This window comes from Choloepus didactylus, chromosome 8, assembly GCF_015220235.1.
Source record: "Choloepus didactylus isolate mChoDid1 chromosome 8, mChoDid1.pri, whole genome shotgun sequence".
Classification (NCBI taxonomy): domain Eukaryota; kingdom Metazoa; phylum Chordata; class Mammalia; order Pilosa; family Megalonychidae; genus Choloepus; species Choloepus didactylus.
Genome location: NC_051314.1, coordinates 87,644,839 through 87,789,017, shown reverse-complemented (window position 1 = coordinate 87,789,017; position 144,179 = coordinate 87,644,839). Strand labels below are relative to the sequence as shown.

The following is a 144,179-nucleotide window of genomic DNA, read 5'->3' as shown; positions in this document are numbered from 1 at the left end:
GCTCAAGGTGGTACTTGTGCTTTAATTACTATTCAATGTTGTGTATAGACATCTCACAATTCCCAAAATGTTACATATGATCCTTTGTCTAAATGGCGGAATTCTTTAACTTGAACATGGCACCATCTATTAATAGGTTTACTGACTCTGTACTGGCTTACTAGTACTATGTTGTTTATTGTACTGTTGCTGTGGATTATGGATGCAATGCCTGTCCTATGGTCAATGCAAGTTGCTGCAAGGGAATGGATTTTAGGAGCCTAGGCGAGGGCTAAAGGACTTTTGGAGCTCACACACAGCTGCCTGCATGACCTAGGTCAGCTAAAGTTTAATCTACCCTCTTTGTGAACTAGCAGGGATGTGCAGATGAACTGTGTACATATAGAAACCAGACCCCTTTTGTCAGATGTTGATGTATAGCTTCCCATCTTCTTGAGCTAAGATGAGATCACTATTGTTGGTTATCAGCAAAGTAACCTATAATTCTTCTCTCTTTCCTGCAAAACATAATTGATCACAACAATGCCAAGACCCTGTCCCTGTGCTTATGCCCTCCTACTCTTAGGAATGTCTTTGTCTCAAGTCCTATATAACTGGCTTGAGCAGTCCCCTTAATTGTGAGTTCTGTTTCCCTGCTTCTTCTTTAGCATACCCACCTGGCAAGAAAATGCCACTTGATTTCTGCTGTTTCTTGTGCACTCCTGTAAGTAAATCCCAATAAAGGATTATGTCTCAGAGAATGTTCAGTGTCTTCTTTGGCCTTTTGACTGGCAAAGCCTTCACGGGAGGTGACACAAACCATGCATTTAAGTGAAAAGAAATATCAACTCACATGTAATCAGCAAGTTTATCTAGGTGAAATTGGCTGAGAATCACAGAGAGAAAACACAGCCCTTGGAGTATCAACAAAAAAATAGTCTTTCTTACAAGGAGAACTGTGAAATATCCATTGCATTCTCTGTCTCTTATGAACTTCTATAACAAGAGTCCATATTTGATGATCCTGGTCATTGTTTCAACCCAGAAGTACCAAAGGGACACTTAAGAAAACCCCTCTCCCAGCAAGGTGCTTATTAAATGGCTTAATTCTTGACTACAATAATTGGCATTGTCGGAACCATCCCCTAGGCTCCTGAGACCAGGCTGTCAACCAAGCTGCCTAAACAAGGCTGCTCTGAAGATTAGGCCAGAATATCCTATAAATGGCTGAGACAGTTTATTTTAAAAAAATAGAGTAAATATAAACAGATGCCAGAGTAATGTTGTTGAGACCATTTGAAAGAAGGAACTGCCCTGGTGATATTTCGCTTTCATAGTGAAGAATCCCAGAGAACATCTCTTTATCAATAGTGTATTATAATCTCAACCATAAAACCAACTGGAGGAAATACCTTCTCCAGATCATTTTTATTTTTAGTAGTTAAATCAAACACAAGTTCTTGCAGTGACATCAGGAAGCAGATTGTCTTTTGAACAGGCGATATAGGTAATGGGTATTTGGGTTTGATGAAGGGAATAGGGATGTTTATTTTGCTGAATACTTAAAAAGTAAGGACTCAGAAATTCTCCTTTGTGAGGCAGCAAAGAATGGCCATGACAAAGAAATGGACTTGGCCAACATGATGAGTCCTATGAATGTCCAGATCAAAGCTGGATCTGATTGATAATATCCTGTGTTCAAATAGCCAGAACATTCTTGTAAGGAGACCTAATGTTTTTGACAAAACCAAAGTCAAATGACACAGAATGGCCTTGATACTTGAATACTGAGAAAAGTACTGGTATGAAGGTATACATGAAAATTCAAATATCTATACTACTAACATAAACAGGAGCAAATGCTCCATTTTCCTATTTTAAGGAGATTTCTTAGAATGGGTAGAGAATAGATCTTTATTAAAGACCTCTATCGATGGGGCAAGGAATAGAAGCTACTGATGATTCTTGAATCATTTGGGTATTCCGGCTAGCTCTCAAAATTTTAGAAACATGGGCTTTTAAAATTCAATCCCCATGTTTTCTCCATCTTACTAACCCTGGGAGAATAGTCCATGCTATGAACCCTGGCATGGAAGTCCTTCAAATCACCTTTTCCTTTTTTGTCCACTCCTTCTAGCATCTCTTTATGGTTTCAAGACTGAGGATACTGGTGCAGCTTCTCTTTTCCAGGCCCTCTCTGGAGTCTGGCTGCCCTTTATTTCTGAGTGGCATTTTATACTCAGTAACTTCAAGATTCTCAATCCTTTTAAAGGAGAGGATGTGATATGGTTCCAAATGCAAAACTTCCTTTCAATTGGGAACATGGGAAAATAAGCATAGCTAACTTTAGTGTTTTCAAAATGGCTTTATTACAGTCATTTTGAAAGAAGTCACTTTCCTTCCTTTTTTAACCTTCTCCCTTTATGGTGTCTTTGTGCCTTCCACAGCACTGCTCTCTGCAGATCTCCCCTTTTATTCATCCATATTATTCATCTAAGTTTTTACTGAAGATAATTTGGAAAAAAGAAATGTAGCTTCATAGTCACCTCTACTTGCAAAACATTCATTGAAGATCTAAAGTGATCTGATTTCAGAATTTCATTATCAGATGGAAGAATTTTAGCCACCTTCAACATTTTGCCCTATTTTGTATCATTTTCCTCATTTGGAAAAATCAGAGTTTTCAGGCAACTTGCCTTCCCCATCAAAGATCATTTTAAAGAAGCATTTATAAAATATTCAGTTTTTAGTATTTGATTCATCAAAGTTATAATTTATGAAGATTCACATTTCTTTTAAATATTTATCTTATTTTCCTCATATTTTTGCAATATATGGAACTATATATTGAAAGTCAGCATCTATTAATGTTTTCTTCATATTGCAGTTCAAAAGATTGAAAATATTTTATGGCTACTGCTGAGTATTTTAAATTAATTTTCCATTAATTTTGAAAACTTTAAGTTTTATGGTATTATTGATTCATGCAAAATTATTTCTTTAAATATACTAAAATTAGAAGTAATGAAAAACCCCTAAAAATTGGTCTCCACCAATTTTGAACACCACAATTAACTTTCAGGTCTATTTCCTTCCATTTTTTCCATTGGAAATGTCTGTAACATGCTGTTCTAGTTTGCTAATGCTGCCGTTATGTGAAACACCAGAAATAGATTGGCTTTTTAAAGGGGGTTTATTTGGTTACAAAGGTACAGTCTGAAGGCCATGAAAATGTCCAAATGAAGGCATCAACACAAGTATACCTTCACTGAAGGAAGGCCCGTGGCATCTAGAAAACCTCTGTTAGCTGGGAAGGCATGTGACTGGCATCTGATGATCCCAGGTTGCATTCTGGCTCCACTCTCAGCTCCTGTGCATTCTTCAAAGTGTCTCTCTTGGCTGCAGTACTTCCTTCTGTCTGTGAACAGTTTTATAGGACTCAAGTGATTCAATTAAGACACCATCCTGAATGGATGGGGTAACAACTCTGTGGAAATTATCCAATCAATGTTCTCACCCACAGTTGATTGAGTCACATGTCCATGGAAACACTCAATCAAAGGATTCCAACCTAATCAGCACTAATAGTCTACCTCCAGAAGACTGCATCAAAGAACATGGTGTTTTGGGGGACATAATACATCCAAATCAGCACACATGCATTCTTATATATGGTTGCAATTACAATTTCTGTATATTTTTTTCTGTCATTTTACCTACCACAAAGTAAATATTTTCCACTTTCCAAAACATTTTTTTGTTTTCTATTATATTGTATCAAGCACATATTCCATTGTTTATTTAATTCTCTAACGTTGAACATTTCCAATGTAACCCTATTTTATTTAATCATTTATCTCACAATTGTTCAAATGAGTTTTGCCTTCTATCCTTCTTCTCTATTTCCATCTTCTCTCCCTTTCTTCTTCCTGCCATTTTACCATTCCCCCCTTTAAAACTTCAGAGGTTTAGGATTGGATTATTCTTAAATCCCTCTTCAATAAGAGTAATCAACACTTGTGCACATGTATATTACTTTTATGTGTTTATTTTAATCTGCTCTCCTCTTGTTTTTAAAGGTATTACAAAACCACAGGATGCTCCCACCCAACCTGAGAGCTAATACTTATGCATAATGACCTCTAACTTTGGCCTCCTCCCTCTCCTGACCATCTTCTCAGAAGTTATGCATGATCTTAAATTTTATGTTTATATGAAAAGTAGTCCTGTCAACTACATTTCATAATCTATAGTTGTCTAATTTGCTTATGAAAAAGTTATAGTGCCTCATAGAATAAGTCCAGTAGTAGAACTTCTTTTGCTATTCCCTTATAGAGTCATTTATGACTGAAATATAATGTTGAAAATCTGAAAGTACTCACCTGTAAAAACAATCTAATTGTGAAGTTTTCATGATAGAAAGCTTTTTAATTAATGAAATAATTTCTTTAATAACTATAGTTGTATACAGGCATTCTATATCTTTTTGAGCCACTTCAGATGAATTATATTTTTTCTAGGAAGTTGTTCATTTCATCTAAGTTTACAATTTTTTGACATCAAATTCCTGACTGTATTCCCTTATTAAACTTTTAGATCTTCCATATAATGAAATGAAAAGAAATGTTATCTTGGCACAAAGTTAAATATACTAGCAATGCCCAATATTTGTTAAAGTATAGCAAGACAGATAAAAAGTATAAACTGGTTAAATTTCTAGAATAAACTATTGAAGCATGTTTAAAGAGCTATAACAAAGTTTGCATTCTTACTCTCAGATTTCTAGGTGTAATAAAATGATCAGAAATGACATCAAGTTTATATACAAGACTTTATCATAGTATTATTCATGAAGGTATTTAAAAATAGAAACATAGTGTTCTATATTAGAGTAATTGGAATGTTAAAGTTCAATTTTGGGAATCATATTTGAAATATATTTAATATCAGGAAAACATAAATTCTAAAATGTTAAGGAAACATAATTATAAACTATTTATGCACTTTATATCAATATTGAGAAAAATAGAGAGGCAGACATATTTTCTACTTGCTTTTTAGTGAATTAAAATATCACTAAAATATCATTATTTTTATTTCAAGATTGGAAATATAATTGATATTTATTTTTGAATTAAATTTCTCTGTATTTTATATTAACATGTTTTACTTTTAACATCTCACCTTATTATAACTGAAGATCAATTTTCCAGTTGGCTAATGCTGCTGTTATGCAAAATATCAGAAATGGATTAGCTTTTATAAAGGGAGTTTATATGGTTACAAATTTACAGTCCTAAGGCAATAAAAGTGTCCAAACTAAGGCATCAACAAGATGATTCCTTCACTGAAGAATGGCCAATGGTGTTCAGAACACCTCTGTCAGCTGGGAAGGCACATGGCTGGTGTCAAGCTGTTCCCAGGTTGTGTTTCAAAATGATGTTCTCCAAAATACCTGGGTGTTTGTCTCTCTTGGCCTCTTCAGCTCCTGTGCATTGAACAATCTGGGGGTCCTCTCTTAGTTTCTTCAGAGTAAACTCAGAGCTAGCATTTCTTAGCTTAGTATCTCTAAACATCCTTCTGTCTGCATCTCTAATCAGCAGCATTTCAATGACCTTCTCTAAAATATCTCTCTCAGTTGCTCTCCAAAATGTTCTTCTCTTAAAGGAACCCAGTGCTTAAATCAAGACCCACCCTGAATGGGCAGGGTCCATATCTCCATGTAGATAATTTAATCAAAGGTCTAGACCACAGTTGATTGAGTCACATTTCCATGGAAACATGAAATCAAAGGATTAATGTCTGCCCTCACACGATTCCATCAAAGAATATGGCTTTTGAGGGGACATAATATATCCAAACTGGCACACTCAATAAACAAATACAGTGAAAAAAAGAATAGAAAAACAAAAAATATACGTGAGTAAACCAGTGGTGAGGCTTCTAAAATGTCTGAATGAGGAGCTCAGGGAATTTGCTTCCAGAAAATCAACATTACATATTGACATAATTGTTAAAAATAACCATGTGATATTGGAAATTTTTAAATGGCAACCAACAAATTGAGAAGCATTTGTTCAAGTCAGTATAATGCATTTTATCAAGAACAGTGAGACCCTGTGATATTTGAACCAATGGCTGTTACCAGCTCCCCTCAAGATCTGTGGTGCAGAGGTTCTACCCAAGCAGAGGGGCAGGCCATGAGTATCAGTATTTTGCCACAGTGAAGTAGGGGGCTGACCATATTTGGAGAAGAATGAGGAATAATCAATGTGCACATCCAGTGTTGAAAACAATAAAGATCTCAGTGGCAAACAATCAGGTAGGATATTATAAACACCTAGCATGAGCTTATATTAATCTGTTGGGCAATCAACAACATGGCAGAAAAGCCAGAAATTTAACAGGGACATAGAGGAATGCAATAGACAAAGGTAGCCTTGCAAAGATCCCCTTATCCCTAGGTGACTGCAAGGCTGCATGCATGTATAAAGTTATACCTATTATGGAGAGCCCATCAAGAGCCCTACTTAGCAACTTGTCCCTTGATGAATTTGAGGCCTTGTGAATACAGAAAGTAAAAACTGTGGCAGAGATTTAAGCTGCATGAAGTATAAAAGCAATTCCCAAAGCCACATCTTCCTTGCTCAAGATATTTAAGAACAAAACCTGACCAATTATCAGTTGACCACTGATGATACTGACCCAGGGAAAACCACTAAAAAGTCAAGTTTAAAAATAAAAGGAAGAATTTAAAAAGAAATAAAAGCATACTATGGGAAATCGACTCCACAGAAATTGCTTCAGCAAGTCACTAAACACAAGAAAAACAAATAAAAAAAATAGGAACAACAACAAATGATGGATAGAGAGAGGATCAAAACCCGATGTTGCTCACAGGATATGACTCCCAGGGATGAGTCTGAACCCAGCATTGTGGAAGTGAGAACACCTTCTTGACCAAAAGGGGAATGCAAGATGAAATGAATTGAAGATTTTGTGACTGAGGAATTTCAAATGGAATCAAAAGCCATGCTGTTGGACATTCTTACATACTATGTAGATAACTGTCTTTTGGTTTTAATGTATTGGAATAGCTAGAAACTCCAACCCAGTAGCCTTGACTCTTGAAGATGAGTTGCATAGCAATGTAGCTTACGGGGGGTGACAGTGTGATTGTGAAAACTTTATGGATTGCACTCCCTTTATCCAGTGTATGGACAGATGAGTGGGAAAATGGGGACCAGGACTAAATGTAAAATAGGGTGGAATGGGGGGGATGATTTGGATGTTCTTTTTTACATTTATTTTTTATTCTTATTCTGATTCTTTCTGGTGTAAGGAAAAGGTTCAAAAATAGATTGGGGTGATGAATGCCTAACTATGTGATGGTACCATGAACAGTTGATTGTACACCATGACTAATTGTGTGGTATGTGAATATATTTCAATAAAATTGAACTTAATAAAAAAAACCCAACATTGCTTGTATATTATCTAAATGTCCAGTTGTTTGGTTCCAGACAATGTTCAGGCAAAGCACAGGCCAGTGGAGCAGAGCTAGATGGCAGGGATTGGGGCAAGATGGTGGTATAGGTATGTGTGAAATTTAGTTAGCCCCATAAAGCAACTAGTAAAAAGCCAGGAACAACTGGTAAATAGTTGGGAACAACTGTTTGGGGGGATATCCATGACCAGACATATATCATACACCAGTCTGGAATGTGTGGAATGGCTGAGATCGCAACATAGAACTGTAATTAAAGATCCCCAAACTTCAGAGCTGTCACCTCTCCCCCACTGGCATAGCATGCTGAATTGGAACACTTCTCTATGGGGAAAAGAAGCAGTCTCCTCTAAGAGTAAGGAAGGGTAGTTCAAGCAAACTCAAATCAATTTTAATTGATGAATTTGGACTACTAAATACAAGTTGTGAGCACAGATTAACCTGGAGCAAGCAGGAAGTGAACCCTGAGGTCTCTCCCAGCAGAGAGGTGGCATGGAGGATGGAAAAAAGAAAGGTAACTAAGTAAATAAATAAAAACAGAAGATTTGCAGTCAGCTGAGTTCATAAAACTGGGAAAGGGCTGTGTCCCAAGAAATGGGGTAAACAGAACAAGGTCCCAACTCAGGTCAACTGCAAAACTTGGGGGACTGCCTTGGAAAAGGGGATTTCTTTCTTGTTTCTTTTTTTTTTCCTCTCATTCTAAGTAGCTCATGAGAGAAAACCTCAGGCATTTTCAATTTCATCTCTGACTCGGAAAGGGTGCAGTTAAGAGAGTCAGAGAGACAAACAAAGAAGTCAAGGAAGGAGATAATTCCCAAAGGGCATAACATCCCTCAGATAAGAGGGGGTGGGGCCAAGCTCAGATTGTGGCCCTCCCTCAAAGAATTTAGACCCAAGAGCCTCAGGAAGAAAAAAAAGTAACAGCTTAAGAATGACTTCTGACTTACCTTCAGTCCCTAGCAGGGACAGGGTCCATTGAGAATTAAAGGCACAGCACCGCTTTATGCCAGTGGGGAGCTGTAGGCTGACAAGCATCATTGGTTGTGCAGGATAGGAAAAGCAAGAATCTAGAAGCCTCACAGGAAAGTCTGTCAATCTGCTGTGTCTCTTGGGAAACTTGATACTGATTACACCCTCTTCCTGAGACCTGAGCCCACCTGTTCTAGAAAAAAACTCATTGGGTAATCAAGGAAACCAGATGACTAAACTATAAAAAATTATGAGTCACATTAGGAAAAATGAAGTTATGGCCCAGTCAAAGGAACAAACTTACACTTGAAATGAGATACAGGAGTGGAAAATACTAATTAAAGAGATTCAAACAAATCTTCTAAATAAAATCAATGAGCTGAAGAGAAAGGTGGAAAAAAGAAGTGAAGGATATAAAGAAGACACTGGGTGACCATAAAGAAGAATTTGTAAGCTTGAAAAAAGAAATGACAGAACTTATGGGAATGAAAGGCACAAGAGAATATATGAATAATGCAATGGAGACATCCAACAGCAGATTTGAAGAGGCAGAAGAAAGGATAAAGGAACTAGAGGATGGACCATTGGAAATCCTATAAACAAAATAACAGATAGGGAAAAAAATGGAAAAATATGAGCAGGGTCTCAGGGAATTGAATGACAACATGAAATCCATTAATATATGTGTAACAGGTGTCCAGAAGGAGAAGAGAGGAGGAAAATGGGCAGAAACAATAATGGAGGTATAATCACTGAAAATTTCCCATCTCTTATGAAAGACATAAAATTACAGATCCAAGAAGTGCAGCATGCCCCAAAGAGAATAGATGTAAATAGACCTACCCCAAGACACTTAATAATTAGATTATCAAATGTCAAAGGAAAAGAGAATTCCAAAAGCAGAAAGAGAAAATCATCCATGACATAACAGGGAAGCTCAATAAGACTATGTGTGGATTTCTCAGTAGAAACCATGGAGGTGAGAAGGCAGTGGCATGATATTTTCAGGATACTGAAAGAGAAAAAGTGCCAACCAAGAATTCTATATATGGCAAAACTGTCCTTCAAAAAATGAGAGGGAGTTTAAAATATTTTCAGACAAACAGAAACTGAGAGAGTTTGTGAAAAAGATACCTGCTCTACAAGAAATAGTAAAGGGAGCACTACAGGCAATTAGGAAAAGACAGTAGGGAGAGATTTGGAGAAGAGTATAGAAATGAAGACCATCAGTAATGTTAAAAAGAGAGAAAAAAATAAAAATAAAATAGGATATGATATATAAAATCCAAAAGACAAAACAGTGGACAGTAGACTTTACATTGAGTGAAATTAGCCAGAAAAAAAGGGCAATAGAGTATGGTGTCACCAATATGAACTAACATTAATGAGTGAACCTTGAAACTTAATGTTGAGAACAGAGGTTATCAGGAGATAGAAAGAAGTTGGAGATTAGGTATCTGATGCTGAAGGAGCACAGAATGTTTAACAGGATTGATTGCATAGACCCAGAAATAGATAGCACAATACTGTTGGATGGTAGCACAATATTGTAAGTACTTTGAATAAAGATAAGTGTGAGTATGATTGAAACAGGAAGGCTAAGGGCATGTATGACACCAGAAGGAAACACTGAAATAAAGATTGGGGCTGTGTAACTTAATGAAACTGAGAGTGGTCATTGACAGATTAAATGTGCTAATATAAAAATGTTGTCACATGAGGAAGAATAAATAAATATAAACATTGCAAGGTGTTGAAAACTGGATAGTATAGGGGAAAATACAATGAATGCAAACTAGAGTCTATAGTTAACAGTAACATTTTAGAATGCTTCCATTAATTGTTTCAAAGGCAATATACAAAAGATAAATGTCTGTAAGAGGGTTATAAGGGTGTGGTATGGGATTCTTGGTGTTGTTGTGGTTGTATGAACTTTTCACTACATTTTATTTTATTTTTTTTTTTTTTTGTAATTTTATCTTCTATCATTTTTTTCCTCTTCTTCCTCTTTCATTCTGGAAGAAACGGAAATGTCCTCATATATTGTGGTGATAAATGCATACCTATGTGATTGCACCAAGAATCAGTGATTGTTTATTTAGGATGGATTGTATGGTGTGTGAATAAATCTGTTTAAAAAACAACAGAGGGATACAGGTGTTGGAGAAAATGTGGAGAGATGGATGTACTTATTTACTATTGGGGAAGTAGAATGGTGCAGCCCATTTGGAGGGCAGTATGATGGTTCCACAGGAAGCTAAGTATGGGGTTTCCATATAGTCCTGCAACCCTGTTATTGGTTGTATACTTGAGGAACCGAGAGCCAGACAGGAGTGGACATTTGCACATTGGTGTTTGTTGCAGCAGTATTCACCATTTGCTATGGATGGAGGTGATCTAAGAGAACATTGACTGATGAATGGAATGGCAAACTGTGATGTATACATACAATAGAATATTGAGCAATGGCAAGAAGACATGAAGTTGTGAGGTATGCTACCAGGTGAATGAAACTTGAGGACAGTATGTTGAGTGAAAGAAGCCAGAATGGAAAAGACAAATGTTATAACACCTCACTAACATGGACTAACAATAATGTGTAAATGCTAAGAATTGAATCTGGGAGCATGGGTTACCAGAAGGCTTACTGTAAAGGTTCCTAGACTGTAAGCTCTTACAGCAGTCACATCTATTCATGAGTTATAATGGTTATTTCTAAATTCTGTGATGCTGCATTGCTTGTGTGGGAACTGGTCCATCTCTGGAGCATTGGGTGTCTGTGTGGCACCTGGGACTCACAGCTGGAGTTGGCAGCTGTAATTGTCAGCATTGCCTCATACAGCAATTGTTAAGGAAGCTGAAAAAGAGATCAGACTTTGATTGGAGACATGAATGAAATGAACTTGGTTGAGACTTGGGTAGATCAGACTAAATGCTAGAGGATGATATTAACAGTTTTAAAGTTCAGCTTCTGTGTGTGATCAAAGGAATAGATGTTTATTTGGTGCAAAATCTATATTTCTGTAGTACACTATATAATGTGGTTAGTTTACTCAAACCATAATTACATGGAATCTTGAAAAGGGAATGAGATCTGGTTGGTTCACACAGGTTACCATGAAGCCCTGGTACATCCCACAGTAATTTGGGCAGAGAATAAAAAGTTTTTTTAAAGCCTCCTTGGGTGACTAGGGAAAAAAAGGAAATATTAAACTTCCCCACCTGGGGAATTCCTGATATTCTTGCAAGCATTGGTGACTACCAGTTTAGTAAGCTGAGCACTTGCTCTTGGGGCTTGCCTTTATGAAACTTATTACTGCAAAGGAGAGGCTAAGCCTACTTTTTATTATTCTTGTGAGTCACCCTCAGAAAACTTCATTGTTGCTCATATGCGGCCTCTTTCTAAGCCAACCTGCAGGTAAACTCACTGCCCTCCCCCCATGTGGACATGACACTCAGGGGTGTAAATCTCCCTGGCAACATGGGACATGACTCCCGCGGATGAGCCTGGAGCCAGCATCATAGGATTGAGAAAGCCTTCTTGACCAAAAGGGGGAAGAGAAACGATGCAAAATAAACTTTCACTGTCTTGGAGATTTCAAATGGAGTCAAGAGGTCATTTTAGAGGTTGCTGTTATGCATTATATAGATATCTATTTTTAGTTTTTGCTTATTTGAATAGCTAGAAGGAGGTACCTGAAACTGTTGAACTACAGTCCAGTATCCTTGATTCTTGAAGACAATCATGTATTTATATAGGTTTCATGGTGTGGCTGGGTGATTGTGAAAACCTTATGGCTCACACTCCCTTTATCTAGTGTATGGACAAATGAGTAGAAAACAGGGACAGACAGTAAATGAATAATGGGGGTAGAAGTGGTATGGGATGTTTTGGGTGTTCTTTTTCACATTTATTTTCATTCTTATTTTTATTTATATTTTTTGGAGTCATGAAAATGTTAAAAAATTGTGATGATGAATGCACAACTATATGAGGATACTGTGAACAATTGTATACTTTGGATGAATGTATGATATGTGAATGTATTTCAATAAAATTGCATTAAAATATTAAAAATTAATTAATTGGGCTGGTGCTGCCACAAGAACAAACACTCTGAGCACAGATGTAGACATAGATTTATTGGGATTTATGCACAAGAGAGAATCTCTTGTGGTGGGTAGTCCAGAGGGATAGTGCTCCACAAAGAGCCATGGAGTACAAGTGGCAATATGTGTATATTTTAGAAAACAGTACATTCCATAAAGCTTAAGGACATTGGGCCTGTAGTATAATCATTAAAGTGGCTTAAGACCTGATGTTTAACTAAGATTAAGTTTTAAGACTAAGACATTATCAGTGACATTTTTACATTCATGATTACATTATTCACCCTCTGGGGAGACTGTTTACTTTCTCAACTTTTGTCCTGGTTAAAGCAGTCTTGTTCAATGCTCAGGGTCCCATTCATGTTTAGGAGGAGGCCCTGGCCCTAGGCCACCACAGTCTACCCCATGTCACAGATTATGTTGTCCATAGGAAAGTCATTGCATCTATATATCACAACAATATAAATGACAACAGAATAGTAATAATGCAACACATAGGGCAGATAATCCTACAAAGAAATGCCACCAAGTGTGAGTAAGAGAATTAAACCAGGTAGAAAGGGAGTCAGAAGATAATTGATCAGTACTGTGCATGTCCTCTTGCATATCATTTAAAGCTTGTGAAGTATTATATGAGTGATCAGGATTATATACACAACACTGTCTGTTTATAAGGGCACAGTTTCCTCCCTGTGCCACAGTTAAAGTGTCTAAAACCATTCTGTTTTGTAAAAATACTTTGTGTACTTGGGTGGTTTCATCATTTAAAAATTATATTGCCAACTTAAATTCATTAAGTGCATGAGCTATATGATTAGGTAAAACTGTTATATGCTCTTTGGTAATCATTGTAACCCCCTGGGGTAAGAATAGCTCAAGGATAAAATCACCCTGATGTATGCTTCACTCAATATCTAGATTTAACCATTTCCCAATGGCTAGGAGTGTGTGGTAAAGAATCATATAATGCGACAGGGACATGTACACTGTACCAGCTACTTGTAAGAAAAATAGGGCCACCATATTTCCCACAGGTCCATAGCCACCCCACAGGGGAGGCATATGCTCCCTGTCTATTGCAGGCACTTTGCACTGGAAAAGAATATCATTTTGTAGCTTAAATGTAAAATTACATACTGCTGAGGGTAACCACACTGAATCTCGGTTCCCATTAAGGCATCCCATGCAGACAGGGCCAAGATGGTTTTAGGTTACTGACTCTAGTATCAACCATCCTATTCCATCATATACAGCATACCTTAATATAGGCTGGGGCTTATTTATTTGCTCCCTCACAAGGGAAAAGATGCAAGCCCAAGTCTCATAAGATGGCAATTGGATTTCAGTCTTAAAAGAGAAAGTTTCATTCCAGATTTGTCAACATGTTAAGTTCTGCCACATCAACAGGGCATTTCATATAGAACAGTTAGCAGGAGCTGTGGTCCAGGGAAGGCTGACAGCACCTGAAGATGGCAAGTCAATGCAAACCCAACATTGAGCTCTATTGTGGGCAGGAGTTACTGCTGAGGACCACTGTAAAAGGAGTTGGCTAGGGTGCTATCGGTGAAAAGAAAGATGTTTATGGGGAAAAATGAGGGGTAAATCTTGTTGACCCATTAATATACCTGTAAGAGTTCTATTGGTAGATAGCAATGTACCAGGCAGAGGTACATTGTGGGGAATTTTTAAATACCAGATATTCTCCCCCTATAAGTCTTGAGAGTCCTCTACCATGACATCAATCATCAGTCTAGGTATAAGGAGGATATATATAGTTATGCATAAGGTTCCCGTGGGAATTCAAGGCATTGGATTGGTGATAAAAAAATTTAACAGGCAGTTTTTTTTGTTGCCGTTGTGTTTTTTTTTTTTTTTTTTTTTTTTTTTTTGTATAAACTGTGACTGTATTACAGTGTTTTGGGTGACTTCCATTCCCCATAGGATTAATATTCCCAACCAGCACAGCTGCATAGGCCAGCACCCAGGTCAAAGAACCTCATTTTCCCCCATTTGTATGGTCTGAGGCATAGGCAACAATAACTTATTATTATTCCCACTTTTAGGCTGGAAAGCAGCTGGTCCCTTAATTTGTATCCTTAGCGCTTGCATTGCCCTGTTGTTAGCATCTCAACTGGAGCTGGGACAGCAGCTTACCAGTTAGAGTTTAGGCACTGTGCTGGTTTGGATGTATTATATCCCCCTAAATGCCATGTTCTTTGATGCAATCTTATAGGGACTGATGTATTAGTGTTGAATGGGTTGGAATCTTTGCATTAGGTTGTTTCCATGGAGATGTGACCCACCCAACTGTGGGTAATACCTTTGATTAGGTTATTTCCATGGAGATGTTACCCTGCCCATTCAGTGTGGGTCTTGATTAGTTTACCAGAGCCCTATAAAAGCTCAGAAAGGAGCTTGGTACTGCAGCCAAGAGAGACATTTTGAAGATGGCCATTGAAGTAGACTTTTGCTACTCCAGAGTTTGCATGGAAGAAACTAAGAGAATATCCCCAGACACCTAGAAAGAAACATCCTAGGAGAAAGCCATTTTGAAACACCACCTGGGAGCAAAAGAAGAAGATGTCAGCCACATGCCTTCCTGGACAACAGAGGTGTTCCAAATGCCATTGGCCATTCATCTGTGAAGGTACTCTATTGTTGATACCTTAGTTTGGACACTTTTATGGCCTTAAGACTGTAACTTTGTAACCAAATAAACCCCCTTTATAAAAGCCAATCCTTTTCTGGTATTTTGCATAATGGCAGCATTAAGAAAGTGGAACAGGTGGGTTAAGGCATTATATATCCTTTTAGTCTATTGTCGTATGGATTTCTTATCATCTTTCAACTAGTTCCTTTAAAAGGACATTCATTCTATAACACTTGTGCCTGTGGGGTTATACATAAATGAAAAGTCCACATTATGTCATATTCCATAGCCCAGGCTTGGGTCATTTGTCCAGTGAAAGGGGTTCCTTGATCACTGTCTATTTGTGTACATATCCTGTAGATGGTGCTTACATTTTCTAGACAGGATATGGTGGCTCACTGATTAGCTTTCCCCACTGGAAAACTAACAGAAGTCCCATGGCAATATCTACTGCAGTGAATGCATATCTTTCCCCTTTCAAGAGCAGAAATGGACTGATGTAGTCCACTTGCCACTGGGTCACTGGAATCTGTGATCAGCCGATATGTCCCATTTGGTGGGGAAATCAGTGTAGTTATCACAGGGAGCATGATGAATATTCCCATGTGATGTCTATAAGTTGTTGGCATGTGATAGGTAGCTGGAACTCTGGGATAAACACTATAAGGTTTGATACCCTTGGTGTCTGCTCTTTTGAAGAAGCTACTCAGCCATTCCTCAGGTTTTGAGATGCCGCACTTGAGTAAGGGAGTCTGCCTCAACGTTCCAAGGTAGTGTGTTAGGAGTATGGGCAGGGACATGATAGACAATTACCTTTCATCACTAGCAGGCATCCCAGATGTCTTGCCCCAGTTCTTGTCCCCATAGGGGATGACCTCTGGCTGTCCATTGTTCTTGTTTCTAGGTTGCCATCCAAGTCATGAGGCCTTTGTGAACAGCCCAACTGTTGATACAGATAGTTAGCACATCTCCTGGTTCATGAACTATTAGCATCTGTAAGGCTCCTAATTCAGCCCATTGACTGGTTTGCATAGTGCCCAGTCTCCCAAGATATAGCAACAATACTGGGTTTTACCACCATCACTATCCATGTGAGAGGCTGCCTGCTAGCTGATCCATCCACATAGCAAGCATACTTGGGAATTGTTTTTGTGCCCTCCATAGTGGGTAATTCAACTGCTATTTCAGGTGCAAAACTTTTAGCTGTTGAATCTTCTACATATGACACTGTTCCTAAAATCTCAAGCATCTTGGCACTAACAGCTGGTATGGAAAACACTGTGGCTCGGTACATAAGCTTTGCACTTAGTTAACATACTTAATTGCTCATTGAGAGAGTCAGGACACTGTCAACTAGCCCTGTATAGGGAGGGTGATCCTCAAGGTGATGGGACGTTTCTGCCTCACACCTTCCACTTATTTGGAGCATTATGCACAGCACACAGTTGTTTTCTAAGAGTCCTGTTACATGCTCAGGGTTCATTCCCATTTAGGAAGGGCCTGGGTCTGTGTTGCCAAATCAGTCCCCATTAAATATTATAATATGTGCAAACATGTAGAAAAGCATGACTCATATGCAGGAAAATAAGCAATTAATAGAAACTGTCTCTGAGAGGGACCAGATGCTGGAGTTAATATCAAAAGACCTTAAATCAGTAATTGAGGTGCAAACCTGCCAATGTGCAGATGAACTCAAGTAGGTTCCAGTATATGTGATAGCAAATTAGTATATGTATACATACACACATTGCATACATATATATGTACTATACAGAAGATATATAAAATATATGTGTATGTACAACATATATATACTGAATATATATATAGGATTGTAAATGTTTTATATGCATTTCATTACATTTTTAATAGTATTAATAGCACTAAGATACTAACTAAATATAAATAACACAATTTTATCATCCATGTAGATTTCCTATAGAAATCCAGGATTCTGCAAATGGATTTGACTATTTTAATTTCCTTACTATTTTCCTTTTGATTATTTAAGAAATGACAGAGATGAAACAGAATGCCTGTTAAGCATTTTAGCTTGAATGAAAGCAGTAGATCACATCCTAAATAAATAAGTGAGAGTGTAAGTTTAATATAATAGGCTATTATGATGCAAGACAATGAATTTAATAAGCAAATGTTTTTCTAAATGAAATCAATAACTAAGAAGCAAATCATTATAAAGTCTTTCTGTGACTTGAGAGTAAATGGATTCATCACACTAGAACATTTTGACAGGACAGTTTAGACAAATGACTGGTTATGGAATTTCTTTCCTTTCAACTTGTTGTTATTTTTATTCAATTGATCTCATTCACATGTACACCAGCAGATTTATCTAGGTGAAGTTGGCTGAGAATCACAGAGGGAAAACACAATCTTGGAATATCAACTGAAAAATGGTCATTCTAAAAAGGAGAAATGTGAAATACCCTATGCCTTCACTGTCCTTATGAACTTCTGAACAAAGAGTTCACATTTTGACGACCCTGGTCATTATTTCAACCAAAGGGGACCCTAAAGAAACCCTTCCCACCAAGGTAATATTTACAATGGCTTAATTCTTGACTACAATGACCCATTTCAAGTTCTTAAACTGGGGAGTAATTGGCATTGCCTGAACCATCCCCTGGGCTTCTGAGATCAACCAAGCTGCATAAAGACAGCTTCTCTGAAGATTAGTTAGACCAGAGTATCCTATATATGGCTGAGACAATTTATTTAGAAAAGTAGATGAATAAATTAAGAGTTGCCAGAGTAATGTTTTTGAGACCATTTGAAAGAAGGAAATGCCCTGGTGCAATTTCACTTTCATAGTGAAGAATCCCAGGGAACATCCCTGTATCAGTAGAATATTATCACCTCAATCATAAAACCAACTGTAGGTAATACCTTCTCCAGTTCATTTTTATTTTTAGTAGTTGTAGCAAACAAAAGGTCCTTCAGCCACATCGGGGAGCAGATTGTCTTTTGAACGGGAGGTACAGGTAATGTGTATTTGGGTTGAAGGGAACAAGAATGTGTTAATGGCTGAACACTTAAAAAGTAAGGACTCAGAAATTCTCCTTTGTGAGGCAGGAAAGAATGGCGATGATCAGGAATAGACTTGGCTAACACGATGAGCCTTATGCAAGACCCGAAGGTCCTATTCTAGCACATCCAGACCAAAACTGGATCTGATGGATACTATTCTGTGTTCAAACAACCAGAGCATTTTTGTAAGGAGACCTAAAGTTTTTGACAAAACCAAAATCAAATGACAATGATTGGTCTTCATACCTGTTTACCAAGAAAAATGTATATGTACAAGGGAGAAAGGGGAAATCCAAATATCTGTACTACTAAGATAAACAGGACCAAATGCTCTTGAATTTTATTGAAAGTTTGAATGTTAAATATTTCTCAGAATGAGAGGAGAATAGCTCTTTATTAAAGACCTTTTCAATTGAGCAGGAAATAGCTGCTACTGATGATTCCAGAATCATATAAGTCTTCTTTCAAGCTCTTAAATTTCTTGGAACATAGGGGCTTTCAAATTATAGCCCATCATTTCATCCATCTTGCCATCCCTGGGAGAGTGGTCCATGCTGTGGACCCTGACATGGAACTCCTTCAAATCATCTCTTCCTCTTTGTCCACTCTTTCACCTTTCACTCACCTCTTTACTTTTTGCCCAGAAGCTTAGTGTCTCACAGGATGCACACCCAACCCAGAAAGTATTTTCTAGACTGACAGCACTGGTCCATCTTCTCTTTTCCTTGCCCTCTCTGGAGTCCTGTTGCCCTTTCTTCTTGAGTGGCATTACCCTAGTAACTTCAACATACTTAATACTTTTAAAGGAAAGGATGTGATGTGATTCCAAACGCCAAACTTCCTTTCAACTGGGGACATGGGAAAATAAGCACAGCTACCTTTAGTGTTTTCAAAATGACTTTATTATAACCATTTTGAAAGAAGTCACCTTCTACCCTTTTGTACCTTTTTCCATTTATGGTGTCTTTGTGCCTTCCAAGGCACTGCCTTCTGCAGATCTCTCCTTTTATTCATCCAGGTAATTCATCTAAGTTTTATTGAAGATAATTTGGTGAAAAGAAATTTAACCTAATAGTTCCCTCTACTTGCAAACATTCATTGAAGATCTAAAGTGACCTGATTTAAGAATTTCACATAAAAGGGAAGAATTTTAGCCACTTTCAACATTTTGCAGTATTTTGTATCTATTTCCTTCTTTGAAAATATCAAAGCTTTCAGGCAACTTGCCTTTCCCAGCAAAGATAATTTTGAAGAAGTATTTGTTAAAAATTCACTTTTTAGTATTTGATTCCTCAAAGTTTAAGTTATGAAGATTCACAAACTCTTTTCTATATTTATCTTATTTTCCTCATTTTTTGCAATATATGAAACTATATAGCAAGTCAGCATCAATTTATATTTTTTCATATTACAGTTCAAAAATTGAAACTATTTTATCAATACTGCTAAGTGTTTCATATTACTTTTCCTTTTATTTTGAAAACTTTTAAGTCATAAGGTATTATTGATTCATGTAGAATAATTTCTTTAAATATATTAAAATTAGAAGTAATGAAAGTCACAAAATATAGGTCTCCTACCCAGTGAATACCACTACTAACTCTTAGGTATATTTCATTCCAGTATTCTATTGAAAATATCTTTAATGTTTATTCTTATACACAGTTGTAATTACAATTTCTATATAATTTTGTTTCTATCATTTTATCTACCACAAAGTAAATGTTTTCCACTTTCCAAAACATTATTTTTTGTTATATTATATTTTAGCAAGCACTTGTTCCATTGTTTATTTAATTCTCTAATATTGAACATTATCAATGTTTCCCTATTTTATATATTCATTTATCTCACAATTGTTCCAATGAGTTTTACACTCCTTCTTCCCTGCTTCCATCCTTTTCTCCCTTCTCCCTTCTTCCCTTTTTACCTTTTCCCCCTTAAAAACTTCAGAGGCATAGAATTGGATTGTTCTTCATTCCCCCTTCAATATGCATAATTGTTACTGTGCACATATATATTACTTTTATGTATTTATTTTAATCTGCTGTTCACTTGTTTTTAAAGTTATTGCAAAATCACAGGACCCTCCCACCCAACCTAAGAGCTAATACTTATTCATAATTACCTCTAACTTTGACCTCCTCGCTCTCCTGACCATTCTCAGGAGTTAGGCATGATCTTAAATTTTATATTTATGTGAGAAACAGGCCTGTCAACTGCATTTCATATTCTATAATTGCCTGATTTTGTTATCAAAAAGTTTTATTGCCTCATAGAATAAGTCCAATAGTAGAATTTCTTTTGCTATTCTCTGATAGAGTTATTTAAGTTTGAAATATTCTGTTGATAATCTGAAAGCACTCACCTATAAAACCAATCTAGGTGTGACACTTTCATGATAGAAAGATTTTTAATTAATGAAATAATTTCTTTAATAACTATAGTTCTCAACAGGCATTCTATGTCTTTTTAGTCACTTCAGATAAATTATATTTTTTTCTAGGAGTTGTTCATTTCACCTAAGTTTATGATTTCATGACACCAAATTCCCATGTGTTAATATTTGAAATTAACATTTCCTTGTTAATTTTTAGATCTTTCAAATCTACAGTTGTTGCCTTTTTACTTTCATAATATATTTAAAACATTATTTCTTTCCACCTTTAATATTTCTTTCTCAACCTTTCCACTATGACAAGTGAACACCATTAAAAAGCTTAATCAACAGCATTAGTCATGTGGCAAATGCAATCAATAATAATATTACAACGTAAGTCATTTGAATCATTTTAAAAATCTGTGCCTCCCTTCACAATTGCCCAATCCTAGACTAATGGCGTGCTCTGTGTTGGCTCATAGTGTGAAATCTTTTCTTCAATGAATATCTTTGCTTTTCAATGGGTCTTGATATTACTCAGAACCATCTGTTTACCAATAATTCACATCACTTTTGTAGAGTAGATCAAGCGTTTAAGTTTTTGCTAAATTTCATACAATTGTTTTGCAATGTAGATACACTCAGTTCAGTGAAGATCATAGATTTTCTTTCACTTCTTCTAATAGAAAACTTAAACATAATTATGATACAATTTTCAGCAGTAGAGCACTGTTACATGAAGGTATAGATCCTGGGGTATGAATATGAAGTGACTCAAAAATGTAAATGTTTATAGATAATTTAAGAAATATAGCTCTCACAAAATTTCCCCATTTTCCACTCCTATTTATTTTATATCCATGAATATTGTGTATGTGAAGAGTTTAGAAATGTAGCTTTGGTTATTTTTCACAAAGGACCAGTACATTATTTAATTCTTTCTTTTTCACATACAAAATTAAAACGTAATACTTGAAATGCTCAAATTACCAGTAGGAAACATTTCAATGATTGACTTTTAAGGTGATAACAATTCCTCCCGTGTCCTTGGAAATCACATCAACTGAGGAAGAATCAATCAAACCTCCCAAATATATACAAAATGTCATCAAATTTATGACGTGACAAATAATAAACTTAATCCACAATTGCAACTCTATATTAATATTACTTTCAGATAACTTTGAAAATCTTTCAATGGTTTTAAATCTTGACAAAATAACCCCAGATATCTCCAGGTCTAGGAGACACACATCAAAAACAAACACACACAAACCAAGAATTTAGTTTTTTGTCATGGTTTAAATCCAGGAAGGGTGTTTAAGTGAATGTACCCTGTTTGTTTGCCCAGTGTTACCTTCCAGAGCAGGGCCCCACCTTCTGTCACAGCACCAGACTTGGTTTCTATCATTTATGCCTCTTTCTTCTGTATATCCAGCTCCTTTTCAGCCTACAAAGACCCCTAGGTCAAATACTTAACTGAACTTCAACATTTCAGACTATTTAGCATAGTGAAGAAAGGCAGATTTTGAAATCTCTTCATTTGAATTGGAATCCTTACTCTACCAGTTAATAATTGTGTGTACTTGAGGCAGATGTCTCACATTTTTGTGCTTCATATTCCTCATGTTTAAAAGGGAATAATAAGAGGCTTTAACTCACAGAGTTGTTGTGGACTCTTAGTGAGCATGCCTAAAGCATGGAGAAAAAATATCCTGCATAAGTTGTTCAAGTTTGGGGAGTATTCAGGGCATTCCAAATGTCCTTCAGGTTAGGTAGTTTACTGATTTCCTTAACTTGTGGTTTGTTTATGGTGTCCATGTGTCCTCAGGGTTTTGAGAAGCATTCTTTGGCTTGCGGCTTTGCATTCATTGGCAGTTTGTGATATCTGGCTGATATATATGGATGTATAAGACTAATGTCCTAAATGGTCTCCTGACTGGATTTTCAATCTTTTAGCCATAGAAACTGTATTTTGTTTTATTTCTTTTCACATGTTATTGGCAACAATAAGACACAATTCCACAGTCCACTGGATAATTTTTAGTTGTAATCCTTCAGGATTTAATTTTAGCTTTGTTACTCTTGATCACTCAGTGCTTAACTGTATCTTTTCCTTGGCTTTCATGACCTGCATTTAGCTATTTCCCTGAAAACTTCTCTGTTGACACAACAACAATCATGTAATGATCATGTAAATGAAGTTTATAAGTTCAAAATCTGTGGACAATGGAAAAACCCTGAAGAGCAGTTAAAGATGAATGCACAGCTTCCCTGTGATTTCCCAAATAAGGTGTATAGCAACTAAGCAAGCAAATTGCCACCAATTTGCCATCTTTCAAAGCCCACCAAACACCCAAGAGTTCTCATCCAAAGTCATAGTTTCAATACAGAAAGAAGTTTCAAATTTGCATACTAAATAGAATTCCTTGAGGTGCGTATAACTTGATCTGTTTCCTTAGTGAGTCTCAAACTGGGCTTCCAGCTGTGATTCCAGGTGATAAAAGACATTGTTTCTTCTCTCTCCTGGCCTACAAGGGACAGCTGGCCAATTACTGATTAAATAACCCATACCTGCCCTTCTGAAGAGTTATATCTGAGAATCATTCTCTTCATGGATTTTCCTAGCACAGTATTTAGAATTAGAGAGGAAATTAAATAAACAGATGCCCTCTGGTTGGGCCTGAGAACATAAAAACAAAAGCTCCTTACCGTTATTATTGAGGATGTCAGTCTTTCCATATAGCTGGAGGGAGAGAAAATCAGGACCAGGCCGTAATGAGATGGTGTATATTCTTCAGCTTCTGCCTTTATGAGTTTCTAGCTCCATGGTAATCAATTTTCGTGTCCTTACTGTGGCTCCCCAATAGACAGATCTTCTGCACTTCCAGTTGTTGGACAATGAAATATTGTTCTTCATTAACACAGAAGCCTCTTGGCCCCTGCAAAAGAAAAAATTGGCAGGATGTCTTCAAAGCCACAAAAGCCCAGAGATTGCTAATTGACTCTATGATTACTCTTAGGGTTCCATCTCTCTCTCTCCTGAATATTTCTTTCTTTCTCCAGTGACCTTCTCTTGCTGGCTTACTAAGTGGCTTCTTTCACCCTGGTTCTTCAAAAATTTTCTATGCACTGAGATTGAGTCTCCAAATTTAGGCAGACTTTCATATTTTCCATGCAGTGGATTCCACTTGCTCAGAATTAAATAATGTACTGGTTTGAGCAGCACCTGGGTAAAACTCTTTGACCACAATGACTGATGCTGTTCATTAGAAATAGAGGTTCCATGGATTCTGGGTCCAAATGGTTTTAGTCCAGGCTCTATGAGTGCAATGAGAGAAGAGCAGAACAGCGAGGACAAAATATTCAGGCAACAAGTAGAGACAGTACATCAAAGTAGATGTGGATTTTGGTTCTTTCCTAGGGCCCAATCACTTGTGATAGAGAATTTAATTTACCTATTACTAAACCCCTCCATTTTCAAAACTGATGAAAATGAATGTAGTTGCAAAATCAAATGAATGAGGGTATAGCTAAGAAATATTTAAGAAAAAAATCAAATGCATTGATGTTTTTATGTGACACTCACCTATTTTTACCCTTCACCCCATTCCAGGGGACTTCAGATACTCATGGAATCGATAATGCCTGCATATCAAATTCCCCCATTTTTTTTTTTTTTAGAGCACTCTCCCACACTCAGAGAAAAGAGAAAACACTGAACCTGTCTCTTCCCTCTTTTCATTGACCCATCAATCCCAGCATTTGTGAAATTAACATTTGAAAATTAAATATATTTGAGACTGAACAAAATGCTAAGAACTCTACTTTATACATCTCTTTCTCAAGGAATGCTTCCAAGATACTTGTCCCCTTGGAAAGGACGTGATAAAGTACATGTTAAACTGTGGGCTTAAGTTTGACCTTAGCAGGTTTCCTAACCAATCTCAGCCTCATTCCTCATCAGTTTTTTAAAAAAGAAAAAGGATAAAATAGCCACCTTCCCATTGGATATTTGTGAGAAATACCTATTTTAATATATGTCAAGTGCTTGCACAGTATCTAGCATTATCTTCTTCATTATTAGCACCATCCCCATCACCATTACCATCATCATCCTCATCCTCATCATCCAATTGATCTAAAAGTGTTTTATTACTGCTTTGAAGTGTTTCCCTATGTTTAAACACATTCTCATTCCAGTGGAATAAATCATGAAGGATTGAACTGGATTACTCTTAAAATTTCAACATTATACTGATATGCATACTGGTGGACACTGCTGTCTGTTGGAAGCATTTTGAGAAGTCTCCTGTATTACCATCCTTTGAAAATTGGTAAGCCCAGCTTCCAGTTATGGAATCACCCTAGGCTAATTTCTGCCTTGATCTCTCTTCTCCAACCACTCTGGATGTTGGTTCCTTCACTCAAACTTCAATGTGAAAATCAGGTACTGTGATTTCTCTGAATGTGTAAGTGAACACAAGGTGGACAAAGAAAAAATATGGAAGAATTAAACAGTTATCTGCCTAATTCAAGAGAAATTTCCAAATGCAGAATTGTTCATATTTTTGAAGAGTAGCTGTAATTAATTAATTAATCAGTTATTTAATTTTGGTGCTCTAGATAGTTGAGAAACTGTTTAGTTCCAACATGATTTAACAAATGCAAAGGTGAGACACTCTTTAGAATTGATTTGATTTGATTTTTTTTTTTTTTTTTGCATCTGATTACTCTCCCCGTTTCTGAATTGGAATTTATTTGAACTATCCTTATTTCATTTTAGGCTACCAGGCAGAACTAAGATGTGAACTTAATATAAGAGGACATAACTGAATCTAAGTAGGTCACATAGTCTGGGAAGTCATATAAATAGTCAGTATTAATACTGAGGAACAATCAGAAATGACAAGACGTCGGAAGGCAGATGGCACTGCAGAATTAACTTGTTATTGTGGGTCCTTTGAATTGAACAACACTCACATCAGAATCTGTGATATGAGGACAAAGATAGAGAACAGAACAGGGCAGATTATGAGGTCAAAGAATCTTGTCAGAACACTGCTACAACACCAGACCAGGGTTTTATAAAAAGCTACAATCTAAGTGTATAACCATAGATCAGAGTTCAAGCTAGATATGAGGAAAAAGCAAACAAGAGGATTAATTACTGAATAATCTGAATGATGGGCAGGTAGGAAATAAAATCTAAAAATTAAAAATAAATAGTATTGACTTAAGAGTTGAACAGCATTAAATACAAGGTCATCTTCCTCAGAATGCCTAGCATATTCTCACATTTAGCAGGTAATTTGTGAAAAACTGTTTTCTGAATAAAAATATATTGGTAGATAGATGGTGGAAGAATAAACAAATGGAAAGAAGGATTACAAATGGAAGGGGTGATTTACAGAATGAATGACTGAATGTAAAAATGGACCCTGGATAGATGATTGAATAAATGAAGAGATGACAGAAGAATCAATGGATAATTGTATATTGAACATGATAGGACTGAATAATTTTTCCAGTATAGTCCAAATTGCCTTGTGGGTGTGAGATGTTGCTTCAGTTGGATGACCTGAGTTAGCACAAGTCCACTACCAGAACCTCCACAGTTCCTACGCGCGCGTGCGCGCGCACACACACACACACACACACACACACACACACACATAGCATTTTTTCTCTTTCCCTTACACTTCCCCTTACTGTTTGGTCTTTATCAAAGAGATTAGAGTAAGAATTATGGTGTTTAAACATGTGGGAAGATATCCAAATACATTTGTTTCCCCATTTAAACATCTTTATAGAATGATTTCCACCAAAATTTTTCTGAAGATTAAAAACAAAAGTACTTTTAGGAGTGCCTAGCACTTATCAGGCATTCGGTAAATAATAGTTGTTCTATTATAACATATATGGTGATTTCAGAGGAGGTAATTTTCTAGGAGGATATGTGAAAAATGTTAAAAATAAAGTGAGTGTCAAAATATTAAAAATATTTGGATAGAAATATAAGGCATTCCAAACAGAGCAGAAACTTTAATAAAGGTAGAGAAAAAGGAATTTTCACTGATGCTCAGGGGAAAGTACAAAAGTCTGGCCTCAGCATTGAGGCTCTCCAGAACATAATGTGTGGACATTCTTACAAGATCATATGTGTAGGTGGATGGAGCACATTTACTGCCAAGCCTTGACTGGAAGAAACTGTTTAATAAAAAATTCTCTCGTGTGTTCTATATAGTGGAGACATATCCTACTTCTCAAATTGGCAATTTAGACATTACCTCTGATGCTCAATTTTTTCTTCTGCAAAATTGGTTTAGCATGCTCCTCCATTATTTCTTCTATCCAATCATCTAATATAGAAACATGAGGAATTATAGACATATGTGTGGACACATGCTTGTGGTTATGCCTTTCAATTTTTTCCCAGAGTGGAAATTGGCAATGCAGGCAAAAGCATCATGGTACAAGCTAAATGAAAGTAAAAATATCTTTAGCAGTATACACCTTCAAAAGGAATTGAATGGGAATAAAAGACTGAGTAAGAGAAAAGAACTTTTGGAACATACACTCTAGGAATTCCACTAGTATCTACAAAGGTAAGGGAATATTGCAAAGCACTGTATATGGTAAAGAAAATCTAAATTTATAATGCTCCAGATCTTGGGAAATTTGTGAATTTCTTTAAACAGTCTCTGAGAAAGAAGATCAGCTATTAGTTAAAATATTTGCAGGGTTGACCTAGGGTTAAGGATTAAAGTAGTTGGTCACCCAAGAAAGAAAGATGAAAAAGAACCAATCAAGGCAGATATGACATATAAACTAGCTGAGATACACTCATCATCTGATAATTGATCTGTTAAAGAGATTTCAGGTTTGTTCTTATTTTTATTTCTAGACAAACATTTTTCTAAATGGCCTTGGAGAACCATAGCACCATCAATGAGTTCATCCTCCTTGGTCTGTCTGCTGCCCCACACATCCAAGCTTTCTTCTTTGGGCTGTTTTTGGAAATTTACCTCCTAACCATGACAGGGAACCTGATGATGCTGGTGGTGATCAGGGCAGATTCTCACCTCCACACCTCCGTGTACTTCTTCCTGAGTCACCTTGCTTTCCTGGACCTTTGCTTTTCTTCTGTCACAGTCCCAAAGCTGCTGGAGAATCTGTTGTCTCAGAAGAAAACCATCTCTGTGAAGGGCTGTCTGGTTCAAGCCTTCTTTCTGATTGAGAGTGGAGCCACCGAAGTCTGCCTGCTCGCAGTGATGGCCTATGACCGTTACGTTGCCGTCTGCCACCCCCTGCACTACAGACAGATGATGAGCAACCAGCTCTGTAAGGGGTTGGTGTGGGGTTCCTGGGGCCTGGGCTTTTTGGATGCACTCCTCAACATCCTTCCAACGATGAACTTCAACTTCTGTGGAGATGATTCCATCCCACACTTCAGCTGTGAGCTGCCCTCTCTCTTCTCTCTGTCCTGCTCTGATGTCTCCACCAGTTTTACTGTCTTGCTCAGCTCCAGCCTCTTGTATGTGCTTGGAACCAGTTTCCTGATCTTCTACTCTTATGCCCAAATTGTCTCCACCATCGTGAGCATCAGCTCCTCCTTAGGTAGAAGCAAGACCTTCTCCACCTGCTCCTCCCACCTCACTACAGTCCTTCTGCTGTATGGCTCAGCTTTCCTGCGCTATCTCATGCCAACCTCAGGTTCACCAATGGAGTTGATCTTCTCTGTACAGTACAATGTTATTACTCCCTTAGTGAATCCCCTCATCTATAGCCTGAGAAACAAGGAGGTGCAAGCAGCTCTGAAAAGGACCTTAAGAAAATATCTCCACTATGACCTTAAGAAAATATCTCCACAGAATATGATGTGTAATTAGTTTGTTACAACTAGTTGCCGACTGAGTTGACAATAAGAGAATTTCCTGATTGCTCCAGATATGGGATTCAGAGAGGGGTTTAGACAATTCAAAAATCTATTCAGGTGAATTAGAAAAGGATGGTTCAATTTTATTCAGTCTTAGGGTCAGGGAAAAACATCAAAGAGCCATGTGAATTCATCCAGTTTTCTTGGGTAGTCATTTGACTGCATTAATGGGTCTTCTTACAGTTTTGTTTGAATTTCCTGTGCAGAATGGTGAGCCACATGGAATGAAATTACCAAGTACTCAGACACCATCAGAAAAGGGGACATAGAGCAAGTCTTTTTCCCTTGTATCTGAGGAAATTGAGAAGTTTGCTGTGGAGGGAGGTGCAATAGTAGTAACAGAGAGTTGGGCTTTGAGAGATGTAGGCCTAGCATAGATGGGAGCATCTTGAGGAGATAGGACAGCCAAGAAAGAGAAGGATCCATCAGGGGGATCAACAAAAAATTTCTAAAGTCTCTTAGAAAGTAAAATATAAGGAAATATCTAAAATATAATTTCATAAAGTAGATAATTTAACATAAAGATTGCTTGCTCTTTGGTGTGATATTAGTATAAAATAAGAAAAGACAGTTTTAGGAGGAAAAGAGCAGGTTTTAGTGAAGAGCAACAGGATCAGAGGGGGGAAGGACAGGAATTAGAATCCAGACCAGCCAAGCAATGCAGAACATTGTTTGTCTTAACAATCTGTGACCGAATTGGTCTCTAAACCGAGGACTGCTTGGGTCTTCGTTGGAGGATGGAAGGTCTCTCCAGAAATATGCAATAAGGTACAGTATCGGGACTTGAAGATGGAAGAAAACTGTGTTGCTTCCCAAAATATGAGGACACAAGGTGGATCCCAAATAAGTTAGAAGAGACCAGATTGGAGACCTTCTCCACTTTCTTTGCACTTCCCACTTCTCAATGCGACATTTCACACTGAGGCACCCAATACCTTCAAATCACCCTCTGGAGAATTCCCTTTGCACCACGTCCGTGAATATTCAGTAGCTTATCATATGACCAAAGAACAATTCAGTAAGAGAAAAGTTTCTTAACACTCATTTATAATATAACTTTGCCTTTTTTTTCTGTTACCCTGAGAGTGGCTTTTATTTTAACATGCACCTATAATAATCATATTGCCATGAAGGCAATGTGCATTACTTGATAGTGAGATTTTCCATGTTGCCTGTAGATAAAAGAACACAATGAGTACATCAAAACATTTATAAAACTAGTTCACCTTATTTTTCAATGTACTTAGTCATACAGACTGATATTTGTAATGCTAATAGGAATTTCTTTAGAAAAATTTACATAGATTTTTAATTTATCAATATATTCTGAGTACACATGAAAAATAACAAACAATAATTTCAAACAACAAGGAAAAATCATTAACTTTGGGTTCACGTACTTACTCCCTTAGTTTGTTAGTTTGTTTTTTTGTTTCCCTACACATAAAGTTTTAAATGCAATTGGTATATTCAACAGATATATCATATCAGAATGTAACTGAAATGGGTTTCTATCTTTACTCTTTTGAGTGTCCCTTTGTTTATATTGTTCACTTTTTAATTTGAGATTTGTTCCATTATTCAAACTTTTGAAAAGCCCTTCAGTTAAATATAAAGAAATCATCAGCATAATTAATATTTTTAGAATGCCTAGTGTCTTATTTATTCCTGAAAACCATTATATCAGGTTGCCTTTATTATTCTCATTTTACACTTCGGGAAACCAAGGCTTAACGAATTTTATTAAACTTGGCCTCAGTCACATCATTAGCATGTGCTAGAGCTGGAATTCAAACACAAGCAAATCTAAATCCCATACTTTAAAACACAACACGAGGTTGAAAGAACATGGAAAAGTTTTGTATCTGATTCAGTTTACTATGTCAGCATATTTTGACCAAAATCAATTGTATATTCATCCCAGATATTGCCATCTTTGCTTAATGTTTAAATGATGGATGCCATGTACAAGAGGATATACTAAGATTTTAAAGGTAGACAGTTTGTTTGCTAGTAGAGTCTTCATTTGGCTATCAAGAAAGTTTTGCTCCCTTTGCATCATGTTTCTCATACAGAAATGATGTTAAGGTAGCCACTTGCCATGCCTACCCCAGTAATAAATTTTGCAGTCACCTGTAAGTACTTTCCCATTGTCCTCTACCACTTGCTGCAAAGAAAGACTGGAATAGGACAGGAGGAAAGAGTGCATCCTTCTGTAACAGAGGTATTCCCAAGGTGTCAGTTACTGTTAAGTGATAGCGTCGACCCTTCTCTTTAACAAAGAAAATGCTTTGTGCCATCAGAGGAGTGGAAGCAAACTCTTTCACCCGGGGATATAGGCAGAGAGACACTCCAGGGAAAGGAGTAGAAAAAAAGAATCTCTGCCCTTGGGTCATAGGCAGAAAATATCTTGGTGTGCTGGTGTGGATCCATTATGTAACCCAGAAATGTCTATGTTCTTTTAATCCACTTTTGTGGGGACAGATGTATTGTGGGTGGGACCTTTTGATTAGGATTTTCCATGGAGATGTTACCAGCCCATTAAAGGTGAGTCTCAGTCACATTGCTGGAGTCCTCTATGAGAGGATAAAAGGTAGAGACATTTTTGGAGAGAACTCAGAGAAGCTAAGATATGTAATCCAGAGCTTGCCCCTGAGAGAAGCAAGCAAGGACCCACAGGAGCTGAGTCAGAAGATGAGAGACATTCTGAGAAGGCCACTGAAAACAGAAGATATACCCAGGAGAGAAGGTATGTGCTTCCCATGTGACAGAGGAACACTGGATGCCATCGGTGTTTCCTCAGAGAAGGTATTTTACCTCCATGAAGGTATCTATATCAAGTATTTGGAATTCTTCTGCACAGAGATTTGCCTACTCTCCCGTTTGTTTAATACTCAACCATTTATTTTGTTACTATGAACAATTGGTAATTATTTTATACTTTGGGTTATAATATAATACTGCTTTATTTATGTCATTGTCAAATTGTCCCAACTTTGGGCAGTGAGAGCCCTTTAATTTGATTCCTCTGCCCCTTGGTGGATTTCTCAAGCACTTCCTTATTTTTGGCAGTACAAGATGCTTCAGCCTAATCTCATATGTTCCCTGCTCCAACCTTATAATCACTCATTTGTCCAAGGAGCCTGGGTTCCTTTTACTGGAAAATGGTATTAGAAACTAGATCTTGGTGCTGGGTGTGCTCATTGCTCCTGGGGTATTATTTCTTCCAGGTTCTCTCAGCTGACAGAGCAAGGAAATGTATCAACTCATGCATACACAGATATCTATAAATATTTCTCTATTTATCCAGGGGAGAGAATATTTTAATTTTCCTTCCTTGAGTTACCAAAGAAAAAGTGACAGACAACATACTGAAATTGTAAGTGATCTTGGCTTTTTATCCTTTTAAGAATTCTTCATATTTTCAAATATAAAAGAGCATTGTTTTTATAATTGAAGAAATAATAATGTTAAATACTATTAAATAACTGACAAGTTTTAAGACCATTGAATTGTTCATCAAAATTCTGGAGGCATAACTGTCATGTAGGTGTAAATAGTATAAATTGCCTATTGTCATTACTGGCACATTTAAGAGTTCAGCTAATAATAGTTTCCTTATTTCTTTCTTGTAATGCTAACAGCAGCAAAATGACAAAATACATAAATAACAAGATTTGTGAATTAAAAACCTTTCATTTCCTTGCTCCACTGGATCCAAGGAAAAAGAGCAACCACCTGTTTCTAAGGATCTTAGGTCTCCTTATATTCATATCCCCCATACTCACCCCAACAAACCTAAGGGCTTCAGGTCTGAGTGGGAAGGAGGGTGTGCCGGTTTGAATGTATTGCGTCCCCCAAATGCCATTATCTTTGTGGTCTTGTGGGGCAGATGTTTTGGTGCTGGTTAGATTTGCTTGGAATGTGCCCCACCCAGCTGTGGGTGATGATTTTGATGAGATGTTCCCATGGAGGCATGGCCCCGCCCATTTGGGGTGGGCCTTGATCAGTGGAGCCATATAAATGAGCTGACTCAGAGAGAGGGAACTTAGTGCAGCTGTGAGTGACGTTTTGAAGAGGAGCAAGCTTGCTAGAGAGGAACGTCCTGGGAGAAAGCCATTTTGAAACCAGAACTTTGGAGCAGACGCCAGCCACGTGCCTTCCCAGCTAACAGAGGTTTTCTGGATGCCATTGGCCATCCTCCAGTGAAGGTACCCGATTACTGATGTGTTACCTTGGACACTTTATGGCCTTAAGACTGTAACTGTGTAGCCAAATAAACCCCCTTTTTATAAAAGCCAATCCATCTCTGGTGTTTTGCATTCCACAGCATTAGCAAACTAGAGCAGAGGGTCTTTTTTAAAGGTCAAATGTGATCAAGTTGAATCACTCAAGAATGGGGAAAATGGAGTCTACTCAGCAAGAGCTGGAGGTGGAAGCGCCTGGGCCTATGGGGAGATTTTTGAGGCTAAGGAGATGAACGTAGTGTTTGAAGACAGCACAGGAGGTGGAGGCCTGACCCTAGCGCACATCGTGTGCATCCTGACTCATAATGGAAGTTTCCTTGTGATGCCAGCAGAGTGTGTGCATAATGCACTTATTTCTGGAGGGGGGATCAGGGGTCTCTGAGAGCAAGTCTGTCATCAGTGGGGTGGTCCATTTTGAAAGTCATCCATGTGTCTTCTTTGAGCAGAGTGTCTTTTCTAGGATAGAGACCCAGGCAGCATTAGGCAGCAGAAGGAGCAGCAGCAATGATGAGGGAAAACAGGAAAAAGCATCCAGGACTTCCCTGATTTTCTAGAACCTCAAAAGTACAGAATTCATGCATGATCCCATGGATGAGTGTAGGGGCCTACAGTTGGAGTGAAAGTAAATTTTCTTCACTCATGGGATGAGAGGCTTTGAGAAGAGAAATAAATGAATATGACATTTCTTGAAGGATGGACAAAGAATCATTACTGCTACATGAATATAGTAAGAGGTAATTTGTCAATGAATTTCTATCAACATGGGTGAAAGAGAGTTACTGCGGGAGGTTGGAGCAATGTCTCAACCCAGAAACATCCAGAATCTCCTGATAAACATTTATCACTTGCTTAGTATTTGAAAGTTAAGAAGTAAAGGTGACAGTAAAGGCACAAGAGAATTGAGCTCCAAGTAAGATTCCTAGTTTAGAGCATGAAGCAAGTCACCTTCCATTCAATTACACAATGGTGACAAGACACTGTCACCATTACAACATGAGGAGACATTATGGAAAAGTACCTGAGAGATGGATATTGCTGATCAAGGAATAAAGACAACATGAGAAATTAAAGCAGTGATGGCTACAGAGCCTTCTCTTATCTATGCATTCAGGAGATCTGGCTGCCAAGGCAGAAGTAATGGTATCAACCAAAAAAGAGTGTGAAGTTAGTTTTTAAAATATATTGTAAATCACCACTTACACAATAAAGTAATAATTTCAAAGAAAGTAAATACACAAAAATTAAAAGAAAATTGACATATTACACATTAAAATGTTCACAACCAATATAGATGTAATGGTTAATGTCTTTATTATATAAAGAAATTTATCAAATTAATAAGAAAACCATTAAATCCTTATTTGCTAAATGGATGTAGAATGAGTCAAATGACATATATAAATAATGCAAGTAGGACATCATAATAAGTACAATTTATGATTAGTAAGTGTTCCAGTTTGCTAATGCTGCCAGGATGCAAAACACTAGAAATGGATCAGCTTTTATAAAGGGGATTTATTTGGTTACACAATTACAGTCTTAAGGCCATAAAGTGTCCAAAGTAATGCATCAACAATCAGGTACCTTAACGGAGGATGGCCAATGGTGTCCAGAAAACCTCTGTTAGCCGGGAAGGCACGTGGCTGGCATCTGCTCCGGAGTTCTGGTTTCAAAATGGCTTTTCCCAGGACGTTCCTCTCTAGGCTGCAGATTCTCTTCAAAATGTCACTCTTAGTTGCTCTTGGGGCATTTGTCCTCTCTTAGCTTCTCCAGCACAAAAGTCTGCTTTCAAAGGCTGTTTCCAAAATGTCTCTGTAAGTTGTAGCTCCTCTCTCAGCTCCTGTGCATTCTTCAAAGTGTCCCTCTTGGCTGTAACAAGCTTGCCCCTTCTGTCTGAGTTTTTATAGGGCTCTAGTGAACTAATCAAGGCCCATGCTGAATGGACAGGGCCATGCCTCCATGGAAATTATCTAATCACTGTTATCACCTACAGTTGAGTGGGTCACATCTCCATGGAAACACTCAGTGAAAGAATTACAATCTAATCAACACTGATAGGTCTGCCCACACAAGATTGCATCAGAGATAATGGCATTTTGGGAGACATAATATATTCAAACTGGCACAGTAAGAAATACAGAAAATATTCAGTCTCACACGTAAATGAATGAGAATTAAATCTGCAAAGATGTATTTTTTTCATTGTATAATATTGTGATTTTTAAACACAAGTAAAATCAAATTTAATGAGTATGGGGTGAGGGGTACAAAGCATTTTCATAGATTTCTACTACAGTGTAATTTGCTAGTACTCTTGTTGGAAAATTTTGGCTAACAAGTCTTATTAGTTTTCATACCCTTTGACATAATTTTGGTCTAGAAGATTTACAAATTACAGAAAAGGTTAAAATGTTGAAATATATTATTTGTAATAGTGAAATTCAAATGTTTATTTTTTATAATCAAGGTGAGAAGTGAATGAATAACCCAAGAACTTCAGAAGTTGCTTTCCCATCACAGTCTAAGCTAAGATTTTTAAAGCAACAAGAGAGAGGAGAGATGGTCCCTAAATGATTGTTGGAATAACAGCAGAATATCAGCACAGCCACAACGGAAGGCAGAACACTAAGAAATCATACTTCAAATTTTAAAGAAAAAAACCACCCATGTAAAATTATGTATACATCAAGAATATCTTTCATGAATGAGAAAAATAAAGATATTCACAAATAAACAAAAATGGAAAATTTTAACAATCTAGTTACATGATATGCAAAGAATGTTTAAAGAATGTATTGAGGAAGGAGGAAAATAATCCCCGAAGAATGTTTGTGCTGCAAGAAGAAATGGTTAATGTATAAAATGGTTAAATTTAGATAAAATATAACTATTACTAATATATAATTAGGGTTCATTTGTAGTGCTAAAAAAATAAGTGAAATATTTGCCAACAATATTGTTGGGATGGGGGAGAAGCCCAAGATAGATGGATCTTATTAGCAGTATTTTACTTTTTAGGCCAAGCAGTGGGGTCATGGAGAGTTTACAATATTATTTAAAACAACCAAACATTAAAAAAAGGTAAAATAAATAAAAGATACATATTTATAGACCAATGATAAATGAAATTATGGTTGATTTAATTCTGTGACATGAGGTCCTAAAGGGGGAGAAAAAAGAAAAGAGGTTGGAAAGAAGAAAGGGACAAAGGAAGGCAGGAGGGAAAGAAGGACAACGGAACTTCTGACTTTAAATATTTTGAGCACTTGCATGATGAATAACATAGGTCTATAGAAAAACATATAATACTGGATGAGTTATTAAAAATGGGATGGCCTATGTGGTTAATGAAATATAATAAAACTTAAAAATTATGTTTGCCGTGTGTATATATTTATTCATGATCTTTAAAATGCTGGTTAATATTGCAGAAAACTTAGATTCTGTATAAGGAAGTGTATTACAGACTCTTCCAATAGGAAAACAGTGAAAGAAAATGGAACACAATGTTAGCAATAATTTTCATTGAGAGGTGGACTATTACTTTCTTCAAAATTTTAACTTGAAAAATTTTAGAGATTAGGCCAAGGTGAGTATTGCTTAGTACTGTACAGAAACCAATATTGTTGTTAAAAATTACGGTAGTGAAAAGGAAAACAAAATAGAACTTAATATGCTAGCAATATTCATTACATATTTTCATTATTATGGTAGGAAATAGAAACAAAGTTTGACCACATGATGAATTGCTTCACACACCTTAGTGTAAAAATGCATTCAGATGAGATCTTAGCAAAAATAAGGCAAGTATCCTCAAAATGGGAAACTTTGGTGAACCACATATTAAGAATTGAATATTTCATAAATACTTATTTAAATAATGCCATTAAAGAGAAAGGGGTTTGGTTTTGGATCCAGCCTATAACTCAGTCCCTGCTCTTCCTGGCTTTCCTTACTGTTCTCCTTAGTATTTAGTCAGGTTTCCATAATCCAAACCCTAGCAGATCCAACTTCAAGTTACCTTTCAGTTTGGTCTTGTGACTTACTTTCAGCACAGCGTAGTGGGCAAAAATCTATTCAGATTCTGCTTTAGGATGAATGATCAGATGGAAAAGTCTACTTTTCTTGTCTTAAGATTTTAGAATCTGTTTAAATAAATAATTTGTCTGTTTCATTTTTTTCAGTAGTAAAATAACATATTGAATTTAATCCATTCATTTTAACTGAAAATTTCTTAGCTTTTAGAATTTACTGTCTGATTTTGTCCAGATATTTGCTTCAGTTTTTCAATATATACTCTAAATATAGACCTGACAATGACCTATATTTGATCATGGTAATAAGCCTGAGAAAACTCCAGGCTCTCTAAAGCTTCTTTGGAAAACCTTTGAGTTAGAGATTTAATATATTGTCACTATTCCATCCTAAAATGCAAACAAGCCATCAGCAAGGCAAGTAGAAACCCACTTTGTGGGATTCCATGACCAGCTTGTCTTGATCCTCAACAGGAACCCTCTGATTGTGACCAAGTGAAGACAGGGATTCATTTCAACCTTGAAGCAAATGGTAAACCCAAATTATAGAATCTCCATCACAGTCATTTAGGATCTAGAATATAAGATTCCTATATCTCATGAACTGAATTTGAATTCTGACTCCATCACTTCATAATGGTGTGATCTTACATCACTGCCTCTGGTACTCATCTGTAAAATGGGGATCATAAGAGATTCTAACTCTAAGAATTGTTGTGTGGAATAAGTTAACACAAGGAAAGCAGGTGGATCAATACCTGGCATTTGGCAAGTAATTAATAAATATTGGCTATTAACATTGTGTTGTTATACTCACATTCTCTTCCAAAATTTTGAAAACATACCTGTTCCTCAGCTTTAGTCCACATCTAAATCTTCTTCAATCTAATGACTCCGCCATTCTTTATTAACAAAAATTGGACCCCACTTCCAAAATCCAGTGGATATTTTTCAGTTCTACATCTTCAAGATTAAACTATGGCATTTGTCACTATTTATCACTAAGTTGTGTGGCTTTCTTTTTTCACGACTTTCATCACCTACATTCAAAAGTTTCTCTAAAATCTCATCCAGTCATTGACTCACTGGCCGCTAAATTATTCTTAATAGAGATGTTTATTAAATCCAACCCTTTGGCAGAGGAAATAACCTGTAGGACCATTAATTACCAATGCAAAGCCTTCATGTGCTTTCATAAATTAGGTTTATAGACACAAGGATGTTGCCACTCACAAGTCTTCTTCAAGGCTCACCAAAATCCAATGGCTTCAATCCAGTTTCATAGCTTCAACATAGAAATTTCAAAAGATTATTGTCAATGGAATCCCCTTTACATCATTACAAATTTCTGCTTGTTATCTTAATGACCCTAAACTTGGACTTCTTGCCGTGACTCCAGAGAACAAATTGGTTCCTCTGTCTCCAGGGTTGACAGGCTAAGCCATCCAATTACTGACTGACTAATCATATACCTGACCTTCTGAAGAGGTATATGTGTGAATCACTCACTTAACAGATTATTCTGGGACCGCATTTAGAAAAATAGTATGAATTAAATAAAGTGATGTCCCTGTGTTTGAGCTTATAGCTATTATTATTTCATAGATGATCCTCCATATGTCTTTTTGTTTTCCTCCCTCCCTCCCTCTCTCCTTCCTTCCTTCTTTCTTTCTTTCTTTCTTTCTTTCTTTCTCTTTCTCTCTCTCCCTCTCTTTCTCTCTCTTTCCCTCTCTCTCTCTGTCTCTCTCTCTCTCTTTCTTTCTTTCTTTCTTTCTTTCTTTCTTTCTTTCTTTCTTTTCTTTCTTTCTTTCTTGAATATTAGAGGCCTAGTGGCCATTGGAAGAGAAAGACAGGACCAAGTCAGAGTTTCAAGGATGCAAGTGCTGAAACTTCGGAGTAATCCATGGTGACGCCTTTACTATAATTTTTCAAGAGAGAGAAAAAATCATCTGAAGTCCTTGTAACTGGAATATAAAATGATTTATCTTCATGAACATAGAGGCTCCTGGCCCTTGGAAAAGACCAGAGCAGCAGGAATTCTTCTGAGCTCTAAGAACCCCAAACTTGGTAAAGTCCTCTGTGATTTACTGAAGTTTCCTCCCATCTCTCTCCTGAACACTTCCTTCCCTTTCATCAGATGATCTCTATTTCTGGCTATCTGGGATGCATATTTTCACCCTGAGACTTCTGATAGACTTTCTCTGTGCTAGAGAATAAGCCCCCCAAGTCAATGCAGACTTCCACATTTTCTGTGCAGTATGATCTACGTGTTCACCTACTCTGAGCAGCTATGCGGCAAAAACCCTTTGGCATCAGTGACTACTGTTAGGCAATGGGAGTGGAGATTTCATGCATTCTGACTACAAAGTTAGCATGAGTTGTCCATGTGCTAGGAGTATAATAAAGCCAGGCTGCAGCAGCTGGAGCATAACAGTCAGGAGAGATGGATTGTCAATTTTTGGTTCTTAACTAGGGCCCCCTACATGTGTCATAGGAAGTTAATTTTCAGCCATTACTAGTTCCTTTAACCTTTAAATTGATCAAACTAATGTAAGTGCTGAAATAAAAAATGGTAGGGGTCAAAGCTAAGAATTATTAAAGATAAAATTGTGTTTGTTGATGTTATTATTCCAAACCCACTTATTTTCACTACTCCCTTTTGGCTTTTGGCTTCCCAAACCAGTGGTATGTATGCTGTTTCTGAGTATCCAAATTCCCCCAGTTTTGGTCAGGTAGAGTACTTTTCCATGCTCAGGGAATAAATGAATCTCTGAACCTTATTCTCTTCACCTTTTAAATAACTCATCAATTCCAGCATTTGTGAAGTAATTAACATTTTTAAATTCAATTCAGTTGAGACCAACAAAATGTTAAGGATCATATATTATATGTCTCTTGTTCCAGGACTATTTCTGTGCTATCTCCATGTCACAGATGTGATAAGGCAGGCAAGTTGTCAAATAACCATGTCAACCCTATCGTTTTCCATGGAAATTCTTTTGGCTGCATTGATGTGTCTTCAATCTATTGTGTTTCACTGAACAATATAGTCAGGTGCCAGCCACCAGAGAAGGGAACATAGAGCAAGCCTGAGGATCTTGAGTCTGAGATAAGTGCGAGAATTGGGAAATAGGGAGTGCAGTAATTGGTAAATTAGATATTGCAATTTTGAGAGTCCTGGGCCTAGAACAGGTGAGAGCACTCAGGGGAGGTGAGACAACCCTGACAAGGGAGGATATATATGGAGATCCACAAAAAGGGAATTTCTAAAATCCCTTAGAAAATAAGTTTGAAGAAAGGTAAAGCTATGATTTTGTAAAGTAGACAATTTAGCAGAAAGGCATTGGGATACAAGAGGACAAGATAGGAAAAGTTTCAGTAAAAAATAAACAAAAGAGTCAGAGATGGGAAAACAGGAATATGGAGTTCAGGCCAGTTGAGGAAGACAGACCATCATCTTACCATAAGTAAAGGGTGTGCCTGATCCAGACGTTAGACAAATGGCTACTTGGAAGACACAGTGAAGGATGGAAATTCTCCCCAGAATTCCACTATAGATACAAATCTGGCAATTTTGGAGGAAAAGAAATTTTTTTTTTGGGTGGGAGGGCTTCTAAACTATGGAGACAAAAGCTGAGTTCCCAGCTAAATGTCTAACAGACAAGATTGGTGGGCTTCTTCCCATTTCTTGCCTCTCCCACTTCTTTTCTCTTTGTTTGCTTTGGGAATGAAACAATCACTATTTTTTCTTTCACTGTTCTAGAGGCTAGAAGTCTGAAATCAAGGGTTTTTGTTTGTTTGCTTGCTTCATCTTTTTTTTTTTTTCCCACTATTCCAAACTTTATCCTCATTTTTTTTTTCCATTTTTATTGAGATTGTTCAGATACCATACAATTATCCAAACATCCAAAGTGTACAATCACTTGCCCCTGGGTACCCTCAGACAGCTGTGCATCCATCGCACTTAATTTTTGTTCAATTTTTAGAAACTTTTCATTACTCCAGACAAGAAATAAAGTGAAAGATGAAAAAAGAAAAAAAGAAAAGGAAACTCTAATCCTCCCCTATCCCTAACCAACCCCCCTCAATTGTTGACTCATAGTATTGATATAGTACATTTGTTACTGTTTTCGAAAAAATGTTGAAATACTACTAACTGTAGTATATAGTTTGTAATAGGTATATAGTTCTTCCCTATATGACCCTCTATTATTAACTTCTAATTGTATTATCATACATTTGTTCTGGTTCATGGAAGCGATTTCTAGTATTTGTACAGTTGATCATGGACATTGCCCACCATAGGATTCAGTTTTATACATTCCCATCTTTTGACCTCCAACTTTCCTTCTGGTGACATATATGACTTTGAGCTTCCACTTTCCTCCTCATTCACACACCATTTGGTGCTGTTAGTTATTCTCACATCTTGCTACCAACACCCCTGTTCATTTCTAAACATTTAAGTTCATCCTAATTGAACATTCTGCTCATATTAAGCAACCACTCCCCATTCTTAAGCCTCGTCCTGTATCTTGGTACCTTATATTTCATGTCTATGAGTTTACATATTATAATTAGTTCCTATCAGTGAGACCCTGCAATAATTGTCCTAATGTGTCTGGCTTATTTCACTCAGTATATTGCCCTCGAGGTTTTGTCATCAAACCATTTTTTTTTTTTTAATATGGTTTTGTTCACTCACCATACATTCCATCCCAAGTAAATAATCGATGGTTTTCTGCATGGTCATACATTTATGTGTTCACCACCTTCACCATTATCTATATTAGAGCATCTACATTTCTTCCACAAGGCAGGAGGGAGAGTCAAAGAAGGTAGAGAGGCAAAAGAAAGAGGAAAAAAAAGACAGCTAGGAAGCAGCAAAAGGAAAAATAACCTTAAATCAAAGTAGAATAAAGAATCAGACAATACCACCAATGTCAAGTGTCTAACATGCCTCCCCTATCCCCCCCTCTTATCTGCATTCACCTTGGTATATCACCTTTGTTACATTAAAGGAAGCATAATACAATGATTCTATTACTTACAGTCTCCAGTTTATGCTGATTGCATCCCTCCCCCAATGCCTCCCCATTTTTAACACCTTGCAAGGTTGATATTTGCTTGTTCTCCCTCGTAAAACAACATACTTGTACATTTTATCACAATTGTTGGATACTCTAGATTTCACCAAGTTACACACTCCCAGTCTTTATCTTTCCTCCTTTCTTGTGGTGTCTCACATGCTCCCCACCTTCCTCTCTCAACTGTATTCATAGTTACCTTTGTTCAGTGTACTTACATTGTTGTGCTACCATCTCCCCAAATTGTGTTCCAAACCACACACTCCTGTCTTCTATCACCGTGTAGTGCTCCCTTTAGTATTTCCTGTAGGACAGGTGTCTTGTTCACAAAGTCTCTCATTGTCTGTTTGTTGGAAAATATTTTGAGCTCTCCCTCATATTTGAAGGACAGCTTTGCTGGATACAGGATTCTTGGTTGGTGGTTTTTCTCTTTCAGTACCTCAAATATATAACACCACTTCCTTCTTGCCTCCATTGTTTCTGCTGAGAGATCCGCACATAGTCTTACTAAGCTTCCTTTGTAATGGATCGCTTTTCTCTTGCTGCTTTCAGGATTCTCTCTTTGTCTTTGACATTTGATAATCTGATTATTAAGTGTCTTGGCATAGGCCTATTCATATCTCTTCTGTTTGGAGTACGCTGCACTTCTTGAATCTGTAATTTTATGTCTTTCATAAGAGATGGGAACTTTTCATTAATTATTTCCTCTATTATTGCTTCTGCCCCCTTTCCCTTCTCTTCTCCTTCTGGGACACAAATGATACGTACATTATTGTACTTTGTTTCATCCTTGAGTTTCCGGAGACGTTGCTCATATTTTTTCATTCTTTTCTCCATCTGCTCCTTTGCGTGTAGGCTTTCAGGTGTTTTGTTCTCCAGTTCCTGAGTGTTTTCTTCTGCCTCTTGAGATCTGCTGTTGTATGTTTCCAGTGTGTCTTTCATCTCTTGTGTTGTGCCTTTCATTTCCATAGATTCTACTAGTTGTTTTTTTGAACTTTTGATTTCTGCCGTATACATGTCCAGTGCTTCCTTTACAGCCTCTATCTCTTTTGCAATATCTTCTCTAAACTTTTTGAATTGATTTAGCATTAGTTGTTTAAATTCCTGTATCTCAGTTGAAGTTTACGTTAGTTCCTTTGACTGGGCCATAACTTTGTTTTTCTTAGTGTAGGTTATAATTTTCTGTTGTCTAGGCATGGTTTCCTTGGTTATCCAAATCAGGTTTTCCCAGACCAGAACAGGCTCAGGTCCCATAGGGAAGAAATATTCAGTATCTGGTTTCCCTGAGGGTGTGTCTTAGAAAACTGCTCCACCCTTTGATGCCTCAGGTCACTGTGCTTTTCTGCCCAGTAGGTGATGCCTGTTAGCCTATAATTCTTGACTGGTGTGAGGAGGTATGGCCGTGTTCCCCCAGGCTCTGGGGTCTGGTGCTGAATGGAAAGGGTCCCACCCCTTTCCTCCTAGAGAAGACAGACCCCTCAGGTGGAGGTCATTAGCATTTCAATGGTCTCGCTCTCTGCTTGTGCTGTCTCCACCCTTCTCTGCTTCACAGCCCTGGAAACTGAAAATGACTGGGGCTTTCTCCACTGAGCCAAAAAAGAAACAGATAGTTCCCTTCAGACCCAGTCCAAGGCGACCCTCCGGCTCTCCCAGGTCAGTCGTCACCCATAGCCTCTGTCTGTTTTTTGGGGATGCGTACCTGTAGTGAGCAGTTCACACTCGCTACTTAAAACCCCAGTTGGAGCTCAGCTGAGCTGTATTCGCTTGTTGGGAGAGAGCTTCTCTGTCACCACGAGGCTTTGCAGCTTGGGCTATGGGGGAGGGGATCTCACGACTTGGATCCGCAGGTTTTACTTACAGATTTTATGCTGTGTTCTTGGGCATTCCTCCCAATTCAGGTTGGTGTATGATGAGTGGATGGTCTCGTTTGTCCCCCCGCAGTTATTCTGGATTATTTACTAGTTGTTTCTGGTTTTTTGTAGTTGTTCCAGGGGGACTACTTAGCTTCCACTCCTCTGTATGCCACCATCTTGGGAATTCTATCCTCATTTTTTTTATCACTCTCCTATAAATTCCAAGGCTTCAGCATATTTGTTATTTCCTGCTGGGCAAATTCTTCACCATTGAATTAAGGTGGTTCCCAATCCACATCTTTGTTCTTACCTTTCAATCTTAAATTTCACTATTCCTCTACAGTTAAATATCCTCTAGAAGGATTCTACCATTTGTTATTTGTTAAATGTGCTCTCTTTTAAATTTCAGAAATTATGAAATTTGAATTTAATGTCATATCAGAAATATAATACCAATGTGGACTTTATTTTTATATCTATATACCCAGTTCCTAGATATGTCTCTGCAGGATATAACGACTATTCAAAAGATGTATGATGATTGAGTACAAAAGTGAAGGCCATGAGTCCATTTGCCTGAAAAGTATTCTCATATCTGTGATAGGCTTGTTTGTTTCTTTGTTTATTTTTGAGGGAAAGTTGTATAACTACTTGTTTTAATGCCCTTATTAGTGTGTATGGGCTTGGAGAATATGGGCCTGTGTTTTGCTCTCCCTCATTTCTTCCATGCTTTCTCCCTCTTCTCTGTCTAGCTCTTCCCTACTCTCCCCCTCTCCCTTTCTTCCTTTCTCTCTCTCTTTCTCACTCTCTCTTTCTTTCTTCTCCTTCCTTCAATCCTTTCAAACTTTCTTTCCTGTCTATCAAGAAGCATTGTTTTGAATAGACAATTTTCAAAATTTTGTGAGAAGAGACATGAGAAGATAGGAAGAGGACTCAAAATGTGGGAATGGAATGAGAATAGGTACAGTTTCCTAGAAAATCACTTCTATCCACAACCATAAATTGTCACTATAGTCAAAGACATCACCTCTAACAAAACTATTTTGCAGTTATTCTCCTGAGACTCCCTTTGACATCCTTGTTCCTCATACTATAAATGTTGAGGTTCAGCATGGGTGCCACTGCTGAGTAGGACACAGAGATCATCTTATCTCTTTCGTTCATGATCTTGGAGTTTGGCCTCATGTAGACAAATATTGCTGAGCCATAGAAAAGAACAACAACAGTGAGGTGGGAGCCACAGGTAGAGAAGACCTTGAGCCTCCCCTCCCCTGACTGCATCCGGATCACAGTGGAGATAAGGTTCCTGTAGGAGACCAGGATGAGGGAGCCAGGAGCCAGGAGGATGACCACACCCATCACAATGACAGCTGTCTCAGCTTTGTAGGTGTCAGCCGAAGCCAGCTATAGGAGGGCAGGAGGCTCACAAAAATAATGGTTAATTGGATTCTTTCCTTGGTATGGGAGAGAAAAAGTAAATGTAGTGTCCGCTAGAGACCCAACTGCCCCAGTGGCACAGGACCCTAGGACCAGCTGGACACACACCCAACGTGTCATTATGGTGGAGTAGTTGCTTGCTTCCTCTTAAGTTTTAATTTTTTTATTGTGGTTACATATATTTAACACATAATATCTCATTTTAACCATTTTATGTATACATTTCAGTGGCATTAATTACATTCACTAAATGTGCAACCATCACCACCTTCCTTTACCAAAACTTTTTCAACAGAAACTTTGTCCTTATTGAGCAAAAACTCCCCCTTCCCCATCCCATGGCAATGTCCAATCTTCTTTCTTTTTTTTCCTTTAAATTTTATTCTAGTATGTGTACACAGCCTAAAATTTCCCCCTTTAACCACATTCATGTATATAATTCAGTGCTGTTAATGACATCCACATTGTTGTGCTTCTGTCACCACCATCCATTACCAGAACCTTGCAATCAACTCCTATAGAAATTCTGTACAGTTTTAAGCAATAATTCCCCATTCCCAACCCCTAAACCCAGTCCCTGGTAAGCTATATTCTAGATTCTGAGTCTATGCCCCTCCCATTTCTTGAAGCCCCTCTTCACACCCCCGCACACACAACCTCAAGGCCTTCTGCAGGACTCCCATTCCACCGACTCCCCGAGTTTTCACAACTTGGTCGGTCACCTAAGAACAATGTAGAGGTAATTTTTTTTAAATGTTGCTTTTCCTTAATGATCAATTGCTTTAGAGTCATAGTCATTTTTCCAAATTTCTTAGAATGGAAAATATTACTCCCAAAACATTTTGTCTGCCTCAGTGTATATTTTCACATTTCAGAGAATTAGAAATTCTTTTAGCAATAGGCAAAAAAATGTCCCTTGGATTTCACATTTTAACAACATCACATTTTGTGCTTTATCTGTTTTCTAATAAAATTAGACTTTTATACACTTTGCCTGCTTTACAATTATTCTCATTAAAAAAACTAACATGTTTTCTATTCAAATTGACACCAATGGGTCAACTGAAAGTACATGGCTTTATACTGAAATTTTGCCATATTGAATGCAGAGTATAAAAACACAATGGACACCAAAACAATTTAAAATCTTAATTGATTACCTTATTTTTCAATGTACTTCATCACAACATAAAGGAACTTACCTTATTAAAATACATATCTTGAACCAAATATTAATTACATTTTCAAATTAAAAATACAAACTAACAGATTAAACATGGAAAAAAAAACAAAATATGATATTTTTGTGGGAAAAAGATAAACTTTATTTGCTTTAGGTACATGACCTTACTGGTCTTCTTAAGTTTTTTTCTGTAACTAAAGTTTTTAATGCGACTGGTTTATTTAGCAGTCTCATCTCATTGGGATGTAAAAAGTTTTGGAACTAAACTCTGTTGAACATCCCTGGTGCCATTCCTTTATGATAAATCTGACCTCTGTTTCTCTTCTGCTTAGTTTTCAAGCTGCTACATAAACTCTCGTCTCAGAAGAAATCAATCTCTGAAGAAGACTCCCGAGCTCAAATCTCTTTTGTGTTTAATTTTGGAGGAACAAACATCTGACTGCTCTCAGCAATGACTGTGATGCTACCAGGGACCATCCTGGGCTCCAGGACAAAGTAATGAGTCATCACCTGCATATGCAGCTTGTACAGGGCTCATGCAACTGAGGGTTCAAGACACACTCATTCACCTCCCTCTGACACTGAATTTGGACTTATGTGAAGCCAAAATTACCTTCCTTTGAAGCTGTGAGCTGTCATTCTCTTCCTTTTATCATGCTGTGATGTCACCACCAACCTCATTGTCTTGGTCCCCTCAACACTCCCGCATACTTTGTTACATTCTCCCTGTTTGTCTTCTACATGTGCACATCGTCTCCACATCCCGAACATCAGCTTCACCATGGGCAGAAGCAAGGCTTCTCTACCTGCTCCTCCCACCTCACTGTAGGGAGCTTCTTCTATGGCTCAGCTTTATTCTCTTATTTGTGTCATCTCTGGAATTGATATTCTTCATAAAATAGGATATGATCACTACCCTAGTGAATCCCCAAATCTACAGCCTGGAAAAAGAAGTTGGTGATTGCAGTTCTGAGAAAAACCTTGAAGAAATATCTCTAATGTTAAAATTTGCACACTATGGTTAGAAATGTGAAGAATTAGGTTATAACTAAAAGCAACTTGATATCTGGTGTATTCACATTAAGTAGAATTTCCTGATTGCTGATGATATGACATGCTCCAAAGTGCCTTACAAATTAATGTACTCAGCCATATTATGGTATATTTTCTTCTGATGTTTCGTATGCATAGAGATGTCAATTGAACATGTTTATTGATAGGACAAAAGTTAATGCTATATAAGAATGAATCGTGTTTTACTAATGTCTCTCACCTATTTTAGAAGAGATTTTAACATTTCGATTTCTATTTATTAAATTTTAACTTATAGAGAAAAGTACACTCTATTAGATGTTTACATGATGAATTTTCTTGAAGGCAACACAATCAGGATATCAATAACCTGAACTAGAGCCCTATTTGAAATACTATCCTAATACCAAGGGTAATCTCTATCCTTACTTCTAACATAATAGATAATTCTGACCACTTTTGTTCTTTGTACAGTATATATTCCTTTGTGCCTGACATCATTCAATCAAGATTAATTGAAGAATTTATCCATGTTGTATACGTTTGTTAATTGTTCACTTTCAATGCTGAATAGTTTCATAAAAAGCTACAATTTCAGTGTATAATCAAAGATCAGGTTTCAAGCTAGATACGAGGAAAAAGCAGAGAAGAGAATTAAGTTCTGAATGATCTGAATGATGGGCAGGTATGAAATAAAATGTAAAAACAATAAAAAAACTATCACTGAAAAAAAGTGTACAGTATTAAATGCAAGGTCATCTTCCTCTCAATGCCTAGCATATTCTCACATGTAGCAGATAATTTGTGAACATTTGTTTTCTGATTAAATAAGCGTATGGATGTTAGATGGTAGAAGAATAAACAAATGGAAAGAAGGATAATGAATGGAATGGATGAATTACAAAATGAATGAATGAATAGAATAATGGACCACGGATAAATGATTGAAATGAATAGATGACAGAAGAATCAATGGATAGTTGTATATTGAATGTGATGGGATTGAATAATTTTTCCAGTGTAGTCAAAATTTCCTAGTGGGAATGAGATGATGCCTCAGCTGGATTAGCTGAATGAGCACAAGTAAAGTCCACTACCAGGACCTCTATAGTTGCTATACACACATGCACACACATACAAGAACAGCATTTTTTCTGTTTTACTTACACTTCCCCTTTCTTTATCAAACTTGTGCATCTGGAGTCTTTCCCCTCAAATACTAGCTAAACAGACTGTGCTATTCACTGCATTATTTTCTTTTTCCTTGGGGTTCCACTATGGCCACTTCCCTCCACTGTTCCAAAGGTTCTGGATGTGAACTATTATAGAGTATAATCACCACCATCAAGTAATTATAATGTCATTGGAGAGGGAAAAAAGGAATGTCCTGTACACATATTAACACTACCAAACAAAATGATGGCTTGCTGTGATGACATATAGGGGAGAGAGCTACTTGTTACGAGTTGATGGATTAGAACGTTTTGTGGAGGAAAAAATTAATTATTAAGAAATTGTTAAGAAGGGAGGTCGAGTGGGTGCATTGGGCTGCAGAAGATGACGGTCTCCACAAGAGTCAAAGTTCCTCGTAATGTTTGCTTGTTGGAAGAACTTGAAGAAGGGCAAAAAGGACTAGGCAATGGTTCTGTTAGCTGCAGCCTAGAAGATGGTGAAGACATGACACTTACAAGGTGGACAGGCATGATTATTGGGCCACCAAGGACAAATTACAAAAACAGAATATATGGCCTTATAGTGGAATGTGGACCTAAGTACCCAGAAGCTCTTCCATCAATTAGATTTGAACAAAAATTAATAAGAATTGAACAAATAATTCCAGTGGAAGTGTGAATGCATGGAGCATATCAGTGTTAGCAAAATGGCAAAATTTGTATAGCATTTAAGTTGTTCTTCAAAAACTAAGATGTCTAATGATGTCCAAAGAAAGTGTGAAGCTCCCACAGCCACCAGAAGGACAAAAATAAAACAATTAATTTTAGTGGCTCTCATACTTGTCTTAAATCAACAACCTTCTACTCATGTTAATGTCTTGGTGAAGTATCACAATACAGAATACCCACACATTAAGTAAAAGAATTCTAGCTATAAACATGGCCCAGACATTCATAAGAATATATTTAATATATGTACACCCATTACATTTTCAGGTAACAGGAGGAAAAATGCAGCACAATTATTTTTTTTTTCTGTTATCAAGGCACTGTCATTTAAGCATAAACCTGGGGTACTCAAAGTAGAATTCAGATTTATAAGATGAAAGCATGGCAAGAAGTATCAGATGGCTGTGGAAGAGAAAACATAAGTGGCATGTTTCATCCACAGGCTTAGTGAAAGAGCTGCAGTTTAAATTGTTTAACATAGCAGGTACAATGAATATTGTTGCAAATTATATTAATCTTTGAAGCATTGTGAGTGCTGACTACTAGTAGCATCAAAAATATGTTCAGGATTGTTTTGATACCTGTATTTATAATAAAAATGTTGGGGGGTGTCAATGAATTTCTGTTAAAAGCCATTCCTGTGTGTTACATGTAACAGGCATGGTAAATATTTGTTTACAGTCTTTTGTTAATAAACCATGGATTTAAGTTTAAGTTAAAACAACAATCATCAATTCACACATACACAACAAATTTATCTAGGTGAAACTGGCTGAGAATCACAGACAGAAAACACAATCCATGGAGTGTCAACGAAAAAATAGTCTTTCTTTCAAGGAGATCTGTGAAATACCCATTGGCTTCTCTGTCTCTTGTGAACTTCTGAAACAAGAGCTGACATTGGATGATCCTGGTCATTGTTTCAACCCAGAAGTACCAAAGGGCTACTTAAGAAACCCCTCTCCCAGCAAGGAATTTATTAAATGGCTTAATTCTTTTTTTTCTTAAATTCATTTTTATTGAGATATATTCACATACCATGCAGTCATACGAAAAAAAGCGTACATTCAATTATTTACAGTACCATTATATAGTTGTGCATTCATCACCAAAATTAATTTTTGACATTTTCATTACCACACACACAAAAATAATAAGAATAAAAATTAAACTGAAAAAACAAAGTAAAAACACTGGGTGCCTTTTTATTTTTCTTCCCCCATTTTTCTAATCATCCATCCATAAACTAGACAAAGGGGAGTGTGGTCCATATGGCTTTCCCAATCACATTGTCACCCCTCATAAGCCACATTTTTATACAATCGTTTTCAAGATTCATGGGTTCTGGGTCGTAGTTTGATAGTTTCAGGTATTTACTGCTAGCTATTCCAATTCATTATAATCTAAAACGGGTTGTCAATATTGTGTGTAAGAGTGCCCACCAGAGTGACCTCTCAGATCCTTTTGGAATCTCTCTGCCACTGGAGCTTATTTCATTTCCTTTCACATCCCCCTTTTGGTCAAGAAGATGTTCTCATTCCTACGATGCCAGGTCTAGATTCCTCCTTGGGAGTCATTCCACATTGCCAGGGATATTTACACCCCTGAGTGTCAGATCCCACGTAGTGGGGAAGGCAGTGATTTCACCTGCCAAATTGGCTTAGCTAGAGACAGAGGGCCACATCTGAGCAACAAAAATGCATTCAGGAGGAGGCTCTTGGCACAATTATAGGGAGGTCTAGCCTCTCCTTTGCAGCAACAGTCTTCCCAAGGGCAAGTCCTGTGGTAGAGGGCTCAGCCCATCAAACCACCAGTCCCCCATGTCTGCCAGCACATCAGCAACCACCCAGGCAGGGAAGCCCAACACCCCTGCACTCTCCACCAGCTCCCCAAGGGGGCTCTGCATATTTTTTTTTTTAATTAACTTTTTTTTAAATCAACTATAAAAAAATTTTTAAAAACATACAATAAAAACATTTCAAACAAAACATAACAAGGGAGTAAGAAAAAGACAACTAACCTAAGATAACTACTTTACTTTCAACATGTTCTTACTCTACCCCAAGAAAATAACCTAATACAGCAACATTTCTGTGAACTTGTTCCTACCATACCCATCAGAAATTAACAGACCATAGTCATTCCTGGGCATTCCCAGAATGTTAAATTTACCCATGATGGCTTATCTGTTCTTATTGGGTTGTCATTTCCTCTTCCTTAATTGCTCTCTATCACTAGTTCCCCTACATTCTACATTATAAACCATTTGTTTTACATTTTTCAATGTTCACATTAGTGGTAGCATATAATATTTCTCTTTTTCTGCCTGGCTTATTTCGCTCAGCATTATGTCTTCAAGGTTCATCCACGTTGTCATATGTTTCACAACATCATTCCTTCTTACTTCCACGTAGTAGTCAATCGTGTGTATATACCACATTTTATTTATCCACTCATCTGTTGAAGGTCATTTGGGTTGTTTCCATCTCTTGGCAATTGGGAATAATGCTGCTATGAACATTGGCATGCAGATATCTGTTTATGTCACTGCTATCAGATCTTCCAGGTATAAACCAAGAAGTGCAATTGCTGGATTGAAGGGTAATTCTATATCTAGTTTTCTAAGGAAGTGCCAGACTGACTTCCAGAGTGGCTGAACCATTATACAGTCCCACCAACAATGAATAAGAGTTCTAATTTCTCCACATCCTCTCCAGCATTTGTAGTTTCCTATTTGTTTAATGGCAGCCATTCTAATCGGTGTGAGATGGTATCTCATTGTGGTCTTAATTTGCATCTCTCTAATAGCTAGTGAAGCTCAACATTTTTTCATGTGTTTCTTGGCCATTTGTAGTTCCTCTTCAGAGAACTGTCTTTTCATATCTTTTGCCCATTTTATAATTGGGCTGTCTGTACTATTGTCATTGAGTTGTAGGATTTCTTTATATATGCAAGATATCAGTCTTTTGTCAGATACCTGGTTTCCAAAAATTTTTTCCCATTGAGTTAGCTGCCTCTTCACCTTTTTGACAAATTCCTTTGAGGTAAAGAAACTTCTAAGCTTGAGGAGTTCCCATTTATCTATTTTTTCTTTTGTTGCTTGTGCTTTGGATGTAAAGTCTAGGAAGTTGCCACCTAATACAAAGTCTTGAAGATGTTTCCCTACATTATCTACTAGGAGTTTCATGGTACTGTCTTTTACATTGAGATTTTTGATCCATTTTGAGTTAATTTTTGTGTAGGGGGTGAGGTAGGGGTCCTCTTTCATTCATTTGGATATGGACACCCAACTCTCCCAGCCCCATTTGTTGAAAAGACTGTTATGTCCCAGTTCAGTGGCTTTGGGGGCCTTATCAAAGATCTGTCGCCCATAGATCTGGGGGTCTATCTCCGGATTCTCAATTCGATTCTGTTGATCAATATGTCTATCCTTGTGCCAGTACCATGCTGTTTTGACAACTGTGGCTTTATAATAAGCTTCAAAGTCAGGGAGTGTAAGTCTTCCCACTTTGTTTTTCTTTTTTAGAGTGTTTTTTAGCAATTTGAGGTATCTTCCCTTTCCAAATAAATTTGATAACTAGCTTTTCCAAGTCTGCAAAGTAGTTTGTTGGTATTTTGATTGGGATTGCATTGAATCTGTAGATGAGTTTGGGTAGAATTGACATCTTAATGACATTTAGCCTTCCTATCCATGAACATGGAATATTTTTCCATCTTTTAAGGTCCCCTTCTATTTCTTTTAGTAGAGTTATGTAGTTTTCTTTGTATAGGCCTTTTAAATCTTTGGTTAGGCTTATTCCTAGGTACTTGATTTTTTTAGTTGCTATTGAAAATGGTATCTTTTTCTTGAGTGTCTCTTCAACTAGTTCATTTCTAACATATAGAATCATTACTGACTTAAATGCATTAATCTTGTATCCCGCTACTTTGTTAAATTTGTTTATCAGCTCTAGTAGCTGTATCATCAATTTGTCAGGGTTTTCCAGATATAAGATCATATCATCTGCAAATGATGACAGTTTTACTTCTTCCTTTCCAATTTGGATGGCTTTTATTTCTTTGTCTTGCCAGATTGCCCTGGCTAGCACTTCCAGCACAATGTTGAATAACAGTGGTGACAGCAGGCATCCTTGTCTTGTTCCTGGTCTTAGAGGGAAGGCTTTCAGTCTCTCACCATTGAGTACTATGCTGGCTGTGGTTTTTTCATATATACTCTTTATCATATTGAGGATATTTCCTTCAATTCCTACCTTTTGAAGTGTTTTTATCAAAAAGGGATGTTGGATTTTGTCAAATGTTTTTTCTGCATCTATTGAGATGATCATGTGATTTTTCCCTTCTGATTTGTTAATGTGTTGCAATGCATTGATTGATTTTCTTATGTTGAACCATCCTTGCGTGCCTGGAATGAACCCCACTTGGTCATGGTGTATGATTTTTTTTATATGTCTTTGGATTCAATTTGCAAGTATTTTGTTGAGAATTTTTGCTTCTATATTCATTAGGGAGATAGGCCTGTAGTTTTCCTTTTTTTGTAGCATCTTTGCCTGGTTTTGGTATTAGAATGATGTTAGCTTCATAAAATGAGTTAGGTCATATTCCATTTTCTTTGATGTTTTGAAAGAGTTTAAGTAAGATTGGTGTCAGTTCTTTTTGGAAAGTTTAGTAGAATTCCCCTGTGAAGCCTTCTGGCCCTGGGCATTTATTTGTGGGAAGCTTTTGATGACTGATTGGATCTCTTTGCTTGTGATCGGTTTGTTGAGGTCTTCTGTTTCTTCTCTGGTCAGTCTAGGTTGTTCATATGTTTCCAGGAAATTGTCCAATTCTTCTACATTATCCAGTCTGTTGGCATACAGTTGTTCATAGTATCCTCTTATAATTTTTTAAATTCCTTCAGGATCCATAGTAATGTCACCTTTCTCATTCATTATTTTGTTTATATGGGTCTTCTCTCTTTTTGATTTTGTCAGTCTAGCTAGGGGCTTGTCAATCTTGTTGATCTCCTCAAAGAACAAACTTTTGGTGTTATTTATCCTATTTTTTTTTTGTTCTTTATGTCATTTATTTCTGCTTTAATCCTTGTTATTTCTTTTCTTGTACTTGGTTTAGGATTGGTTTGCTGTTCATTTTGTAGCTTCTTCAGTTGATCCATTAGTTCTTTGATTTTAGCTCTTTCTTCCTTTTTAATATATGCATTTAGTGGTATAAATTTTCCCCTCAGTACCACTTCTGCTGCATCACATAGGTTTTGGTATGTTGTGTTCTCATTTTCATTCATCTCTATACATTTAGCAATTTCTCTTGCCATTTATTCTTTAATCCACTGATTGTTTAGGAGGGTGTTGTTTAACCTCCAAGTATTGTGAATTTTCTAAGTCTCTGATGGTTATTGTCTTCTAATTGTATTCCACTGTGGTCAGAGAATGTGCATTGTATAATTTCTTTTTTTTTTTTTTTAATTTATTGAGGCTTGTTTTATGTCCCAGAATATGATCTATTCTGGAGAAAGTTCTGTGAGCACTAGAGAAGAATATGTATCCTAGTGATTTGGGATGTAATGTTCTATATATGTCTGTAAAATCCAATTCATTTATCAGATTGTTTAGGTTTTCAATTTCCTTTTTGGTCTTCTGTTTGGTTATACTATCTATAGGAGAGATTGATGCGTTGAAGTCTCCCACAATTATTGTGGAAACATCAATTGCTTCCTTTAGTTTTGCCAGTGTTTGTCTCATGTATTTTGTGGCACTTTGATTGGGTGCATAAACATTATGATTGTTATTTCTTCTTGTTGAATTGCCCCTTTTATTAGTATGTTGTGGCCTTCTTTGTCTCTCCTAACATCCTTGCATTTAAAGTCTATTTTATCTGAGATTAATATTGCTACTCCTGCTTTCTTTTGGGTGTAGCTTGCATGAAATACTTTTTTCCATCCTTTCATTTTCAATTTCTTTGTGTCCCTGTGTCTAAGATGAGTCTCTTGTATACAACATATTGATGGTTCATTTTTTTTTTTTGATCCATTCTGCCAATCTATATCTTTTGACTGGAGAGTTTAATCCATTTGCATTTGATGTTATTACTGTGAAGGCATTTCTTGAATCAGTCATCTTATCCTCTGTTTTCTGTTTGTCAGATATATTTTTCCCTCTCTCTCTTAATGTCCTTTAATGTACCCATACTGAATGTCTTTGGTACCTAACCTTACTCCATATCTTTCTCTCCTTTTTCTGTTTCTCTGTTGGTAGGGCTCCCTTTAGTATCTGAAGTAGGGCACATCTCTTGTTACCATATTGTCTCAGCATTTGTTTGTGAAAAATTTAAGCTCTCCCTTAAATTTGAAGGAGAGCTTTGTTGGATAAAGTATTCTTGGTTGGAAATTTTTCTCTCTCAGAATTTTAAATATATCATGCCACTGCCTTCTTACCTCCATGGTGGCCACTGAGTAGTCACTACTTGGTCTTATGTTGTTTCCTTTGTAAGTGGTGAATTGCTTTTCTCTTGCTGCTTTCAGAACTTGCTCCTTCTCTTTAGTATTTGACAGTCTGATCAGAATATGTCTGGGAGAGGGTTTATTTGGATTTATTCTATTTGGAGTTTGTTGGGCATTTATGATTTGTGTATTTATGGTGTTTAGAAGATTTGGGAAGTTTTCCCCAACAATTTCTTTGAATACTCTTCCTAGATCTTTACCCTTCTCTTCCCCTTCTGGAACACTAATGAGTCTTATATTTGGACGTTTTATATTCTCTATCATATCCCTGAGGTCCTTTTCGATTTTTTCAATTTTTTTTCCCCATTCTTTCTTTTGTTCTTTCATTTTCCATTCTGTCATCCTCTAGGTCACTGATTCACTGTTTGGTTTCCTCTAGTCTTGTGCTATGAGTACTCAGAATCTTTTTATTTTGGTAAACAGTTTCTTTTATCTCCATATGATCATCTACTTTTTCTATTTACTCTTGCAATTTCTTCTTTATGCTCTTCTAGGGTCTTCTTCATGTCCTTTATATCCTGTGCCATGCTCTTCTTCATGTCATTTATATCCTGTGCCATGGACTCGTTGTTCACCTTTAGTTCTTTTATTAATTGCTCCAAGTACTGTGTCTCCTCTGATCTTTTGATTTGGGTGCTTGGGCTTGGGTTATCCATATTGTCTGTTTTTTTCATATGCTTTAAAGTATTCTGTTGTTTTTGGCCTCTTGGCATTTGCTTAACTTGATAGAGTTCTTTTAGGATATGTAGACTGATTCAAACCCTTATCTCTAATTTGTCAGATCTACAGCTTCATAGAGTACGCTTCCTCTAACTAACCAGCAGGTGGCATCTGTGAGCCACGTATTCTGCTCAAGTCAGTCTCCCCCACTTTGTCTTTGTGGTGAGTGGGGGTGTGAGTCTTGTGGGGTCCAATTGGTGCATCAAGCTTGCTTGTGTAGTTGGTGTTGCCCACCCTGCACATGGGGCATTTGTCTGAGCAGTTAGGGAGTGGTGTGGCTTTAATAATCAAATCTCCCAGGTGTTCCTGGAGATTTAAACCTGTTCCAATAGTCTAATCCTTCAGTTCAGTCTTGCCACACTTTGTCTCCGCTACTGACCCACAAGTCCTTGGTATTGGTGTATGGTCCCTGGGAATTATGAGTGGGTCCCTCTTCCAAGCTGTGCACTACTAGGTCCCCTGCTGTGCAATGATTGTGCTACATCATAGGTGAGTGGCATCCCCCAAGGGAGGTTCTAGGCTAGAGGGCTGTGTAGGGGTGTTTCCAGTCTGCTGAAAGGATGGTTGAATGGGGCATGTTCATTTCCCCCTTTTCACAGACCTCCGCCTTCCCAGCTCCAGGACAATTAGCTGAGGGTTCAGAAGAGGCTGTTGTCCATGCCAGATTTTGTGGTGTGTGCATGTTTTGTTGGAAACATTTCCCATCATGCTGGGTTGTTTGGGGCAGCTCTGGGCTGGACACTGGTGCCAGGCAGGAGCATTCCAAGCCCATGGGGAAGATAGCTGTAAGGGGATGCTCCCCCTTTTCTTGGGAAGTTGTGGTGTTTAGTGAATTTTCTCAGTCACTGGACTTATTGCTTTGTGTCTCAGAGCTCTCTTAGCTCTGCTCTTGTCTGGGCCCAAATTGCAAGTCTTTGAGGCTTCCTGTAACGGGCTTCTTAGAGTAATTGTTTTAGAAAAAGAGAAAAAGATTAAAAAAAAAAAAACAGCTCTCCTTGCAGATCTAATGGGCTATTGAAATGCTAAGTGACAAGGAGATTAGGGCCATTAAGGAACAATCAAGAAAGCAGATAAACCAGTTCTTCAGACAAGGAATCTCCAAAAAGCCTCCATTTTTATTTTTGGGTTTTTCTTCCTGTTTTTGCTAGCCCTATCTCCTCTCTTCTGGGCTGACTGCTCCCGGATTCTCTGGTGTCTGGTCTCAGTCTATTTGTGTTTGGAGTTTCAATCAGCAGCCTGAATTTTCACTGAGAGCTGCAACTACAGTTTTCCCTCCTTGTTCCCAGCACTGATGGCCCCTCCTCCCATGGGACTGAGTCTGGCAGGGAGGGGCATGGGTCCCCTGGCCATGAGAACTTACAGATTTCCCTGATCTCGACTGTTCCATGCATTCATGAGTATTGTATGAAGTATGCCCAAAGTCAAATTGCTGTCCGGTGTCCAGTCCATGCAGTTCCTGGCTTTCTACCTACTGCCCTGGAGGAGTAACTAAAACCTATACCTCACCACTCTGCCATCTTGCCAATGGCTTAATTCTGGACTACAATGTCTGACCTCAAGTTCCTCAAGGAATAATTGGCACTGTCTGAACCATCCGCTGAGACCAATAAGTCAACAGAGCTGCCTAAACACAGCTGTTCTGAAGATCAGACCAGAGTATCCTATAAATGGCTGAGACAGTTTTTTGTTTTGTTTTGGTTTTTGTTTTTTGTTTTTTTTAGAAAAATAGAGTTAAAAATGAAGAGATGTCATAATAATGTTGTTTGAGACCATTTGAAAGAAGGAACTGCCCTGGTGCCTTTTCAGTTTTATTGTGAAGAATCCAAGAGAAAACCTCTTTATCTGTAGAGTAGTATAAATGCAACCATAAAATCAAGGGTAAGAAATACTTACTCCAGGTCACATTTAATTTTAGTAGTTGAATTAATCAATCACAAAGTCCTGCAGCCACACTGGGGAGCAGATTGTCTTTTGAACAGGAGTTACAGGTAATGTGCCTTTGGGTTTAAGAAGGGAATAGGGATTTGTTGATGGCTGAATATTTACAAAATAAAGGCTCATAAATTCCCCTTCTTGGAGCAGCAAAGAATGGCCATGACCAGGAAATGGACTTGGCCAACATGATGAGTCCCATGTATGACCAGAGGTCCTATTCTAGCACATCCAGGCCAGAGCTGGAGCTGATGGATAATGTTCAAATATCACAAATCTTTGTCATTTGACTTTGGTTTTGTCAGTAAATATAGATCTCCTTTATAAGAATGTTCTGACTAACACAGAACATTCATATATTCAAATATTTAAATATTCAAACATCCAGAGCATTTTTATAAAAGAGACCTAAAGTTATTGACAAAACCAAAGTCAAATGAGAGAGATTGGCTTTGATACATGAATACTGACAAATGTGTATTGGTGCAACAGTCAAAGGGGAAATCCAAATATCTGTACTACTAAAATAAACAGGACAAAATATCCCATTTCTCTATTTCAAGAAGCTTTCTCAGAATGGGTGGCAAATGGTTCTTAAAGATCTCTTCCAATGGGGCAGGGAATAGCATCTACTGATGACTCTTGAATCATTTGAGTGTTTTGGAAAGCTGTCAAAATTCTAGAAATGTGATCTTTTGAAATACTATCCCTCTATTTTCTCCATCCTACCAAGCCTTGGAGAGTGGTTCATGCTATGGACCCTGGCATTGAAATCCTTCAAATAACCTCTCCTTTTTTTCCCACTTTACCCTTTGCCCAGAGGCCTGGTCCTTCACATGATGCACCCCCATCCCAGAAAGTGATTTCAAGACTGAGGGCACTGGTCCAGCTTCTCTTTCCCTTGTCCTCTCTGAGGTCTGGCTGCCCTTTCTTCCTGAGTGGCATTTACCCTTGAAGCATCAAGATCCTTAATCCTTTTAAAGGAGAAGATGTGATGAGATTCCAAATGCCAAACTTCCTTTTAACAGGGAATGTGGGAAAAAGAGGGTACCCATCCTTAGTGTTTTCAGAATGACTTTATTACAGTCATTTCAGTGAAGGAAATTATCTTGCACTAAGATTTACTTACATTTGCCTACAATTATAATCTCAAATAATAAAAATGGTGATGAGAATTAACACAGTCATATTAGATTGAGTTTTTAGAGGCACTTTGCATCATATTTAATTCTCCTGACAACTTTAATGGGATAGTATATTTTCATTACAATTTTCAAATAGAATAAAAGGCCCAGAGGAGTTAGGTAATGTGCACATGGTAAAACTGGGCTTTCACCCTAGGCTGATGTAAGAGCCTCTCTTGTTAGTCATTGCACTAAGTTGTCTACCCACATTCTAGGCTCCAGTTATTAAGAAATATTCATGTTTTCTCAATCATGCTTTGCTACATCTCAGTCCTGATCCTTTGAACAGGCAATTTAGGAGTAATTTTCTTGGAGTCTCATGACGTGGATTCCAGGAAGGGAGTCACCTATCTCTTCCCCTGCCTTAAGGAACAAAGATAACATTTGCCCGTGAAACACAATGCTGTTCCAAACAAGGAGGAAGGAATCAAGATGCCCAGCTCCCATTTCTACGCTCCCAAAATTTCCCTTATATATGGTCATGCATTTGTTTTCAGTAGGAGATTTATTCCACCCCTTGTTCATAACCAAGGGGTAAGTGTCTGGCCACAGTTGTGGGCAGTTCCTTTTTAAATAGGGAAACTAAGCCTCAGTTCCACTCTTAGACCTAGCATCACTTACAGCTCAGCAGGAAATTTCACAGTGATGCGCTTTATATTTTCTTACATCATTATGCAATCATATGATGTGTTCAACTTTGTGTCCAGTTTTTTACTTAAATTACATTATAACTAATTTTTATTAATGCAAGTCCTTTTTTAAATGCTTACTAATTTTCTATCATTAGGAATACTTTAATATTTCACTTATCATTTATTTCTTCAAAAATTTAGAATCAAGTTCAAAGTAGCATTTTACTTTTAAAAACAAAGTATTAAATAAGTTAGTAAAAAATGTTATTGGTATTTATGATGATTCTGAGCATTGGAATTACTGGATTAATGAATAAATATTTGCTAAGCCATATGACTTATTTTGGCAGATTCTTTTGCAAAATGTTTTTTAATCACTTTACTGTGATGCCAGCAATGTATGCAAATCCTTCTGTCTCTCTACAGTAACCTGTTTTAGACAAACTGCTTTCAAAATATTTTACAGAGATGATAGGCAGAGATGACATTTTTGTATTGATTTGTATTTCTTTTGGAACTACGGACTTTGAGTGATGTTCCATATTTGTTTACCAGTGATCTTTTCTCTTGTCTGGGCAATGTATTCATCCATTTTTCCTATTATTTATTACATTCAGTGGTTTTGTTCTCAATTTAACTGATATAATGAACAGAACAAATATATTAAATCTGGTCTATCATAGTTGACTCCAACTTGCAGATTTCCTTGAACTATCTTTTAATTTTGTCAGTTTTTTTTTTTTTTGAGAGAAATGTTGATATTTATTTAATAAAATCAGCTCAACTTTCCTTTCGACAACTATTTTTTCTCTACTCTTAGAAAATCCTTTTGCTAACATGAGGCAAATAATAATGTCAAACATGTTTTGTAATTCTTAATTTGTCTCAGGACTTAGTTCAATACTTTACATTCACGACTTCATTAAATGTTGACACTACATATTATTATGTATAAAGTATGTTTGACCAATCCAATTATATGAATGTGGAAACTGGCTAAAGATGCTGATAAAAATAACCCAAGGTCTAAGATTAAATGGTGTAACTGGAATTCACACCAGGCAACTCAGAATCCAGTGACGATAATATTAACTATTAAAAACCAGAAAAATTGAAATGAATTTGAATTGATTCCATTTATTGATGTAAATAATTACTTTTCCCAGCTTTCTGCATAGACACACACACACACACACACACACACACACACACACACACACACAGACTCTTTTAGAGGGAACTGATCATTATCTACATGCAGAGGTGACCAACTTTTCAGTCAGAGAGGCTACAAGAAGCACTGAAATTCAACTTTAAGTTCTCATATAATTTTCATTGTCTTATCAGGAAAACCTCCTTTCCTTCAATCCATTTATATTTGCTGATTCTTTCTTGTGAAGGTGCAAGCATGCTCTCCTTTGTAGAACACAGTCTGTGTAAAATGCCCCAGACTAATCATCCGTTTTTGATCACCTTTGTTGGGGTTTTTTTGGCCAAACAACTGGTGAATGTGTAGAAACTGCTTTGTTTGCTAGTTCTAAGGCCATTGCTTATGCCCCCAACAAGAACTCTTATCGTTATAAAAATTACAAACCCACTTTAACATGGCTCTATATATTTCATTTATATTTAAAATTATTTTATTCACTGTAATTAAGTGAAATCAGGAAAAGAAGGAATAAAGAATTTCCAGACAACTAGTATTAACTCATATGGCTTTCCAACCTCTTTTGCAAGTTTGCCTCTGGTTAGAATCTTTCTTGCACTTCTGGTTTTTGATCTCTCCTAAGGCATGGATGCTCTCAATTGCTACTAAAATCAGAAGCAAATAACAAACAATGAGACCTGGGATGCCTGTTATCACACCACATTCTGACAGACAGAAAGTTACCAACAGACTCACATATTTTCCTTTGTGTAATAACAACATGACAGAGCAGCTGCATGAAATCAGACACAGTCCAACCTCAGCTGGTTTTTCACATTGTAGAAGCTACTCCCCCACTCCTTTGGGCTTCCATGCCTCACAAGAGCCCTCCACTGCCCGCTATTCTTCCTTACCTTGTGAGGATCTCATGTGGCCCCTAGGGGGGTGGCCACATGGTGGACTTTCATTAGCACATATAACTGGAAATAACCCCAGCACATATGTGAATGCCAATAAGGGTCAATTCATGATGAATTTCCAAGCTTTTATGCACCAAGAATAAAATCCCCTAGTGACAGCTGCAATATAACTGATAAATGGGCAAGAAAGGCTGCCTGGGAGGGAGTCTAGTAATGTATTCTGTTTAGGTGATTTTTTTAAACTTGCTTTTTTTTTCTATTTAAAATAGCATCATCATTATTATTATGTTTACAGATTAAAACATCTGTGAACATATTATGTAATATGTAAACATTATGTAATATGTAAACATAATATCTTCACTGTTTTTAATACATTTTTTTGCTGTGAAATTCAACATACGTACAGAACAGTGATAACTTCCAAAGTACAATTTAACAAATAGTTAGACAGCAAATTTCAAAGAATGTTATGGGTTAGAGTTCCAACTTTCAGTTATTCCCTTCTAGGTATTCTAATCCCCTAGTAGGCTCAGATGATTTTTAAAATTTAACCATAGGTACACTATATATTTTTGTTCTTGAATGATTTTCAATTCTTTTCTTTTATTAGTGTAAAATACATATAATGAGAAGTATAATGTGTATATGTATAATGTGTATGAATTGTGGGAATAATATAATGACTATATGTATAATTTTTATAGACATCATATAATTGTGTATGCATAGCTGTTCAATAGATGTATATGTGCAATGTAAATAATAATAATAAAATGAACATGCATCTTGCTTAACAACTGCAGAGGGCCATTATCAGTGTCTGAGAACCCACTGATGTGCTTCTTCTTGATCACCTCCCCATGTCCTCCACTATGAGATGCAAAAACTACCCTGAGCTTGTTAAATGCATAACAGACAAAATAGATACATGTTTACATTTAATAGATACTGCCAACCTGTTTCCCACAATGATTGTATCATCATTCGCCTCCAACTACAGAAGAGTTTCAGTTGTTCAACATCCTCACCAACAGTTGATATCACCATTCTTTACAATTCTAGACATTCTGGGTGGGTGTATAGTGTTATCTCATTTTGGTTTTAGATTTCATTCTCTGCTGAATAATGGCATTGAATGCTTTAATATGATTTTTGACCATTTGGATATCCTTGTTTGAAGGAATTGGTCAACCATTTTATCTGTTTGTCATTCGATTTTTTGCCTAAGATATCTGTAATTGACTATGTGGATGTATAAATAAATTTCAGATATGTCTCCCATTCTATGATTTGCCTTTTTACTTTCTTAATACATATTTTGATGAACAGAAGCTTTTAGTTGCTATCATGACAAATTAATAGACTTTTCTTTGTGTTTGCTAGGGTTTTTGGTTCTGTGTTTGTGTTTTAAGAATTGCTGTCTATATGAAGATCATGAAGATATTTTACTTTATTACTTCTAGAAACTTTATTATTTTATCCTCATCTTTAAGTCTTTGATCTATAAAATTTTAATTATTTTTGTAATGTGAGATAAGAGTTGAGGATCCTCTTTACTTTTTTCCATTATACAATATGCATTTTATGTTGAAAATTCAGTTCTTACCCAACTCGATTTCAGTGTAATCTTTGCTATAAATCAGACAATTTATATGGGTCTATCTGTTTCCAGACTCTCAATTCTCTACAATTGATCTATTTTTCCCACCCATAGCAATCCACATATGAAGTCTCCCAACTTTTTTTTTTTAAGATTTTCAGGGACTTCTAGGTCTTTTTCATTTTAATGTAAATTTCAAAATAAACTTATTATTTTCTATAATAAAATTCTGGACTTTTTACTGCTATTTGTTGACTCTAAATATCAGTTTGTGGGAAAGGCTGTCCAAAACTTACTGAGTTTTCCAATCTATGAGCCTGGTATATATTTCAGTTTATTAAGGACTTCTCTAATTTTTCTCTGCCTTGTTTCATTGTATTCAGTGCAGAGCTATTCTGTATATTTTGTTATGTTTATTGCCAGAATTTGATATATTTATTCTATTTAATTAGAAATATTCTTCAGTTTATTTTCAAGTGATCCTTGAATATGTATGGATAAAACTGATTTTATATTTAGAATTAATATTCAGCAACTTTGCTAAATTATATTATATTAACTAAAATATCCAGTTTTCATAAAATATTATAAGACATGTAAATATGCAGAAAAAAATGAGCCATATACTATAAAATAAGAGGTTAATAGAACTGCTTCTGAGAAGAACCAAATACTGGAGTTACTACAAAAAGACATTAAAACAGTAACTGAAGTGGAAACCAGTCAATAGGTTTCCAGGAAATGGGACAGCAAATTAGTATATGTCTATATACACACTTGACACACATACATATATATTACATAAAAGATATAGAAAATATATGTGCATGTACAGTATATTTATATATTTAATACATAAGAATACAAATATTTCATATACAAATAATACTAATATGATACCAACAAAATATAAATATTTAACATCTAAATAGATTTCCTATTGAAATCCAGTATTCTGAAAATGGACTTGACTTTTCTAATTTCCTTACAACTATTTTCCTTTTGATAATCTAAGAAATGAGACAGAAGGAACAAAATGGCTATTAGGCATTTTTGCTTGAATGAAAGCACTGTAGCATATTGAAAATATTGGTTTAACCTAATAGACTATTATGATGAGAAAATGAGTTTCATAAACAAATATGTCTCTAAATGAAATCTCAATCACTAAGTAGGCAAATTGTTATAGAGCCATTGTGTGCCTTGAGTATAAATGGATTCATCACTCTAGAAAGAATTGACTGGGCAGTTTAGACAAATGACTGGTTATGGGATCTCTTTCCTTTCAATTTTTTATTGTTTTTGTTCAAGTGAATTGATATTTGCATGTCCACAGCAAATTTATCTAGGTGAAATTGGCTGAGAATTACAGAAAGAAAACACAGTCCTTGAAGTATCAACTGAAAAAATAGTCTTTCTTAATACAAGAGTAACTGTGAAATACTAAGTTTCTTTTCTGTCTCTTATGAACTTCTGAAACGAGAGTTCACATTTGATGATCCTTGTCATTGTTTCAATGTGGAACTTCCAAAGGACCACTTAAGAAGACACCTCCCCAGGCAAGGTATTTATTAAATGGCTTAATTTTGACTGCAGTGTCTGACTTCAAGCTCTTACCACAGGGGATAATTGGCATTGTCTGAACCATCTCCTGGGTCAGGAGTAAACTGAGCTGCCTAAACATAGCAGCTTTAAAGATTAGAACAGAAAATCATATAAATGGCTGAGACAGTTTATTTGGAAAAAGAGAGGAATTAAAAAAAAAAGATGCCAGAGTAATGTTGTTTTAGACCATTTGAAAGAAGGGACTTTCCTGGTGCTATTTCACTTTCTTAGTGAAGAATCCAAGAAAACACCTCTTTATCAATAGAGTATTATAACCTCAATCATAAAACCAACTGTAGGAAATACCTTCTCCAGGTCATTTTTAGTTTTAGAAGTTGAATCAAACTCAAGTTCCTGCAGGCGCATCGGGGAGCAGATTGTCTTTTGCATGGGAGGTAAAGGTAATGTGTGTTTGGGTTTGGGGAAGGGAATAAGGATGTGTATATTGCTGAATACTTAAAACGTAAGGACTCAGAAATTCTCCTTTGTGAGACAGCAAAGAATGGCCATGACCAAGAAATGGACTTGGCCAATATGACGAGTCCTATGCATGACCTGACATCCAGACCAAAGCTGTATCTGATGGATAATATTCTGTGTTCAAATAGCCAGAACATTCTTATAAGGAGACCAAAGGTTTTTGACAAAACCAAAGTCAAATGACACAGTTGTCTTCATGCTTGAATACTGAGAAAAGTATATAGGAATGAAGGTCAAAGGAGAAATCCAAATATCTGTACTACTAAGATATACAGGAAAAATTCTCCATTTCCCTATTTTAAGAACCTTTCTTAGAATGGGTGGAGAATAGTTATTTATTAAAGACCTCTTCCAAAGTGGCATGGGATAGCAGCTACTGATGACTCTTGAATCATGCAAGTCTTCTGTCAAGCTCTCAAAGTTCTAGGAACATGGGCTTTTAAAATTCTATCCCTCTATTTCCTCCATTTTTCTCCAACCCTGGGAGAGTAGTCCATGCTGTGGACCCTGGCATGGAACTCCTTCAAATCACCTTTCCTTTTTTTTCCACTCCTTCTATCACCTCTTTATAATTTCAAGACTGTGAGCACTGGTCCAGCTTCTCTTTTCCAGGCCCTCTCTGGAGTCTGGCTATCCTTACCTCCTGAGTGGCATTTTACCCTCAGTAACCTCAAGATCCTTAATCCTTTTAAGGAGAGGATGTGATATGATTTCAAATGCCAAACTTCCTTTGAACTGTGGTTGGGGGCATATGAGCATAGCTACCTTTAGTGTTCTCAAAATGACTTTATTATAGCCATTTTGAAAGAAGTCACCTTCCTTCCATTTGTACCCTCATCCCTTTATGCTATATTTGTGCATTCCAAGGCACTGCGCTCTGCAGATTTCCCCTTTTATTCATCCGGCTAATTCATTTAAGTTTTTACTGAAGGTAATTTGGCCAAAAGAAATTTAGCCTAATTGTCACCTATACTTGCAAAACCGTCATTGGAGTTCTACAGTGATCTGATTTCAGAATTTCGTATAAGAGAAGAATTGTGCCACTTTCAACATTTTGCCCTATTTTATGTTTATTTCTGCCTCATTTGGAAATATGAGAGTTTTCTGGCAACTTACCATTCCCAGCAAAGATCATTTAAAGAAGTATTTATCAAATGTTCAATTTTTAGTAACTGATTCATCAAAGTTATGTTTTATGAAGATTCACAAATTCTCTAAATATTTATCTTATTTTCCTCATATTTTGCAATATATAGAACTATATAGCAAGTTAGCATCTATTTATATTTCCTTCATATTGCAGTTCAAAGGTTTGCAAATATTTTATGAGTACTGCTAAGTATTTTAAATTAGTTTTCCCTTTATTTTGGAAATTTTTAAGTCATAAGATATCTTTGATTCATGTAAAATTATTTCTTTAAATATATTAAAATTAGAAGTTATGAAAAACACAAAAAATAGGTCTCCTACCCATTGAACACCACTAGTAACTTTTAGTTTTTCTAATTTTTTTATTGGAAATGTCTTTAACATTCATTCTCATATGCAGTTGCAATTGTAACATCAATATAATTTGTTTCTATCATTTTACCTACCACAAAGTAAATATTTTCCTCAACACAGAACATAGTTTTTGGTTTATGTCATATTTTATCAAGCATATATTCCATTGTTTATTTAATTCTGTGATGTTGATCATTTCCAATATTTCCCTATTTTATTTAATCATTTATCTCAAAATTGTTCCATGAGTTTTACACTCCCTCCTTCGTCCCTGCTTCCATCCTTTCTCCTTCCTTCCTGCTTTTTTACCTTTTCCCCCTTTAAAACTTCAGAGGCATAGAACTGGATTATTCTTAATTCCTTCTTTAATATGCATAATCATCACTGGTGCACATGTATATTACCTTTATGTGTTTATTTTAATCTGTTGTTCACTTGTTTTTAAAGGTGTTACACAATCACAAGACCCTCGAACCCAACCTAAAGGCTAATGCTTACTTAGAATTACCTCTAACTTTGGCCTCCTCCCTCTCCTGGCCATCTTCTCAGGAGTTATGCATGATTAAATATTTTATGTTTATGTGAAAAACAGGCCTGTCAACTACATTCCATATTGTATAATTGTCTGATTTGATTATTAAAAAGTTTCACTGCCTTATGCAAATAAGCCCAGTATTATAACTTCTTTTGCTATTCTCTAACAGAGCTATTTAAGACTGAAATCGTCTGTTGAAAATATGAAAGGACTCACCTATAAAGACAACTTATGTGTGAAGTTTTCATGATTGAAAATTTTGAATTACTGAGATATTTTCTTTAATAACTATAGTTCTATACAGGCATGCTGTATCTTTTTGAATCACTTCAGATGAATTATACTTTTTCTAGGAAGCTGTTCATTTAATCTAAATTTACAGTTTTATGACACCAAATTCCTGACTGTATTTCCTTGTTAACTTTTTAGATCTTGCATACCTTTTGTTATTGCCTTTACATTCATAGTTTATTCAAAACATTATTTCTTTGCACCTTTAATTTTTCTTTATCAACTTTTCCACTATGACACCTGAACACAAATAAAAAGCTCAATCAACAGCATTAGTCATGTGGCAAATGCAATTAATAATAATATTACAGTGTAAAGCATTGAATCATTTTAAAAATCTGTGCCTCCATTCACAATTGCCCATTTCTGGACTAATGGTGTGCTCTGTGCTGGCTCATAGTGTGAAGTCTTTTCTTTAAATGATGGTCTTTGCTTTTTAATGTGCCTTGATATTACACATAACCACCTGTTTACCAATAATTCACATTACTTTTGTAGAGTAGATCAAGTGTTTAATTTTTTGCTAAATTGCATACAATTGCTATTTAATACAGATATACTCAGTTCATCAAAGATAATACATTTCATTTCACTTCTTCTAATAGAAAACTTAAATGTAATTATGATAAAATTTTCTGCAGTAGAGCCCTCTTACATGAAGGTATAGATCCTGGGATAAGAATATGGAGTGATTCTAAAATATAAGTCTTTATAGATAATTTGAGAAATATAGCTATCATAATATTATCCCATTTTCTACTCCTATTTATTTCTGTGTATGTGAAGATTTTAGAAATGTAGTTTTGGTTATCTTTCACAAATGAACAGTGCATTATTTAATTCTTTCTTTTTCACAGACAGAATTAAAATGTAATACTTGAAATGCTGAAATTACCACTAGCAAACATTTCAATGATGACTTTTAAGGTAATAACGATTCCTACTCAGTCCTTGGAAATCACATCAATTGAGGAAGAATCTGTCAAATATCCCGTTATATAGGTCAATTCATCAAATTTATGATGTGCAAAATAATAAAGTTAAACCACAATTGCAACTCTGTATTTATATTTCTTTCAGGTAACTTTGAAAATCTTTCAGTGGTTTTTAGTTCTTGACAAAATAACCCCAGGTATTTCCAGGTCTAGGAGACACACATCAAGAACAAACACAGAAACCAACAACAATTCAGCTGTTTGTCATGGTTTAAATCCAGGAACGGTTTTTAAGTGAATGTGCCCTGCTTGTTTGCCCAATGCTGTCTTCCAGAGCAGGGGCCAGCCTTCCATCACAGCATTGGACTTAGTTTCTATCATTTATGCTTCTTTCTTCTTGTATATCCAGCTCCTTTTCAGCCTACAAAGACCCCTATGTCAAATCCTTAACTGAACTTCTACATTTCAGACCATTTAGCACAGTGACAGAAGACAGATTTTGAAGTCTGATGATCTGAATTGGAATCCTTACTCTACCAGTTAATAATTGTGTGTACTTGAGGCAGATGTCTCACATTTTTGTGTTTCATATTCCTCATCTTTAAAGGGGAATAATAACAGACTTTAACTCCTAGAGTTGTCGTGGACTCTTAGTGAACATGTCTAAAGCATGCAGAAAAAATATCCAGCATTTGGTGAGTAATTAATAGATATCGATTACCACTTTACTGCTGCTCTGGTCCCATTCTCTTCCAAAATTGTGAAAACACACCAGTTCCTAAGCAATAATACACATTTTCCACAATATGCTTAATTCCCCCAACATTCCATTGCTAACCAGAATTAACAAACTGAGCTTCAATGCAACAAAAGAATTTTTCAGGGGTCTTAGAATTGCAATTCAGGGGCACAGATTTAGGTAGAACAAAATTTGCTACCTCTTCCTATCACTTAATCTCTTTCTCCATTTTTGGGGGTATCTAGACAGTGAGCACCCTAACTCGTTCATATTGAAATGAGGTGTCAACAATATGGTGAAGGGGGCTGCATCTGATTACTATTCTTAACGAGGCTGTTGCCTCTGGGTTTTAGGCCTTGTTTGGCATGGGAACGCTCTAGTAGATTTAAGTTTCTGAGAGATAAAACTTAGCGAGTGAATATTTTATAGACTCTCAGGTAGGGACCTAGGTATATGGGGACTACTTTTGGTAAGGGCATGGCATACTGTGGCCATTTGGGATGTCTAGCTGGAGCTTGCATAACAGAAACCGCCAGGATAGCCTCTCAACTCTATTTGGGATCTCTCAGCCACTGAGAACTCAGCTTGTTACCTTTCTTTTTTTAATACCCTTTTGGTCAAGTAGGCATTATCAATCCCTTACTGCCAGGGCCAGGCTCATTCCTAGGCACCATGTCCCATGTTGCCGGGGAGATTCATTCCCCTGGGAGTCATGTTCTTTATGTTGGGGAGGTTAATGAATTTATTTGCTGAGTTGGGCTCAGAGAAAGAAGGGCCACATCTAAGCAACAAAAGAGGTTCCCTGGAAGTGCCTCTTAGGCATAATTATAGGAGGGCTTAGCCTCCCATTTACAACCCTAAGTTTCATAAGAGCAGGCTTTATTTATTAAGTAGTGTGTTCCTAGTTTCACTTAATATATATTCTATCCCAAGCTGAATGGTCAGTTTCTTAAACTATATTCACTTAGTTGTACAATCATCATCACTCTCAACTTTAAGCATTATCATTACATAATACATCCCAGAGCTCTTATCTCTGGTATTAGTGTGGTGTTGGTAAGAGATTTCTATTAAACATAGTCTTTAATACGTAATGGGTAGTTTTTCCATATACCACTCTTTTGTTAACCCACTGCATCATTGTCATATCTTATAAGTATATAATGCTAACACTTATTTAGGTTTGTGGTGCTACTCTGTAGTTTACATGCCTTTAAACAACCATTTATCAACATGTTCACCTTCAATAAGTCACTGATACTTATAATCCCATTAACAAACCTTAGTCACATGGACCATTCCCATACCATTAAGTTCACCATCATTAACATATCTTTACATATCCTATTATCATTCCCCCTTCACTACCTTCTGTCTGTATCTAGGTCCCCTATATTCTACATTGTAAGACACTTATTTTGCATTTTTCACTGACTTCATATTAGTGGTAATATACAATATCTCTTCTTTTGTATCTGGCTTATTTCACTCAGCATGATGTCTTCAAGTTTCCTCCATGTTGTCATATGTGTCATGACCTTATTCCTTCTTGCTGCTGTATAGTACTCCATCATATGTATATACCACATTTTGTTTATCCACTCATCTGTTGAAGGACATTTGGATTGTTTCCATCTCTTGGCAATTGTGAACAATGCAGCTATGAACATCAGTTTGCAAATATCTGTTTGTGTCACTGCTTTCAGATCTTCTGGGTATATACCAAGAAGTGAAATTGCTGTATCATAGGGTAACTTGATATCTAGTTTTCTGAGGAACTGCCAAACTGAATTCCAGAGTGGCTATACCATTATACAGAACCACCAGCAATAAATAAGAGTTCGAATTTCTCCATATCCTCTCCAGCATTTGTAGTTTCCTATTTGTTTAATGGCAGCCATTTTTATTGTTGTGAGATGATATCTCATTTTGGTCTTGATTTCCATTTTCCTAATAGCCTGTGAAGATGAATATTTTTTTTATTTGTTTCTTAGGCATTTGCATTTCCTCTTTGAAGAAATGCCTTTCATATCTTTTGCCAATTTTAGAATTGATCTGTTTGTCCTCTTGTCATTGAATTGTAGGATTTCTTTATATATGCAAGTTATCAGTATCTTATCAGATACATGGTTTCCAAATGTTTTCTCCCATTGCATTGGCTGCTTCATCACCTTTTTGACAAATACCTTTGTGGTACAGAAGCTTTTAATTTTAAGGAGATACCATTTATCTAGTTTTTATTTCATTGCTTGTGCTTTAGGTGTAAGGTCTAAGAAGTGACCTCCTAATACTAGGTCTTGGAGATATTTCCCTGCATTGTCTTCTAGAAATTTTAATGTACTATCTCTTATATTGAGGTCTTTGATCCACTTTGAGTTAATTTTTTTATAGGGTGTGAAGCATTGATCCTGTTTCATTCTTTTGGATATGGATATCCAGTTCTCCCAGCCAAATTTGTTAATGAGACTGTTCTGTCCTAGGTCAGTGGATTTGGGGGCCTTATCAAAAATCAGTCAACCATAGATCTGGAGGTCTATTTCCAAATTCTTGATTCAATTCCATTGAATATCTTTATGTCTATCTTTGTGCCAATACCATGCTGTTTTGACTACTGTGGCTTTATAGCAGGCTTCAAAGTCAGGAAGTATAAGTTATCCCACTTTGATTTTGTTTTTTTAGAATTTTTTAGCAATTTGAGGACCGTTTCCCTTCCAAATAAATTTGATAACTAGCTTTTCCAAGTCTGCAAAGTAGGTTGTTAGAATTCTGATTGGAATTGCATTGAATGTAGATTAGTTTGGGTAGGATTGACATTGTAACAACTTTTAGACTTCCTATCCAAGAACACAGAATATCTTTCTATCTCTTTAGGTCACCTTTTATTTCTTTTAGTAAAGTTATGTAATTTTCTTTATAGAGACATTTTACATCCTTGGTTAAGTTTATTCCTAGGTACTTGATTTTTTAGTTGCTATTGTGAATGGAATATTTTTCTTGAGTGTCTCTTCTGTTCATTTCTAGTGTATAAGTTACATTACTGACTTATTTGGATTAATCTTGTATCCCATCACTCTGCTGAATTGTTTATTAGTTCAAGTAGCTGTGATGCTGAGTTCTCAGGGTTTTCCAAGTATAAGATCTTATCTGTAAATAATGGCAGTTTTACCTCTTCCTTTACAGTTTAGATTCCTTTTATTCCTTTATCTTGCTGGATTGCTCTGGCTAGAGCTTCTAGCACAATGTTGAATAATAGTGGTGACAGCAGGCATCCTTGTGTTGTTCCTGATCTTAGGAGGAAGGTTTTCAGTCACTCACCATTGAGTACTATGCTGGCAGTGGGTTTTACTTATGTGCCCTTTATCATATTGAGGAAGTTTCTGTCATGCCTACCTTTTGAAGTGTTTTTATCGAAAAAGGATGATGAATTTTGTCAAATGATCTTTCAGCATCTATTGAGATGATAGCATTTGACTTTTCCATTTTGTTTGTTAATGTGTTGTATTACATTGATTGATTTTCTTATGTTGAACCACCCTTGCATATCTGGGATGAACCACACTTGGTCATGGTGTATGATTTTTTAAATGTGTCTTTGGATTCAATTTGCAAGTATTTTTCTGAGAATTTTTACATCTATATTCATTAGGGAGATTGTTGCTTTCCTTTATTATAGCATCTTTATCTGGTTTTCATATTAGAATGATGTTGACTTCATAAAATGAATTAGGTAGTGTTTCACTTTCTTCAATTTTTTAAGAGTTTGAGTAGGAATGGTGTCAGTTCTTTTTGAAAAGTTTGATAGAATTCCCCTTGAAGCCATCTGGCCCTGGGCATTTATTTGTGGGATGCTTTTTGATGACTGATTGGATCTCTTTGCTTATGATTGGTTTGTTGAGGCCTTCTGTTCTTCTCTGGTCAGTCTAGGTTGGTCATGTGTTTCCAGGAAATTATTCATTTCCTTTAAATTGTCTAGTTTGTTGGCATACACTTTTCCATAGTATTCTCTTATGATTTTTTTTTTATTTTCTGCAAGATCCACAGTAATGTCCTCCTCTCATTTATTACTTTGTTTATTTAGTATTCTCTCTTTTTGACTTTGTCCTTCTAGCTAAGGGTTTGTCAATCTTGTTGATTTTCTAAAAGAGTCAACTTGTAGTTTTATTTATTCTTTCTATTTTTTTCTCTATATAGTATATTTCTGCTATAATCCTTGTTATTTCTTTACTTCTACTTGCTTTAGTATTAGATTGTTATTCATTTTCTAGCTTCTTCAGTTGTTCCATTAGTTATTTGATTTTACCTGTTTCTTCCTTTGCAATGCATGCATTTAGAGCTATAAATTTCCCTCTCAATAAGCTTTTGAGCACCCCATAAGTTTTGATATGTTGTGTGCTAATTTCAACTATTCTCTACATATTTAATAATTTCTCTTTCAATTTCTTCTTTGACCCACTGATTGTTTAGGTGTGTATTGTTTAACCTCCAGATATTTGTGAATGTTCTAGATCTTTCATGGTTATTGACTTCTAGTTACGTTCCACTGTGATCAGAGAATGTACCTTGAATAATTTCAATCTTTTAAATTTATTCAGGCTTGTTTTATGCCCCAGCATATCATCTATCCTGGAGAAATTTCCATTAGCACTACACAAGAATATATATCCTGGTAATGGTGAGGTAATGCTCTTTATATTTCTGGTAATCTAATTCATTTATTCTATTGTTTAGGTTCTCAATTTCCTTATTGGTCTTTTGTCTGGTTGATCTATCTATAGGAGAAAGTGATGTATTGAAGTCTTCCAAGATTATTTTGGAATCATCTATTGCTTCCTTCAGTTTTGCCAATGTTTGTTTCATGTTTTTTGGAGCACCCTGATTGGGTGCATAAACATTTATGATTGCTTTTTCTTCTAGGTTAATTGTCCCTTTTATCAGTATATAGTGTCCTTCTTGGTCTCTTATGACATCCTTGCACTTTTTTTTTTTTTGCAAACTCTTTTCCTTTTCTTTATTTCTTTATAAACATGTTTTTATTGTAGAATATAACATATATACATAGAAGTGATAACTTTCCAAATGCAATTTAATAATTAGAGAAGAAATTTCAAAGAATATTTTAAGTTAACATTCCAGAGTTTCAGTTATTTCCTTAATGTGAAATATATCTTATACCAAAAACATTAATATCTTTCAAAGTATGATTTAACAAGTAGTTATATAGGAAATTTCCTAAGTTGTTATGAGTTATAGTACCATAGTTTCAGTTATTTCCTTATTGTGAAATATACATACAAAAAGGTGATAGCTTTCAAATTATAATTTAACAACTAATTATAGAAAAATTTCAAAGGATGCTATGTGTTACAATTCCACCATTTCAATTCTTTCCTTCCAGCAATTCTAATACCCTAGCAACTAAGAAAAAAATTATATGAAGTTTCAGTATTCATAATCCTTTGTTAAATTCCATCTTGTCTGTTGCTACATCTTCCTCTGGTTTAATCACTTTCTGATCTTCAGGGATGTATAGACAGTGACCAACCTAACTTCTTCATGTGGAAAAGGGGTATCAACTTTATGAGCAAAGGGGACACATCCAGTTGATGTTCTTGAAGAAGTTTTTGCTTCTGGGTTTGGTGACTTAGCTAGCATATGGGTTCTCTGAAGGATTTAAGTTTCTGATGAATAAACTTAGTGAGTGAAACTTTTACAGAGTCTCAGATAGGGATCTGGGTATTCTTTAAGGTTTTGGGGAATACTGTTGATTTGGGCTCAATACCCTGTGGTCATTTGGCGTATCTAGGTGAAGCTTGCATAGGAATAACCTGCAGGACAGCCTCTTGTTTCTATTTGAATTCTCTCAGCCACTTAAATCTTATTTTGTTGCCTTTCTTTACCCCCTTTTGGTCAAAAAGGCATTCTCAGTCCCTTGATGCTGGGGTCAGGGTCATTCCCAGAATCCATGTCCCACGTCACCAGGAAGACTCATTCATCTGGGGGATCCTGTCCAACATTGGGGGGAAGGTGATGAATTTATTTGCAGAGTTGGGCTTAGAGAGAGAAAGTCCACATTTGAGCGACAAAAGAGGTTCTCTGGAGGTGTCTCCTAGGCATAATTATAGGTGGCCTTAGCCTCCCCTTTAGAACCACAAGTTTCACCTGAGCAAGCCTCAAGAACAAGGGCTTAACTTAAAAAGTATAGGATTCCTAAATTCATATAACATATTTTATGTCCACAATAATCCAACCATATCTTACATTATCATCACTTAGTTGTACAATCATTTATCACTCTCCATTTTAAACAATTTTTATGACCCAAAACTTCTCGTAGCTCTTGTCAGCTCTTAATTATTGTCCCTAGTTTTCATGTAGTACTAGTGTAGTATTTCTATTAATTATAATCCCTAGTATGCAACATGTAGATTTTTCCTATATACCCTTCTGTTTTCAACCCTCTGTGCTAGTGACATCCCTTAGCAGTATATCATGCAAGCACCTGTGTATAATTGTGGTGCTGACCTGGTGGAAACATGCCTTTAAATAACCCCTTTCAATCCTATTTGCCTTCAATGCAGCCGTGATACTTATAAGCCAATTAACAAACAATCATCACCCCTATCTATTACCATACCTTTGAACTCCCCATCATTAACATATCTGAGCATATTTTATTATCACTCCCCCTCACTTGCTACTGTCTATCACTAGGTTCCCAATATTCTATATTATAGGACATTGATTTTACATTGTTCAGAGAGTTCACACAAGTGGCAACATACAATATCTCAACATTGTATCTGACTTATTTCACTCAGAATTATATCTTCAGTGTTCACCCAGGTTGCCACATGTTTCAGGACCTTGTTGCTTCTTACTGCTGCATAGTATTCCATTGTATGTATATGCCACATTTTGCTAATGCAGTTATCTTTTGAAGGGCACTTGGATTGTTTCCATCTCTTGGCAATTGTGAACAATGTTGCTATGTACAAATATCTGTTCATGTCACTGCTTTCAAATCTTCTGGCTATGTGCTGAGAAGTGGAATTTGAGGATCATAGGGTAATTCTATATCTAGTTTTCTGAGAAACTATCTTTGCATTAGCATGACCCCTGCACAAGGATGACACATAAATTCATCCTTGCTTTCAAAATCTATATTATCTGATATTAGCATTGCTCCCCCTGCTTTCTTTTGGCTGTAACTTGCATGGAATATTTTTTTCTGTCCTTTCACTTTCAATCTCTTTGTGTTGCTGGGTCTAAGATGATTCTCTTGTAAATAGCATATTGATGGTTCATATATTTTACTCCATTCTGCCGAAGTGTATCTTTTAATTGGGGGAGTTTAATCCATTCATTTTCAATGTTATTACTGTGAAGTCAGTTCTTGAATCAGCCATCACATCCTTTGGTTTTTATTTGTCAGATCTATTTTTTTCCTCTCTCCTTTTATTTTCTTTAATTTATCCTTACTGGTACTCTTCTATCCTGTGCCCTTCTCCAGGCCTCTCTCTCCTGTCTTCTATCTCAGTTGATAGAGCTCCCTTTGATATTTCCTGTAGGGCAGGTCTATTGTTAACAACTTCTCTCAGCTTTTGTGTTTCTGTGTAGATTTTAATCTCTCCCTCAATTTTGAAGGAGAGCTATGCTGTATAAAGAATTCTTGGCTGGCAAGTTTCCTCTTTCAGAATTTTAAATATGTCATTCCACTGACTTCTTGTCTTCATGGTGCCTGCTGAGTAGTCAGTACTTAGTCATATGTTGTTTCCCTTGTATGTGGTGAATCCCTTCTCCCTTCTTGCTTTGAGAACTTTCTCATTCTCTTCAGCATTTCACAGTCTGATCAGAGTATGTCTCAGAGTGGGTTTATTTGGATTTATTCTATTTGGAGTTTGTTTAGCATTGTTGATTTGCATATTTTTGTTGCTTAGAAGGGTTGGGAAGTTTTCTCCAACAATATCTTCAAATACTTTTCCTAGCCCTTTACTCTTCTCTTTATCTTCTGGAACACCAATGACTCTTTTATTTCTGTGCTTAATATTATTCATCATTTCCCTGAGACCCATTTCAAAATTTTTTTTCACCATTCATTCTTTTGTGCTTTCACATTCCATCATCTTGTCTTTGATGTTCATTAATTTATTAATGTTTGAGTTCATTAATTTATTCTCTATGACTTCAAATTTGTTATGTGCCTCAAGAATATTTTTAATTTGATCAACAGTGTCTTTTATTTCCATAAGATCTGTTATTTTTTATTTAATTTTGCAAATTCTTCTTTATGCTCTTCTGGGATCTTCTTCATGTCTTTTATATCCTTAGCTATGACACTGATGTTTGTGTGTACTTCTTTGAATAATTACTCCAAGTTCTGTATCTCCTCTGGCTTTTTAATTTGGACATTTGAGTTATCTATATCTTCTGGTTTCTTCATATGCTTTACAATTTTCTGTTGCTTTTGGCCTTTTGGCATTTGCTTATCTTGATATGGTTCTTTTAGGATGTGCAGGATTATTTGAACATTTATCTATAATTTGGCAGAACTACAGCTTGGTGGAGTGCACTTTCCCTGATCTATCAGCAGATGGCATTCTTGATCCACCTCTTACCCTCAAGCTAGTTCTCTCCCAACTTAATCCATGCACCGAGTGGGTGTCCAAAGCATGTGGAAGTACAACAGTGCACCAATTTTTTGTGTGCACTGGGTGCTGCCAGCCCTGTGGGTGGGAGCATACAATCTACTTTTTTGGGAGGGAATCTGCTCCAGTACACAGTGGTCCTGGCCATTCCTGGGGCTGTGGGTGGAATACTCTGGGCCTGCAGAGCTGTGTGTCTCACTTTCCAGCTCAAATGCCCCACCATCCCTGTCTGCCATATGCCCATATGTCCCTGGGATTGGGGGAGGCCTGGCACATCCATGTGGCACCCCTGCCTCTATGCTGTGCACACCATGGTCTTCCGTGGAGTAAAAATGGATGCTGTCACAAGCCTGCTGAACCCTGAATTCCCTCAACAAAGCTCTCAGCCATGGGACTGTGAAGGATCATCTCCCCAGACTGCAAAGATGGCTGTATGGGGTGTGGAAAGCTGCCCCCTTCCATGCCCATCTTTCTGCTCCAACTGCCAGTCCCTGTCATGGGCACTCCTGGTCGTGGATCTGAGAGGGGTTATCACCCAAGCCAAGTGCTGAGGAGGGTGCCCAGGGCATGGAAGGTTGTACCCATCTGACTGCTCTCCTCTGTGCTCATCTGCTGACTCCAACTGCCCACTCCCCGGGGCCATTCTGGGCCAAACACAGCTGTTTTAAATGCAGTCTCTTGGTTCTCTAAGTACACACACACTCTGAGTGTAGAGGTCCCTGCCCAGCCTGTGGAACCCTGGAACTGCTCAATAACTCTATTTTATACATCTCTTTCTCAAGGAATGCTTCCAAGATGCTTGTCCCCTTGGAAAGGATGTGTTAAAGAATATGCTGAACTGTGGGCTCAAGTTTGACCTTGGAAAGTTTCCTAACCAATCTCAGCCTCATTCCTTATCAGTTTTTTTTAAAAAGCAAAGTATAAAATAGACACATTCCCATTGGATATTTATGAGAAATACCTTTATTAATATATATAAAGTGCTTGTATGGTATCTAGCATTATCTTCTTCATTATTAGCACCATGTCCATCACCATTACCATTATCATCCTCATATTCATCATCCAATTCATCTAAAGATGTTATTATTACTGCTTTGAAGTGTTTCCTTATGCTTAAACACATTGCCATTCCAGTGGAATAAACCATAAAACATTGAATTGGATGAGTCTTAAAATAACTCAAAATTTCAACATTCTACTGATATGTAGACTGGTGGACAGTGCTATATGTTGGAAGAATATTTGAGAAGTCTCCTGTATTGCCATCCATTGAAAACTGATAGGCCAATTTCCCATTATGAAATCACCCTAAGCTAACTTCTGCCTTGATCGCTCTTCTCCAAACATTTTGGATGCCAGCTCCTTCACTCAAACTTCAGTGTAATTATCAGATACTGTTTTACCTATAAATATGTAAGTGAACACAGGGTGGACTAAAAATAAATATGGAACAATTAAAGCAAGTATCTGCATAACGATCAAAAAATTCCAAATGCAGAATTGTTCATATTTTTGAAGAGTACCCTTAATTAATTAATCAATTATTTAATTTTGCTATTCTAGATAGTAGAGAAATTGTTTACTTCCAAAATGATGTAACAAATGCAAAATAAGAGAGAAACTTGAATTGATTTTTTTGCATCAGGTTACTCTCCTCATTTCTGGTGTGAACTGATTTGTGCTGTCCTTATTACATATTAGTCTATCAGGCAGAACTAAGAAGTGAACTGAATATAAGAGGACATAAACTGAATCCAAGTAGGGCACATAGTCTGGGAATTTCTGTAAATATTAGCACTGCGTGGCAATCAGAAATGACAAGGCCTGGAAAGGCAGATGGCACTGCAGGATTCACTTGTTATTGTGAGTCATTTGAGCAACACTGACAATAACAGACTCTGTGATATCAGGACAAAGAGAATACAGGGCAGGTTATGAGGTCAAAGGATATTGTCAGAACACTGTAAAGACCTACAACACCAGGTAGGGAGGTTCATAAAAAGCTACACTCAGTGTATAGTCATGGAACAGTGTTCAAGCTAGATTTGAGGAAAATCAAAGAAGATAATTAAATACTGAATTACCTGAATGATGGGCAGGTATGCAATAAAATCTATAAATAAAAAAAACTATTATTGATTTAGCTGCTCTACAGCATTAAATACATGGTCATCTTCCTATCAATCCTAGCATATTCTTGCATTTAGCAGATAATTTGTGAACATTTGTTTTCTGAATCAATGAGCTTGTGGCTGGATAGGTGGTGGAAGAATTAATAAAAGGAAAGAAGGATTATGAATAGAATAGTTGACTTATAAAATTAATGAATGAATAGAACAAAGGACCATGGATAAATTATTGAATAAATGTTGAGATGGACAGGCAAATGAATGGATGAAAAGTTGTATATTGGACTTGATGAGATTAAATAATTTTTCCTGTAGAGTTAAAATTGCCTAGTGGGTGTAAGATGATGCATCAGCTGGATGAGCTGAATGAGCACAAGTCAGGTCCACTACCAGAATATCCACAGTTGCTACACACATACACACACACACACACACACACACACACACACACACACACACAGCATTTTTTCTCTTTCCCCTACATTTCCCGTTACTGTTGGGTCTTTATCAAACTTGTATATCTGGAGTCTGTACCCTCAAACATTAGCCATACAGAATGTAGTAGTCACTTCATGGTTTCCTTTTTCATTGGGGTTCCACTATGGGCACTTCCTTCCACTGTTCTGAATGTTCTGGATGTGAACAATTATAGAGTATAATCACTGCCAAGACTTGATTGGAAGACTCCGTTTGGTAGGAAGTTCTCTTGTCTAAGTGCTCTACATAGTGGAGACATACCCTGAATCTTCAAATTGGTAATTTAGACGTTAAATTACCTCTGATGCTCACTTTTTTCTTCTGCAAAATGGATTTAGCATTCTCCTCCATTATTTCTTCCCATCGTCTAACATAGAAACACAAGGAAATGTAGACATATGTGTGCACACATGCCCATGGCTATACCTTTCAATTTTGGCCCAGAGTGGAAATCGGAACCACATATGAAAGTACCATGTTATAAGCTAAATGAAGGCAAAAATATCTTTAATAGTATACACCTTATAAAGGACTTGAATGGGAGTAAAAATTGAGTAAGAGAAAACACCTGTTTTGGACCATCCTCTCCAGGAATTCCACTAGAATCTACTAAGGTTAGGGAATATTGCAAAGCACAGTTTCTGTTCAAGACAAAAGAAGTTTACAATGATTAAGATATTGGGAAAATTGTGAATTTCATACGCAGTCTCTAAGAAAGAAGATCAATGTGCAGGGTTGATCCAGGGTTTATTACCCCAGGAAGATAAAAAAGAATCAATCAGGGCATATACGAAACATAAACTAGTTGAGATGAAGACTCCCATCATTCGATAATTGAGTATGGTCAAGAGATTTCATGTTTTCTCCTATTTTTATTTCTAGACAAATTTTTTTCTAAATGGCCTTGGTGAACCACAGCACCATCAGTGAGTTCATCCTCCTTGGTCTGTCTGCTGCCCCACACTTCCAAGCTTTCTTCTTTGTGCTATTTTTGGAAATTTACCTCCTGACTTTGACAGGGAACCTGATGATGCTGGTGGTGATCAAAGCAGATTCTCACCTCGACATCCCCATGTACTTCTTCCTGAGTCACCTCTCTTTCCTGGACTTTTGCTTTTCTTCTGTCACAGTGCCGAAGCTGCTGCAGAATCTGTTGTCTCAGAAGAAAACCATCTCTGTGAATGGCTGCCTGGCTCAAGTCTTCTTTTTGTTTGAGAGTGGAGCCACTGAAGCCTGCCTGCTCTCAGTGATGGCCTATGACCGCTTTGTTGCCATCTGCCACCCTCTAGTCTATGGACAGATGATGAGCAATGAGCTGTGTAAGGGGCTAGTGTGGGGATCCTGGAGCCTGGGCTTTCTAATCGCACTTCTCAACATCCTTCCGGCTATAAACTTGGACTTCTGTGTTGATGATTCTATCCCTCACTATAACTGTGAGCTGCCCTCTCTCTTCCGTCTATCCTGCTCTGATGTCTCCACCAGTTTTACTGTCTTGCTCAGCTCCAGCCTCATCTCTGGACTGGGAACAAGTTTCCTGATCTTATACTCTTATGCCCGAATTGTCTCCACCATCGTGAGCATCAGCTCCTCCTCAGGTAGAAGCAAAGCCTTCTCCACCTGCTCCTCCCACCTCACTACAGTCCTTCTGTTGTATGGCTCAGCTTTCTTGCGCTACCTCATGCCAACCTCAGGTTCACCATTGGAATTAGTGTTCTCTGTACAGTACAGTGTGGTTACTCCTTTAGTGAATCCCATCATCTATAGCCTGAAAAACAATGAGGTGCAAGCAGCTGTGAAAAGGACCTTGAGAAAATATCTCCACTAATAGCTAATAACACACAGACCATGAGGAGTAATTTGTTTGCTACATCAAGATAACTGTTGTGTTGACAATAAGAGAATTTCCTTATTGCTCCTGATATTGTATGCAGAGAGGTCTTTTAACAATTCAGAGATCTATTAGGGTGATTTAGAAAAGGATGGCTCAGTTTTATTCTGTCTTAGTAGCAGGAGAAATCATCAAATAACCATGTGAATTCAACCATTTGCCTTTGATAGTTTTTTGACTGCATTAATGGATCTTCTTATACCATGTTGTTTGTGTTTGCTATGCAGAACAGTGAACCACATGGAATGAAATCACCAAACATTGTCAGAGAAGGGAACATAGAGCATGGCTGTTGCTAACGTGTCTGGGGAAGGTGAGAAGTTTGGAATGGAGGGAGGTACAAGTTACTAACTGAGATATTTGGTCTTTGAGAGATCTAGGCCTAGCATTGATGGGAGCACCCAGAGGAGATAGGACAGCCAAGAAAGAGAAGGATCCACTGGGGAGATCCACAGAAAGCCAGTTTCTAAAATCATTCAGAAAGTAAAATGTAAGGACATATCAAGACTGTGATTTATGATTTCATAAAACAGACAATTTAACAGAAATATTTTTGTGTTTTTGAGTGTGATATTAGGATAAAATAGGAGAAGACATAGTTTGAGGAGAAAAAGAGCAGATTTCAGTGACAAGCAACAGGATCAGAGAGGGGAAGGACCAGAAGTAGAAGTCCGGACCAGCCGAGCAATGCAGAACATCTGTTTGCCTTAATAATCTGTGCTCACTTTGTTCTCTAAACTAATAGTTGCTTGGGTCTTCATTGGAGGATGGAAGTTCTATCCAGAAACTACAATAAAGTGCAATGTTTGGACTTGAGAATGAAAGGAATTTGTGTTGTTTTCCAAAATATGAGGATACAAATTGGTTCCCAATTAAGTGCAGAAGAGACCAGATTGGAGATCTTCTCCACTTTCTTTGCACTTCCCACATCTTGATGCCCCCTTTCCCGCTGAGGCACCCAATACCTTCAAATTGCTCTCTGGAGAATTCCCTTGGCACCACCTCCATGAATTTTCAGTAGCTTATCATATGACCAGAGAACAATTCAGCAAAATTTGTTTAAAGTCACTTGTAGTATAACTATGCTTTTTTTTTCCTGTATTCCTAATATTTGCTTATATTTTAACATGCATGTATGTTAATCAAGTTTCCATGAAGGCAATGTGCATTACTTGATTGTGAGATTTTCCATCTTGCCTGTAGATAAAAGGAAACAATGTATACCCAAAATATTTATAAATCTAGTTCACCTTATTTTTCAATGTACTTAATTATACATACTGGTAATTGTAATGCTAATAATAGGAATCTCTTTGAAAAATTTAAATAGAATTTAAAATTGTCAATATATTCTAACCAAATAAACGTGAAAAATTACAAAGCAAGAAATTCACACAGCAAGGAAAATCATTATTAACTTTGGGTACATGTACTTACTCCCTTTTTGTTTGTTGGCTTCTTTCTTTGTTTCCTTATACACAATATCTTTTTTTTTTAATAATTCAATTTTATTGAGATATATTCACGTACTATGTAGCACTACAAAGAGTACAATCAGTTGTTCACAGTACCATTATATAGTTGTGTGTTCATCACCAAAATTAATTTTTGAACATTTTCATTACCACACACACAAAAAGTAATAAGAATAAAAATTAAAGTGAAAAAGAACAATTAAAGTAAAGAAGAACACTGGGTGCTTTTTTTTTTTTTTTTTTTTGCCACCATTTTTCTACTCACCCGTCCATACACTGGACAAAGGGGAGTGTGATCCACATGGCCTTCCCAATCACATGTCACCCCCTCATAAGCTACATTTTTATACAATCGTCTAAAAGAGTCAAGGGTTCTGAGTTGTGATTTGGCAGTTTCAGGTATTTACTGCTAGCTATTCCAAGTCATTAGAACCTAAAAAGGGTTATCTATATTGTGATACGAGTGCCCACCAGAGTGACCTCTTGGTTCCTTTTGGAATCTCTCAGCCACTGGAACTTATTTCATTTCATTTTACATCCCCCTTTTGGTCAAGAAGATGTTCTCCATCCCACGATGTCGGGTCTAGATTTCTCCCCGGGAGTCATATTCCACATTGGCAGGAGGTTTTAAATGCAGTCGGTGTGTTTAACAGACACATCATAGCAGAATACAACTGTGAAATGGTTTTTGCACCTTTACTCTTTGAATGTCCCCTTGTTTATATTGTTTACTTTTTAGTCAGTTTTTTTCCATTATTCAAACTTTTGAAAAATCCTTAAGTTAAATATAAGGAAATAATCATTATAGCTAATATTTTTAGAATGTCTAGTATCTCCTTTATTCCTGAAAATGATTTTATCAGGTTGCCTTTATTATTCTCATTTTATACTTGTGGAAACTGAGGCTTAGCGAATCTTACTAAGCTTGGCCTCAGTCACAGAGTTAACATGTGCTAGAGCTGAAATTCAAACACAGGCAAATCTAGTTCCAATATTTTAAAACACAATACAAGTTTGAAAGAACATGGAAATATTTTATAACTGATTCAGTTTACTAATGGCAGCATATTTTGATCTATCCAATTGTACATTCTCTTCCAGATATTACCATCTTTGCCTAATGTTCAAATGATGGATGCCATGTATGAGACGATATAGTAAGACTTTAAAGGTAGACAGTTCATTTGCTAACAGAGTCTTTATTTGGCACTCAAGAACATTTTGCTCCCTTTGCATCATGTTTCTCATATGGAAATACATCAATGTGGCCATTTGCCATGCCTAACCTAGTGAAAAATTTTGCAGTCACTCGTCAGTACTTTCCATGATCCTCTACAAATTGCTGATCAAAAAGACTGGAGTAGGACAGGAGGAAAGAGCAAACCCCTCACTAACACAGGTATTCATAATGCAAACAGTTACTTTTTTTGATGGATTTACATTTTTTAAAATTTTATTGAGATTGTTCACGTAACATACAATCACCCAAAGATCCAAAGTGCACAATCCATTGCACACAGTACCAGCATATAGCTGTGCATCCATCACCCAATAATTCTTCTTTCAATTTTTAGAACATTTTCATTACTCCAGAAAAGAAATAAAGGCAAACAAAGAAAACTCAAATCCTCCCATACCTCTATCCACCCCCCTCCATTTTTGACTCATAGTATTGGTATAGTACATTTGTTACTGTTGATGAAAGAATGTTAAAATACTACTAACTGTAGTACATAGTTTGCAATAGGCATATTTTTTCACTATATACCCCTCTATTATTAGCTTCTAGTTATAGTGTCATATATTTGTTCTAGTTCATGAAAGAGATTTCTAATATTTGTACAGTTAATCATGGAAATTGTCCACCACAAGATTCACTGTTTCATAATTCCCACATTTTCATCAACTTTCCTTCTGGTGACATACATGACTCTGAGCTAACCCTTTCCACCACATTCACACACCATTCAGTACTGTTACAATAACGTGCTACCATCACCTTTGTCCATTTCCAAACACTTAAGTCCAACCTAGTTAAACATTTTGCTCATAATAAGCAACTGCTCTCTATTTTGTACCCTCGTTCCATATCCTGGCACCTTATATTTCACATCGATGAGTTTGCATACTGTAATTAGCTCACATTAGTGAGACCATACTTTTCTTCTTATGTGTCTGACTTATTTCACTCAATATAGTGCCCTCAGGGTTTCTTCATCAACCAGTTTTTTTTAAGACAGATTTGTTCACCAATCATACATTCTGCCCTAAGTAAACAATCAATGGTTCCCTGTATAATCACACACTTATGCATTTACTACCATCTGTATAAGGACATCTCCATTTCTTCCACAAAGAAGGAAGAAGAGTCAAAGAAGGTAGAAAAACTGAAAAAAAAAAGAAAAAAAAATGACAGCTGAAAAGCAACAAAAGGAAAGATAGAATTAAAGTAAAGTACAATAAAAGAGTCAGACAACATCACCAAGGTCAAGAGTCCCATATCCCTCCCTGATGTCCCCCTCTTATAGATACTTAGCTTTGGTATATTGCCTTTGTTACATTAATGGAAGTATAATACAATGTTTCTGTTAACTATAGGTTCTAGTTTGCATTGATTGTATTTTTCCCCAATACCACCCCATTTTAATACCTTGCAAGGTTGATATTCATTTGTTGTCCTCCATGTAAAAACTTATTTGTACATTTTATCACAATTATTGAGCACTCTAGGTTTCACTGAGTTATATAGTCCCAATCTTTGTCTTTCCTCTTTCCTTCTGGTGTCCCACATGCTCCTAACCATCCTCTTTCAACCATACTCACAGTCATCTTTGTTCAGTGTACTTACATTGTTGTGCTACCATCACCCAAAATTGTTCCAAACTTCTTACTCCTGTCTTTTCCTATCTGTTTGTAGTGACCCCTTTAGTATTTCCTGTAGTGCAGATATCTTGTTCACAAAATCTCTTAGTGTCTGTTTGTCATAGAATATTTTAAACTCACCATCATATTTGAAGGACAGTCTGCTGGATATAGGATTCTTGGTTGGCAGTTTTTCTCTTTCAGTATCTTAAATACATAATCCCACTTCCTTCTTGCCTCCATGGTTTCTCTTGAGAAATCCAGACATGGTCTTATCAAGCTTCCTTTGAATGTGATGAATCACTTTTCTCTTGCTGCTTTCAGTATTCTCTCTCTGTCTTTGGCATTTGATAATCTAATTTTTAAGTGTCTTGTCATAGTTCTATTCACATCTATACTGTTTGGGGTACACCTCGCTTCTTGGATCTGTCATTTTATGTCTTTCATAAGAGATGGGAAATTTTCATTGATAATTTCCTCTATTATTGCTTCTGTCCCTTTTCCCTTCTCTTCTCCTTTTGGGACACCCATGACACATACATTCACGTGCTTCATGTTGTCATTCAATTCCCTGAAATGTTGCTCATATTTTTCCATTCTTTTCCCTATCTGTTCTTTTGTGTGTAGGCTTTCAGGTATTTTGTTCTCCAGTTCCTGAGTGTTTTCTTCTGCTTCTTGAGATCTGCTGTTGTATGTCTCCACTGTGTTTTTCATCTCTTGTGTGTGCCTTTCATTTCCATAGATTCTGCCAGTTGTTTTTCAAACTTTTGATTTCCACCTCATGTTCACCCAGTTTTTTCTTCATAGCCTTCATGTCTTTTGCCATATCTTCCCTGAACTCCTCGATTTGGTTTTTGATTTGACTAGTTATATTTCTTTGAAAATCTTTAATAGATTGTTTCATTAAAGTGAAACAATATCTGAACTGTATCTTAATTGATGTGTAAGTTTTTCCTTTGATTGGGCCATATCTTCATTTTTCCTAGTGTAATTTGTAGTTTTCTTTTGTCTAGGCATCTGGTCTCCTTGGTTACTCCAATCAGATTTTCCCAGACCAGAATGTGTTCAGGTCTCACAATGGGGTTTTATTCAGTTTAGAGTTTCCCTGGAGGTGTATCTTAGAAGAATAACAGACTTTCCTGTGAGGCCTCTAGCCTCTGTGCTTTTCCTAATCTTACCAGAAGTTGGGGCCTGTCAACTTGTCACTCCCAACTGATGTAAGAAGGTGTGGCCCCTTTAGTTTCTGTTTGGGCTGTTTTCCCCCAGACTCTGGGGTCTGAGTTCTGAAGGAAAACCTGGACCCATCTCCTTCCTCTTAGGGAAGATACACCCCCTAGGGAATTATCTTCTGCATTTGAATTGCTCCTTTGTCTCTTTGACTCTATTATCACCACTCCTGTCTGGGTCAGAGTGCTGCTAAATGCAAATGGCTGAGAATCTCTCCACTGAGCCACTCAGGTTGAGAGAGAGAAAAGGGGAAAGAAATCCTCTTTTTAGAGCCAGTTTTGCCCATCAGTAAGAGGGAGAACATGATCTTCTGGGCTCCCTTTCCTGGGGCACAGGATTTTTCTGGCTCTTTAAGGTCAATCATCTTTAAAAGCCTCTGTATCCTTGTTAGGGGTTGTCTGTCTGTAGCTTGTATTCAGCAGTCCACATTTGTTAATTAAAACCCCAGTTGGACCTGGGCTGAGCTATATTTTCTTGCTCCAGGACTGCTATTTTCTTCTACAGCAAGATCTTGTAGCTCATCCTGCTGTGGGGGGTGGGGGCTCCCAGCATAATTTGGCAGTTTTTACTCACAGATTTTATGCTGAGATCTCAGCCATTCCACTCAATCCAGGTTGGTGAACAATATGTGGACAGTCACAGTTGTCCCCCAGCAGTTGTTCCAGATTATTTGCTAGTTATTCCTAGTTGTTTATTAGTTCTTCCAGGGTACTAACTAAATTCTACCACTCTCTATGCTGCCATCTTGCCCCTCCTCCTTTGGCTATCAGTTACTTTTGCATGATAGGGTTGACCCTTCTCTTTAACAAAGTGAACACCTTGTGCCATTGAGGGAGAGGAAGCAAACTCTTTCATGCCAGGATGCAGACAAATATCCACTGCTAGAGGAGGAGTAGAAGCAAAGAATCAATGCCCTTGGGTGAGGGGCATAAAATACTTGGTTTTGCTGGTTTGGATCTGTTATGTACACTAGAAAAGTCTATGTTCTTTTCATCCAATTATGTGGTGGCAAAACTGTGGTCTGTGGGAATTTTGATTAGGATGTTTCCATGAATATGTGACCCAGACCTTTGAAGGTGGGACTTAATCATCTTTCTGGAGTCCTCTCTGAGAGGATAAAAAGGAGAGACATTTTTGGAGAGAGCATAGAGAAGCTAAGATATGTAATCCAGAGTTTGCCCCTGGGAGAAGCAAGCAAGAACCCACAGGATGTCAGAGAAAAGCCCAGAGACATTTTGGGGAAAGCCACTGAAACCAGAAGCTAAACCTAGGAGAGAAGGTTTAGCAGAGCCAACTATGTGCCTTCCCATTGACAGAGGAGCCCTGGATGCTATCAGCCTTTCCTCAGAAAAGGTATCTACATCTTTGTGCCTTAATTTGGACAGTTTCATGGCTTTAGAACTGCAAATTCGCAAGCAAATAAATTCCCATTGAAAAAGCCAATCCATTTCTGGCATATTGAATTCCAGCAGCTTTACATACCAAAACATTGTGGGAATCTGGATTTTGCACCGATACCAGAAAGGACAGTATCCACTGGGGAAGACAGAATTTTTTTTTCCCAATGATAGCAACATATACAAGGCAGAGTTTAACTCCCATTAGAGAAATTGGGCAGGAAAATGAAGAAAGCCATCCATAAGAGCCCCAGACATATACATCTTGTCTAAGATGGAGGGTGGCCTATGATAATCAAAACCATTACCTGCAGCTCACATGAGACTTATATAGAGTAAAAAACAACATTATTCTACCATTGGAGCCAATGCAGAAGGGCAGAAATCATGGTAAGAGTCTCTACAGCATATAGTTGAGAGTGGAGCAGGAAGATTGAGAAAAACCATCAGGCAGGTGAGGACCCCCTGTAAGCACAAGGTAGTAGCAGACAATCAATGGAAGAATTTCAAGACTGTGGTGCACTGTAAGTAAAGAAAACAGCAATAAACACAAACTCACCTAAACTTCTGGCTATATTGTCTCAATGGCCACATGGATCTCCTGACAAGAAGAGCCATGACCATTTCTTACCAGTCTTTTCTTTTCTTTGATACATGATTTCCACATTCAAAAAAACTATGGGGTACACCAAAGAAGCATAGGAAAACATTGTAAGAGATAAAGATTCAATAAAACCACATTCAGAAATAAAACAGAGATCCAAAATATCACACATGGACTTTAAAATATCCATGATTAATATCTTATCAGAGGTAGTAGAAAAACTGTACCATATTCATGAAAGATGGATAGTTTCAACAGTGTTAGAGACTATAAACAGGGTCAAAAATAAATGCAAGCAAAATACAATAATAGAAATGGTGAATTCTTTTGATGAACATACCATCTGACTAGACATATTGAAGAAAGAATTGATGAATTGAATATAAGTGAATAGAAATTACCCATATAAAAATACAAACAAAAATAGAATGTAAGAACAAAAACAGAAGAAAAGATTTGGGAGCTTTTGGCTCCAAGAAGTGATTTTATATATAGGTATATGGAAATTTTTACATGAGGGAGAACAAATGATGTCAGCATTGCAAAGTATTGAAAATGGGATTGTATTTGGAAAAAATACAATTGACACAAACTGGGGTCTATAGTTAACAGTTACAGTGTAATATTCTTCCATTAGCTGTAACAAAGGCAGTATACTAAAGCTAAATTTCCATAAGTTGGGGATAAAATGGAGGGGTACAAGTTTCCTGTTGCTGATGTGGTTGTCTTTCCTTTTTATTGTTTTATTATTCTTCACTTTATTATTCCTTCCTCTTCTTCTTTCCTTGAGGAAGAAATGGATGTGTTCTCATGTAGATTGAGGTGGTGAGCCATTGATTGTTCACTTAGGATGGATTGAATGGTGTCTGAATAAAACTGAAAAGTAAAAAGAAAGATACAAGTGCTAGAGAAGATGTGGAGAGAGATATACACCTATTCACTTTTGGGAGGGAAGTAGAATGGTGCAGCCCCTCTGGAAGACAGTGTGGTTGTTCCACAAGAAGCTGAGTGTATGTCTGCAATATGATCCTGCAACCACATTATGTGGTGTATACTTGGAAGAACTGAAAGCAGGGACACAAATAGACATTTGCACAGTGATGTTATAGCAACATTATTCATAATTTGCAATAGAAGGAGGTGGCCTAAGGGAACAATGAGGGATGAATGGAGGGGCAAACTGTGGTGTATGCATACCATGGAATATTGAGCAGCTGCAAGAAGTACTGAAGTAATGAGGCATGCAACTAGGTGAATGAATCTTGAGGACATTATGTTGAGTGAAATAAGCCAAAAATAAAGCACAAATATTACACGGACTCAATAATATAAACTAAGTGATATAAACTAAGTATAATGAGCAAAGGCTGAGAATTGAATTCAATAGCATAGGATATCTGGGGATAGAACAGGGTCAGAGATTAGGCAATTGATGATTAAGGAGTACAGAATGCTCCATAACAATTATCATAAAGGTTTCTAGATTATAATTTCTTACAGCAGTCACATCTATTCCTGTGTTTTAACTGTTTTTTCTGAATTCTGAGATGCTAAACCCTTTGTGTATAACTTGGTAGTTCCCTGGAAATTTGGGTATCTGTGTGACACCTGATACTTAGAGTTAAAGTTCTGCAGCTCTGAAGTCAGCATTACTCCATACAGCAAGTTAAAGAAGCTGAAAAAGATATCAGACTACAATTAGAGATATGAACGAAATGGAGTTGTTTAGGAAAATGAAAATTAGAATACAGGGTAAAGGATGACATTGACTGTATTTTAAAATTTCAACATCTGTGTAAGACCAAAAGAAAAGAGGTTTATTTGGTACAAAATTTATATTTTCTGTAGCGCACTGTCTAATTTAACCTGTCTGGTCAGTTTAGTTAAACAACATAATTACAGGGAACCTAGAACAGGGAATGAGTTCTTGTCATTCTATACAGGCTAATGTATAACCACGATACATCCCAGAATATTTGGGGCAGAAAATAAAAAAGTATTTGCAAAATTCCCTTGAGGGACTGGGGAAAAAAGTGGAACTATTAAACATCCCCACCTGGGGAATTCCTGCTATTCTCTTAAGCAATAGGGGCTCATATTTTAATAAGCCAAGCCATTGATCCAGATGTTTGCCCTTATCAAACTTGTTTCTCCAATAGCAAAGCTAAGACGACTATAACTATGCCTAAGAGTCACCTCCAGAGAGCCACTTATGTTTCTCAGATGTTGTCTCTATCTCTAAGCCAAGTCTGCAAATTAACTCACTACCCTGCCCCCTATGTGGGATATGACTTCCAGGGGTATAAGTCTCCCTGGCAATTCTGGACATGACTCCCAGTGATGAGCCTGGCCCTTGCATCATGGGATTGATAATGCCTTTTTGACCAAAAGGGGGAAAAAAAAGGTAACAATATAAAGTTTCATTGGCTAAGAGATTTCAAATAGAGACAAGAAGTTATTCTACAAGTTATTCTTATGCATTATATAGATATTCCTTTTTAGTATCTAACATATTAGAATAGCTGGGAGAAAATACCTGAAACAGTTGAACTGTAATGCAGTAGCCATGATTCTTTTTTTTTCTTTTTAATTTTTATTGGGATTGTTCAGATACGATACAATTATCCAAAGACCCAAAGTGTACAATCAGTTGCCCCTGGTACCCTCATACAGCTGTGCATCCATCACTGCACTTAATTATTGTTCAATTTTTGGAAACTCTTCATTACTCCAGACAAGAAATAAAGTGAAAGATGAAAAAAAAAAAAGAAAAAAAGAAAAGATAACTCAAATCCTCCCATATCCCTAACCAACCCCCCTCAATTGTTGACTCGTAGTATTGGTATAGTACATTTGTTACTGTTTATGAAAGAACGTTGAAATATTACTACTAACTGTAGTATATAGTTTGCAGTAGGTATATATTTCTTCCCTATATGCCCCTCCAACTTTCCTTCTGGTAACATATGTGACTCTGAGCTTCCCCTTTCCATCTCATTCATGCACCATTCAGCACTGTTAGTTATTTTCACATCTTGCTACTGACACCTCTGTTCATTTCCAAACATTTAAGTTCATCCTAGTTAAACATTCTGCTCATACTAAGCAACCACTCCCCATTCTTAAGCCTCATCCTATATTTTGGTACCTTATATTTCATGACTATGAGTTTACATATTATAATTAGTTCCTATCAGTGAGACCCTGCAATATTTGTCCTTATGTGTCTGGCTTGTTTCACTCAGTATATTGCCCTTAAGGTTCTGTCATCAACCCATTTTTTTTAAAAGATGGTTTTGTTCACACACTACACATTCTACCCTAAGTAAACAATCAATGGTTCTCTGTATGGTCACATATTTATGTCTTCACCACCTTCACCACTGTCTACATAAGGGCATCTACATTTCTTCCACAAGGCAGGAGGGAGAGTCAAAGAAGGTAGAGGCAAAAGAAAGAGGGAAAAAAAAATGACAGCTAGGAAGTAGCAAAAGGAAAAGTAACCTTAAATCAAAGTAAAGAGTCAGACAACACCACCAATGTCAAATGTCTAACATGCCTCCCCTATCCCCCCCTCTTATCTGCATTTACCTTGGTATATCACCTTTGTTACATTAAAGGAAGCATAATACAATGATTCTATTAGTTACAGTCTCTAGTTTATGCTGATTGCATCCCTCCCCCAATGCCTCCCCATTTTTAATACCTTGCAAGGTTGACATTTGCTTGTTCTCCCTCGTAAAAGAACATATTTGTACATTTTATCACAATTGTTGAACACTCTAGATTTCACCAAGTTACACAGTCCCATTCCTCATCTTTCCTCCTTTCTTCTGGTATCTCACATGCTCCCAACCTTCCTCTCTCAACCATATTCATAGTTACCTTTGTTCAGTGTACTTACATTGCTATGCTACCATCTCCCAAAATTGTGTTCCAAACCATGCACTCCTGTCTTCTCCTATCACTCTGTAGTGCCCCCTTTAGTATTTCCTGTAGGGTGGTGTCTTGTTCACAAAGTCTCTCATTGTCTGTTTGTCAGAAAATATTTTGAGCTCTCCCTCATATTTGAAGAACAGCTTTGCTGGATATAGGATTCTTGGTTGGCGGTTTTTCTCTTTCAGTATCTTTTTTTTTTTTAACTTTTTCTTTTATTTTGAGATAAGTTCAAAGTTACATGAATAGTTGCAAAAACAATACTAGCCCCATACACAGAATTCCATCATACCCTGACCCCCCTCCCCTGATAGCTCAATCCACCAACTTTAACATGCTGTCACATCTCTGTTTCTTTCCCTCCCTCCCTATCATCCATCCTATATTTCTCTGTCTTCTGAACATATGAGAGTTAACTGCACACATCCTTGAACATACACTATAATTCATGTATGTACTTCCCATGAACAAGAACATTCTTTTATGAAATTCCATTAAGCACAGCTAAGTATAAGAGATTCAACAATGATACAATGCTTACATTCTATATTTCCTTTTCCTTACGTCTCAACTGTGTCCCTTCGAGCCACCTGTCCTCCACCCTCCAATCCCATCCAAGTTCATCCTTAGCATTCAATTGTCATCTAGTTAGACTGTTTTTTTTTCTTTTTTCAATTGTATAAACATATATACAGCCTAAATCTTCCCATTCCACCCCCTCCCTAGACTTCCATTAGTGGGATTAATCACATTTAGAATGATGTTATGCTCTTTCCCACCATCCATTACTAGAAACCTCCCTTCACCTCAAACAGCAACCCTACACTCCTTTCTTAACTCCCCATTGCCCCTTCCCCCATTTCTCTTAACCCAAACTCTACTTTTCATCTCTATGGTTATATTCTCTGATAATTTCTTTGTGTTTACTTTGGGGCTTAAAATTAACCTCTTAAATCCCTATCAATCTTGTTTTTCTTTGATACCACCTTCACTTCAATAGGGCACATAAACTATGTTCCTATACTCCTTCATTCCCACATTTTTATATAGTTGTCTAAAATTACGTATTTTACATTGCGTTCAAAACCACTGATATGTCCTTAGAGTTTGTATATTTTTTATCATGTAGGAAGTAAATAGTGGAGTTATAATTCAACAATTATTGACTTCTAATTGTATTCCATTGTGTTTGGAGAATGTCCTTTGAGTATATTCAATTTTTTTTTTTAATTTCTTGAGGCTTGTTTTATGTCCCAGTTTATGGTTCCTTCTGGAGAAAGATCTGTGATCACTAGAGAAAAATAAGTGTCCTGGTGATCTGGGATGTAAGGCACTATATATGTCTGTTAAAATTCTCTATATCTCTTTCTCCTTTCTTTGTTTCTCTGTTGGTAGGGCTTCCTTTAGAATCTGAAGTAGGGCAGGTCTTTTATTGGCAAAATCTCTCAGCATTTGTTTGTCTGTGAAAAATTTAAGCTCTCCCTCAAATTTGAAGGAGAGTTTTGCTGGATAAAGTATTCTTGGTTGGAAATTTTTCTCTCTCAGAATTTTAAATATGTCATGCCACTGCCTTCTCGCCTCCATAGTGGCCACTGAGTAGTCACTACTTAGTCTTATATTGTTATATTGCTTTTCTCTTGCTGCTTTCAGAACTTGCTCCTTCTCTTCAGTATTTGACAGTCTGATCAGAGTATGTCTTGGAGTGGGTTTATTTGGATTTATTCTATTTGGAGTTCGCTGGGCATTTATGCTTTGTGCGTTTATATTGTGTAAAAGGTTGGGGAAGTTTTCCCCAACAGTCTCTTTGAATACTCTTTCTAGACCTTCACCCTTCTCTTCCCCTTCTGGGACACCAATGAGTCTTAAGTTTGGACGTTTTATTTTATCTATCATATCCCTGAGATCCATTGTGACTTTTTATATTTTTTTCCTCCATTCTTTCTTTTGTCTTTCATTTTCTGTTCTGTGGATTTCTAGGACACCGAGATGTTGTTCAGCTTCCTCTAGTCTTGCATTGTGAATATCCAGAGTCTTTTTAATTTGGCCAACAGTTTCTTTTATTTCCATAAGATCTTCTATTTTTTTATTTACTCTTGCAATGTCTTCTTTATGCTCTTCTAGGGTCTTCTTTATGGCACTTATATCCTGGGCCATGGTCCTCTTGATGTCCTTTAAATCCTTTGCCATGTTTTCGTTCTTTGATTGTAGTTCTTTAATTAATTTTGCGAGTATAATGTTTCTTTGGAAACCTTGATTTGTGTGTTTGGAGCTGGATTCTCCATATCGTCTGGTTTTATCATATGCGTTAAGATTTTCTGTTGCTTTTGGCCTCTTGGCATTTGTTTTGCTTGATAGGGTTCTTCCAAGTTGTATCAAAAAAAGGGGGAGAGGATATCGATCTAATTTTTCAGAGACACAGTTCGGTGACATACACTTTCTCTTACTAACCAGCAGATGGCATCTGTGAGTCTCTAATTTGTTAGAATTGCAGCTTGGTGACATACACTTTTTCTAACTAACCAGCAGACGGCATCCGTGAGTCACTTATTCCCCTCAAGTCAGTTCTCCCCAACTTTGTGGTATGTGGGGATCTGATTCTTTTGGGGTCCAATTGGTGCACTTAATTTGGGTGTGTTGTCGGTGCTGTCTGCCCCCAATGCAGGGCATGTGCCTGAGTGGTTAGGGAGGAAGGGCAGGTTTAACAATCAAATCTCCCAGGTGTTCCCGGAGATTTAAGGCTATTCTCTGCCACTGACACAAAAATCCTTGGTATTGGCATAGGTTCCCTGGGATTTCCGAGAAGTTCCCCCTCCCAGGACCTCTGTTGGGGGGTGGGGTGGGCCATGCCATGTCACAAGTGAGCGCCTGCCTCCAGGGAAGCCCTGGGCCACTGGGCTGTGTAGGGGCGTTCCCAGCCCACTTCAAAGATGGTTGAATGGAACACATTAACTTCCCCCTTTCTGCACAGCTCCGCTCTCCCAGCTCCGGGACAATCAGCCGTGGGTGTATTCAAGGCCACTGTCCACGGCCAATATTGTGTCGTGTGAGTGATGCTGCGGGAAAGACTCCCTGTCAGGCTGGGTTTCTCGGCTGGGCTCTGTGCTGTGTGTTCAGCCAGGCAGGAGCAGCCCCACCCACCGGAGTGATGGCTGGGAGGCTGGGCCTCTCAGCTGGGCTCTGCTCTGTGTGCTTGCCCCAGGCAGGAGCAGCCCCACCCGCCAGGGCAACGGCTGCGAGGCTGGGTTTCTCAGCTGGGCTCTACACCGTGTGCTTGCCCCGGGCAGGAGCAGCCCTGCCCGCTGGGGAGACCGCTACAAGCCGCGTGTCTCCCCTTTGTTTCCCTGGACCCAAGACAATTACAATTAGCAGTGGGTGTGGGAAAGGGTATCCTCCACCCCAGACACCGAGGCGTTAGTGCAGAGCACTCCTGTTTTATCTGCAGCTCTTCTCGGGCTTCTTTTACATATGTATATATTGTGTGTGTGTGTGTGTGTGTGTGTGTGTATATATATATATATATATATATATATATATATATATATATATATATATATTTTAAGTCCAGCCCACCGTTTCCCCCCAATGCAGCATGTCTGAGGGATTCAGCTTACTCACTCACTCGTTTCAGAATGCAGACTCCTGGTTTCGCCAAAAGCACGTTCCCTGTGGCTTTAGCAGAACTTGTCCAGCTGGTGCTGCTTTGGAAGTGGTGTTCTGGGTCCTTTCTGGTTTTTTATCTAGTGTTTTCCACAGAGGTGTTTTTTTCTTTGTCTCACCTAGTCACCATCTTAGGTTCCTCTCCTCTTTCAGTATCTTAAACATATCACACCACTTCCTTCTTGACTCCATGGTTTCTGCTGAGATATACACACATATTCTTATTAAGCTTCCTTTGTATGTGATGGATTGCTTTTCTCTTGCTGCTTTCAGGATTCTCTTTGTCTTTGACATTTGATAATCTGATTATTAAGTGTCTTGGCATAGGCCTATTCAGATCTATTCTGTTTGGAGTATGCTGCGCTTCTTGGATCTGTAATTTTATGTCTTTCATAGGAGATGGGTAATTTTCCTTGATTATTTTCTCTATTATTGCCTCTACCCCTTTTCCCTTCTCTTCTTCTTCTGGGACACCAATGATACGTACATTCTTGTACTTTGTTTCATCCTTAAGTTCCCGGAGACGTTGCTCATACTTTTTCACTCTTTTCTCCATCTGCTCCTTTGCGTGTAGGCTTTCAGGTATTTTGTTCTCCAGTTCTTGAGTGTTTTCTTCTGCCTCTTGAGATCTGCTGTTATATGTTTCCATTGTGTCTTTTGTCTCTTGTGTTGTGCCTTTCATTTCCATAGATGCTAGTAGTTGTTTTTTTGAACTTTTGATTTCTGCCTTATGTATGCCCAGCGTTTTCTTTACAGCCTCTATCTCTTTTGCAAAATGTTCTCTAAACTTTTTGCATTGATTTAGCATTAGTTGTTTAAATTCCTGTGTCTAAGTTGAAGTGTACATTTGTTCCTTTGACTGGGCCATAGCTTCGTTTTTCTTGGTGTAGGTTGTAGTTTTCTTTTGTCTAGGCATCTGACCTCCTAGGCCACCCCCATCAGGTTTTCCCAGACTAGAAAAGACTCAGGTCACAGAAGGAGGAAATATTCAGTATCCAGTTTTCCTGATGGTTTTTCTTAGAGGATTGATACACATGTGCTTTTCTGCCTGGGAGATGCACCTGTCCGCCTGTCACCGGCTGGTGTAAGAGGGTGTGGCCTGTGGCTCTCCTCCCCCAGGCTTTGGGGTCTGGTTCTGGAAAGGCAGGCAGTAGAGCTGGGCCTCTCCCTTTCCTCTTGGGAAGCTATGCCCCCTCCAGAGAGGTCATCTGGATATCAATAAGTTCTTTGTTTCTCTGACTCTGCTGATCAAAGTGTTTTGATTTTAAAATGGCTGAGGCTGTCTTTACTGCAAAATGCTGTGGGCTGAAAATGGCTGAGGTTTTCTCCACAGAGAGGGAAAGGGACAGAAAAGCTCCCAGGTTCACCCATCAGCCAGAGATAGCACACGATCCTCTGGGCTCCTCATCCTGAGACAGATATTTCCCCTGACTCTTCCAAGGTCAGTTGTCACCAAAAGCCTCTGCCTGCTTGTTGAGGATTTGCTGTCTGTATTGAGCAGTTAACATTAAAACTGCACTTGGAGCTGGGCTGAGAGAGTGCTGCTTCTCTAGCACCATGAGGCTTCCATGAGGGAGGGGCTCTTGGCTCTCAGCTCTCAGCGCGGGTCTGCAGTTTAACTTACAGATTTTATGCCTCGATCTCGGGCATTCCTCCCAATTCAGGTTGGTGGATGATGAGTGGACAGTCATGTTTGTCTCCCCACAGTTATTCCAGGTTATTTACTAGTTTTTTGGTCATTTATGAATTGTTCCAGGGGGGACTAACAGTCTTCCACTCCTCTCTATGCCGCCGTCTTGGCTCCTCCCCTACAGTAGCCTTGATTCTTGATGATGATAGTATAACCATATGGCATTTACCATGTGACCATGTGATTGTGAAAACCTTGTGACTGACACTACCTGTATATAGTATATGGGCATATGAGTAATAAAATAAAGACAAAACATATAGATAAAAGGGAGGGTAAGGGGTATGGGATGTTTTGGGTGTTCTTTTTAATTTTTTAATTTCTTATCTTTTTTAGGTGGTAATGAGAATGTTTTAAAATTTATTGTGGTGATGAATACTGTGATACACTGTATCGCAGTATTATACTGTGATCCATTGATTGCATACTTTGGATGGACCATATGGTGTCTGAATATATCTCAATGAAATTGGATTAAAAAACACATATACCTGGAGTCTCATAAAAAGAACTAAAAACAGGAAAGAAAATATTTCAAGAGACAATGGACACAATGTTTAAAATATCAATGAAAGTTAACATACCATGGATTAAAAAGCCCCTATAACACAAAGCAAGCAAATACTTAAAACGAAAAGAGAAAAAAAAGGAAAAGAAAAATCATTTACACAGCATAGTCAAATGGTTAAAATCCCACACAATCTTATGGAAAAGAAAGAAAACAAGAGTATCACATACAGATCAATGACCAAAAGAAATACATCAATCTTCTCTTCAAGGTCTGTGCAAGGACAACTGGGGGACATCTTTAAAGTACTAAAAGAAGAAATTCTCAACCAAGAATTCTATACTGTGCAAAAACAATCTTTCAAAAGTGAAAGCAGGCTCTGTGTTCCTCCCAGCTCTACGGACAGCCACAACTTTTCATGCTGTGCTAACTGCACCCTGAGACACATGGTAATGGTTGGGATAAACAGATTTGCCCATATTGTGTGCCTGCTCTCCAAGGCTGCTGTAAACTCTAGCAAAGTGCTGGTCGTGGCCATCAGTGACTCCTTCATTAACCTCAACTACATGATCTACAAGTTCCATTATGATTCCACCCATACCATGTTCAAAGTCACCGTCAAGGCTGAGAACAGAACGTTTGTCATCAATGGGAATCCCATCAGTATCTTCCAGGAGTGAGATCCTGGAATGGGGTGATGCTGGTGCTAGATATGATGTGAAGTCCACTGGTGTCCTCACAACCCTGGAGATGGCTGGGGCTCACTTGGAGGGTGGTGGCAAAAGAGTCACCATCTCTGTCCCTTCAGCTTATGCACCCATATTTGTGATGGGCATGAACCATGAGGAGTACGACAACTCCCTCAAGATCATCAGCAATTTGCTTTCTGCACTACTAACTACCTGGGCCTCCTGGCCAAATTCTTCCATGAAAACTTTGGCATCATGGAAGGACTCATGTCCACCATTCATGCCATCACTGCCACCCAGAAGAGTGCGGAAAGCTCCTCCAGGAAAATGTGGCATGATGGTCTTGTGGCTTCCCAGAACTTCATCCCTGCATCTATGGGCTTTCAAGGAAGTGGGCAAAGTTTTCCCAGAGCTGAATGGGAAGCTCACTGGCATGGCCTTCCACATCACCACCCCCAATGTGCCCATTGTGCATCTAACCTGCCACCTGAAGAAAGAGGCCAAAAACAATGACATCAAGAAATTCATAAAGCAGGCATCAGAACGCCCCCTAAAAGTCATCCTGGGCTACACTGAGGACCAGGTTTTCTACTGAGACTTTAACAATGACACACTCTTCCACTTTTGATGCTGGGGCTCGAGTGCCCTCAATGACCATTTCATCCAGCTCATTTCCTGGTATGACAGTGAGTTTGGCTACAGCAAAGGGGTGGAGAACCTTATGGTACAGGTGGGTTCCAAGGATTGAGAACCCCTGGACTCCCATCCCCAGCAACAGCAAGAGAGGGAGAAAGAGGTCATAAGCTGCTGGGGAGTCCTGGCCCCAACTTGGTCCCCCAACACTGACAATTGTCCATCCTCCACAGTTTCCCTCACAGAGCCCCTGACGAAGGGGATGTGATTAGAGAGCCCTACCTTGTCATGAGCCATCAATAATTTGCATGTACCACCAAAAGAGTGAAAGCAAAATAAAGACTTTTAAAAAATAAAGCTATGACAATTCATTTCCATAGGACTGCAGCTACATTAAATGTCAAAGGAAGTTCATCAGACAGAAGAACTATTACAGCAGGTAGAAATGTGACTCAACCAAAAAAAAAAAAAAAAGAAGGGCAGAAGGGTAAAAATAAAGGGAAATACAGAAAATGTTTTTTTACAATTGCTTAAAAATAATGAGCTAGGCAAAACAAAAATGTATTGTTGGGTTTGCAACATTTAGAAAGATAAATTGTATGACTCTTACAGCACAAAGAATGAGAGTGGGGAAATTGAAGTACATTGTTGTAAGTTACTTATACCCTACATGAAATATATACTAATCAGAGGTAGATCATGATAAGCTAAATAGATACATAGTAAATCTAACAGCAACCAACAAACAAAAGAGAGACATAATAATAAGCCAATAGTGGACACAGATTAAAATTACAAAATAAAATTAATGCAAACAAAGGCATAAAAAATGAACAATGATAATAAAGACAAATAAAAAACAGCTAATAAGATTATAAGTTAAATTCAACCATATTGTATTAGTCAGGGTTCTGTATGGTAACAGAACTAAGAGGATATATCTGTAAATATTATGAGATTTTATTAAAATGTTGCAGGTAACTGTGGAGATGCAACAGTCCAAATTCCATAGGACAAGCAGTAAGCTGGAAACTCCAATACAGTTTTCAATGAATTCCCCAGGAGAAGCTGGCTGGCTGAAGTAGAGATGGAAATTCACTCTTCTGACTGCTGAAGTCATCGCTTCTCCTTTTAAAGACTTAAAGTGGTTGAAAGAAATGTCTCTCGTTGCCAAAGGCAATATCCTCAGGTGCTTGTGGATGTAATCAGCCATAGATACAATAAACTTACTGATGATTTAAGTCCATGAAATGATTTCTTGGTGACAGGCCAGTGCTTGTTTGACCAAACAACTGGGCACCATTATGTGGCCTAGTTGACACATGAGCCCAACTATTACACATATTAATACTTATATTAAACTCAATGGCCTAAACACCTGTGCTGTGTAGAATGATGGTCCTTAAAGGTAGTCGGGTTCTAATTCCTAACACCTGAGAATGTTATCTTATTTGGCAAAAGGGGATTTACAGATGTGATAAAGTTAAGGATCTAGAGATTGGGAGATAATCTTGTATTACACAGGTAGGCCCTAAGTGTAATCACAAGTGCCCTATAAGAGGAAAAGAGGGAGATTGCACTAGAGGAGAGAGAGATTGCACGTGTCAAAAATTAGATTGATGCTCTTTGAAGATGGAGGTAGAGGCCACAAGCAAAGGAATAGAGGTAACCTCCAGCAGCTGGAAAAGTCAAAGGAATGGATTCTTCTCTAGAGTTTCCAGCAGGAACCAGTCCTCATAATATGTTAACATAAGTAAAGTGAAACTGATTTTGGACTTCTAGCCTCCAGAAGTATCAGAGAATAAATTTTTATTATTTTAAGATGCTGAATTTGTGGTAATTTGGTACAGAAGCCATGAACGTAAATAATTTTGAAACTTGGAAGTGGGGTGTTGCATAACACATACCTACAAATGTGAAGTGGCTATGGAATTGGGTAATGGGTAGATGCTGGAAGAAATTGAAGAGTATGGTAGAAAAAGGCTAGATTATATTGAACCGACCATTGGTAGAAATATGGGTGACAGAGGTACTGCCATTGAGGAATCAATAGGATAAAATGAACACAAGGAAAAATTCTATTTTGACTTAGAGAATAACTAAATTGTCTTAAACTGCTAGGAATAGAAACATTAAAGTTACTCCTGTGGGTGGGGGTTGGAGGTCAGAAGGAAATGAGGAACATGTAATTAGAAACTACAGGTAAGGGGATCCTTGTTATATACTGGCAGAGAGCTTGGAGAGCTTGTGTCCTGTAGTTATGTGGAAAGTAGAAGCTTTAAGCTATGAACTTGGATATTTACTGGAGGAGACTGCCAAGCAAAGCATGGAAGGTTTGAGTGATGTTCAATAAGAGTAGTGATAAGAGACATGCTTGCCTTGTTCCCCAATCCTTGGGGAAAGCATCAAATTTCTCATGATTATGTTTGATGTTAGATGCTGGTTTTCTTAGATAGCTTCACCAAGTCAAGGTATTGCCCCTCTACTCCTAGTTTGCAAAGAATTTTTAACATGAAAGTTGCTGATAAAGAAAGTTACATACCTGAAATCAACCGCACTTGTTCATAATTCTTTTTATACATTGGTGGATATGATATGCTGATATTTTGTTGAGAACATATGCATTTTTGTTCAAGAGAGAGATATTGGTGTGTATTTTTCCTTCCTTAAGTCTTTACCTGGTTATGGTATTAGTGTAATACTGGTCTCATAGAATGTGTTAAAAGTGTTCTTGCTGTTTCTCTTTTCTAGAAGAAGCTGTAGAGAATCAATATCATTTATTCCTTAAATGTTTGGAACAATCCACAAGTGAAATCATATGGGCCCAGTGCTTTCTCTATTGAAAGGTTATTAAATATTGATTCAATTTCTATGATACATATAAGCCTATTCAGTTTATCTATTTCTCTTTCTGTGAGTTTTGATAGTCTGTATCTTTAAAGTATCAGTCAATTTCATCTGTTATCAAATTTGTGGTCATAGAATTTTCATCACATCCCTTTATTATCATTCCAATATCCATGGGATCAGTGGTAAAGGTCTCCTTCATTTCAAATATTAGTTATTTTGCCTTCCCTCCCTCTGCCCCTCTGTCCCTCTCCCTCTTTCCCTCTCTCTCTTTTTGGTTAGCTTGGGTAGCAGTTTATTAAATTTATTGACCTTTTCAAATACTAGCTTTTGATTGCATTGATTTTATTTATTGATTTACTGTTTTTAATTTTATTTCTTTGGGCTTTAATTTCTATTATTTCTAGTCTTCTGCTTGCTTTGCATTTAATTAAACACCTGGGACCTTGTAGTACTTCTCATGAATGAACAGCTCCACATCAGAGACTATATTGATTGTCCTGGATGATGAGGTTGGAGAGAGAAAGGATATTTTTTATCATGATAAAATACATTTAACATCAAATTTACCATTTTAAGCATTTAAAATGGTACAGCTCATTGGCATTAAGTAATTCACAATATTTTGCAACCATCACCACTTTTTACTCCCAAACTTTTTATCACCCCAAATGCAAAACCTGTACCCATTAAGCAGTCACTCCCCATTTCTCCCAACCTTCAACCCCTGGCAAATGCTAATCTGTTTTCTGTCTCTATGGATTTGCCTATTCTGCATGTTTCATATAAATTGAATCATAGCCACTTTGCGTTTATAGGTCTATGTTATACAATATCCCACTTACAAGTTCCAAAATCTTTATTAATTGCCTATGGCTTTTGTACCATATCAAATTACCACAAACTTAGTATATCTAGACAATAAAAACATATTCTCTGTCACTTCTGGGGGCTAAAAGTCCAAAATCAGTTTCACAGGACTGAAGTTGTAGATAAAATGGATATAATTACTACAAATAATTAGTAGAAAATACAGAAAATATTCAGCCTCACAAGTAAATAAATGAGAATTGAATCCACAAAGGTATAGTTTTTTATTGTATAATATTGTGATTTTTAAATGCAAGTAAAATCAAAATTAATGAGTATGGGAAGCACAAGGCAATTTCATAGATTGCTATTACAGTGTAACTTGCTATCTCTCCTGTTGAAAAACTTTGGCTAAAATGTCTTAATAGAGTTCATACCCTTTGGCCTATTAATTTCTGTCTAGAATTACAAATTACAGAAAAGGCTAAAATGTTTAAATATATTATTTATAATAGTGAAAGTCTAATGTTCATCTTTCATAATCAAGATGAGAAGTGAAGTAATCACTGAAGAACTTCAGAAGGTGCTTCCCATCACAGATTAAGATAAGATTTTTAGAGCAACGAGAAAGGAGAGATGGTCCCTAAATGACTGCTGGAGTGACAGCAGAGTAGTCAGCACGGCCACAATGGAAGGCAGGACACCAAGAAATCATACCTCAAATTTTAAAGAAAAAACCATCTATGTAAAATTATGTATACATCAAAAATAACTTTCATGAATGAGACAAAGATATTCCCAAATAAACAAAATGGAAAATTTTTACAATAAGTTTACATGGTCTAAAAGAACTTTTAAAGAATGTATTGAGGAAGGAAGGAAAATATTACCAAGAGAATGTTGGAGTTGGAAGAAGAAATGGTTAATGTATAAAATGGCTAAATTTAGACAAAATGCAGCTATTGTTAATATATAATTAGTGTTTATTTGGAGTGTTAATAAAACAAGTGAAATATTTGCCTCTAATATTGTTTGGGATGTGGGACAAGCCCAAGATAGATGCATCTTATGATCTCATGATTTTTCTTTTTTTGTAAACTTTTTGCAACACTGTATGCAGACCTGCTTTTACCTCATTGTTTTCAAGCTGTAGACATGTGGATTCACTAGCAGAGGACCACACTGTACTTCAAAAAAAAAAACAAATTCTAGTGGGGAACCTGAGGCTGCCATTTAATAGCAAAGAAAAGCAGAACCATAGAACAAGCTCACTGCAGTGAGGTGGGAGGAGCAGGTGGAGAAGGCCTTGCTTCTGCCAGTTGTGGATCAGATGCTCAGGATGGTGGAAGCAAAGCAGGGGTAAGAGAAGAAGATCAGGTGAATTGTTGCAGAGGCATGTGGGAGGGCAGAGCAGATCAGAACTGCAAAGTTGGTGGAGACATCAGAGCAGGACAGAGAGAACAAAGAGGGCAGCTCACAGCTGAAGTGAGACATAATATGAGCCTCACAGAAGTCCAGATTCCAAGCCAGGAGGGTGTTGATGAGAGCGTCCAGAAAGGCCAGTCCCCACGAGGCCCACACCAGACCCTCACACAGCTGCTCTCCCATCACCTGGCCATAGAGCAGAGGGTGGCAGATGGCGGCATAGCGGTCATAGGCCATCACTGCGAGCAGGCACACTTCCGTCCCAGCCGTGGCAAACACAAAGAAGACCTGAGCCAGGCAGCCCTCTACTGAGATGGATTTCCCCTGAGAAAGAAGGTTCTCCAGCATTTTGGGCTCAGTGACTGAGGAGTAGCAGAGATCCAGGAAGGAGAGGCGACTCAGGAAGAAGTACATGGGGGTGTGGAGGTGGGAATCCGTCCTGATCACCAGCAGCAGCATCAGGTTCCCCATCAGGGTTAGGAGGTAAATCCCCAGGAAGAGCACGAAGAGCACAGCCTCAGTGTGGGGGTCGGCAGACAGCCGGAGGAAGATGAACTCTGTGACGGTGCTGTGATTCCCTAAGGCCATTATGGAAAATGTTCCTCTGGAGTAAACAGAGTCAGAGCTGAAGTGTTCACCTTCACTCCTGCCACCTCAGGGTTCCCTTATCATTATATGTAAACAGAGCTCTGTCCTCAGCTGCTCATTTTTATCTCTTGGCTTTCTTTTGTGTTTCTTCCCTCCCTAAATCCCTCCCTGACCTGATGGCTGACTGCACAACTTCTGAACCCCGAATCAACTCATTTATGATCTTTCCCTTGGTGCTCCTCCAGTACAAATGACATACTTTTTCTGTCTAGTTCATGACTAATTGGTTCCATCTCCTTGAACTGGCCGTGCTTTCATCCTGCAACACTTCTGGTCACTTTTGCATTTGGCAGCTTTGCATTTGGCAACTGAGAAGCAGTTTTAATCATCTGCTTTCCTAGTCACATCTTATACTCCCTTTGGAATAACTTGCCATGGTACAATATTACTTAACTACAACATGCTGTATTTGTTATATTTTTACTATTTACATGATATGTTCTGTCATTTAATACAATGGGCAGTTTTAATATATAGGTGCTGGAGTGGGGAATGGAGATAAGAAAGGAGATTGATAAATCTATATTTTTTACATTAAAAAAACTGAGCCTCATTGTAGTGGCTATCTCCAAACTCTGAGATGCTGATCCCTTTGTGTATAACCTGACTGTCTCTGGAACATTGGGTATCTGTGTGACACCTGAAACTCAGACCTAGCTTGGCAGATATGAATATCAGTATTAATGCGTACAGCAACTGTTAAAAAAAAAAAGCTGAAATAGAGCCCAGACTTCAATTAGAGATATGAATAAAGCAGATCTGGTTAAGACTAGAACAAATTGGGCCAAAGGGTAAAAGTTGAAACTGACTGTGTGTTAAAACTTCAACTTCCATGTGATACCAAGTAAAGAGAAGTTTATTTGGTGTAGGATCTATATTTTCTAAACAATATAACTTCTACAGTCAGTTTGTTCAAACACTACAGTTACAAGGAACTTTGAATAGGAAGTGAGCTATGGTAGGTCTGTATAGATTAGAATGAAATAGCAACACTTCCTAAAGTAATTTGGTGGAGAATAAAAATATATATTCAGGGACCCCCTAAAGAGCTGGAGGAGGATGCAGAGGTGTTGGACTTCCTCACCTGGATTGTTGCTGATGTTCTCACAGACTTTAGGGACTGATGGCTTGATGTGCTGAGTCCTCTGTCTTGGGGCTTGCCCCTATGAAGCTTGTTACTGCAAGGAGAGGCTACACCTGCTTATAATTGTGCCTAAGAATCTCCCGCTGAGTGCCTCTTTGTTGCTCAGATGTGGTCCTCTCTCTGTCTAACTAAGCCACCTTGGTGGGTGATCTCACTGCCCTCCCCGCTACGTGGGACCTGACTCCCAGGGGTGTAAATCTACCTGGCAATGCAGGATATGAATCCCAGGGATGAATCTGGACCTGGCCTCGTGGGATTGAGAACATCTTCTTGACCAAAAGGGGGATGCAAAATGAACCAAAATAAAGCTTGAGTGGCTGAGAGATTTCAAATGGAGTTGAGAGGTCACTCTGGTGGACATTCTTATGCACTATATAGATAACACCTCTTAGGTTTTAATGTGTTGAAATACCTAGAAGTAAATACTTGAAACTACCAAACTCAAACACAGTAGCTTTTTAAACCTATGTTTATTATTTTTTTTTAATTCTGATTCTTTCTGGTTCAAGAAAAATGTTCAAAAATAGATTGGGGTGATGAATGCACAGCTATACGATGGTACTGTGAATACTTGATTGCACACCATGGATGATTGTATGGTATGTGAATGTATCTCAATAAGACTGAATTTAAAAAAAAACTGAGCCTCAGAACTGATAAAACTTGTTCAATTCTGCAATTTGAACATCAAAGCTTTGTATTCACTATATATGAGCCTAGGGCAAGAGCTTATTCTAATAAATGTGCCATTTCCACAGTTCCTACTGGATAAAGATGAACTTCTCTTGTTGCCTTTGTACTAACCATCCTTTATAGTAACACCTCCTCCTGCAGTGATTCAGATTTACATGTTCTTATGTGGGTCCTGGTGATAGATTAAATGGTTTCTCAGGTGGTTCTAATGTGCCTTCAGGCTGGAGAATGAAGTGATTTTGATCCACCAATTAATTGGTCAGGCCAGTCTTGCCCTCATGCCTTTCCTGTTACTCTGCTTTTACTTAGGCTAATGCTGTGCTGAAATTTTCTGCCATCCAATACTGACTTAATGTCATTTACTTTTCAACACCCACCCCATTTTCTGCCTCCTCCAGTGTGTCTATCATGATAGCTTCCTTCTCTACCCTCACAGATTATGGAAAAGACTGACAACCCTCATTACTTTGGTGTCAATTATGTTCAAGGTATTATTAACCATTTTGCTTTTCCACTACTTAATGATCATAGCAAAACTATGAAGGCTGCATTTCCCCAAATTTTAGAAGGAGGAAATGAAGTTGACAATGTTGCACTAACTTGCCTCTGGATGGGTAAGCTTTACAACCATCCCAGGTCTATGTAGCTAAATCTTTCTCTTTTTTGACATGCTGGTTGAGGACATGCATTTTCTAAGCATGTCTGCTTCTCTCCACTCTGTGTTCCACGGAAGTCCTTACCCACTAAATTGTTTCATGCCTTCACTTGGATATTTAAATTGCTCTACCATTTAGTAGGATGTGTGAGTGGCAATTCTTTTTTCTCCAACCAGTTGCCTCTTCCTGGAAGATAGGGATTGGGATGCATTACCATATATCATCTTACATTCCTGAAGACACAGCAGAATGAGAGGCCCATGATGGGATCTAACCAAAACTGGTTGATGAAGAAAGAAAAAAAGATGACACATGGGATTGACCATGCACTCCTTTTTTGTGTACTGTCCTCAGCTGGAAATTCTAATTTCAAAAATAAACAACGGATGATGAAAACTGGGAAGGGGAAGAACACAAAAAGGAAATGTGGGGATGAGAGCTGATTTTGCAATAGCTGTGAAACTCATTTTCTGCCAGCTGTGTAGGGCTGGAAAAAGACTTATCTTCTGCTGTACTAACTAGCACGTAAAGATTTTTCCAACAAGAAGAAGCTTACACTTAGTAACTCATTTCTGATCACACCTGGAGGGTTGCTTAAAACCATGGCACTTTTGCATCTCTCCATTTGATAATGTATCTATTGTTCATTCAATTCAATTTGCTTGCTAATCTTTCATTTATCCATTTCCATTATCCATACTGTCTATTTATTCAGTTATCTATCCATCTATGTCTCCAACCATTCATTCATTAATTCCTTCATTTATATCTATTCTTTCACTTATCTAATTATTGAAATATTTGTGGATTGGCTCTCTGTTTATAACCGATTGGACAAACAAATTTGTGTAAACGTTAAAACTTTTGTTAACTTTGTTAAACTGTTCTATTAATACACTTATTTGTACTGTTTTCCAAGTTGTAATTTCCTACATCCAGGACCAAATCCCATTACTAATTACTCGTGTTCGCAGCCAACTTGACCCATCATTACACACTCAGACTTTTCCTTCTTTTAGTCCTCTTGCCTGTCATGGTAACTTCTTACAGTAATCTTGGCCTGACTACTGAATTTTGAATCATGTGGGTATCCTCCAATTTACACCTGATAACAGAGACTCTGACACTGTGCATAGGACTAGCTATAACAATTTGATTCCTACTGATCCACCCTTTAACTCAGTCCCTGCTCTTCCTGGCTTTCCCATGTTGCTCCTTCATATTTAGGCAAGTTTCCATAATCCAAACCCTAGCAGATCCAAATTCAATTTGCCTTTCAGCTTGGTCTTGTGAGTTATTTTTAGCAAAGCATAGTGGCCAAAAATCAGTTCAGATTCTGCTTTTGGATGAATGACAAGATGGAAAACTCTAATTTTCTTTATTGAGATTTTAAAATGTTTATTTAGTTACCTTACAAGAGGGAACGTAGTAGATTCAATTCACCCTGAACTTGGATGCCTATTTTGAAGTTCAGAAAAAGGGGAAGAGAAGGGAAGTTTGCTTTCATGTAAAAGAGTAAAGGAAAAGAAAGAGGAGCCCAAGTTATTCTTAAAAAGGTCTGCACTTCACCAATTTGCCTGGGTAACTAAATTTCAGCATTTTTCAAACAGATGGCATTTAGGTATCCTGTATTTGTCTATGTCAGGCATCGTTGTGAAGAGAAGTGGAGAAAGAGATTGCATTTTTTGGGTCACTAAGAATAGTCACAGAAATAATCATTTTCCATCCTATGGCTTATAGCTGAAATACAAACTCCTGAAAACTTGTTACTCTTTAAATATTGTGCCTAAATTTAAAAAACAATAAAATATAAGAAGCAAAGCATATTAATTTCATTGTAAACTATTAATTCCTTCACATCTTATGATCACATATCAATTCCAAGGAGATAATTACGGGGGGATGCTCGAAGGATAGTTGTATCACAATTTATCTATTCAGTATAGTCATAAATATAATGTTGGTTACCTGCATACATAGCTGGTTAGGTACATTAATGAAGATAAAATGAGAGACAAGTATAGTGCTGGAAGGCAGAGTAAGTCCCTATAACTCGTAAGATGAATACATGAAACTCAGAAAACTTTTAAGGAGTTGGGGGACCCCTGGGGCACCTTAGATGGGGAGAAGAGAAATATTTTTGGTGACCGATGGGGGGTGGGTAGTAATACCAGAAAAGTACAGAATCTCTAGCATATTCATTTAAGATCTAGCATAGGAAATTTCTATATCTCATGAACTAAATTCAAATTCTGACTCCACCACTTCATTATTGTGCAAACTTGGGCTGCTACCTCAGTTTCCTCATCTGTAAAATGGGGATCATAAGAGCTTCTAACTCTAAGAATTGTTGTGTGGAATAACTTAAGACAATGAAAGTATATAGATCAAAACCTGGCATTTGACAAAAAATTAATAAATATTGGCTATTAATTTTTGGTTTCTCTGCTTACATTATCTCCCCAAATTTTGAAAACTTGCCTGTTTCTCAGCATTAGCCCACGCCTAAATCTTGTTCAATCTGGCTAATGACTTCACCATTCCAAAATTAGACCCCACTTCCAAAATCCAGCGGGAATTTTTCAGTTCTCCATTCTCAGGATTAAACTATGGCAGATGTCACTACTTATCACTCAGTCAAATGGCTTTCTTTTCTCATGGCTTTCATCACATGTTCAATATTTTCTCTAAAATCTTATCTAATCATTGATACATGGACCACTAAATTATTCTTCAGAGAGATGTTAATGAAATACAACCTGTTGGCAGAGGAAATAACCGGCAAGACAGTTAATGATCAATGCACAGCCTTCCTGTGCTTTCCCAAATGATGTTTACAGACAGAAGGATGTTGCTACTCACATGCCTTCTTCAAAGCCCACCAAACATCCAATAGTTTCCATCCAATTTCATACATAGCTTCAACCTAGAAGTTTCAAAAGATCATTTTCAATGGAATCCCCTGACACCATTCCAAATTTCTGCTTGTTGTCTTGAAGACTCTAAATACATGCTTCAAGCCATGACTCCAGAGAATACATCTGTTACTCTGTTTCCTGGGCTGACAGGCTAAGCCATCCAATTACTGACTGCCTAATCATATATCTGCCCTTCTGAAGGGATATATGTGTGTATCACTCATTTCATGGATTATTCTAGGAGTGTGTTTAAAAGAAGATATTGAACTAAATAAAGTGATGCCACTGTGACAGCCTATAGCAAACACATAGATGTACCACCACCATTTCATTTATTTTTTGGTTTATTTTTTTTCTTTTCTTTTTTTCTTTCTTTTTTTTTTTTTTTTTTTTTTGATGATATTACACACTTGGTGGCTAGTGGAAGAGAAAGAAAGGACCAACTCAGAGCTTCAAGGATGCAAACCCTGAAGCTTTGGAGTAATCCATGGTGATGTCTTTACTGTGATTTCTTAAGAGGCAGAAAAAATCTTCTGAAGTCCCTGTAGTTGGACTACAAAACAATTGGTCCTCATGACCATAGAGGTGCCTGGCCCCAGGAAAAGACCAGAGCAGCTGGATGTCTTCTGAGCCCTATGAAGCCCGAACTTGGTAATTTCCTCTATGAGTCATTTAAGTTTCCTCCCCTCTTTCTCTCCTGACCACTTCCTTCCCTTTCCTCAGATGATCCCTCTTTCTGGCTCTCTGGGATGCACGTTTTCACCCTGAGACTTTTGATAGACTTTCTATGTGCTAGAGAATAAGCCTCCTAAATCAATGCAGACTTCCACATTTCCTGTGCGGTGTGGTCTATGTGTTCACCTACTCTGAGCAGCTACCTGGGGTAAACCTCTTGGCATCAATGACCAATGTTGGGCAATGGGAGTGGAGATTTCATGCATTCTGACTTCAAATGCAGATTTGTTTTCCATGCTCTAGGCATATAAAGTTACAGAAGATGGAGTTTAACAGTCAGGAGAGGAGTGGATTATCGATTTTTGTCCTTATCTATGGCCCCAATACATGTGTCATAGAAAGTTAATATTCAGCCATTACTAATTCCTTTCACCTTTAAAATTGATCAAACTAATATAGGTGTTGAATTAAATGGGGGTAGGAGTCAAAGCTATGATACATTAAAGGAAACAATGTATACACTGATGTTTTTATTCCATGCCTACTTATTTTCACTACTCCTTGGCTTAAGTGCTTCCAAAACTTAAGACAATTAGCCTGTCTCTGAATAACAAAATTCCCCCAATTTTGGTCGTATAGAGCACTTTTCTATGCTCAGTGACTAAATGAATCACTGGACCTTATTCTCTTCACCTGCTAAATAACTCATCAATTCCAGCATTTATGAAATTAATTAACATTTTTAAATTAAATTCATTTGAGACCAACAAAATGTTAAGAGTCCTATGTTATATGTCTCTTGTTCAAGGAATGTTTCTGTGCTATCTCCTTGGAAAAAATGTGATAAGGTACATGCCAAACTACTGGTCTCAAATTCTGACTTCACTGCTTGTACTTCTGTGATTTTAGGCAAGTTTCCTTTCAATTTTTGCCCAAGTTACTCATCTATTCAAAACAAGGCCGGATGAGGATATAAATAGTTACTATCTCATAAGATTGGTGTGAAAAATAAGTATCTTACTTAGTACATGTAAAGCTTGGAAAAGTGTTTAGCCTTATCTTCTTCATTATCATTAGAATCATCCTCTTCCTTATTATTCATTAGGACTAAAAGTGTTCATGTTGGGACTGATTTTGAAGGGCAATCATATGTTTAAACATGGATAAAGGATAGAATTTTAGAACTCTCAATACACACCAAAATTCAGTACCCATTGATTTGTAAAGTGGTATTATACTGAATGTTCTTATACTGCAAATTGGTAAACTAAGTTTCCCATTGAAGAATTGCACAAAACTAACTTCTGCATCAATCCCCACTTTCACTGTAAGATGCATATTATCCCTTCTCCAACCAATACAGATCTAGGCTGAGACATTCAATCTCAGTGAGAATTGAAGTCACTGTGATCCACCCTCAGGGGTAAGTGAGCATAAGATGAACAAAAAGCAAGCTCATCAAAGCAATTTTCTGCTTAATTCACATGGAAAATATCAAATGCAGAAATACTCAAATTTTTGAGGACAGTGGCCTCCTTTTACTCTTTTGTTTTATTGTTGTTGATTGCTGATTTAGACACCAGTGAAATTGTTTACTTCCAATAGGATTTGATACTTGCAGAAATGAGAAGGGCTCCGCAAAATTGAATTTTTGACCAGGCTGTATTCCTTTGGTACTAAATTCGAATTCATTTGAGGCATCTATGTTGCCTATTATTATACCAAGTAGAACTGATATATACACTGAATCTAAGGAGGTCAAATAGGCTTAGAATTGTGGGAATATTCAATATTAATAGTGGGAAAACAAATAGAAAGGACAGGTTTTGGGTAGATGGATGGGTGTGTAGAATTCAATGTTATTGAGTCCTTTGGGCACCACAATGACAGAGTTCGTGGAATCATGACAAAGATACAGATTACAAGGCAGACTAAAATGTCAGTGGGACTGAACAGACACTGTGTGAAGGTACCAAGCCAGGCATGAGGTTTCATGAAAAGGAACAATCGGTATGCAGCTCAGATCAGGTTTCATGTTCTGCAAGAGTAAAAAGTCTAAGAAGAGAATTTAGCCCTGGATTATAAGGATTGGTGATACTAAATCTAAGGAAGAAAGTAAAGTATTTATTTAACAGTTGGACATTGGTCTATACTAGTTTGTCTTCTTCCCAATGGCTAACAATATTTTATAGGAAGCAGGAAATCTGTGAATATTTGTTATCTGAATGAATGGGTTTGTGGAGAGATAGTAGAAGAATAAACAATAGAAAGGTGGATTACTACTGGAATAGATGAATTACATAATGAATAGATGAATGGACAAATGAAATAAAGGAAAATGCATGGTGATGGAATGATGGCTGGGTGGTGTTAGATTGCAATCATGATTTTAAACACTTTTCTAGTATAGGTGAAAGTTGGCTGGTGGGTGTGGGATGACTCCTTGGGTACATGTATCTGGTAGCTGATGGTAGGTACACAAGTAAAGGCCACTCCCTGGCCCTACATAGCTGCAATAGACACACACACACACATACACACCCACCATTTCTTTGCCTTCACTTTCCATTTGTTCATAGTGCTCAGTCTTTCTCAAGTTTATGTAATTATAGCCTTTCCCCCAAAATATTAGCTACACAGTCTGTACTCTTAATTATTTTATTTTCTTTAGCAAAAACTCATTAGATTTCTACTATATGCAATTTCCTTCACTGGGGCAAGTGTCCTGGATGCAAAATATTATAAAGTACCATTGCTGCCATCAAGAAATTATGTCATTGAAGGAGGGAAAATAAATGCACTACACAAATGCTACACTAGATACCAGAGTAAAAGAATGATTCATCTGATGTCATACAGGGAAAAGAGTTAGTTATGATGAGCAGATAGATTAAATCAGACTTTGGAGAGAAGCAGGAATGCCTAAGAAATCCTTAACAGAGATATTCAACCAGGATAGAAAGAGCACATTCTTGAAATCAGAGGTGAGAGTGGGAATAATGGTGTTAAGCAATTAGTAAGATGCCCAAATACTTTTGTTTCCTTATTTGAAAAATCCCAGTTCAGTGTTGTGCCTAAATGGTTCTGGGGGTTAAAAATATAAGTGTTTAATATGGTCAATCCCTTAGCAGTCAATCAATGAATAATAGTTTTCCAATTATTACACATCCTGGTGAGTTCAAAAAAGGATATGGTAAAGGATATTCTCAGAAAGAAGTTGAAATTTTGGTGAAAGGCAAAATATAAATAAGATTTAGATGGAAAGATAGGGCATTCCATGTGGAGCACAAGCTTTAGAAAAGGGAAAGAGAAGGATAAGCCCATGTGGTGATCTGAAGTACGTGAGTCTGCCCTCAGCATTGAGGCCCTCCCTAGGGCAGTGTCTGGACAATCATGGAAATGAACAGATGCCAGATGATAGAGGACATGAAGGACCAAGACTTGATTGGAAGGCACTTCATGGTAATATGACCTCTTGTCTTCTTTCCTTCATAAGGGAGTCAAATCTTGATTGTTCACATTGTCAATTCAGACAAGTTATATAATATCTAGTATTCGATTTTCTCTATGAAAATATTACTCCATTTTTCCTTCTATCCCATCTTCCAAATAAAACACAAAATAATACTCAAACTCACATGGGCATTCACACACACACATACACATACACATACACAGTGTCTACATATCTCAGTCTTATTCTAAAGATGAAATTCACAAGTTAAGCATAAGTGCCCTGTGAGAAAGCTAACAGAAGACAAAACAATGTCATCAAAAATAATATGATCATTACTAGGTTATGAATGGGAGTAAAAATCTAAGTAATAGAGGAGAGAAGACAAGTTTTGGATATCTCATCTAGGAAGCCCACTAGAAACCAGAAGAGATAGGGAATATTTTTGAGCACAGTTATAGGTAGAAAAATGACTATTAGTCATAGTCCAGATTGAGAATATTTATAAATTTCTTCACCAATCTCTAACATAGATTATCAGCCATGAGGTGATATCATGGGATAAGTATAGAAGGAAAAATCAGCACAGGAAGAATGGATTCAAAGGAATCAGTGAGAGCATATATGAACCCTAAGCCACAACCCTCTGGTAATTGAGTGTGTGCAAAAAGGTTTCAGATTCATCCATATTTTTATTTCTAGGGAGCAGCCTCTTTCAATGGACTTGGGGAATCACAGCATCATCCTCGAGTTCATCCTCCTTAGACTGTCTGCTGACTCCCATGTCCAGACTCTGCTCTTTGTGCTGTTCCTGGGAATTTACGTCATGACCCTGATGGGGAACCTGTTGATGCTGCTGGTTGTCAGGGAAGATTCTCAGCTCCACACCCCCATGTATTTCTTCCTGAGTCATCTCTCCTTCCTGGATTCTTGCTTCTCTTCTGTCACAGTGCCAAGGCTGCTGGAGAATCTCCTGTCGCAGAGGAAAACCATCTCTGTTACAGGCTGCCTGGCTCAGGTCTTCTTTGAGTTGGAGTCTTTGGGCACAGAAGTCTGCCTGCTTGCAGTGATGTCCTATGACCGCTATGTTGCCATCTGCCACCCCCTGCTCTATGGACAGATGATGAGCAACCAGCTCTGTAAGGGACTGGTGTGGGTGTCCTGGGGCCTGGGCCTTCTGGATGCATTCATCAACATCCTTCCAGCTATGAACTTGGACTTCTGTGGTGATAAGTCCATCCCTCACTATAGCTGTGATCTGCCCTCCCTCTTCCCTCTTTCCTGTTCTGATGTATCCATAAATTTTATAGTCCTGCTCTTCTCCAGTATCGTGCATGGAATTGGAACCTGCTTCCTAATAGTTTATTCCTACATCCGCCTTGTCTTCACCATCTTGGGCATCAGCTGCTCCTCAGGTAGGCACAAGGCCTTCTCCACCTGCTCCTCCCACCTCATCGTAGTGCTTCTGTTTTATGGTTCAGCCATTCTTCGTTATCTAATGCCAGTCTCGGGGTCACCATTGGAATTGATCTTCTCTGTACAGTACAGTGTGGTGACTCCCTTAGTGAATCCCCTCATCTATAGCCTGAAAAACAATGAGGTGAAAGCAGCTCTGAGAAGGACCTTGGGAAAATATCTCCACTGTATCAGGAAGCTGTCCTGATGAGGGTGAAGTGGAATTAGTTTATTATAACAATATATCTCATGAATGACAATAACATTATTTCTTGATTTCCTTTGATATTAAATGCAAAAAGATGTCTTAGAAATGGCAGAGATTTTGGAGGGTGATGTGAAGAAGGATGCTTTAGATTTGTTCTGGCTAGAGCCAGGAAAATGATCAATTAACCATGTCAAATGGACATGGTTAATTGATCATTTTCCTGGCAAGTTTCAGTGAAATAAAACAAAAGAGTCAGAGAGGGGAAAACAGGAATAAGGAGTTCAGGTCAACTGAGAAAGGCGGAACATCCAGTTGCCTTAAGTTAAGGGTGTGCCTGATCCAGACATTAAACAAATGGCTGCTTGAGGCCAAGTTGATGGATGGAAATTGTCCCCAGAATTCCACTATAGGCACAAGTCTGGCAATTGAGGAGGAAAGTGATATGAGGTGTGTTCAAATTTACAGGGATACAAGCTGGGTTCCCAACTAAGTGTCTAACACCAGATTGATGGTCTTCTTCCAATTCTTTGCCCCTCCCACTTGTTTCCCTTTTTAACCATTTTCACATATATGGTTCACTGCTGTTAATTACCTTCACGATGTTCTGTTACTGTCACCACCATCCATTACTAAAACTTTGCAATCAATTCCAATAAAAGTTCTGAACAATTTAAGGATTTACTCCCCATTCCTGACCCGTAAACCCAGTCCCTGGTAAGCCATTTCTAGATTCTGACTCTAGGCCCCTTCCACTTCTTGAAGCCCCATTTTGCACACAGAAACCTCAATGCCTTCTGCAGAACTTCCCTTAGACCAACTACCCAAATTTTCACAAATTGATCATTCACTTAGGATAAATGAAGAGGTAATTTTTTAAAATGTCATGTTTCCATAATGATCAATTCCTTAGGAGTCATATTCATTTTAACTCTTTTGTTATAGTTTTCCAAATTTCTTAGAATGGAAATCGTTACTCCCACCAGCGTATTGTCTGCTTCAGAGTATATGTTCTGATTTCAGAGATTTATAAATATTTTTAGTATATAGGTTAAAAATATACTATCCTCTTGGATTTCACATTTTAAAAACATCACATATTTGCTTTATATGTTTTCTAATAAAATAAGAAAATTTGATTTTATACACATTTCCTGCTTTACAATTATTCTCATATTTGCGATTCTAACATGTAATTTTCTTACTCAAATTGACACCAACTGGTCAACTGGATGTACATGGCTTTATATTGAGATTTTGCCATATTGGAAGCAGAGTATAAAAACTCAGTGGACACACCAAAACATTTTAAAATCTTAGTCACCGTATTTTTCAATGTACTTAATCATAACATAAAGGAACTTTGTGAAACTTATTAACATACCTATTTTGAACCGAATATTATGTAGACTTTCATATTAAAAATACATAGGAACTGATTAAGCATGAAAATGACTATATATGACTTTTTTTGGAAAAGGATAAACTTTATTTACTTTAGGCACATGACCTTACTGGTCTTTTTAAGCTTTTTTTCTACACCTAAAGTTTTTAATGCAACTGGTTTATTTAGCAGTTTCATCTCATTGTGGTGTAAAGAGTTTGGGAACTAAACTCTGTTGAATCTCCCTATTGCTATTCCTTCATGATAAATTTGAGCCCGGCCTCTCTTCTGCATAGCTTTCAAGCCGCTAGATAAACTCTTGTCTCAGAGGAGATCAATCTCTGAGGAACACTCTGGAGCTCAAATCTCCTTTGTGTTTAATTTTGGAGAAACGAATATCTGCCTGCTCTCAGCAATGACTGTGATGCTACCAGGGACCACCCTGGGCTCCAGGACAAAGTAATGAATCATCACCTGCATATGCAGCTTGTACAAGGCTCATGCAATTGAGGGTTCAAGACACACGCATTCACCTCCCTCTGACAGTGAATTTGTACTTCTGTGAAACCAAAATTACCTTCCACTGTAGCTGTGAGCTGACATTCTCTTCCTTTTATCATGCTTTGATGTCACCACCAACCTCATGTCTTGGTCCCCTCAACACTCCTGCATGCTTTGTTACATTCTCCCTGTTTGTCTTCTACACATGCACATACTCTCCACATCCTGAACATCAGCTCCTCCACAGGCAGAAGCAAGGCTTCTCTACCTGCTCCTCCCACCTCACCGCAGGGAGCATCTTCCATGACTCAGCTTTATTCCCTCATCTCGTGTCATCTCTGGAGTTGATCTTCATAAAATAGGATATGGTCACTACCCTAGTGAATCCCCAAATCTACAGCATAAAAAAAGAAGTTGGTGATTGCAGCTTTGAAAAGAACCTTGGGAAAATATTTCCAATGTTACAAGTTGTTCACTATGGTTAGAGATGATGAAGAATTAGGTTATAACAACATGCAACTTGATTTCTGGTATGTTCACATAAAGTAGGATTTCCTGATTGTTGATGATATGATATGCTGCAAGGTGTCTTACAAATTAATATACCCACCCATATGATGGTATATTTTCTTCTGATGTTTCATGTACATAGAGATGTTAATTGAAAAAGTTTATTAATAAGATTCATGGTAATGTTATATAAACAGGAATTTTTTTTAAAGTGACCATTACCTATTTTGGAAGGGGTTGCAACATTTTGACCTCTATTTATTGAAATATAACATATGGAGAAAAAGTACACTCTATTAGATGTATACCATGATGAATTTTCTCAAATGCAACACAATGAAAATATCAACAAGCTGAAGTAACGCCCCTTTTGAAACACTATCGCAGTCCCAAGGGTAATCTCTATCCTTACTTCTAACATAGTAGATAATTCTGACTACTTTTGTTCTTTGTACAGTATATGTTAATTTGTGCCTGATGACCTTGAATCAAGATTATTTGGGGAATTATTCATTGTGTGTGTATTTCTTAATTGTTCATTTTCAATGGTAACAGCTTCATAAAAAGCTACAACATCAGTGTATAGTCACAGATAAGCATTCATGGTATATATGAAGACAAAGAAAAGAAGAGAATTAAGTACTGAATGATGGGCAGGTATGAGATAAAATCTAAAGACAAAAAAAAATATTTTATTGAAGTAACAGTTGAACAGCATTACATACAACGTTCTCTTCCTTTGAATGCCTAGCATATTCTGGCATTTAGCAGATAGTTTGTGAATATTTGTTTTCTGAATCAATGAGCTTATGGGTGGACAGATGGTAGAAAGATAAAGAAATAGAAATAAGGATTATGAATGGGATGGATGACTTACAAAATGAATGAATGAATAGAATAACAGACCATGGATATATCATTGAATAAATGAATAGATGAAAGGCAAGTGAATGGATGGAAAATTGTAAATTGAATGTGATGGGTTTAAATAATTTTTCCAGTATAGTCAAACTTGCTTAGTGTGTGTGAGATGAAGTCTCAGCTAGATGAGATGAATCAGCACAAATAAAGTCCACTACCAGGACCTCCACAGTTCCTACACACACACAAACACACACACACACTCACACAGTATTTTTTCTCTTTCCCTTTGCTTCCTGTTACTGTTGTGTCTTCATCTAACTTGTGTATCTGGAGTCTTTTCCCTCAAATATTAACTATGCAGACTGAACTATTCACTTCACTATTTTCTTTTTCATTGGGTTTCCACTATGGCCACTTCCCTTCACTGTTCCCAAAGTGAACTATTTAAGAACATAATCACCACCATTAAGTAATTATAATGTCATTGGAGATGGATAAAAGGAATGTCCTGTACACATCTTAACACTAACTACCGAAGAAAAGAGTGGTGTACTATGATGGAATACAGGGGAGAGACTTACTTGTCATGAGTTGATGGATTAGATGATTTTGTGGAGAAAAACAGTAATTATTAAGATGTTATTAAGAAGGGAGGTAGAGTGGCTGTGTTGGGTTGCAAGAGAAGATGGCATTCTCCACAGGCATTAAAGTTCCTTGTAATTTTTGCTTGTTGGAATAACTTGAAGGACAAAAAGGAGTAGGCGATAGTACTGTTTTCTGGGACCTTGAAGATGGTCAAGACATGACACCTACAATGTGGGCAGGTATGATCATTGGGCTACCAAGGACAAATTATGAAAACAGAATATATAGCCTGAAAGTAGAATGTGGACCTAAATACCCAGACTCCATCACTCATATTTGTAACAATATTAATGTGAAGGTAGTAAATAATTCCAGTGGAATAGTGAACATGCAGAGCTTACCAATGGCAGGAAAATGGCAAAATTCATATGTCATTAAAGTTGTACTTCAGGAGCTAAGATGTCTAATGATTTCCAAAGTAAATATGAAGCTTCCTCAGACACCAGAAGGACAAACATACAACAATTAATTTTAGCATATCACAAACTTGTCTTAAATCAACTACCTTCAAGTCATGTTAATGTTTTGATTAAGTGATTAAGTATCACAATGCAGAACACCCACACATCAAGTAAAAGTATTCCAGCTGGCAGAAATGACCCAGACATTCATAAGAATAAATTTAATATATGTACACACATTATGTTTTCAATTAACAGGAGGAAAAATACAGCACAATTCTTTTTTCTGTTATCATGGCACTGTCATTTAGGCATAAACCTGGAGTACTCAAAGTAGAATTCAGGTTTACAAGATCAAAGCATGGCAAGAAGTGTTAGATGGCTGTGAAGGATATATGTGTCTGAAAACTAATTTCAAGAAGGAAAAAAGAAAAATGGCATGGTTTGTCCACTTGCTTAGTGAAAGAGCTGCAGTTTCAATTGTTTAAGGTAGCAGGTACAATGAATTTTTTTGCAAATTGTATTAATTTTTGAAGGAATATGGCTGCTGACTACAAGTAGTATCAAAAATATGTTCAGGGAAGGTCAGGGTGGTGGCATTGGGAGGTATGAAATTTGGTTAGTTCTCTAAAGCAACTAGTAAATATCCAGCTACAACTATCGGTAGCCTGGAACAATTGTTATGGGACATCTGTGACCGGACACACATTGCACACGTGTGGAATGGGTGAAACAACTGAAATCACAGAGTAGAACTGTAAGTAAAGTTCCTCAAACTGCAGAGCTGACACCCCTCCCCCACTGGCATGGCATGCTGAGTTGGAACACTTCCCTGTAGAAGAAAGAAGCAGACTACTGGGAGCAATGGAAAGTAACTAAACGAAGCTCCAATTATGGTTTTAATTAACAAATCTGTACTACTGAATTCAAGATACAAGCACAGATAAACCCAGAGCAAGCAGGAAAGGAAACCTGAGTTCTCTCCTGGCAGAGAGGAGGTGGGACTGATGGAAGATAATATTAATAATACATAAATAAAAACAGAGGCTTTTGGAGATGGATGAGCTCAGAATACTGGAAAGTGGCTGTGTCCCAAGGAAGGGACACATAGAATTGTGTAAAAACCCCATTCAAACAGGGAAACTGAGGGGGGGGGGAGACTGGGGACTGACTTTGTAAAGGGGATTTCATTGCCCTGTTTTCCTTTCTCTCATTCTAAGTAGCTCATTAGAGAAAGTCTTAGGCATTTACAATTGTCAGTGCTGACCCAGGGAGAGTTGGAGTTAAGAGAGTCAGAAAGACAAAGGAAGAAATCAAGTATGGAGACAAATCCCTAAAGGGGCATATCATCCCAAAGAGAAGGGGGTTGTGGCCTAGCTCAAGGGATTGCTCTCCCTCAGAGAATTCACCACAGTGCCTGTGGTGAAAAAGAAAAAAAGCAGAAAAAAATTAAGCTTGGCTTTTGACACCCATGGTCCCTGGCCAGGACAAAGTCTGCTGAAAATTAAAGGCAATGAACCTCTTTACACCAGTGGGGAGCTGTTGGCTGACAAGCACCACCTGCTGTGCCAGATAGGAAAAACACAGGTTCTAGAGGCCTCACAGGAAGACTGACATTCTGGGTCTCATCCTCAGGGAAACCTGATACAGTTTACACCCTCCTCCTGAGACCTGGGCCCATCTGTCCTAGGAAAATCTGATTGGGGTAATTAAGGAAACAAGATGTCTAGACAACAAAAAAATTCAGATTCATACTAGGAAAAATGAAGATATGTCGCAATTAAAGGAACAAACTTACACTTCAAATGAGATACAGGGGTTGAAACAACTAATTAAAGATAGTCAGAAAAATATGCTAAATCAAATCAAGGAGCTAAAGGAAAATGTGGCAAAAGATATGAAAGATATAAAGAAGACACTGGTGACCAAAAAGAAGAATTCATAAGCTTGCAGAAACCAATGGCAGAACTTATGGGAATGAAAGGCACAAAAGAGGAAATGAAAAACACAATGGCAACAGGCACAACAGGAGATTGAAGAGGTAGAAGAAAGGAATCATGAACTGGAGGACAGAACATCTGAAATCCTACACACAGAAGAACAGATAGGGAAGGGAATGGAAAAATATGAGCAGCATGTTAGGAAATTCAATGACAATATGAAGTGCATGAATATACTTGTCATGGGTGTCTCCAAAGGACAAGAGAAGGAAAAAGGGGCAGAAACAATGATTAAGGAAATAATCAATGAAAATTTCCCATCTCTTATGAAAGACATAAAATTGCATATCCAAGAAGTGCATCGTACCCCAAACAGAATAGATCCAAATAGACCTACTCCAAGACACTTAATTATCAGATTATCAAATGACAAAGACAAAGAGAGAATTCTTAGTAAGTGAAGCTTAGTAAGACTCTGTGTGGATTTCTCAGCAGAAACCATGGAGGCAAGAAGGCAGTGATACGATGTATTTAAGATACTGAAAGAGAAAAACTGCCAGCCAAAAATTCTATATATGGCAAAACTGTCCTTCAAAAATTAGGGAGAGTTTAAAATGTGTTCAGGCAAACAGACTGAGAGAGTTTGTGAAAAAGAGACCTGCTCTGTAAGACATACTAAAGGGAGCACTACAGGCCAATAAGAAAAGAAAGGCAAGAGAGGTTTGGAGAAGAGTGTAGAAATGAAGACTATCAGTAAGGGTAAAAGAGAAAGAGAGAGAAAAATAAAAATAAAATAAGATATGACATATGAAATCCAAAAGACAAAATGGTAGACAGTAGTCATTACATTGAGTGAAATTAGCCAGAAACAAATGGACAAATATTGTATGGTCTCACTAATTTTAACTAACATTAATGAGCAAAACTTGAAAGTTGAAGTCGAGAATACAGTTTATCAGGAGATAGAAAGAAGTTAGAGATCAGGCATCTGATGCTCAAGGAGTACAGAATGTTCAATAGGAACAATTGTATAGATCCAAAAGTAGATAGAAGAGTACCATGTGATGGTAACACAATATTGTAAGTACTCTGAACAAAGAAGAGTGTGAGTACAGGTGAAAAAGATAGGTAGGGGTATATATGACACATAAAGAAAGATTGAGGATAAAGAATGTGACTATTTAACAGTGAAACCTACAGTGGTCAATTATAGCGATTAAGAGTACTAATATATGAATGTTTTTACATGAAGGAGAACAAATGAATGTCAATATTGCAAGGTGCTAAAATGGGATGAAATATGGAAAAAATATAACCAATGCTAACTAGGGTCCATAGTTAACAGTAACATTGTAATAAGCTTCCATTAATTATAAAAAAGGCAATATACAAAAGGTAAATGTCTATATGACATAGGGGAATGGTATGGGATTTTTGTTGTTGTATGACCTTTTCGTTTCATTTTATTTTATTTTACTTTATACTTCTATTTTTTTTATTCTTCATTTTTTTCCTCCTCTTCCTCTTTCATTGTAGAAGAAATGGAAATAATCTTATATAGATTATTGTGTTAAATGCATAACTATGTGATTATACTGGGAATCATTGATTGTTTACTTTGGATGGATTGTATGGTGTGTGCATAAAACTGTTTAAGAAATAAACAGGGGCATACAAGTGCTGGAAAAATGTGGAGAGGGGGATGTACCTATTCACTGCTGGTGGGGAAGCTGAACAGTTAAACCATCTGGAGCGCAGTGTGGTGGTTCCACAAGAAGCTAAGCGTGGGGTTCCTATATGGTTCTGCAACCCTGTTATTGGTTGTATGCTTGGAGGAACTGAGAGCAGCAATAGGAGTGGACATTTGCACACTGGTGTTTTTGGTGGTAGTATTCACAATTTGCAACAGATGGTGGTGGCCTAAGGGTACACTGACTAATAAACTGAATGGTGAACTGTGGTGTAGACATACAATGGAATACTGAATGGTGTCAAGAATGAATGAAGTTGTGAGGTATGCAACTGGGTGAATGGACCTTGATGACACTAGGTTGTGTGTAATAAGCTGGAAATGAAAAGACAAACATTATAATGCCTCACTAACACAGACTAACAGTAATGTGCAAATGTTGGTAATTGAATCTGGGAGCCTGAGTTATCAGGGGAAGGCTGGTGTAAAGGTTCCTAGACAGTAAGCTCTTACAGCAGTCACATCTATTCATGAGTTGTAACAGTTATTTCTAAATTCTAAAATGCTGAGCTGTTTGTGTGTGATCTGGTTGGTCCCTGGAGCTTCAGGTGTCTGTGTGGCAACTGGAACTAGGATCTGGATTTTGGCAGCTGTGAGTGTAGGAATTGCCCCATGCAGCAACTGTTAAAGAGGCTGAAAGGTGATCAGACTTTGATTGGAGATATGAACAAAATGGACTTCGTTGAGACTGGGATAGATCAGACTAGAAGGTAGAGGATGATATTAACTGTGTTTTAAAACTTCAGCTTCTGGTTGGGACCAAAGGAGGAAATGCTTATTTGGTGAAAAAGCTATATTTTCTGTAGCACACTATATAATTTAACTTGTATGGTCTGTTTACTCAAACACCATAATTACATGGAAGCTTGAATAGGGAGTGAGATCTGGCTGGTTTGTACATTTACTTTGAAGCTCCAATACATCCCAGAGTAATTTGGGCAGAGGATTAAAAGTATTTGCAAAGCTTCCTTGAAGTAATGAGGAAAATGTGGATATATTGAACTTCCCACCTGATATTCTCACAAGCATTGAGAACTACCAGATTAGTAGGCCAATCCCTCTAATCTTGGGGCTTAACTTTATGAAACCTGTTACTGCAAAGGAGATGCTAAGCCTACTTATAACTGTTCCTAAGAGTCACCCCCAGAGAACCTTTTGTTGCTGAAATGTGGCCTCTCTCTAAAAGCACTTGGCGGGTAAACTCACTGCACTCCCCACTATGTGGGACATGATTCCCAGGGGTATAAATTCCTCTGGTATCATGGGAAGTGACTCCTGGGGATGAGCCTGGACCTGGCATCACGGAATTGAGAAAGCCTTCCTGACCAAAACAGGCAAGGGAAATGAAACAAAATAAAGTTTCAGTGGCTGAGACATTGAAATGGAATGGAGAGGTCATTCTGGAGGTAATTTTATGCATTAAATAGATATCCCTTTTTAACTTTTAGTTTATCAGAATAGCTAGCAGGAAATATCCGAACTGCTGAACTGCAATCCAGTATCCTTGATTCTTGAAGATGATCATATAACTATGTAGCTTGTATGGTATGACAATATGATTGTGAAAATCTTATGGCTCACACTCCCTTTACCCAGTGTATGGACAAACAAGTAGCAAAATGGGGACAAAAAGAAAATGAATAACAGTGGGGGAGAAGGGGTATGGGAAGCTTTGGGTGTTCTTCTTTACTTTTATTTTTATACTTATTTTTATTTTTTATTTTTTGGAATAATAAAAATTTTCAAAAATTGTGGTGATGCATGCACAACTATATGATGACACTGAATGATTATACAATTTGGTTGATTGTATGGTATGTGAATATATTTCAATAAAATTGCATAAAAAATATGTTCATGATTGTTTTAATACATGAATGTATAATAAAAGGAAGTTGAGGGGAGTCAATGAATTTCTTGTAAAAGCCTGTGTGTGAAATTCTGTGTGTCACATATAACAGACATGGTAAATATTTTTTTATAGTCTTTGGATAATAACAGGCCTGCAGAGCTTTAGTGCGCAGCAGTCTGCATGACCAAGGCAGCTAAATGTTTAACCTATTGTCTTTGTAAGTCAGTAAGGAGAAAAAGGGTAAATTGACCTTCAAATGTAACTTTATGTGAAGCAGGCAGGAAGTGAGAAACTCTTAGTCTCACAAAAAGAGCAAAATGTAATTGTTCAAGTGCTAGTCTAGTCCTTCCTGCACCACCCCTCAGGTCAGAGTGACCTGTTCCTGCATCTATACTCCCCCCACCCTTAGGAATGTCTTTGTCTAAAACCCTTATAAAAGGGCTTGCTGTTCTCTGAATCCTGTGGCCAATTTTCCCTGCGATAGCAGTACCTGCCCAGTGAGAGAAAAGCCGTTTAAATTCTGCCTCCCTGTAAGTAAGCCCTAAATAAAGTTCATGTTTCAGCAGATGCTGGGCGTTTTCTTTGGTCTCTTGACTGGTAAAGCCCCCTCAGGCTGTGACACTTTGCATTTGAGTTTAAGTGAAAACAACAATCTTCAATTCATATGTACATACAAATTTACTTAGGTGAAATTGGCTGATAATCACAGAGAGAAAACATGGTCCTTGGAGTATCAACTGAAAAATTGTCTTGCTTACAAGGAGATCTGTGAAATACCCATTGCCTTCTCTATCTGTTAAGAACTTCTGAAACAAGAGTTACATTTGATGATTGTGGACATTTTTTCAACCCAGAAGTTCCAAAGGGACACTAAAGAAACCTCACCCCCACCAAAGTATTTATTAAATAGCTTACTTCTTGACTACAATGTCTGACTTCAAGTTCTCAGCATAGGTTATAATTGGCATTGCCTGAACCATCCCCTGGGCTACTGAAACTAGGGAGTCAACTGAGCTGCTTAAACATAGCTGCTCTGAAGATTAGACCAGAGTAACCTATAAAGTTTATTTAGAAAAATTGAGGAAAAATAAAGTGATGCCAGAGTAATGTCCTTTGAGACCATTTGAAAGAAGGAACTGACCTGTGCCATTTCACTTTTGTTGTGAAGGATCCATGAGAACATCTCTTTATCAATAGTTTATTATGACCACAGCTGTAAAACCAAGTATAGGAAATACCCTCTCCATGTCATTTTTATTTTCAGTACTTGAATGGATCACAAGGTCCTGCAGCCATATCAGGTTGCAGATTGTCTTTGAATGGGAGATACAGGTAATGTGTATTTGGGTTTTGAATTTTGGGTTGAATCTGAACACATTAAAAGTAAGGACTCAGAAATTCCCCTTTGTAGGGCAACAAAGAATGGTCGTGACCAGGAAAAGGACTTGGCTAATGTGACAAGTCCTATATATGACCCGAAGGCCCTATTCTAGCATATCTAGCCCAAAGCTGGATCTGATGGATAATATTCAAATATCAAGGAAATTTTTCTCATTTACTTTGGTTTTGCCAGTAAGATTAGGTCTCCTTTATAAGAATGTTCTGACTGTTTGAATGCAGAATATTCAAATATTCCAATATTCAAATTTTCAAACAGCCAGAGCATTCTTATAAAGGAGACCTAAAGTTACTGACAAAGCCAAAGTTAAATGACAAAGATGGGCGTTGATACTTGAAGACTTATATAACTGTATTGGTATGAAAGTGAAGGGGAAATCCACGTGTCTGTACTACTAAAATAAACAGCACAAAATGTCCCATTTCCTTTTTTTAAGAATGTTTCTTAGAATGAGTGGAGAATAGTTCTTTACTGAAGACTTCTTCCATTGGGGCAGAAAATAGCTTCTGGTGATTCCTCAGTCTTTAAAGTGTGCTGAGGAGCAGTGAATATCCTAGGAACTTGGTCTTTTAAAATTCTTTCCCTCCATTTCCATCATCCTACCGATCCTGGAAAAGTGGTTCATCCTAGGGAACCTGACATGGAACTCCTTCAAATCACCTCTTCCTTTTTGTCCCCCATTACCCTTTGCCCAGAGGCCTGGGATGTCACAGGATGCACCCCCATCCCAGAAAGTGATTTCAAGACCGTGGGCACTGGCCCCTCTTTTCTTTCCATGTCCTCTCTAGGGTCTGGCTTCCCTTTCCTCCTGAGTGATATGACCCTCAGTAACTTCAAGATCACTATCCCTTTAAAGGAGAGGATGTAATGTGGTTCCAAATGCCAAACTTCCTTTCAACTGTGAATATGGGTAAAGGAGGGTAGCTATCCTAATTGTTTTCAAAATGACTTTCTAACAGCCATCTCAGTAAAGGGAATTATCTTGCATTAAGATATACTTGTCTTCATCTACAATTATACCTCAAACAATGATGATGATGAGAATTAACACAGAGGAATAATGTATTGGTTTTTTAAATGAACTTTGCATCAAATTTAATTCTCCTGACAACTTTAACAGGGTAGTATATATTCATTTAAATTTTCAGAATAGAAACAAAGGCCCAGAGAAGTTAGGTAATGTGCACACGGAAAAGCTGGGCTTTGATCCTGGTCTGATGTAGGAGCCTCGGTTTTTTGTCACCACATGAAGTTGCCTACTCACATTCTAGGCTCCAGCTATTAAGAAATATTCAAGTTCTCTTAAACATGGTTTGCTACTTCTCAATCCTGATCCTTTGAACAGGCAACCTCAACCTAAATGTGCTTCCATTCCATGACTCCACTGAGAAATAATACATTTAATAATTTTGCCCAAATATATTCAATATAATGACATTATTGTCTTTTTTCTAAATCATCCTAAGAGCTTCTATTGCAGTGAATCACACTGTGATTTACTTGCTTTATTTCTGTGTTTTTTTGTGAACTGTGACATTGTAGATTCAGTAATTGTGTATTATTCATCTTTATGATGCAAGCGCCAGAAACAAAATCTGGCCCACAGTGTCTGTACGATTGTGATGTTAAAAGGGAACTAATGCAACTGTTTGACACAGTGAATCTTGTGGTGGATGATGACTGTGATAAGGGTACAAATATGAAAATGTTTTTCATGAATTAGAACAAACCTACAGCACCATTACAGAGTTAATAATAGAGTGGCATATGGGGAAAATGTGTCTATTGCAAACTATCAACCATAGTTAAACAGTAGTATCTTAAATCAATAGTAACAAATGTACCACACCAATACTAGATAATCAATAATAGAGGCGAGATGAGTAATATGGGTGTTGTGCGTGCTCATCATTCTTTTTCTTTTTTCATATTTTTAATTTTATTATTGGATTAATCAAAATGTTCTAAAATTGAATGCACAACTATGTAATGATAGTGTAAGCCACTGATTTTATATTACTTTGTCTCAGGACTTAGTTTAATACTTTACATTCACCATCTCATTAAATACTGATACTACATATTATTATGTATAAGGTAAGTTTGAAGAATAAAATTATGTGAATGAGGAAACAGGCCAAAAAAGATTGATAAAAATAACCCAAGGATCCATATTAATGTTGTAACTGGAATTCACACCAGTTAACTCAGAATCTAGACACAATGATCTTAACTATTACAAAACAGAAAAATTGAAATGAATTTGAATTATTCCATTTATTGATGTAAATAATTACTTGCTCCAGCTTTCTACATAGACACACACAAACACACACTCGTTTAGAGGGAAATCATCATTCATTCATTGTCTTCATGCACAGGTGACCAGTTTTCAGTCAGAGGTTACAAGCAAGCAAGGTAATCTAACTTTAATTTTTCATATAATTTTCATTGTCTGCTCAGGAAAACTTCTTCTTCAATCCCTTTATATTTGCTGGTTCTTTCTTGGGAAAGTGTAAGCATGATCTCCTTTGTAGAACACAGTCTATATAGCCCCAGACTAATCATCTGTTTTTGATCACCAGGTGGGCTTTTTTTTTGTCACACAGCAACAGGTGAATGTGTAGAAGCTGCCGTTTGCTAGTTCTAAGGCCATTCTTTAAGTCTCCATCAAGAACTTTCATCTTTCTAAAAATTACAAATCCACTTTAACATGACTCTAAATATTTCATTTATATTTAAAATTATTTTATTCACTGTCATTAAGTTAAAATGGGAAAAGAAGGAATAAGAATTTCCAGATAATTAATTAACTTATATGCTTCTCCAGCCCTTTTGTGAATTTGCCTCTAGTTCCTGTGCTTCGTGCTCTTCTGGTAGGTGACCTCTCCTAAGAAATGGATGTTCCCAATTGCTGCTAAAAACAGAAACAAATATCAAACAATGGGACACTGGGAGCCTGTTATCACACTTAATGCTGCCTGACAGCAAGTTACCAACAGACCCATGCATTTATCTTTGGGTAATAACAACGGGAGATTATAGCTGCACGAGGGCAGATACAATCCCAACCTCAGTTGTTTTTTTGCTTTGAAGGGGCGGCTTCTCCACTCCTTTGGGCTTCCATGCCCCACAACAGCCCTTCACTACCTACTTTTTTTCCTCCTCACCTTGTAAGGATCTTATATGACCCCTAGATGAGTGGCCACATAGTGGACTTCTGCTCAGCACATATAACTGGAAATAACCCCAGTATGTGTGTGAATGCCAGTAAACATTAATTCGTGATAAATTTCCAAGCTTCTGTATCCCAGAAACAAAGTTTCTTACTGACAGCTGCAATATAACTGACAAAGGGGCAAGAAAGGTGGCCTGTGGGTAGCCTTATAATTGGTTAAGATGACTTTTAAAATTTAATCATAGGTATGCTATATATTGTTGATTATGAATTATTTTAAATATTTTTCTTTTTTCTTTTATCAGTGTAAAGTACATTTAGAGAGATGTATAATGTGTATGAATTATGTGAATAATAATAAACAGTGAATGGGTCCAGAGATAATCATGGCAGGAATGTTGCAACCCTGTGTTATGTCCAGGATGGCTGTGTTCAAGGTGCTGACTCTTGGCCAAAGCTGAAATAAATATAGTATCCTCTAATTATTTCTATGCTGTGATTTAAAGCATACTTGGTATGGTAGGAAGGGGAGCCTGGGCCAGCTCATCAACAGTTTATAGAAAATGTACAAATTGATGTTTTGAACCTGGTATCTGGTAGCTCATCTTGGTTTCTGTTCTCAAGGCCAGTCAAGCAGCCTGGTTTGGACTATGTGACCAGGGAGGTATAAAAAACTCCCCCTCTGATGAAGCTGTGGCTTCCCTGGGACCACGGTGTCTCTGTCGTGTGTTAGTTGTTCATGATCGAGTTTGAGTATTCTGTGTGGATGTAAAAGGACTTTGGAAATGGCCTGGAGATTCTGGAGCACTCAGTTGTCTGTCTGTCCTTTCTTTCTCTTGCTATGTTGTATCTTTTACCTTTATTAAAGCATTGTGTGAGCGGACTCTGCGGAGTCTTTGTTCTTTCAATAATCCAAACAGACATAATTAGCATAATTAATGTAATTAATGCATAAAGTGGATAGTAAATGTTTCCCCATCATATCCATAACAAATTTAGACCTAATGATAAGCTGATGAATGCTTTAGAAATTTAAAGGAAAAACTAATTCCAATTATATAAAATCAATTTCAGGAGATGTCAAATATGGGAAGAGATACTGGGGAAACATTATTAAAAACAAAATCTCCTGCTAACCCAGAAAATCTCTCCACAAAAGTAGCAGAGAAAGAAAACTTTTGTTATTGAAGAAACATTGAACTGGAATGTGATGTCCATCAGAGGCAACTGTAAAAGAGATTGCAAATACAGAAAGAAGTTTGACCTTTTTATAAAGCCAAGCACATAAAACCCATGACATGCATGGTCTCAACATAAATGATTAGAAATCCTCAGTTAAGAGAACTTGACAGCACTGTGTGCCACACATAGTTCATCCTAAATTACCTGGTAACTGCAGAGGCCATCTCAGTTGTTAATGGCCTTTATCATATCTTTATAACAGGAAGTAGGTTTACAATTTGGAGCCAGATACCCAACAAATTTAGACCCCCACAGAAGCTGGGAGATATGGTCACTGTTTTCCCTTATTATAGATTTAAAAGCGATGTCTTCCAGATCCTGGAGAAAGACACTTAAGGGTTGTAATTCTGACAAGAATTTAACTTTCAAAAATAGTTACATACATCTCAAAGGGACAGAGAAAGAACTTATAATTACAAATTTTCTAAGTGAATGCTCTAAGGAAATAAGAGGGAAAGTCTCTCTTTTACATCAGGGAAATTATTATTATTATTAGTAGTAGTAGTGATATTTACACTTACAAAAGAAAGACAGGACATTTTATGAAGCAACTATTCACAAATAAAGAGGTTATATGATTCCTGAAAGGAGATGTGATTGTAATTATTTGCATATTGGTTCTTTGCTTTAAAAATCCAATAGAATCAACTACGGAATTTCTGGATTTAATAAAAATTTAATAACAATTCAGTAAAATTACTGGAGAGTCATCACTGGAAGAGAGCCAGTAAAACAGCCCTCTAGTTCATGGAGCTCAGGCAGGGCTCTCTCTAATGCAGGACAGAGGAACAGCTCAGCTCTTATCTTCACAGTAAAGACCTTCCTGAGGACTTTATTTAAAACAGCAACCCCTCCTACAGTCCTCATCCTGTTGACCTGGCTTTATTTTTCTCCAAAGTATTCATCACCTCCTAATATACTATGTAACTATTTAATGTGTACTAAGCTTATTGTCTGTCACTCTTAGGAGGAAGGTAAATTCCATGAGAGCAGAGTTTTGCGTCTGTTATGTTGGTGCCAAGGACAGTTCCTGACACATGGTAAGCAATAAATAAATGATGCTGAATGGAAGCTGAATAAATGAATAAAAAGGATAATAAACAGAGAACATAATGTAATGTAAAATATTGTAAGTTATTTAATTAGAATGAATATAAAAGAACTATAAATATATAGGCAAATATTTGACTTAAGAATACATACAGATAATCAAAAGTAATTGAAAATTAAAGGAATCAAAAGGAAAAAAATTTCTATTTGACTATGCAAAATAAACTTCCTACACATAACATTAAACATCATAAACAGAAATAGAAATCAAACAATAACTTGAGAAAATTATTTGCAGCTAACAAAATAATTATCCACAAAATGTAACTAAAGATTTGCAATAAATACATACATATACCAAAAGAGAAGTATTCTAAGGGCACACCCTTGTCAAATACAAAAGAAGAAATACAAATAGTCATCAAAATATGAAAAATATTCTTGCCAAGTAAACTATAAGTGAAATTAAGTGAAATATTATTTTGGAACAAAGTTAAGGATACTAGTAAGGCTCAATATTGGTTAAAGTACAGTAAAATAGGTAGAAAGTATAAACTGGCCAAAATTTCTAAAATAAACTATGGAAGCATGTTTAAAGAGCTATAATAAAGTTTATATTCTTACTCTCAGATTTCTAGGTGTAATAAAATGATTAAAAATGATATCAAGAGTTATGTACCAGACTTTATCACAGAATTATTCATGAAAATATTTAAAAATAGAAGCAGTATTCTATATTAGAGTAATTGGAATGTTAAAATTCAATTTTTGGAATCATATTTTGAAATATATTTAATATCAGGGAAATATGAATTCTAAAATGCTGAGTGAACATAATTATAAACTATATATGTGCTTTAATATCAATATTGAGAAAAACAGAGAGGCAGACAGATAAATTTTCTACTGACCTTTTAGTGTATTATATGAAATTCACTAAAATATCACCATTTTTTTTCAAGATTGGAAATGTAATTGATTTTTATTTTCAAATTTATATTTCTGTATATTTTATATTAACATGTTTTACTTTTAACATAGTACGTATTAAAACTGAAACTCACTGTTCCAGTTTGCTAATGCTGCCATTACTCAAATACCAGAAATAAATTGGCTTTTACAAAGGGGGTTCATTTGGTTACAAATATATCATCCTACGGCCATAAAAGTGTCCAAACTAGGGCATCAAAAAGACACTCAAAGGTTGTAATTCTGACAAGAATTTAACTTTCAAAAATAGTTACATATATCTCAAAGGGACAGAGAAAGAACTTTAAATAATTACAAAATTTCACTTCACTGACAAATGGACGATGGCATCTGGAAAACCTCTGTCAGCTGGGAATGTGTGTGGCTGGTGTCTGCTGTTCCCTGGCTGCATTTCAAAACGGCATTCTCCAAAATGTCTCTGGGCTTGTCTCTCTGAACCTCTTCAGCTCCTGTGCATCTAACCATCTGGGGGTCCTCTCTTAGTTTATCAGGAGTAAACTCCAGCCTAGCATCTCTTAGCTTACCATCTCCAAATGTCCTTCTGTCCACATCTCCAAGCATCAGATTTTCAATCGCCTTCTCCAAAATCTCTCTCAGCTGCTCCTCAAAATGTCCTTCTCTTATAGGACCCCAGTGATTTAATCAAGACCCACCCTGAATGGGCAGGGACCATATATCCATGGAGATAATTTAATCAAAGGTCTAGCCCACAGTTGAGTGAGTCACATTTCCATGGAAACACTAAATCAAAAGATTAATATCTGCCCTCATAAGATTGCATCAAAGAATATGCATTTGTGGGGACATAACATATCCAAACTGGCACACTCAATCAATAAATATAGTGAGAAAAAGAATAGAAAAAGAAGAAAATATATATGAGTAAATCAGTGGAAGGCTTCTAAAATGGCTGAATGAGGAGCTCAGGAAATCTGCTCTCAGAAAAGCAACATTATATATTGACATAGTTGTTAAAAATAGCCATTTGAATATTGGAAATTTTTAAAAGGGCAACCAACAAATTGAGAAGCATTTGTTCAAGTCAAACTAATGCATCTTGTCAAGAACAGTGGGAACCTGTGGTATCTGAACCAATGGCTGTTACCAGCTTCCCCTCAAGATCTGTGGTGCAGAGGTTCTCCCCAAGCAGAGGGGCAGGCCATGAGGACCAGCAGCTCTGCCTCAGTGTAGAAGGAGTCTGACCTTATATGGAGAAGAATGTGGAATAATCAATGTGCATGGCCAGTGTTGAAAATAATAGAGATCTCAGTGGCAAACAATCAGGTAGGCTGTTATAGGCACCTAGCCTGAGATTTCATTAATCTGTTGGGCAATCAGTAAAATGGCAGATGAGCCAGAAATTTAATAGGGACATTGAGGAATGTGATAGACAAAGATCTCCTTATCCCTAGGTGACTGCAAGGCTGCATACAGGTACAAAGCTACACCTATTCTGGAGAGCCCAGCAAGGGCCCTACTGAGCAACTTGTCCCTTGTTGAATTTGAGACCTTGTGAATACAGAAAGTAAAAACTGGGGCAGATATTTATACTGCATGAAGTATAAAAGCAATTCCCAAAGCCACTCACAGATCCAACAGCAAATGGTGAATGTCTTCCTGGATCAAGTTATTTAAAAACAAACCTGATGAGTTAGTGTCTGGGAGTGAGTCTATTGGAATCTATTCTGTTTGTGGCATGCTGCACTTCCTGAATCTGTAATTTTATGTCTTCCATAGGAGTTGGGAAATTTTCGGTGATTATTTCTTCTATTATTCTTTCTGCTCCTTTTCCTTTCTCTTCTCCTTTTGTGCCTTTCATGTTATCATTCAGTTATTTAAAACCCTGCTCATATTTTTCCATTCTATTCAGTATCTCTTCCTTTGTGTGTTGGATCTCATATGACCTGTCTTCTTGTTCACTTATTCTTTCCTCTGCCTCTTCAAATGTTGTGTTGTAAGTCTCCATTGTGACTTTCATCTCTTCTATTGTGCCTTTCATTCCCATAAGTTCTGCCATTTGATTTTTCATACTTTGGAGTTCTTCCTTATGTTTGCTCAATGTCTTCTTTGTATCCTTCATCTCTTTTGCCATATCTACCCTCAGCTCCTTGATTTGAGTGTTGAATTGATTTAGGAGATTTGTTTGATTACTAATTAGTTGTTTCAATTCCTGTATCTCAGTTGAAGTGTTAGTTTGTTCCTTTGGCTGGTCCATATTTTCATGTTTCCTAGTATGGCTCATTATTTTTAGCTGTCTGGGCATATGATTTTCCTGTTTAGTTCATTCTGGAGCTTGTTTTCTCTCCATTACCAAGGGTTTTCTTGTTGGTTGGCTTTGTTCTCTATCCTTTGGCATCCAGTTCAACTTATTCTAGTTGAATTCTAGACCTCTAAAATAGGTTCTGTTTAGTTGATTTGAATTTTTCACCTCTTATTTTTCTGATTCTTGCCCTGTCTCTATGTAACAGTTTGAAAGAGGCTTTCCTCAGATATTATCGACCCCAAACAAATTTTCCCAGTCCAGACAGGCCAAGGTCTCAGGAGGAGTGTCTGGATTTTCCCTGAGCATGAGAACCCCCTCTGAAGCATCTAGAATCTGTGTTTTTCCTATCCTGTCCAGCAGGTGAAAGATAGCCAACAATATATTGAGAAAGAGAAAAAAAGTGGGAGGTCTCACACTACCTGACGTTGAAGCATTCTACAAAGCTACAGTGGACCAACAGCATGGTAATGGCATAAAGAGAAATATGCCAACCAATGGAATCAAACTGAACGTTGAGAAATAGACTCTTGAATCTACAGACAATTGATCTTTGATAAGGCAGTCAAGCCAAAGCAACTAGGACAGAGCAGCCTCTTCAATAATTGGTGTTTGGAGAACTGGATATCCATATTGGAAAGATTGAAAAAGGAGTCCTAACTCACACCTTATATGAAAATTAACTTGAAATGGATCAAAGACCTAACCATTTAGTGCTAAGAGCATAAGACTTTTAGAAGAAAATGTAGGAAAATATCTTAATGATCTTGTGATAGGTGGTGGCTTCTTCGACCTTACACCCAAAGTGCAAGCAGTCAAAGAAGAAAGGAATTTGTGTGTGAGTTTTTTTTTTTCCAAAATATGAGGATACAGAGTGGTTACCAACTAAGTTTAGGAGAGACTGGAGACCTCCATTTTCTTGTACTTACAACTTATTGATGCACCTTTTCCTACCAAAGCACCCAATACCTTCAAATTGCCCTCTGGAAGTTCATTTTTCACTACCCTTGTTAATTTTCAGTAGTTTATCATATGACCAAAGAACAATTCAGTAAAAGAAATGTTTCTTAAAAGTCACTTGGAGTATAACTTTGCCTTCCCAGCTGACAGAGGTGCTCTGGACACCAACGGCCTTTCTTTGGTGAAAGTATCCTCTTGCTGATACCTTAGTTTGGACACTTTTATGGCTACAGAACTGTAAATTTGTGACCAAATACATACCCTTTATAGAAGCCAATCCTTTTCTGGTATTTTGCATAAAGGCAGCATTAGAAAACTGGAACAACTAGTAACTTATTTATTCCTGAAAACCAATATATTATATCTGGCTGCCTTTATTATTCTCATTTTGTACTTACGGAGACTAAGGCTTAATGAATCTTACTAAATGCAGCCTCAGTCACAGAGTTAGCATGTGCTAGAGCTGGAATTCAAACACAGGCAAATCTAGATCCCATATTTTAAAATACAACACAAGGTTGAAAGAACATGGAAAAATTTTATAACTGATTGGGTTTACTAATGTCACCATATTTTTTTTCTCTTTTAATTCATTTTTATTGAGATATATTCACATACCATGCAGTTATACAGAAAGTACATTCAATTGTTCACAGTACCATTAGAGGGATGTTTTTGAAGTAAAATTTTCATGAATTTTATGTATTATGTTAGAATTTGTGAAATTAGGTGTTTATATTCAACATGGTTTATTCTTCCTATTTCCTTTCCTCACAGCATTGAAACCATAATGGCCAAACATTAAATGAGCCTTGAATTTAGCCTTTAAACTTTTTTATTATGGAACTTTATGTGCATGATAATGAAAACTTTAAACCTTAGCACATTAGAAATGTAAAAGTACATGATATTGTAATGAAATTCAAACAGTACAGAAGGATACAAGATGAAAAGTTAAGTCTCTCACTCCCAATCCCACTGTCTAGTTTTCTTGTTTTTCTAGCTATTTCCATGTCTTGGAATAAAGAGTGATAAATTATTCTTTTGTTGGTAAACTTTACATCATGTAATTTACATGATATACTTAAACCTTTACTTCTTTTTTTTTATTATGAAGTTCAGTTTTATTGAAATACATTCACACACCATACAATCATCCATGGTATACAATCCACTGTCCACAGTATGATAACATAGTTATGCGTTCATCACCACAATCTATCTCTGAACATTTTCCTTACATCAGAAAGAACCAGAACAAGAATAAAAAATAAAAGTGAAAAAAAGAACACCCAAATCATCCCCCCATCCCACCCCATTTGTCCTTTAGTTTTTATCCCCATTTTTCTACTCATCCATACACTAGACAAAGGGGGTGTGATCCACAAGGTCTTCACAATCACACTGTCACCCCTTGTAATCTACATTATTATATAATTGTCTTCAGGAGTCCAGACTGCTGGGTTGGAGTTTGGTAGTTTCAGGTGTTTACTTCTAGCTATTCCAATACATTAAAACCTAAGAGGTGTTATCTATATAGTGCATAAGAATGTCCACCAGAGTGACCTCTCGACTCCATTTGAAATCTCTCAGCCACTGAAACTATTTCGTCTCATTTTGCATCCCCCTTTTGGTCAAGAAGATACTCTCAGTCCCACAATGCTGGGTCCACATTCATCCCCAGGAGTCATATTCTGCATTGCCAGGGAGATTTACAACCCTGGGAGTCAGGGCCCACATAGGGGGAAGGGCAGCAAGTTCACCTGTTGAGATGGCTCAGTTAGAGAGAGGGCCACATCTGAGCAACAAAGAGGTACTCAGGGGGAGACTCTTAGGCACAATTATATGCAAGTTTAGACTCTCCTTTGCAGTAATGAGCATCATAAGGGCAAGTCCCATGATCGAGGGCTCAGCACTTCAAACCGCCAGTCCCAATGTTAGTGACAACATCAACACCAGTCCAGGTGAGGATGTCCAACACATCCGCCCCTTCCCCCAGATCCTCGGGGCTGGGGAGGGGGAGGCTATAAATATATTTTTTATTATCTGCCCAAATTACTCTGGGATGTGTCACTATTTCACTCCAGCCTATACTAACCTACCGTATCTCACTTCCTATTCAAAGTTCCATGCAATTGTGGTGTTTGAACAAATCGACTGTAGAGTTGTACCATTTAGAAAATTTAGATCCTGTACCAAATAGATATCTCTTCCCTTGGTCTCATATGGAAGTTGAAGTTTTAAAACACAATCAGTTTCAATCTTTATCCTTTGGCCTGGCTTGCCCTGGTCTTAACCCGACCTGCTTCATTCATATCATTAATTGAAGTCTGGGCTCTTTTTCAGCTTTTTTTTTTTTTTTTTTTTTTTGACAGTGGCTATATGCACTAATACTGACATTCATATCTGCCAAGCTCTAGCTCTGAGTTTCAGGTATCTCAGAGATATGCATTGTTCCAGAGACCAATCAGGTTATATGCTAGGGGATCAGCATCTCAAAGTTTAGAGACAGGCCTTACAATTCAGGGATAGAGTTAACTGCTGTAAGAGCTTACAATCTAGGGACAATTACAATTATTATGCCCACATTAGGCTATGTTCTAAGATTCAATTCTGAGTTTACACATTGTAGTTAGTCCATATTGGTGAGGCATCACCACTCTCACCATGTTTTCTCCAACACTTTTACCCCTATGTATACATTTTCCTACAATTTTATAGAGTTATATTCACATACCATACATTTATCCACAGTGTACAATCAGTTGTTCATGGTATCATCATAAAATTGTACATTTATCACCACAATCAGCACTTGAACATATTGATTACTACAAGAAAAGTTGTTTTTTTTTAGTAATAAGAAAAAGAAATGATAAAAAGAAAAATAATATGTCATACAATACAGTATACTAGTAAGGACAGCAAATAACACCACTACCAAGAACCCCATATTCCTCCCCTATATCCCCCTCTCACATGCATTTAGCATTGGCATATTGCCTTTGTTACATTTAATGGAGGTATATTACAATGTTACTGTTGACCATAGACTCCAGTTTGCTTTGATTATGTTTTTTCCTGAATACCATCCCCTCTTCAACTCTCTACATGGTTCACATTCATTTGCTTTCCCACGTACAAAAACATTTTTATATTTGTATATTTAGTAACAGTCATTGGCCACTCCAGTTTTTGCCACGTTATACAGTCCCAGTCTTTATCATCTATCTTTACCTCTGGTATCATACATTCTCCTATCCCACCTCTTTCAGCTTTACTCACAGACATCTTTGTTTAGTGTACTTACAATACCGTTCTACCATCACACAGTATTATGCTATCTATTTCTGGATCTATGCAATCAATCCTAAACATTCTGTAGTCCTTCAGCATCAAATGGCTGGTCTCTGCCCTCTTTCTATCTCCTGGTTGCCTGTGTTGTCAGCTTTTAACTCCCAAAGTTTGTTATTTAATGTCTGTTCATATTATGAGACCATACAGAATCTGTCCTTTTGTTTCTGGCTAACTTCACTCAACATAATGTCCTCAAGGTTCATCCACATTATTACATGATCCATGTCTTTGTTCTGTCTTACAGCTGCATAATATTCCATCATGTGTATATACCACAGTTTGTTTATCCACTCATCCTTTGATGGGCATTTGGGCTGTTTCCATCTCTTGGCAGTTGTGAATAATGCTGCATTAAACATTGGTTTACAAATGTCTGTTTGTGTCTTAAGTTTCAGTTCCTCTGAGTATATACCCAGCAATGGAATAGCTGGGTCATATGGCAAATCTATATTTAGCTTCCTGAGGAAACTCCACACTGTCTTCCAGAGTGGTTGCACCATTCTACATTCCCACCAACAATGAATAAGTGTGCCTCTTTCTCCACATCCTCTCCAGCACTTGTCATTTTCTGTTTTTGGGATAATGGCCATTCTGGTAGGTGTGAGATGATATCTCATTGTGGTTTTGATTTGTATTTCCTTAATAGCCAGTGAAGTTGAGCATTTTTTCATATGTTTTTGAGCCATTTGTATTTCCTCTTCAGAAAAATGTCTGTTCATGTCTTTTGCCCATTTTTTAATTGGATTGTTTGTCTTTCTGTTATTGAGATGCAGGATTCCTTTATATATTCGGGATATTACACCCTTATCTGATATGTGGTTTCCAAATATCATCTCCCATTGTGTAGGTTGCCTTTTTACTTTTCTGACAAAGTCCTTTGATGTACAAAAGTGTTTAATTTTGAGGAGATCCCAGTTGTCTATTTGTTCTTTTGTTGCTCACGCCTTGGGTGTGAGGTCTAAGAAACCACCTCCTATCACAAGATCTTTAAGATATTGCCCTACATTTTCTTCTAAGAGTTTTATGGTCTTGGTGCTAATGTTTAGGTCTTTGATCCACTTTGAGTTAATT

At 37.2% G+C, this 144,179-nt stretch overlaps 3 protein-coding genes and 2 pseudogenes across 3 annotated transcripts; 4 read left to right on the top strand and 1 right to left on the bottom strand.

Moving 5' to 3' along the window:
- The first annotated feature begins 27,566 nt into the window (after nt 1-27,566).
- LOC119542811 (olfactory receptor 8S1-like) lies at nt 27,567-28,535 on the top strand. Its single transcript, XM_037847454.1, has one exon. It carries the CDS (start codon nt 27,567-27,569, stop codon nt 28,533-28,535), a length of 969 nt encoding a protein of 322 aa, XP_037703382.1.
- Nucleotides 28,536-44,841: 16,306 nt separating this feature from the next.
- LOC119542810 lies at nt 44,842-107,565 on the bottom strand (annotated as a pseudogene).
- LOC119541573 lies at nt 49,013-49,440 on the top strand (annotated as a pseudogene).
- On the top strand, nt 82,228-83,154 carry LOC119541572 (olfactory receptor 8S1-like). The gene has a single exon (XM_037845655.1). The coding sequence runs from the start codon at nt 82,228-82,230 to the stop codon at nt 83,152-83,154; it is 927 nt and encodes a 308-aa protein (XP_037701583.1).
- Nucleotides 107,566-117,883: 10,318 nt separating the features above from the next.
- Nucleotides 117,884-118,828, top strand: LOC119542809 (olfactory receptor 8S1-like). Its single transcript, XM_037847453.1, has one exon. The coding sequence runs from the start codon at nt 117,884-117,886 to the stop codon at nt 118,826-118,828; it is 945 nt and encodes a 314-aa protein (XP_037703381.1).
- Nucleotides 118,829-144,179: the final 25,351 nt, after the last annotated feature.

Coding starts and splice junctions, on each gene's coding strand:
- LOC119542809 (XM_037847453.1), top strand. CDS start 117,884: ATGGACTTGGGGAATCACAGCATCATCCTCGAGTTCATCCTCCTTAGA.
- LOC119541572 (XM_037845655.1), top strand. CDS start 82,228: ATGGCCTTGGTGAACCACAGCACCATCAGTGAGTTCATCCTCCTTGGT.
- LOC119542811 (XM_037847454.1), top strand. CDS start 27,567: ATGGCCTTGGAGAACCATAGCACCATCAATGAGTTCATCCTCCTTGGT.